This window comes from Misgurnus anguillicaudatus, chromosome 10 (genome assembly GCF_027580225.2).
Source record: "Misgurnus anguillicaudatus chromosome 10, ASM2758022v2, whole genome shotgun sequence".
Classification (NCBI taxonomy): Eukaryota; Metazoa; Chordata; class Actinopteri; order Cypriniformes; family Cobitidae; genus Misgurnus; species Misgurnus anguillicaudatus.
In genome coordinates, this window is record NC_073346.2 from 19,627,720 (window position 1) to 19,757,133 (window position 129,414).

The 129,414-nt window shown below is 38.5% G+C and overlaps 5 protein-coding genes and 4 long non-coding RNA genes across 10 annotated transcripts; 2 read left to right on the top strand and 7 right to left on the bottom strand.

Moving 5' to 3' along the window:
• The first annotated feature begins 2,682 nt into the window (after nt 1-2,682).
• Nucleotides 2,683-6,113, top strand: LOC129438531 (uncharacterized). The gene is made up of 4 exons (XR_008642631.2): nt 2,683-2,824; nt 3,964-4,041; nt 4,635-4,712; nt 5,124-6,113. It is a non-coding gene; the product is annotated as an uncharacterized lncRNA (long non-coding RNA).
• A 126-nt stretch (nt 6,114-6,239) lies between these two features.
• On the bottom strand, nt 6,240-11,420 carry LOC129447915 (zinc-binding protein A33). Its single transcript, XM_055209898.2, has 6 exons — nt 10,557-11,420; nt 10,383-10,478; nt 9,984-10,217; nt 9,790-9,872; nt 7,760-7,869; nt 6,240-7,155 (listed from the first exon to the last, which is right to left on the bottom strand). The coding sequence occupies exons 1-6, from the start codon at nt 10,971-10,973 to the stop codon at nt 6,695-6,697; spliced, it is 1,401 nt and encodes a 466-aa protein (XP_055065873.2). The 5' UTR covers nt 10,974-11,420; the 3' UTR covers nt 6,240-6,694.
• A 7,204-nt stretch (nt 11,421-18,624) lies between these two features.
• Nucleotides 18,625-22,516, top strand: LOC129447914 (nuclear factor 7, brain-like). The gene is made up of 6 exons (XM_055209897.2): nt 18,625-19,090; nt 19,210-19,305; nt 20,173-20,406; nt 20,948-21,018; nt 21,120-21,235; nt 21,333-22,516. The coding sequence occupies exons 1-6, from the start codon at nt 18,638-18,640 to the stop codon at nt 21,854-21,856; spliced, it is 1,494 nt and encodes a 497-aa protein (XP_055065872.2). The 5' UTR covers nt 18,625-18,637; the 3' UTR covers nt 21,857-22,516.
• LOC141367236 (uncharacterized) lies at nt 18,885-29,133 on the bottom strand. Its single transcript, XR_012371508.1, has 5 exons — nt 28,942-29,133; nt 21,374-21,553; nt 21,190-21,216; nt 20,027-20,134; nt 18,885-19,020 (listed from the first exon to the last, which is right to left on the bottom strand). It is a non-coding gene; the product is annotated as an uncharacterized lncRNA (long non-coding RNA).
• A 306-nt stretch (nt 29,134-29,439) lies between these two features.
• Nucleotides 29,440-32,778, bottom strand: LOC141367239 (uncharacterized). The gene is made up of 5 exons (XR_012371512.1): nt 32,585-32,778; nt 31,833-31,916; nt 31,491-31,513; nt 30,812-30,880; nt 29,440-30,615 (listed from the first exon to the last, which is right to left on the bottom strand). It is a non-coding gene; the product is annotated as an uncharacterized lncRNA (long non-coding RNA).
• Nucleotides 32,779-32,978: 200 nt separating this feature from the next.
• Nucleotides 32,979-33,773, bottom strand: LOC129449189 (uncharacterized). Its single transcript, XM_073872719.1, has 2 exons — nt 33,431-33,773; nt 32,979-33,334 (listed from the first exon to the last, which is right to left on the bottom strand). The coding sequence occupies exons 1-2, from the start codon at nt 33,771-33,773 to the stop codon at nt 32,979-32,981; spliced, it is 699 nt and encodes a 232-aa protein (XP_073728820.1).
• Nucleotides 33,774-47,861: 14,088 nt separating this feature from the next.
• Nucleotides 47,862-116,058, bottom strand: LOC129449190 (uncharacterized). Its single transcript, XR_012371712.1, has 6 exons — nt 115,968-116,058; nt 59,556-59,639; nt 59,359-59,384; nt 57,050-57,106; nt 49,732-49,800; nt 47,862-48,693 (listed from the first exon to the last, which is right to left on the bottom strand). It is a non-coding gene; the product is annotated as an uncharacterized lncRNA (long non-coding RNA).
• On the bottom strand, nt 63,547-73,844 carry LOC141367240 (uncharacterized). 2 transcript variants are annotated; one of them, XM_073872066.1, is made up of 5 exons: nt 73,378-73,842; nt 73,037-73,069; nt 70,859-72,875; nt 70,620-70,742; nt 63,547-64,918 (listed from the first exon to the last, which is right to left on the bottom strand). In XM_073872066.1, the coding sequence occupies exons 1-5, from the start codon at nt 73,801-73,803 to the stop codon at nt 64,698-64,700; spliced, it is 2,820 nt and encodes a 939-aa protein (XP_073728167.1). In that variant the 5' UTR covers nt 73,804-73,842; the 3' UTR covers nt 63,547-64,697. The 2 variants fall into 2 exon arrangements, with proteins under 2 accessions (XP_073728167.1, XP_073728168.1); XM_073872067.1 differs by lacking the exon at nt 73,037-73,069 and having other exon boundaries at nt 73,378-73,844.
• On the bottom strand, nt 80,613-86,943 carry LOC141367324 (uncharacterized). The gene is made up of 6 exons (XM_073872676.1): nt 86,255-86,943; nt 85,523-85,667; nt 82,811-82,973; nt 81,290-81,482; nt 81,115-81,174; nt 80,613-80,762 (listed from the first exon to the last, which is right to left on the bottom strand). Exons 1-6 carry the CDS (start codon nt 86,336-86,338, stop codon nt 80,613-80,615), a joined length of 795 nt encoding a protein of 264 aa, XP_073728777.1. The 5' UTR covers nt 86,339-86,943.
• Nucleotides 116,059-129,414: the final 13,356 nt, after the last annotated feature.

The following is a 129,414-nucleotide window of genomic DNA, read 5'->3' on the forward strand; positions in this document are numbered from 1 at the left end:
CGTTACTATTGTGTTGAAGTTTACTATTGGTTTCTGTTTGTTCTTTATTTCTAGTCAGTTTTGCAACCGTGCTGAAGAGGAAACGAGGGTTATTATGATTCTCATTTATAAGCCTGCTAAGATAGGTAGATCTGGCGGTTTTAATAGCCTGTCTGTATTGTTTAACACTCTCTTTCCATGCTGCACGCCATACCTCTAACTTTGTGCTTCTATAATTTCTTTCCATTTTCCTAGTTGCCTTTTTGAGTGCTGCGGTGTGATGATCATACCATGGAGCTGGCGGTTTTTCTTTGATTCTCTTTTTTCGAATGGGAGCAACGGCATCCAATGTGTTAGAACAGACATTGTTTAGGTTTTCTATTACAATATCTAGATCGTCAGAGTTATCTGCTACATGTTTAATTTGGGACAGGTCTGGAAGAGTGCTAATAAATCTATCTTTAGTGGTGGAAATTATTGTTCTGGCTAATCTGTAGCATGTTGTGGATTGAGTGATCCTATCTAGAAGGTACAGTGTATGACACAAGGTAATGGTCAGAAACTGCATCACTCTGAGGTGATATTTTGATGTCATTAATATTGAGCCCGAGTGACAGAATTAAGTCTAATGTGTGCTTACGAGTATGCGTTGGCCCTGTCACGTTTTGTCTAATATTGAGAGAATTTAGAACATCCATAAATGCACGTCCTAGTGCATCTTTTGGGTTATCCACATGAATATAAAAATCACCAACGATAAGAGCTTTATCTACAGTGACTACAAGCTCAGACAGGAAATCTGCTATTTCTTTAAGGAAATCTGCATGGTGGCCCGGAGGTCTATATATTGTAGCTAAGGCAAAAGAGAGCTGTTTGTGGTTACGATCGGTTATTTCCATATTTAACAACATTAGTTCGAATGATTTAAATTTTACTTCAGATTTTTGGTTTACTTTAAAAATTTTGTTGTATATTGTAGCTACACCACCCCCTCTCCCCTTTAATCGAGGTTCGTGTTTATAATAATAGTCTTGTGGGGTGGATTCGTTTAAACTAATGTAGTCGTCTGCTTTAAGCCAGGTTTCTGTTAAACAGAGTGCATCTAAGTTTTGGTCTGTAACTATTTCATTGACAATAGGTTCTTTATTGGTAAGCGATCTAATGATCCTTGGAAGGCACACATTTGTTTTTGCATTGTTTATTCAGCCTCTTTTTAAAGGATATGTAAAGTGAGTTCTATTTCATTATGTTGTTATTTATTACATAATGCATATGGAAGACGCTTTAAGCAAAGTGACGGTAACGCTTTAGATTTCAGCCCGGAAAGTACTGCGTAAGTACAGCGAATTTACAGCGTATGTTTCTGTAATTATAGTATACTTATGAAGTACGTACGTGTAATTATAAGAGAACAATTTATAATATTTGGGGAATAAAGGGGTAAGAACCAGGAAAAATACAAATAATATTTGCAGTAAAGTACTGTGTAAGTACAGCGAATTTACAGCGCATGTTTCTGTAACCATAGTTTTCTTATGAAGTACGTACCTGTAATTATAAGGGAACAATTTATAATATTTGGGGAATAAAGGGGTAACAACCAGGAAAAATACAAATAATATTTGCAGTAAAGTACTGTGTAAGTACAGCGAATTTACAGCGCATGTTTCTGTAATTATAGTATACTTATGAAGTACATACGTGTAATTATAAGGGAGCAATTTATAATATTTGGGGAACAAAGGGGTAAAAACCATGAAAATACAAATAATATATGCAGTAAGTATTTTATAACTAAGGGCTAACTATTTTAATATTACATGGAATGACTTATATGCTAAAAACGTGGGGAAATTACAAATTATTAATACAGTAAGTAATTCATAACTTCGGACTAACGATTCAAATATTAGGCCTATGTGATATGGCGTAGGCTTCCTTGCCGGGTTGCGTATGTGTGGGGCGGGTCTTTTAAAAGAAGGTCCAGATTCTATTGGGGTAGGGGCGTGTTTGTTTAGGTGATTTCAAATATCAACATTGGCTTTCAAACATTGTGCACTCCGCCTTTAAGAAAACCATGATAATATTGATAACCGTGATAACTTTGGTCACTATAATCGTGAACCGGTTCAAAGCCTTGGTTGTTTCAACCCATTGTTGGGTCAAATTTAATTTTTATACATTACAACATTTTCTGGGTTTAAGTAAGGTTACCCAGTGTGACATATGATGTCATGTTGCAAATTGATAACCAGTTATACTGCTGTACTATAATGCTTTATGGGTTAACATGACTTTATCAATTTAAATGTAAACAATAGATCAACTTTATGAAACCATTTTTGCAAATCCACTGGCAATATGAATGTGTCTTATAATTTTAAGCAGATGTGCACTTAAGCTGTGTCCCAATTCAAAGGCCTGTGTTCCAATTCCATCCTTTGATGGACACATCCTTCAAAGGCGAGGACTTGGTTTTTAAAAGGATAGATGCATCACCTGCTGTTCCCTGTCAGTGGGATACAGCAGAGATGTTTCTGACTTACTACACTCTAAAAACTCCTGGGTTATTTCTTCAACCCATATTCTGGGTTATTTGTGTTGTGTTAAGAGAGTAATCATTTTCTGGGTTAAAGAGCTAATATTTTGACCCAATTCCTGGGTTGTTTGGGTTTCTGGGTTATTTTTCAAAGATTAAACCATGTCCTGGGTTAATTCCCCGCCCCTCGCTGTTGTTCTGGAATTTTCTCACAACAGTCGTTTGAAATAACTGTCACTTCACGGAGTTCGCGCTCGATCCGTGTTGGCCTGGGCTTCTTCGGTGCAACTTCGCTGTGTATTCAAGGTAAGCAAGTATTTTAAGTGTCAATGTAATGTAAACTTTCTGTGTCCATGTCCCCGTTGCTTATCTAATTGCTATAATACCGGTAAAAATACGATAAGTACAGTGCAGCTAGTGATGACTTCGTACCGCGTTAAGGGGGTCAAACACCGGACGAGAAGCGTCTCGCTGTGCCGTGTATAGCATAATTCGAGGTATCCCGCGCACTTTTTCAGTTTATGGCCAGCAATATTGTTATGTTTAAGGACATTATGGAATTAAGATATATCAGTACTGTGTTATTATTGTACTGTATAAGCTAATTAAATACAATCGTTGCTGAGTCTGCAGTCTAAACACTTTACCTCAGAGCGTCCGTAAACTGAATGAATTTAGAATATCACCTGAAAATCCAATAACATCAGAAAATTTCCATTTAAGTAGCTGATTTCTGTAAATGAATGTACATTTCAGCACATGGTGAAGTCCGTATATACATTAACGACGATTTGAGACAAATAAGTGTAAATTTAAAACTATGTATATGGCGCTATACGCTGCAGACAGACGCGAAATGGCACCGCCGGTACACACACATACCCTGTGTCTCAATTCGTTCCCTAGCTCCAAAGGTCGTGAATCTGTATATAGTGTACACAAGTTCGGGCACCTGTAAGGACTTTAGCTCACTTGACATTGAGACACTGTTCACTTTATCCTGTGATGTGGCTGCTTAAAGGCGTTGTGATCACTCACAGCTGTTACGCATCAAAAACCGGCAAAACCAACAGCTCTCTGACTTAATTTTTAAACAATACATTGTAAAAAACGCTGTCATTATCCTCTTATATATCCGTGCATAAAATTGGAGGAATATAATTACATTTTAAATACATATATTTTTAACAATTTTAAATAAATATTATTATTTATATCATCCAATTTTGGTTGGAGATATTCGAAAAGGTCACGTGATTTGTGGTAATGGAACATGGGGACCATCAATGCTCACTGGGTTTTGCGTTGCATTGAGTTAAGTTATGTTTACTAGCTGCGCCATGCTTATATTATACATTGCTCTACTGGCTGAAGTAGTGAGATTTAAACAAGCTGGTCAAGTCTTCAAATTGTTGCTAACCTCTATATTGCTATGTTTTCTCCAGGTCTTTTTAAATGGACAGCTTTGTTGCTGATAAGCTAACTGAGTGGTGGCTGTTTAAGCTGACAGAGACATTTTTGAGGTAAGCTTTTTACTCTTATTGCCCTCATATCATCTCTCTATACCTAAACATTTTTCTTTAAAGGAAAACTACATTGTTTTTTAATATTTCACTATGTTCTTACCTCAACTTAGACGAAATAATACACCCCTGTCTTTTTTCAATGTGTGCAGTACATCGTGTACAGCGTGTCGTGAATGTGTTAGCATTTAGTCTAGCCCTATTCATTCCTTAGGATTCAAACAGGGATGTATTTAGAAGCCACCAAACACTTCCATGTTTTCCCTATTTAAAGACTGTTAAATGAGTAGTTACACCAGTAAGTATGGTGGCACAAAATAAGACGTGACAATATTTTAAGCGGATTAAAAAATGAGAACTATATTGTATGGTGGAAGAGCACTTAGTTTGCAGCACTTTGACCTCTGGTGCAGTAACATCACTCCTGTGAACTCCCCCATCTCTTTCAAAATCAGTGTGATGAGGATGTAAAAGACATTTATTATTTCGTCTAAGTTTAGGTAAGAACATAGTTAAATATTGAAAAACTTTTTCTTTAATAGGGCTTAAAGGGATAGTTCACCCAAAAATGAAAATTCTGTCATCATTTACAGGCCGTCTACAGGGTTGGGAAGAAGACAATCCGGCACTCCACTGAAGAGTCCTGGACAGCATTCATACACCAAATGTCTGTAAGTACGATGGACCAGTTTCTCAGCACCACTCTGAGAAAGAATATTCTTAATTCTATAACTATACTGTACATGTGAAAGAAGGCAATCCATGGGACATGTTTCATGTGAAAGCAAAAGGGTGAATCCTGGTTTAAAAAAAAAAAAACGTCATGCTCCTTGCAGTTGTATTTCAGTTTTGGGCGATGCCATCCAAGGTAGCAATCTGAATAGAAAGTGAAGTTAAAGATGTTAAGTTTTATTACTCATTTTCTTGTACACATTCATGACCCACTCAAAATAAACACAACATTTGGCTTCCTTGTACAGTTAGTATCAGCATTATAACACAAACTGGTAGTCTATTATCTTGCTTACAATTCACTTTCTACACAATATTCACTTTCTATCTTTCTGTCTCTGTCTGTTTAGGTTGGAACAAATGTGGTGGAATACAGTGGCGGCTCTCGACTGCTCATCCGAGGATGCGCTAATTCAAAATGAGTGTTCAGATTGTCACGTGTGTGGTTTCCTTTTCCAAAATATGTGTCCTGCGTGTCGAGAGATCCTGTGTGCATCACATGTTTTATCAAAATACGTGCCTGCTGCACACGCGTCAAAACTGTTTATGATAAAAGAGACACTCATGTTCACAAAATACACACTAGACACTTTCTTAACAGTAAACTCTGATTACGCATGAGATTATGCCAGTATCTGGCAAACGCAATCATCTGTTTCATCATAAACCCTTTAGACGCGCCTGCAGCAGGCACCTACCCTGGCATGACACGTGATGCACACAGGATCTCTCAAAGCGCAGAACACATATCTGGAAATAACGAACCACACACATGATGGGCTACATACATGTTGTGACGAACTTCGCATCGAGCGTCCTCAAAAAAATAAGTCACCGGCCCCCACTGGTGAAATACCTTCAGCAATCGATGCCATTCCACTCTGGGAGATCTTAATCTGCAGTAAAAGACACAACCAATGTTTGAAGACTTAAAGCCTCAAGTTCAATTCAGTTATTGAATGTTGTCGAATGTTTGAGAGTTGTTTATTTTTCTATTTTTCCTTTCTAATGTTATTACAGTGTGACCTAAAATAAATAGGTCCAATTGTGTGTTTTTTATATAGAATTTAATTGAATGCAATAAAAATGTAAAACTGATTGAAGTGTGTAAGTGCCTGGATTTTTCTTTTCTGAAATAAATAAGGCATAGTGGCATAGTTACACAATTTAGGTTATCTATGACCTTTGGTTAAAAGGATCTACTAATTTCTGGGTTATTTCAACCCAGATATTGGGGTATTTCTTTTGACCCAGAAGTTGGGTTATATTAACTACAATGTTGGGTTATTTTAACCCAGAAGTTGGGTCAGGTATTTAACCCAGAAGTTGGGTCAAAAAGAATAACCCATTTTTCTGGGTTGAAATAACCCAGAAATTAGCTGGTCCCTTTTTAACCCAGGAGTTGGGTCAAAAATAACCCATAATGGGTTGTTTTTGACCCAGGAGTTTTTAGTGTGTAAAAATAAATATGACCAACAGTAAATCAAATTAACCAACCTTAGAAATATACAAAAGTAAAACACTAATTAGTATTGCAGCAATAATATTGATACAAACATAATTTATAATACTAAAAAGTAACAATGACCTTTTTCTGCAAAATACACACCTTTATTTAACATAGGTTTTAAATGTTTATTTTTTTAAATATCAAGATGTTATATCCATACCTTACAGGTGCCCAATGATTTTTGGGATAGCCTAGACTGTTAAGGATCAAATAGTTCTGTCCTTCATGGCTTGAGGAAAGAAGGATACATTTTGAGCCTTGGCATTTTAAGTAGCCTTGGCATTAGGACGGGCCGACCTTACAAATCGCACTGCTATGATGCAATCGCTCTTGGCATGCAGCCTTCAGAGTTCACAGTCTTTGAATTGGGTTAAAGCTTAAATGTTTAATTCATTTTTTAGATCCTTAAACCTATTTATCTGCACACCACACTGTGTGAATGAGAGACATATTGTCTGCATTGCAATATACAACCTGTCGTCTCTTACAATCTATATAAACTCCAACTCTCCTTGGAATAACCTGGTTGACAAGTAAGGTTTCCTCATCACCTCTGACAGCATAAAGACTGTTATCTTTTACCAAAAGAGATAATTTCTCATAACTTTTATAAGACAATAATGTCCTTAGGAAAGAAGCATTCTTGTCTTTTGGATAGTATCTAACTGTAAGTCCGTGTTCCCACCCTGGTTCAGTTCCTGTGTCAACTTCCCAGTACACCTGACCAGTTTGAATATTCTCCAAATAATTGTCTTTATATCCATTGTGAAACTTCTGATTTCTGGCAAAGTACTCTTGGCCTTCAAACTGCAGATGGCCGTCTTTTCTGATAGACAATTTCAGGTCTTTGTCGATTGTAGATGTATTCATGCCTGAAAGCACACAAGACAAAAACATATACACTGAAGGAATTAAAGTTAATAAATGTATAGTTTACAAATAGACATTATCTTTTCCAGGATCATAAATGTATAAGTACAAATTAATGCTTGAAGCAAGATAACATCAATTTTAGCTCAGAAATTGCAATTAATTGGGTCAGTGATTGCTGACTCGAATCAATAAGTCCAGTTAGATTTCACAGAAATATTACAAATGTATGGGTATTGCCCCTGTGGTGTATTAATGGAACACTGTGGTACTGTTAGTAAGACTAAGCAGCACCCATAGCTTATCATTATTTTTGTTACATCATTATATTAACATGTCAGGTACTTTATCCTCAAATGAAAATGAAAAGCCATTTTATGATGACCCTTAAAAGATAACATTTAAATAAGCATTTATATTTTTAGTATGTTTGCTGTGTAAACTTAAAAGCAGTAAGACATTCATTTTATGCATATGGCTAGAAGGGTTTAAAGAAATGTTAATATGTGAATCTGCAGGGAATAATAAACATAAACAATCTAATTGAGCTCAATAGCATGTTACAGAAAACATTACAATACAAGAGTTTGTAGTAAATCAACTCACCCTCTTTAACAAAGTCTAGCATGTCTCTCCATACAATTAGTGGCAGGTCAGTTTCATAAGGGCCAATGGTGAAGTGGTCAGAAATCACTCGATTGCTTTTAAGTCTTGACCTAATTTTGGGAAACATTTTGTCATTATTTTTTGTATGTAATGTTTTATTTGTTGAATGCTATTGATGTTGTCATGCGTTATGACAATCAGGACAATCCACTTGTTGAAGGATCAGATACAGTACTTATCAAGACATACAGTAATGGTTCAATATTTTTCAGTTGCTTGGTACATTTCTCAAATGTTCTTTACCATTTGCAAATTAAGTAAGTTTCAAGTAAGTGCATTTCTAAGTGTGTCTGACATGATTTTAGCATTTTTATGAGACTGATAATGGATACTGCCAACAAACCAGTTTGAATGGCCTGAGGGCAGGATTAAGCGAATTTGAAGTGAAAGTATTTGATGAACGTGTAATAAACGTGCCGAGAGCATTCGGTTAATATCATTATCTAATTTTTGACAGAGGTGGCATTTAGCGACTAGACAGGATTCACATTTAGGCTTTTACTGTTTGTCTGTCAACAAAAGACAATAGAATGTTATGGTGATACAGAAAAAATACATGACTATTTTACAGTACAATGGAAAAAGATACTTAATTAGACATAATGGTGATCATAGACAAGCCTTGTGCTGAATACAACTTCTCAGCTGAAAAAAGGAATGGAAATGGTGGGAGGAGTTCCATTGGCATGTAGTGGGTCACAATATTCTTAAAATAAAAGCAAGTTGACAATTTATTTTGAAGCAGTTTCTGTTTTAAAACATAGTTTCATTATTTTAAACTGAATTGAATTTGTAACTTTTTGGCTTATGTAATGATTGGGTATGTACCATTCATCCCACCACCAGGTGGCAACCTCTCCCCAACTGGTCAATGAACACACACTCTCCTTCTACATCCACTACCTTTCAGTTATGCTGCGTTTACACCAGCTGTGGTAGAGGCGTGAAGCGCAAGTGATTTCAATGTTAAGTCAATGTGAAGACGCGTTGACGCGTGTCTGGAGGTCTCGCAGTGCCAATGAGGCGTTTGGCGTGGCGCAGAAACCACGATTCCACCTCATTCGCAGGTCTAGTTTGCGCGAATTGAGCACAGCACCGTATGCGCGAATGGTGCTTTTTGTGCATTTTGCGTTTGACGCGAATTTGTGGCTGACGCCGGAGTTGAACATTTTTAACTTTTAGCATCGCGTAAACCAATCAGGAGCCTGCTTGCTGCCCCGCCCGGAGTCACTCATTCAACATGGAGGTTTGATATTGTCCATGTGCAGTCACCCTGGCGCTATACGACACAAGTTCTTATTTCTATAGAGACAGGAATAAAAAGGACCTCGCTTGGAAGAGTCAGTGAGGACATCGGGCAACCTGGTAAGTTATAATACACATTTCACTTTTGAGTCACGTGACGTTTATCGACCCACACCATTTATTTTCCCCCTATAGTAAGGTTACCAAATGCAAACCGGTAACTCTCTCAATAAATGCACAATCAACATCAGCCATCTTGCAAACAGACAACCGCATAGCACTTGGCCCTCTCACAAGAAGCGGATTTTGCCTCTGTCGTGCGTCAAATGCTTTTTCAAACTGTTAAAGTGGCAAACTATTCGCGGTAGACGCAATTTTGACCCCTGAAACACGGTTGGTGTAAACGCAGCATTAGGGTTGCCAACTGTGAAATGGCTCTAAAAAGTCTAATAGAAATGTAAAGAACCTTTACAGCATAAAAGCAGTAGCCTATAATATACAGTATTTTGAACTGTGACCTTAGAAATGCACCAAAGCAACCAAGAAAAACTGGTTACATAACATTCAATCATTAGGCCTGATTAAAAACCCAAGAAGAATTTGGGAGTGGCATGGTCACGGTTGAACTTATACATACATACATACATACATACAGAGAGAGAGAGAGAGAGAGAGAGAGAGAGAGAGAGAGAGAGAGAGAGAGAGAGAGAAACTATTCAGCTTACGTAGCTTGCAAAGCAGACTTGATGTCTTTATTCTCACTGAGGGTGATTCCCTTAACCAAAAGAAAACCTTCTTCACTCCACCACTGAGGATAAAAAAATCGTTTCATGATACATGAAATTGAATCATTCAAATTTAATTACTACTTAAACATGCTACATTTGGTTTTGAATGACTGTTAAAAATGACAAAATACCTGCAAAAACCCCTCAGGTTGGCTAATCTTTAGCCCTGACTCCAAAATTGATATCTGTTTGTTACAATTTATTTGTAGCTCTCCCAAAATTGATGCATTTTGCTTCATTGTGGTCTCAGCGCTGTTTGCCGCCTCCTGGAGCTCCTTCATCATCTTTTTCTCCTTTTCCCTCAAAAAGTCGTGCATTTTCTTAAACTGAGCATGCATTCTTTCCTCAAGATATTTGAACCTTTCCTATATATTCAAATTGAATTAATACATTGTGTATAAGACAAACAAATATTTTTCTCTACTGTTTATTTACTCTCTCTTAGGCCTGGAAGAGTACAGGTTTAAAAAAGGGGAATATTATAGAAACACAGTGATCTTTTCATGATAAAACATTATAATAAAGCCTACCTTAGATTTTGTGATTTCATTGGTCTGATTAAAGATCATGTCACCCACTTGCTTGTTTTCATCAGAAAAGAAGCTCTGTGCTTGTATCGCCACATTCTAAATAATCATCAACAACATAACCTTGAGTTTATAAACACAAAAATCTATTGTATCATATTTTACACAGGCTTTTACCTCATATTCCTTCATAGCCTCTTTAACAGGCTTGAAACTGTGTCCGCTGTGTTTCTCTCCCTCTCTGCAGATGAGGCAAACCAACCTCTGATCATCCTCACAAAACAGTTTGAGAGGTTCCTCGTGATCGGAGCATAACATCTCGTGCCCATTCCTGGATGTCTGTCGCAGGTCTTTCACTTTGATTGTCTTCTGTTTTTGCTGGACATCTTCCACAAGGTTTCTCAGAGTTCGGTTTCCTTTCAGATCCTGTTTTCTAAAATGTTGTCTGCATTCCGGGCAAGTGGTAGCACCTGAGTCCAAATAAGTCATAATACATTGGCGGCAGAAATTATGCTCACATGGCAATATTGTTGGATCATTGAAGAAGCACAAACACACTGGACACGTAAGATGAAAAGACAGTTTTGAAGCCATGAAGATACTCTTTTAAAAATCCTCCAGTAACAGATGTAAAGAGAGATGTGTGGTCTACTTGGGTCTGAAACAGTGTCTTAGTTTCTGAAACAACTTCAATGGCATTAGTGCGTGTGCCCTTTATATATCGAGGTGAACATCCAGTTTTTGAACAGGATAAGTCACATTCTTCAGTATTCAACACAAGACAGAACAAAGTCAGTGTTATGTTATCAAAAATGAAATGATAAACTATAAGGACCTGTTCAACTTGTGCGACCAACATAGCTCAGTATGAATAAAAAGTTGTTTTGAAAAGCTCCACAAAGAAACCAGCCATGGCTCAGGGGAATGTAATAGTACTATTTTAATTTTACATGTATGCAGTTGGCAGATCCTTTTATCCAAAGCAACTTACAGTTTGTATGTGTGGCACATGTTATCAGACCAACACTGTAAAACCTAAAAGTTAACTCAACTCAAACCATTTAAGTAAACCGGTTACATAAGTTTTAAAACACATACATTTGAGTACTGTGAACTTAAACAAATTGAGTCATATGCAGTTATGCACTTAAATATAAGTTCACACTACTTAAAGGACAAGTTCGGTATTTTACACTTAAAGCCCTGTTTTCAGATTGTTTATGATGAAATAGAACGGTTTTGACTGAAATTTCGACATTTGCGGCTGCCCTGAGAATTTTTGGGTGTTTGTGTTTCAGCTCCTACCTTTACAATGGGTTTAATGGTGCACTGGAACAATCCTTTCTAAAATGCATTAAACTTTCGTTTACAAAGACGTGAAACTTATCGAGTGGTCAGGGGTGTTCAATGATATGCTCACACAAATATCGCGTTAAAAGATGCTTTCCAACAGCTGTTTTAGCATTCGTTGTTAACTTGTGGACCAATTTTTCCAAACGCCCCACACCCGTACATTCTTCAGCTTAGAGCTTGAATAATAGACACTCCAGCCCAGTTGGTGGCGCTAATCCGCCATTGCCAATTGCAAGAATAGAAACAAAGTTCCCGGCGCGGAGTAATACCGTACCTCACAGCCAGTGTTGGGAGTAACGCATTACAAAATATAATATATTACAGTAATATATTAGTTTTTGCTGTAACGCAGTAATATAACGCATTACTCGTAAAATTTTGGTAATATTTTACTCGTTACAGTCTTAGTAACGAGCGCGTTACAACAATGCATTTCAAAATTAGACCGTGTTATTTTAAATTTTTATTTTTGACCAATGCGCGCGACCAGCATCCACACATGAAAAAGCTGTGTAAATGATTGCGTCCCAAACCGCATACTTCCATACTATATAGTGGGCAAAAAGCACTGCTTCTCGTACTCTTTGCCTACTATATAGTATGGAAGTAGGCGGTTTGAGACGCAGCGTATGTCTATTTCCACGTGCTGTATGCAACAAGTTCTTTAACTTTGTATTTGAAATGCGATTTGGACGCGGTGCGCGTCAAATATAGAGATGTTTCTTAAAGGGCCGAATCTGGGAAGTCCGCGGCTGTATTATAAGCATTGACTAAAGTGGTCGCAATCAGGTCCGGTAGCGCCGCACACGCATAATTTTGCGAATAAGAGCACTAAGTAAAAGCAACAGAAAGTTTCTATCGGTCTCCTGTGCTGCTTGAACCTCAGAAGTAAATATACTTTTACAAATCTTGCCAGTAAAATCCATATCACACCAGCAATGACAAGGTAAGCTTTGCTATGATTACAATCCATATACATAATAGATTGCTAGGCTATTCCTATGCTATCTACAGTTTTATTACAAACAGCAACCTAAACTACAACATAACATTAGTGAAGACTTAAACATGGTTATCTAAATAGTACATTTAAACATCACTGTTTAAAGTTTTTACCAGCCTTTGTATGGGAACCTATATTCATTGTTTGGCAAAAAGCAGTGCTCCTCTGTTTGTCTGTTTTATTAAGCAATGATATGTTAGCCTACATGTAATCCTATTGGACTGAAATGAGCTGTATTCCTTGAGGCCTAATCCTCCAATAGGACTTTTTGATAAGCTGTGTCAACCCAGTGCATGCCAGGTTTGTGCTGTGAATCTGAATTAAAAGTGATCAAAAGAATAGAAATGAAAAGAGGTTGCGTGTCTTACCATGTTATTAGGCTATAGGTTGCATTATAGTGGGCTCTATTGTGTTTGGTATGTGTACCATAATTTACCAGACTTTTACCAGATCATTTGTCCATGTTTATGATTATGACAGTAATTGTTACTGTATTTTGCCATAAGTCTTCACTTTGCCTATTCAAAGCTCGGGGGCCAACACATAACTTCTAGATTTATAAGCAGCAACAAACTACATTTTAACATTTTATAATGCCTAGTCATACTTCTGTTCTTTTGATGAAAGTAACTCAAAAGTAACGCAAAAGTAGTGTAACTCATTACAGTTCAGAGACAGCAATATTGTAATGTAACTAATTACTTTCAAATGACAGTAATTTGTAATATATAATGTATTACACTTTGGAAGTAACTTGCCCAACACTGCTCACAGCACAACTAATACAAGTCAATGGAGTTGGCAAAAACTACGATAAAACCTGTTGGAATGCGTATTTTGCAGCAATTTTTGTGTGAGCATACCAGTGAACACCCCTGACCACTCGGTGAGTTTCACGTCTTTGTAAACGAAAGTTTAATGCATTTTAGGAAGGATTGTTCCAGTGCACCATTAAACCCATTGTAAAGGTAGGAGCTGAAACACAAACACCCAAAAATTCTCTGGGCAGCCGCATATGTCGAAATTTCAGTCAAAACCGTTCTATTTCATCATAAACAATCTGAAAACAGGGCTTTAAGTGTAAAATACCGAACTTGTCCTTTAAATATAAGTGCATAATTGCACATGACTCAAGTTCAAAGTACTTAAATTTATGTGTTATAAAACCTATATGGCCTAATGCAATCGGTTTACTTAAATGGTTTGAGTTAAGTTAACTGTTAAGTTTTACAGTGAATGTCAAATCGATGTGCATTCGAATATATCCCCAAAACGTCATGGTCCTTCATAAATTACTATGAAATTCATAGTGTGATTAGTTCTAAAGAATTTAATAAACTGATTTCTGTTAAAAGCTTTCAGACTAAAATGACTAAAGTTGTCACACTGTTAATAACTCCAACACTAGAGGCTCTATCTCAAAAATCAAATAGCCACTTTATGTGACTTCTTCTTCTATAGTCAACTTCCTGTTCACATGTGGTCAAGATCACTGTAATCTGAGGTTAGCACAATTTTCTTATTTTTCTGCTTAAAAAGTAAAAAAAATCACTTTACATTTTATGCAATACAACTTTGTTAGGTGTGAATGTTTAAAATGATTATTTTGCACAAAATAGAGGAGACCGTAAAGTGTCTTTTGATACTTTAGCTAAAGTGATATGATGAGCTAAACTTGAGATTTAGACAACATTAGCACACAAGTAAGTATGGGGCAAGTTGTCTCAATGACTTTGGGGCAAGTCGTCACATCTGACAACTTGCCCCTGTACAAACAAACACATCGAACATGCTCAGAAAACATGATATAGAAAAGAATAAGCCTCAATCTAGCAAAAAGCTGTTTCAAAAGAAAGGGAAGCAGAAATCTGGACCTATGAAAAACAAGGCAGCTAAAAGAAGAAAAATCATGCAAGAGTCATCATCAGATGATGAAGAGTGCTTCTGCCTCGTCTGTGTAGAGCCATTTTCAAAGAGTCGTCCAAAGGAGACCTGGGTAAAATGTGTAAAATGCAACAATTGGGCCCATGATGCTTGCACCTCAGGCCAGGCAATTTATGTGTGTCAGAATTGTGATTCTGGAGATGAGTCCTATTAGTCATACAGGGCATCTGTTTTGTTCAGAGGTTAAACATGTTAAGTTAAGCAAGTTATCTGCAGCGTTCCATTCAGTTATCTGGTTTTATGTGAAAGCCATAGAACATTTGAACCAAAGTTCAAAGTAAAGTGGTCTTGCCACTTAATTGAAATGTGCATTATTTGGATTGAAATAATTGTTTTTCCAGATTCTCCAGGCACGGATGTTTATATTTCCAGTTTGGTTTGAGTTTAAAAATTAAAATCAATATTCACAATTAAGTAGTTGTGTTCTTATTTTTAGATAATCTAGTGTGACAACTTACCCGCCCTAGTGTGACAACTTACCCTCCGATGGGGCAAATTGTCACAAGTGCACAGTCACTATTCAACAGTCTACAACTCTGTAATGAGATAAGATATAAAGATGTTATGAATACAACATATGTGCCCAAGACTTCCTTCTTTCATTTGGTATGAGATTTATACCATTTTGATGTATGGTGCTCAGTAAATGTTAGACAGTGTGAAAAGTGTGACAACATACCCCGCTCTCCCCTACTACAAAAACTGTTACAGTACACATTTATAAAAATATCCATGCACACCATTATGACTTTACAGCACATACACATACAGATAAATTAAAACAGAACAATAAGTTAAATCATAAATGTGCAGTAAAAGCAAACACATACAAACATAAAGGCCAAACAGACAATAGTAATATGGTCAGAAAAATAATGCAAAATAAAAACTAACACAGTCTCAGACTGAAATAGGCTGAAATAAAACAAATATTTCATAAAGTAAGTAAGTAATTAGTAATAAAACTAGGGCTGTGAAAATAACGCATTAATTCGATTAATTAATCTGAGAAAAAATAACGCGTTAAAAAAAATAACGCAGATTAATCCATTCCGTATTGAACCTGGATACATTCTAGCCACCACCATTTGACTGTAAAATAAAGGAGGTAGACGAGAACGCTCTGGCGGTGACTGGATCATTGACTGGAACATTTACTTACGGCCTGATGGAAGTGATGATAAAAATAAAGTATGCAACGTCTGCAGCAAAGAATTTGCATATCATAGAGTTCGTCCACTCTAAAGTACCACATCATACAAAGCACATGGATTAAAGTTCTCCGTCGTTACACGGATTTCCGTCAATTGCAAAATTATTAAATTAACTTTTCATAAATACGACGTGTATTCAGCTTTTTAAGTGGGATGTGATCAAAGCCTGGAGTGGAGCAAAATCACGTTTCTCTCTCCACTGTAAGCTTTCTGTAATCACTACGCACCGGATCCACTCCGGGTTTTCTGGCTGTAGCGCGTAAGATGAGGTAAAACTTTATTTCAGCTAGCATGGACATACTTATAATGCAGGAAGGCTCCGAAGTTTTGGAGATCGATAAAGGTGTAAAAGACAGTGGCGAACCGTGAGTACTTCAGCTGGGCCTTCAAAATATGCAATGAAGTGCAAATGCCTCTCCATGCGCAATTACGCATGGCGCAATAAATGAAAGTCACAAATTTAATGGATAGGTTCTACTTACTACACCGCCTTAATTCTTAAAAAAAGTGAAAATGGAGACAAGTGAGCATGGGGGAAAAAACACCAAAATAAATTGAGAGTAGTTTGTTTTTCATAAATTTTAAAATGCAGAATATAATACTAGGCTATTCGTATTTCGTTAAATCATACAGTCAACGTGTAAAAATTCTGAGCACGCAAAGTTAAATTACAGAATAGGCATCATTTGCCTTTAAATGCAGTTTTAAAGTTTAAAATTACTTTAATCTAACTGATAAACACAAATACAGACTCTGCTGCTCTGTAAATTTGCATTTAATTTTTGTTTTTTGTAAATATATATTTAGCTGTAGGATAGCTTGTTAGTCTTTTTTCATAAGGGGAAATATAGCACCCTGCGTTCTCAGTGCACATCCTTGTGGCTTATAACTGTTATATTTTGCGGGCTCGCAAAATCCCTAGCCCGAGCCCCGGTGAATGTTTTTGCATTCTCTGAGATTTAGTTAGGTAATTATATTGTATGTAATTCGGCGTCGCATGCAGTCATTACTATCCTCAAGTAAAACTGTCAGGAAGTGAAAGTATAATTAAACCCATTATTTTTCTCGTGTTCACGTCTGATATGCGGTGCGCAGCTGCACGCGCATCTCTCGGCTGTGCTCTTCACGAGTACCCGCTTAAGTAATTTCGTTTTTACCTCAGCCCTATCAAACTAGCCACAACGTCAATCACGTTTTCTGCCATTTACCTCAACCACTCTCACCGCAGAGATTCGGGCCATTAGACGGTCTATGATTAGGACTTCTTCTTCTTTGGTGTTTTACGGCAGCTCGCATCCAGCTTGTTGCATGATTAGGACTTCATGAAGGCTTACAATGCTTTGTTTTTTACCCGCCCACTTGAAATCAAAGCGTGATTGGTCGATTTGCCCGTCACTCTCCACACCAAAACACATAGCTTGGCCTTCCTTGGGATTCTTGAAGTCCTAACCAATGAATGAGCCAGTTTACCGGGCCTTAATAGAGACAGACGATTCTGATTGGATATGAACCTGACAGTAAGCTTAACGTTAGAACATAGATGAGAGAAAATATATTACATGTATTAAATTAAATTAAATATAAATTTAAACATGTAAAAACATATTTTTATTGAATACTTTATTATTTATTAGTATTATTATAAAAAATATTTTTATTAATTTTTTTAGGCCTTCTCTGAAGGCGTAGAAGGCCCTGAAGGTTCCCCACTGGTAAAAGACCAATGGAGATTGACTTAGCGGAATGATGAAGATTGGGATCAGAAACCCAAATATAGCACAGTATAGGTGTCCTGTATTTTGTGGGTAAACGATTTCTCTCGTACGTGATCACTCGCGTCCCGTTTTTGACTGCTACGTTGATCTAACCAGTGGCTGATAAAACGGGTTTGTTAAACTAGTGAGTACACTTTATGTGGCGCCACAAGAACCAAGAAGCAGATGACATCCAAATCCCGTGAGAGCAGTTCGAGAAATCATAACAGAAGACTGCTTCCTAAATGCTCTCGCGGTACTTTGATGTCATCCACCTGTCGGGTTCTTTATTTAAGGTTTATGTTCAATTGCACAAAAAAGCCCTGCAATTGATATTGCACTGTTAAACTTTTGGTAAATAATCTTCCAGAAGCACTTTATTTCCTTAGCATATTACTTTAGGTTATTTTTGTTGATTGTTATGGCCATTATTTGAACAGTGAAAATACTGTAATAATAAAAGAGTTTTTGAGCTTCATTGTCACTAATGCTGATTATTCACTGATTTATTTAAAAAGAAATATTTAATACTTTCACAGCAAAAATTATGTAGGCGATTAATTTAGATTAATTAATCACAGAGTATGTAATTAATTAGATTAAAAAATTTAATCGATTCACAGCCCTAAATAAAACACAATATACAGTATGTCTAATGTATAATATAAGTTACTATAATATATATCATATAAACAATATTAATATTAAATAATAATTTCACAGTATATATATAAACTGTAAATACAGTAGTTAGTAATGTACTGTGGTATGGCGCTAGTTTTTGCTAACTTTTCAAAAAGTGCAAATGATGATGTTTTTCTGTCAAGTCCCAGTACAACCTGAGGTAAGAGCTGATATTCCAGTTTGTTTACTGTGGGAGGAGCAACACCTTATTATGCAATTTATTTTAATTTGCTTCAAAACTGAAAGTTTAACCAAACCTTACGCAGGTAGAGTAGAAAATCACTGTCTGGAAATTGTACAGTTGAAATGGATTCACCTCTGTCTTTACAGATACAGTGTGCAGTGTGTTTGAATGATCTTACTGATCCGGTGACTCTCTCTTGCGAGCACTCGTTTTGTCGACAATGCATCACAGGCCACATGCATGCCAGCCTGGGATCAAGCGCCTGTCCTGAATGCAAAAAGCCTTATAGCAAAGAAGACCTGAAACCAAGCCGTCTACTGATGAACATAACATCGACAGTGAGAGAGCATCTTTCTGCTGAACGCAAACCAGATAACGTGAAGAGTCCGACATCTAAAAATGAAGGACAAGCTCTCAAGCTTCCTGAAACTGAGCTGATGTGTTCAGAGCATGATGAGAAGCTTAAACTTTTCTGTGAAACTGATCAGAAGCTGGTGTGTGTCATCTGCAGAGATGGAGACAAACATCAAGGACACATTTTTAAACCAGTAATAGAGTCCGTTGAGATCACCAAGGTAAAATTCTGCAAATTACATGCAATACATTACATCTGCTTATAATTAGTTTAAAGATTATTTACGATTAGGATCATTATTTGAGATATTAAAATAACAAGAGTCTGGGTTTTTTGTAGAGGGAGCTAAAGACTGCTTTAGGTTTTCTGGCCAAAGAAAACAAACAGTTGGATAGTATGTTCCAACAACAGACATCTGAGATCACCAAAACTGAGGTATCTAAACATATATTTTCAAGTTCCTAGGGTTTTAAATATTTATAAATAATATTTCATAGGGTTTATACGTTTAACTTGAACTAATTACTTACTATGTACACACACAAAAAAAAGGTTTGGAGGTCCTTTACAGTGGTGCCAAAAAACATTTTTGTTTTTAATCGATGGCTCTTAAAAGAACCATTCTTTCTGTCTTTAATATTCTGAAGAAGCCTTTTTCCACACCTTTTGTGCAACAGAAAGTTTCTGTGGATGGTAAAGGTTCTTTAAACAACCATAAAGCCTGTTAAAGACCTACTGTAGGGAACCTTTACCTTAGAGTATATGGGTGTTTTTTGGACTTTGGACTTTGTTGTTGGAATATGTTTAATTTAGAAATAAATGTTTAGAAATAAATAAGCAAAAGGCTGTAATAATAGTCCCTGACTTACTACCCATATAGCAATAGACTCCGGGTCTAACTTCGGAGCGGATCCGCCCAGGAGTGTATTGTTATCTGGGTGTGAACAGCAACAGAATGTTTCACATAATGTTTACTTTGCTAAGGTTCTGCACAGTGATACAAAAGCTATGTCCCAATTTGAAGGCTGGATCCTTCGAAGGACGTGACATTTGAAGGCAAGGACTCAGTCTTCGAGGGATGCAGCCTTTACAGCTTTTGTATCAAATGAGACGGTCTAGGCTACTGAAGATCCATAGTTGCATCCCCCCAACACACCTGTCAGCGGGTCACAGAAGAGATATTTTGGAGATGCTGTTCAAAATGCTGACGCCCAAAAGCATATTTCAATGCACACGTCCACACGATTGGTTTGCAGCCATAGACCTAAAGGATTAATACAATATTTTTTTTTATTATTTCAGGAGAAATCCAAATTCTTAGTAGCTCAGATCTCTGCTCAGTTTGAAGAAATGCATCAGTTCCTACGACAGAAAGAGGAAGAGGTGAAGAAACAGTTGAAGAGAGAGGAGAGCAAAATTACTGAGAGCATGCAGAAGAACCGGTCCATGATAGACACAAAGTTTATGGAGAGCAAAAAGAAAGAAGTTGTTCTGCAGTTATCATTGGAGATTAACCAACCTGATCTCTTTCTACAGGTCGTAACATATTAAAATACATACGTATATTGTAGTGTATTTAAAAACAGTTACTGTGCTTTCACACCGCCAGCGACGAGAGCGTAAATAAAAGCTCTGGCTCCCCTACCAACGACACTATAGAAAAGGTGTAGTAGTGGACGCTCTGACACTCGAATGCATTCTCTGTACTCCTCTCAAGCGGAGGATTCCACCTTCCGATTGGTTGCTGCTGAACGTTTACACCTTCCGTTTGGTTGTCGCTGAACAGCGTCATAGCTCATTACCATAAAGTTTAACTTATTTCAACTCCTTGACACTCACACCATAAATGACGCGCCGCAACGCTGCTCGCCGGAGCTTGCCGCCAGCTCTCATTGAAAATGAATTACTTCTGGCTACTTTGATGTCTTGCCGGTGGTGGTTTGAACGCACAGTTACTCACAGTAAGCTTTTCACAGAACTCACATGTGTGGAGTTGCAATTTGAACACTATTACTTTTAACTGTAGTGGTTTAAAAAAACATAACAAGTGTATGGTCTGTTTATATTTTTTATTTAGTGGTGGCATGAAATAGGATTTCCTCTGACCGAGGGCATGAAAGATAAAGACAGTGTGGCATCAGATATTAAGTATATAGTTCTGCTACTGTATTTACACCCAAATCTCATTAATTAAGTCAAAGTGTACAGATGTTAAGTTTGCTTTATGCAGATATGATTGGCTGTTTCAGGTACACTTCAAAGCTGAAAGATCTTACTGTGGTTCATGACTCTCTCTTCTTTGGCCCCCATGAAACTCACCTGCAGTTCTTTGTGTGGAAGCAGATGCTGGGATCCATCAAAAGAGGTGAAAGACATGACAGATATGAGTGATAGAGATTAGATAACTTCTTGTTGTTTGAGTCATTTATTTCATGAAATGTATGCTTGTGTCTTTGTTGTAGTTCCTGAGAGTTTGACTCTGAAAAATCCTGGAGAATCTTACCTAATCGTGTCTCCAGGGGGCGCCAGAATCCGTCAAGCTGACAGAATGTCTGCTCTGTTTAGAGGCTTCAATCCTGGTACTGTATCAGAGGAAAACTTTCAGTCTGGTCAGCACTACTGGGAGGTAAAAGTTGGGGATAAACCAGACTGGACCGTGGGAATCATGATAGGTGAAGTTAATCTGAAAACAAAGTCAGTTGAAAGTGAGATTCAGCTTCATCTTAAACATAATACAGGTTACGTCCTGTCTTCTGATGGACAAGAGACTCTGTTAAAATCTCAAGACAAACCAAGGAAAATAGGCTTGTATCTGGACTGTAAGAGAAAGCAGATATCTTTCTATAATGCTGACAACATGTCTTTGTGGGCTCATTGGAAATACAGCTCAAACAAGCCTTGCTGTGTTAGTCTTGTGCCAGGTCTTTATCTAGATGGAGTCAACAGTGACCCTCTCACTATTTGTACATATAGGTCTAACAAATAACAAACTCTAACATGCTGCTATATTGATTGATATATGGATCTTACAATCAGATTGTGTTTGTGTGGTAAATTATGTAAATCAGTCTTGCATAAGACCTGTTCAATACTAATTGCAATTAAGTAATCAATCACTGCTGTCGAATCACAACACACTGAACTACACAATCAGAACTCGATACGTATTTCTGAAGGAGGGACTTCATAGAACAAGGAAGACATCAACCCGTTTAGGACAGTGGTAAACAGCGGTATAGAGATAATAAAATTTTGTGAAAAATACAGTGCTTTTTACACGTGAAACACAAACACATGTTATATTGCGCACTGTAAACACAATCAAAGCTTCAAAATACATTTAAAACCTTTTAAACATCAGAACTGTGATGTGTGCAGTGTAGGCCTATATGTGACTTAAAGTATAATCATGACTGTGTCACAGGTCGGAGAAGCGGACCGCCCCTGTCGCGGGTCACGCTCCTCCTAGTTCCCACCTCGAGGAGGTTCCCAAGACCACCCCAATGACCAGACGGACCAGTATACTCAAATTTAAAATACAACTTTATTAAATTTTTAAAAGCAAAAAGGGGAAAGGGGAAGGGCAGTTTAAAACACTTCTTTCTCCCTCTGGTTTCAGACGGGGTTCCACAGGACGTGGGGGGGGTTCTCCGGACTCTAGGACCCTTTGCTCCTCCTCACGGGTTCGAGACTGGGCTTTCTGGTTTCTCCACAGGTTCGAGACTGGGCTTCCTGGTTTCTCCACAGGTTCACTGAGGACAGAGGTAGATGATCATCACGTAGCATACATCACTCACAACTTGGGGCTTTGGACCATTCCGCACAGGGTTGCTAAGAGCAGAGGTAAGTTAGCATTCATAAAAGTGCGTGACTCACAGACTGGGCGTTCTGGTTTCTCCACAGGTTCGCTGAGGACAGAGGTAAGTGGTCATTTAATAACACCCGTTACTCACAACTTGGGGCTTTGGACCATTCTGCACAGAGTTGCTAAGAGCAGAGGTAAGTTAGCGTTCATAGAAGTGCGTGACTCACAGACTGGGCTTTCTGGTTTCTCCACAGGTTCGCTGAGGACAGAGGTAAGTGGTCGCTTGATAACACACGTTACTCACAACTTAGGGCTCTGGACCATTCTGCACAGGGTTGCTAAGAGCAGAGGTAAGTTAGCATTCATAGAAGTGCGTGACTCACAGACTGGGGCTTCCTGGTTTCTCCACAAATCACACTAGTGTTACAGGCAAGTAATTCCTATCCACTGCGCTGGTCAGTTCGACACAGTTATTTTCACACGGAGCCTCTGGGATAAAACAGTCTTAATCTCCAAAAAGAAAGCACAGCACTACACTGCAAGCTTCAGTGAAAACACACAAATTGAAAGTCGGGACTCACCCACAGCATCACACACACACACTCGTTGTGAAATAAGGACATAGGCGACTAATCTCAGATTCCTCCTGTGGCTCGTCGGCCGAACTTTCCAACACACAGGAAAGTTGGAAAGCGATTTCTTCTTGATTGGTTCTTCGTATACACTAGACGTTCATCAGCTCACCCACGCTTATTCCTCCGGTGGGGCCGGAACTATAAATAGACACTCTAAAAACGCACAATAATTTCACCTCTGCAACGTATATACAATATCCCAGCTGTACTCACATGTCGACCCGTCTCATATTGTTTTCTTCACCCAGTTATCCTCACATAACTTCCTCCTCACGGTAAACATCCACCTCTTCCTGTCTCTTTCTTCCCCAAGGGAATTAGATCGTCGCTCTCCAGCCTATAACACAGCCAACCGTACACCAACACCGGCACCACAGAGAAGCACACCAGTGCAGTGTTCCTTTAATTCTCACGCTCCGTCCTTTTCGCCTCGCTTGGCTGCCGCACTCTTTCCTTCCGCTATAAGCGCTTTGTGGATCAACGGCGCCCTCCGGCTCCTCCAAGGACGGAGCGTGTGATCGAGTCTGCCCTAGGCAAAACGGAACTCGTGCCCGCAACAACCGCTCTCATTTGGGCTTCTTTGGGCCTTTTTATGTCTTGTCTCTGTTCCTAGCTAATCTGTCGCACCTGTTGCTCATTTGCCCATCATCTGTGTTACTAGGGAGACCAGGAAGTAAAATAGTGTCATTAAAAATCGAGTCCGGGCGGAAACCATCTTCGGGCGGAACCTTTCTCCGCCACTTTTGGTTCCGCCCCATCATAGTCACCCTGTGACAACTGTGCTTTTAGTGAAAGTAGTGCACCTAAGGTTACTTCAGAGGGATTATTCCTGTAATAACTGTTTTACTTTTAATAAAAGCATGAGTAATCCCAAAAGATCATGCCTTTAAATCCTTATTTTTTATATCACCATCAGTTTCATTTTTGTTACATTTGACCCTTTATGCTCTTTTTATTTTGCATAAAGAGAATTTTAAGCTTCTGTTTTAACAACGGCCTGGTTTTACAGACAAAGCTTAGCTAAAGCAAGGGCCATGCCTTAGTTAAATTAAACATCTTTTATAAACATGCCTTAGAGTTGTAACCCTCATGCTAAACATACGTAAGCAAAGTGTCAAAAAGCAGTTGAGCTTGTGACGGAGTATTTTTGGGCCAACTCATGCCTCTCTTTTCCTACAATTTTCTGTGTCCTTTACGACTGATTGACCTCATATTCCTTTATGGATCCTTCCCCCCGAAAAAGCACGCCTGCATGTGAATCAGATTGAGAGTGAGAACGCGCATTAGCATTGTCACCGGTATCACTGCAGAGCTTGCGGCAACTTTGTTTTATCAAGATGGTTCGACAAAAAAAACTTGTGTTTTGGGATGTAAGGAGAAGAAAACCTTATTTAGCTTTTTCTGTCTTAAGACAACAGTGGATGCAGTTTATTTTTCCCAGACAGCAATATAATTGCGAATGGGTTTATGTTGTTCCCTGGCTGCATTTCGGAGAGGATTGCTATACAAACAAGGCTCAGTTTAATGCCGGATTTGCCACTTGTTTACAACTGATGGAGCAGCCCCAACGTTAAAAGACCCTGTTTAGGTGTTGCAACCACAGGCGTAAGTAAACCTCTCAGGTTTTGTTTGCAATTGGCGCATACGTGCATGTAATGGAAACAACACGAACAACAGCAAACATTTTCCTCCTCAGTTGGCATTGTACTGCACTTATGACATTTACACATTGTAAATGGGCAAATGCAGAAAAAACACATCAAGATTTAGGTCACTTTTTATTACAATGGCAGATAAGCAAACAAGGAATAATTACTAGACAGATGTCCTGCTGTAATTGTTGCTGCTGTTGTTCCTGTTGATTCCAGTTACTGACTTAGTATCCAATTCTGGATCATATGTGTAAGGCTGTATCTGCCTGTAAGCCAAAGTTATTTAGGTATTTAAGATTGATTCCATCGATCTCACAGCTGTTAGATTAGTATCCAAAGGCTGTGCGTACTCGTAACTGTTTAGCACTGCCAACTGTACGAACGCAAGTGTTCATCTTTCTCCAAAAAAAAAAAAAACCCGGAATGGCCGTTATGTATTTTAATAATCTGACAAACAAAAAAGACTCTTTGGACATATGAAGGATAAAATACTATAGGTAACCAAGATTAACATTAGGGTAACTTACTTTTGGTCCAAAGCAGGTTTTAGTAAACTCAGAGTTTTTTGTAGTCTCTCCCCCTTTATAGCAGTAGTGGAGTCTTGTTAGTACTCAGTACATTCATTTATAAGGCACAGTTTTACACTGTAAATGTTTTAGCGGTCGCACTTTATTTTACAGTACGTGTACTTACCTTGTGCATATATGGTAAATAAGTTGTACTTACCGACAAATGTGTGGTACTTACTTTTAGGTATCTACATGGTAATTAATTGTTATCATTACTGTACTTACCAGTGGTACATACTATGTAGTTATTATGTAACTCTAGGTAAGTACTGGGTAATAACAGATACATACTTGTAGTGTAGGTATACTGTAACTAACGAGAAACACTAGTGTACTTACAAATTGTATATACACGATAAGTGTGTGGTACCTGCAGGCAAGTGTAAGTTATATGTATACCATACGTATATGATAACTGAGAGCAAACATTACTGATGTGCCATTTTGGTACTCTGACTCAGTATCTTTGTCCTTTAAACCAAGCATTAAATAACCGTATGCATTAACTACTGGGTACATTCACTAGTACATCCATGGTAACTGCATGGAAACAGGACTGTAAAATAAAGTGTTGTTTTTTACACAGTTATTACATAGGACCTACCACCTAAGATATAGCATCATATACATGTAACTGTGAGGCAAACCCAACCATTGACTGTCATACGCATTAACTACTGGGTACATTCACTAGTAAACACTTATTGTGTATATACAATTTGTAAGTACAGAAGTGTTTGATATTAGTTTTCATATATGTACACTATAAATACCTAACTTGCCTGTAAATACTAAATACTTAAATTGTACATTTATTTGTAAGTACAGTAATGTTTCTCGTTAGTTACAGTATACCTACACTATAAGTATGTATCTGTTATTACCCAGTACTTACCTAGAGTTACATAATACCTACATAGTATGTACCACTGGTAAGTACAGTAATGATACCAATTAATTACCATGTAGATACCTAAAAGTAAGTACCACACATTTGTCGGTAAGTACAACTTATTTACCATATATGTACAAGGTAAGTACACGTACTGTAAAATAAAGTGCTACCGTTTTAGCTGTTTTTAAGTTACAATCAAATTGCCGGTGTCATTTTAACACTGTAATGGGGACTCATGAGAGGATCCATTTGCAGCTTTATTGATGAACACAGGTAATTAGTGATGTTAGGTTCTTGAACGAATCGTTCTTTTGAGCAGGTTCCCGGAAGTAACCGGTCGAGCCGGTTCACAAATCGAACTAAATTGAACTTTAGTTTTGGGCATAGGTTCCGGGTTGATGACGCAGGAAGCATAGCCGAAATAGCACGTCGAACTAAAAAGAACTGAATGAAGTTTGTCAATGATTGCCGAGGTGAGGATTCCCTATGATTCTGACGGATGAGTTGCTGACACTGGGTGTGAATCACAGAGGATTTGAACGAGCCTGATACGCGAAGTTTCTTGTTTTATTAGTTTCTTGATATGCTTGTTTTATTAAAAAGCTTTAGTATGATTTATTGTGCATGTAAATCATATTGTAGTTTTTTAAGAAAGACCAATGAGTTTAAAAGAAACATTTTTTATTCTTTATACTTACACATCCGCAATTGTGCATCGGTGTCTTTTAGGAATCTTATTTAAGTTGTAGCTAGTCAAAACTGGTATCTGGCATTTACAATCCGTGATTGAAACTGTGACCACAAACATTACTAACTTGTGAATGAAAGGCAATCAGCTATGCCTTCACAAAACAACTTTTTATTTGAATGTTTTAATGTGTTGACACAAACGACTTTATTTGAATTTTTCATTGATACAAGTAATTAGAAAATAAAATGCGTAGCAATGTCATTTCTTGATGACGTCAGAAACCGTTGAATCGACTTTTTCAACCGGTTCAATGAGCCGAACTGTCCGAAAAGAGCCGGTTCGTGGAAATGAATCAGACTTTGCATCACTACAGGTAATTCAAACTAAGGGGTAAACCAGAATCGTAAACGATGGACAGTCAGGGCAGACAGATAACAATCAATAATCCAGAGACAGGCAGAGATCAGAGGCAGGCAGATAACAATCAAGAATTCAAATAACAGTCAAGGTCACAACAGGAAATATAGGGGAGAGCGGGGTAAGTTGTCACACGGTTAAGTTGTCACACTGTTAATAACTCAAACACTAGAGGCTCTATCTCAAAAATCAAATAGCCACTTTATGTGACTTCTTCTTCTATAGTGAACTTCCTGTTCACATGTGGTCAAGATCACTGTAATCTGAGGTTAGCACAATTTTCTTATTTTTCTGCTTAAAAAGTAAAAAAAAATCACTTTACATTTTATGCAATACAACTTTGTTAGGTGTGAATGTTTAAAATGATTATTTTGCACAAAATAGAGGAGACCGTAAAGTGTCTTTTGATACTTTAGCTAAAGTGATATGATGAGCTAAACTTGAGATTTAGACAACATTAGCACACAAGTAAGTATGGGGCAAGTTGTCTCAATGACTTTGGGGCAAGTCGTCACATCTGACAACTTGCCCCTGTACAAACAAACACATCGAACATGCTCAGAAAACATGATATAGAAAAGAATAAGCCTCAATCTAGCAAAAAGCTGTTTCAAAAGAAAGGGAAGCAGAAATCTGGACCTATGAAAAACAAGGCAGCTAAAAGAAGAAAAATCATGCAAGAGTCATCATCAGATGATGAAGAGTGCTTCTGCCTCGTCTGTGTAGAGCCATTTTCAAAGAGTCGTCCAAAGGAGACCTGGGTAAAATGTGTAAAATGCAACAATTGGGCCCATGATGCTTGCACCTCAGGCCAGGCAATTTATGTGTGTCAGAATTGTGATTCTGGAGATGAGTCCTATTAGTCATACAGGGCATCTGTTTTGTTCAGAGGTTAAACATGTTAAGTTAAGCAAGTTATCTGCAGCGTTCCATTCAGTTATCTGGTTTTATGTGAAAGCCATAGAACATTTGAACCAAAGTTCAAAGTAAAGTGGTCTTGCCACTTAATTGAAATGTGCATTATTTGGATTGAAATAATTGTTTTTCCAGATTCTCCAGGCACGGATGTTTATATTTCCAGTTTGGTTTGAGTTTAAAAATTTAAATCAATATTCACAATTAAGTAGTTGTGTTCTTATTTTGAGATAATCTAGTGTGACAACTTACCCGCCCTAGTGTGACAACTTACCCTCCGATGGGGCAAATTGTCACAAGTGCACAGTCACTATTCAACAGTCTACAACTCTGTAATGAGATAAGATATAAAGATGTTATGAATACAACATATGTGCCCAAGACTTCCTTCTTTCATTTGGTATGAGATTTATACCATTTTGATGTATGGTGCTCAGTAAATGTTAGACAGTGTGAAAAGTGTGACAACATACCCCGCTCTCCCCTACTCACAGGGAAATAACGCTCAGAAATGATCACACGGGGCAAATCAAGACTTGACACAGTTCAATGTTCCAGAGGAGTTTAAATAGCCAGTCTGATTGGTTACAGGTGGTGGCGTGATCAGTCCCAGTTAAGTGGCATGATGGGAAATGTAGTGAACGGGGAGAACTAACAAAAACTCTAGTGAAGCCGCCCTCTGTCGACCGGGAGGACGTGAAGAGGGGGGTTCATTCATAACAAACATATTTTATATACTGTATTTAGTTCACCAAAATGTCAAGAAAAATACAGAGACCGTCTAAGTAACTAAAATTTCATGTCCTCTTTTATGACCAAGTCTTAAGCCTTATTTCATATTTATAGCTCCTGGCAACATCTGTTTTTTCTCCATGGGATTGCATCTGCATATAAATAAATATAAGGTTCAGTAGAGTCCCCAATTTATTTACCTTTAATATTTAAACAGTGATAAAAAATTAAAACATTCATAGATTTATTATATAATCCATTTATGTTTCCAAAGAGCGAAAATTCATATTTAAAGCAAAGCAACAAATACATCTATCATACAACACAATAAACACAAATACAATCACTTCTACTCAACCACAAGACAGATTCATGAATGAGAAGAACAGCAGCAGGCAAGAGAAAAAGTTATAACAGAATAAAATGAGCAGAGTTATAAAATAATAAAAGTTTCATTGCTCAGTCTGACTTTATATGAAACGGTTTCAACAGGTGTTATTATACCAAGCAAAGATAGTGAAAATTAACTCTTTAACAACATTGTCCTTTCACATGAAGACTTATACAGATCCTTATAACATACTCTAAGACATAACTTTGAACAACAGTGATGGAAAATAATGAAGAATTGCCAAATAATAAATGAACTTGAATGAATATGTAATAAAAATTATATAAACTGAATATATAAAAATTAGTAAAATAATAACAAAAACAAACTCTCTCTTTCTTTTCCTTTACAACGATATAAGTAAATAATAGTTTAGAAATATCTCAAACCAACATACCAGTAGTTAGAAAATATGAAGTTTGGTTAAACGGTTATGATATGGACTGACACAACATAACATTTACATAAAAACCACAATGAGCGTTTACAGTCACATTCTACATACAAACAGAAATAAATTCAAAGAGCCATTCACATCTGATTTGTCATCATCAGTATCATCACCAAAATTTAAGATTATGAGCATTATTAAAAGTCACTGATTAATACAAATGTCACACAGCTACAAACCAACTAAATCTGAGCCGCTGCTTAAGCTGCCCGAAAACCCACAAATTTGTGCAGCATGAAGGCCATCATTTTAACATGACTATAATTTGTTGTAAGTAATAAGGACAATAACATTAAAACATTAACAAGCAGACAAACATCTAAAGCCAAACAAAAATGTAATAAATGTAGATACTGTAAATCAGATCACCACTTTAGTTTGTTAACAACATATTTACAATGCCATTGACTGAATCACTATTGGTTTAAAGGTTTATTTTCATTTGCTTGTAATATTGTAAATTCTGCTGTTTGTATACTTATATCTGTTTGTGAGGTGTTTTGTTAACAGAGGCATAAAGCTCTGTGCAGTTCTTCTGGACTTCAACTTCTCCTCTGATGGCAGCATAAGTCACTTTATCAGCAGAATGAACCTGAATGAGCATTAGAAAAATTGACAAACAAGTTTTAACCTACAGATTGTATAACATCTTGTAAGCACTGAATTACTTTAATTTACAAATTTAAGAGATTGCACATCATTAAAATGTTAAGGTGCATTAACTCATGTTATGAAAGTATGGAGGGCAGATCTAACACCTTTAAGAGTAGGAATGTGGTGGTACTTACATTCTTCTTCTTCTGTTGCTTTTTACCAGAAATTATCACCTCTGAATAATTCACATCATCCTTTTGCACCTAAACATTAACAAATATATGAGGAACAAAGTTATGAGGAGTGAAAGATCTATGAGTTGACTGGCATTTTGACTTGATCGTCCAAACATACATGTGTTGTATTTCAATTCTTATTTTTTTTTATCCTTATAAGGATTTTTTCATTCGTAACTATTTTTATTTTGTTTATTAAATGTATACGTTATTTTTATTATATATAGATTTTATTTTTCACATTACTGTTTTATTACTGTTTAATCTTATGTTCGGTATTGTTTTGAAAATGGATGACTTTTTAAAATGTTGAAAGTTTTATTGTTTTGAAGAGGAAAGAAAATTGGTTTTCAAAGTTGTCTTTAGAGGATTGTTAGGGTGGCACATTTTATGAAAATATATTACACAGACATGACTGTGTTACAAGGCCACATAAATGACCACAGTAACTGGAAATTTTCACAAATTTCATGAATCTTTGAGTTTATCGGAAATGCTAGAAATGATGATTGTGTCATTGCTTCCTTTTTTTGTCATTCTTATCTGTAACCTATAACAGACAAGAATAAACAGTACCCTTCTAGAAAAATATATTACAGTGGTGATAGCTAATAAATTAATTCATTATTATACTCACCAGATGAATAGCTTGTCTTCTACCTGAAAAATAAACGTGCTTCATGTAACAGGAGTTTATTTGAATTTTTATATATAATAATGTGTGTGTGTACCATAAAATAACCTTTTTGTCTAAATCGTTTTAAAGAACCTTTAACATCTGACGAACTCTTTTGTTTCATGAAAGTTAAATTATAATAAGAGAAGAAAGAAATGTTTTTTTTAAAGAATCTTTGAAATGGTTCTTCTATGGTATTGTTGCAATAACCTTTAAAGCACCTATATTTTTAAGAGTGTACAGTAGTTCAATACCTGAAGCCCTGATGTGCTAATCTGTAAGTGGTGGGATGTGTAAACTCACCTGATCTTTTTAAACAAATCACCCCAAGAAGGACAACAGCAAAGAGAAAAACTACTGCAGCAGTCACAGCAGCAATCACAGGCACTAACACAACATAAAGAGACTTTTTCTTTAAACCAAAGATATAAAAATACAGTATCTGATAGACAAATAAATTAATATAAATGCGTATTAAATATTAATCATGAAGGCTTTTCATATTTTTGAATGATGATGAGTTTCCAGAATATTCTTGTAATGCATATAACTAATGGCTTTGGACAATTCTATTTTATACAGACTACAATTTTAGACATTAAAGCATGTGCTTCAAATCAAAAAGTTGTTAAGGTCTACAGTAGAGAAACATTTTACTTAATTGACCCTAAACTTTTGGGCAGTAGTGTATTAAATGGCTGCATGATCATAAGAAAAAAAAACTGACATTAAAACAAACCACAAACATAAAGCGTATATCAGGGTCAGACTGTATCACTAACCTAGGAAAAAAACCCCAGCAAATATATAAAGTTTTAGTTAAGTGATTAAAGATTTCACATTAAAGTATCAGCTTTCATATTAATAGATTATTGGTGATCATTTAATAAAGTAAATGGAAAGTCATTTAGAAGTATTGAAAATAAAACAAAGTCAGAGTTTGTAATCAGCTCTGTCTATGAACATCTCCAGAAATTATTTGATTATATTTAAGTGATTCTAATATGTGACAACCACTGAAGGGAGACATATACATACATACAGTACATACATACCTTGTTGTTTAGGAGCTGATGGTGCTGTAGGACTTGATGTTTTCTGTTTTCTGTTTGTTGTTGGAGTTGTAGTTGATGTTGGAGTGGATGTTAGTTTAGCTAAACCATAATGTAAAAACACAAAAAATACAACAACACACAATTATACTGCATATAAACACTGAAATTAGACAAACAGTGTATTATGTACCTTGACTGTGTTGTATAGGAGTTACTGGTGAGTTAAGAGTTGAGCGTCTCTCAGTGTTTATGGTGGTGACTGCAGTCACTGCGTCTGTCTTGGTTGGTCCTGTATTTCATATATTTCATTTCTTGATCATCAGTAAAAGTACTACAGACAGTATACCTTCACATTTTTTCCTGATTTCCAAAATATTATAACTTATGTTATGACTTATCCTGACAGCCTTCTAAAATTATTTTTGTAAAATGTTGATTTCGTACCCATAAACTTGACAGTATAGCTGGCTGATGTCTTGATCTCATTCTTCATTTTAACCAAACATCTCCACTCTATGTTGTTGTCTTCATTCTGGAGTGTTGTAGTCAGAGTGATGTTACATTGTCCTGATGATAATATCTGATATCTGGAGTCTGTCGGTAGATTAACATCAGCCTGATTCACCCAGAACAGCTGAAGATCCTCATTAAGGACCAAATGATCACAAGTGTTATCATATGTAAACAACTGACAGGTGAGAGTCACAGAGCTGCCTGATCTCATCTCAGTCTGTGTGGATGATGGAGAAACTGAAATAATAAAGACACAATTTTAGGTTAAAACATCAAGAAACTTTCATCTTTTAAGTTAAACATATACTCAACTAAATGAACAGAAACACTGACCATGAAGAACATATAGAAAAACCTGTTCATCAGTTCCATGTTTTTGTTCATTCACATATTGTAGGCAGATGTATTGTCCACGATCATCTTCTGTTGTTTTATAGATGTTCAGAGAGCAGTTAGACCCCAGACTCAGTCTCTCAGCTCTCTCTATGTTATTATTCTTTATTCCTCCATGAATCAGTTCTACTGTAACTGATGAACTATGTTTGCTGTAGAGCCATGTAGTTGATGTGCAGTCAGAAAGAGCATTAATACAGGCCAGAGTGACATTTTCACCAGAACTACTGAACACATCAGTCTTTATTTCTGTACCTGAAACACAGTAGATGAGCTTTTTCATATTGATATAAACAGTGTTTAATCAATTTAAGAGTTTAAACAATTCAGGTATAATTATTTTTCCCTTAAAGCTGCAATCTGTAGGAGTGGGCTATCTATTGACATCTCTGTTTGAACTAAACAGAGCACATTGGCACATTTTTACTGATTCATTATCTGTACATGCTTTTATTCTGCTGCCAGGCCCGGCTGCAGGATAAAATGACTGAGGGGGCATAACATTTTTAAGGGGTGTTACGTCCCAGGACATATTTTTCTCAATTTAATGGTATTATGATGATTATTTTCTCCTGAACCTTTTTAATGTATTTTATTTATGAAAGTGTGGGCGTGGTTGTGTGCCCTGTGTTTTTGTTTGCTTCTCTGGCTATGTTTACACGTGGGCGGCTATTTTCATAAACGAACATTTCAACCTCTCCGGTTTCAAAAATAATATCGTGCACACATGTCAGTTTTCAGAAAAGTGTTTATTTACACGTACCCGTGCATATTTGCCGTCAAGAGACGCTCAAGCCCACGTAAGCCAATCACCGGCAGCGCTGGTGGTGACATGAACTGGTTCTTCATGTTGGAGGGAGGAGTTGTTGCAGTAAGTGATTGATGACGTCAACGTACCGCGAGAGCGAGTTGAGGAATCACACGTAGAGGTCTAATTTCGAATCGCTCTCGCGGTACTTTGACATCATCCGTCTGTCGGTTCTTGCAGCGCCGCATGAAGTCAAACACGCGTAAAATTGCTGACCTCCGAGCACTCGTCTCTGCTCGACATAATGGAGCAGCTGTATTTGCAAATACAAACACGCGAAACAAGTTTGCACGAACATAAATGTGATCTTGGAAGCGTTCACAGTAGCAGTCACAGTGTAAACATAAGTCGCACTTTTGACGTAGGTGCGAGCTCTGGTGCATACTCTATGACGTTGCCTGCTTAAACATCCGTTTGTCTCAGTTTACATGCAACCGTGCAACCGATGATTTTCAAGATCTCCACTCTGGCCGGAGTTTTTAGAAACAATCGGTTTCAGAGGCGAGTTCTCCGTTTGCGTGTAAACGAGGGGCACAAACGAAGGTAAATCTCTCAGTTTTTAAAAATAAACATGTATGTGTAAACAGAGCCTCTGTCTCTCTCTCTCTCTCTCTCTCTTTACTCACTCTCAGGCCTAATGATCGGCACCTGTAACTCGTTTGTGAGTGTACGTGAGACGGAGAGTATAAAAGTGCAGTCCAGTGTATGCAGAGGGAGACACGCTTCTCCCCTGCTCCAGATTGAATGCTGTATTGATGTTTTGTCATTCAAAGACAGTAGTTGTGAGTTAGCCGTGGCTAACTGAGTTTAGTAGTGCCTGCAGTTCAGTGATTTGACTACAACTAAAAATTAAGCAGAAGGTATTATTTTCTTTTGTTAAACTGTTTAATAGTGATGGGCAGAGCGAGGCTTCGTGCTTCGAAACATCGTTCGAAACCGCCTCCACAGTGACACCTAGTGGTCATTCGCACGTATTAAAATAGAGCAGCCTTGACAAGGTTTTAGACGAGCGCTGACAAATTGTATCCCACCTGTTGATTGTTTGACACAAGTGATCAGGTGGGAGAATGGATAGTGTCCTCGACTCTCATGCAAAAAGCCCTTGGATTGAACCCTGGGAAACGTGTTACTATTACCGTCGTCACAATGAAGTTACATATTTTTTGTTGTTGTTTTAACATCTGTTTGACAACTACATGAGCTTTTAGGCTCATTATTGTCAATAACTATAAGATGGTCTATTTAATAAATAAATTGAATAGAGATAAATACAATAAGAAATTAATAAAATATATCAAGCCACCATGTCACATATAAATATCTGATGTGTGTGGAAGGAATTAGCCTACTTCTTTTTTTACAGATAATTTCTCCAGCCTTTAAAAAACTCCTCTCACAAAAACCTACAAGGTCAATATGCGTTGTGTTGTCTGTTCCCGACCATGCCAATCAAACGCTGATTCGGCAGACCACACCTGATGAAACACTTAGTGAAACACTTCGATGCTTCATTTGGTCATAGTCACGTGACATGGCTGTTTTGAATCACGCTTCGGATCAGTGTTTCGACACATCTGTGCTTCGGGATCTCGCAAAGCTTCGGAACGACTGTTTCGCATCAGCCATCCCTACTGTTTAATAGTTGCATGTAGGGGGAGCTGTAGGGGGTGAGTGCCTATCTTCTTTAATACTGATTCACCCCTGTTTTTTGTATAACCAGGGAATTGAGGGAAGTTTTTTTGTTTATTTCTTTTTGTTTAACCTCTCCTAGTTAGGACTCCTCCCAAAGATTTTTTTTTGTTGTTATTTTAAGCCTTGCTCTCCCCTGAGCCATTGCTCCCTAGTTCTTTGTTCTGTCCTTCAATTCTGAATAAAACCTTTTTCTTTTATTATACCATCTGGTGCAGTGGTGTAGTCTAGATTTTTGTAGTGAGTATACTGTGATTTTTCCCCTCTCACCCTTATGCTAACTCGTCCCAGCGCAACGCACCACCACACTCAAAGATGCATACAGTATGGATCTTCATGTAACAGAGCATTCTGAAAGTGTACTCATAAACACGTAAACTGAATGTGTTATCAACATGTCAGTTTATTATAAGAAAAAAATAGTTTAACAGCCAATGGGTTTACAGCTGGGGAAACTGGACTGATTTTTAGACTGGTTTAGTGTAAATCAACATCTAACTCGGGGCCAAAACTTACTCAACTGTTAATTACAATTAAATAAACTGTTTACAATCTTCAATCCGTGGCTAACACATGCATAACTATTGATAACATTACCATGTGTAATTTAATGGTGTAAATGTTTTTAATTAATACACATTTAAGATGACCATGAATTAACTCTAATACAGCAAATTCTAATAATTAAATTTGCATAGTCATTGATATAAAAAGCTTATTTTAATACAAGCATTGTCTAAAAATGAAAATAGGCTTTTACTTAATTATTATTACAAGACCATCATGTAGCCTAATATTAGACACCAAAACCAAATGAAGAAAATTAAGTCTGAACTGAACATCAACGCAGACATGAATTTCCTCACAGAAGTTTAAAGGGCCATTTCACGGATAGGAACATTAATCTTTATGGAAAGTGAGTCATATTTGTAGTCAAAATGTAACATAAATGTAGAATTTTGTGCCTATTTGACAGAGAAAAGACAAAACGTGACTTTAGAGCACATTTGCATGAAAAACTACAACTCCCACTATGCACCACAATGCACAGCTCTGCAAGCCACTCCCATTAATCGGAACACGGCTCAGATATGATAGTGTACATAAATGCCACGTTAGTAAAACAAAGAAAATAGCCACCACCACTGTGTCTGACAGACACAAATCATGACTTACTTTTAAACGTGATGTTACATTGTGGTACACACAATAACACTCTGGCCTGGTGTGTAGCAAAGTCTTATTCAAACAGTAACATGCGGTTTCAGATCCGCAGTACGAATGTCTTTCCAAGTACTTATAAAAGGGTATGCATTTTAAATGTTTATTTAGTTTTACCAATTTTCTTTTTGTCTCGTTTACTGTAATTACATCTGTGTTATATCGGCCTCACTGCTCTCACAATATAGACATATAAAACACCGCTCAGATATGCTATTCTGTACATAAATGCCACCTTAGTATAACAAAGAAAATAGAAACACTCACTTTACAGTCAGACGTCCGTTTATCCCTGCCTCCTGCACACAAACGCGTCCCCTGGCCCCTGCACAATATCTCCACAGACGCGCTGCCTCAGCTCTTGGAGCTTGTGCTCATAAACCGAAACACGTCTTTGAAATAAGCACGCGCCCAGAAACATTAACAAAACAAACGTTCATATCCTTATCTGATCCAGAAATCTTAAACCGAAAGCACACAGCGCGAGTCTGTCCAAGCTCATATACTCCGCAGCGCGTTTGCTCGTAACCCAAAACGCGTCTGTGAAATAAACATGTCCAAACGCGCACAAAGTTGCTCTCTTGCCTGGAAACCTTTACCAAACGAACGTCCATATCCTTATCCGATGCAGAAATGTTATAAAGAGGGCACACAGCGAGAGAACAGGCAAGCTTCTCTACGCAGCAGAGGCCGATGGTTGCTGCGTCTTCCTCGGGCTCCTCTACCCAGCCGACGCCCAGGCTCCGGCTTCTCCTCGGGCTTCTGTTCCTTCATCTGCCTGAGCTCTTTGCTGTATTGTGGCTCATAAAGGTGCAATGAACAGCGGATTAGAGCATCACGCTTGCGAAATCACCCTCTTCTATATCATATTGATTAACTTCCGCTGTTATTGTAACCTGAAGTCTGACTCGCTCCACAACTTCTGTTTAGCTTAGCTTAGCATAAAGATGGCGGCTGATCGTTTTTTCCCTGTCTGTGTTTGTATATTTTCGTAAGTCCCACCCACTGATCTGTAATTGGTCTGAAGCGTGAGTGGGTCCCACCCATAGCCCCCACCTTGGAAAAATGAGGAATGAGTGTCTGTAGCTTTTCACACTCAATAGAGATACAGGATTTCCTTCTTTCAATGATGCAAAATGACGATTTTTACATCATTGAAAGAAGGAAGTGCCTCACTGAAATCAGTATTTCTCCCCTCTCAGGGGAAACTGAGGGAATGATGCACGGCCATTCAAAAACATGACTGGGGTTCTAACGGTACAAAGCTTAATGCAAATGGGTGAAGTTTCCCTTTAAGATCATATACATCTTGAACGTAGATATATAAATGAACACAGAGAAGGGAAGTTTAACACTGTGAAGCACAAGCAAACATGCTGAAAGAGGCTAAAAACCATCAGGATATAATCACAGGCTTATTTTATTGCACTTGAAACCTTACCTCGAGATAAAGTATTAAACTGGACTGATGATTTAAATGTTGTTTACTCACATGTGCGTTGTTAACTCTCCGGATAACTCTCGTTCACTTCTCCACGGACTGTTTGTTTACAGTGTCACGTGAGTAGCTACACTGCAGGTTCGACTTCATTTGGCGCTAAGCAGACCTCTTGGTGATGTCAAAGTACCGTGAGAGCGATTCAAAGCAGATTTCTCCATGTGATAACTGAAATCGCTCTCGCGGTACTTTGTTGTCACTCGTCTGTGGGTTCTTGTGGCGCCACAGCAGTCTGCTCCCCAGTCACTCTAGCGCCGCTATAGTAGTAATTTGATTTCATACGCCGATCGGATCGCGCAGTTCGGCAGGAAGTCATCAAATATATAGCTTATGTATATCCGTTTAAACTGGACTGTGCCATAAACTAAACCAAACTGAACTCACAAAGTTCCGTGAGACAGACACAAAGCGAAAATGGGAAGAAAATAGGACAAAACTGTTGAGTAAACAATCCGTGAGAATGCCACTGAAAAAGACAGTCCGTAGCAGGGCCACAGAAAAATGCGGAGATACGTGAGAATGCCACGGAAAAATTAGCAAAAAATTATGTGACTATCCCACGGAAATTCGTAAAATCAGGCTGACTAAACGCTATGGTTATTAAAAAAAAAGGGGGAAGGTCTTCTCGATAATTCCTGTTTCAGTTGAAATGACATCACCACATCAAACAATGCTGCTCGTTCTAAGGAACTTCAGTGGGCCTTTAAAGACCCCCACATTTCCTGCACACCCAAAAATGGACATTTTCATTATGGTGTAATAAATTATCAATATAGGTTATTATTGGACCTGAAACTTCAAAGTCTGAATTTTGCTCAGGGTGGGTGCGAGTAGGACTGGTTATATTTCTATACATATTTTATTTCAATAGTTAAAAGAAATAGCTTAATACCCTGAATAATCAATATAAGCCAGTGGTTCATAATTTTCATAAAAATATTTAAAAAAACAGATTTTTTTACAAATCGCATACAAAATATTGGTCTCATACATTGGTAAAGATCACTTTATAACTTAATCTTGACATCAGACTTTGAATGTGAGAATGACCATGTAATAGAGTATTTTCCCAGACAGGGCTTATAAAGTCCCAGACTAAAATGCATGTTAGAAGCTGCTTTAATTTAAAAACACCTTACACTGAAATATCTTAGCATATCAGTGCCATTGTTATGTCTTGAAATGTATTTTAGTAAGGTATGTTTGAAAAAAAAAACTACTTAAGTGTCCTAAAATAACTAAGGCCTAATCCTGGATTAATCTAAACCCTGTCTGGGAAACTGCCCCTAAATGCTAATGAAAGTAATACGGACCAAACTTTATAAAACATAATCAGATGATTTTTCAGAACGATGAAACTGAGTACTTTTAAAATAACAATTTACCATACTGCCAGAATAACAAAAATAATTAAGCACTCATTGAATAGAAGAACAGCAGATCATACAGAACATAAATAAATGTCTTTATATACTTTACCTGTGAGAAATTGGCAGAGAATGATGAGTCCCAGCAGACGTGTACAACTCTTAACAGACATTTTATTGCTTCTGTTAGAGGCTCCCATTCAAAGAAATACTTTCAGCTCATCTTTAAAACATTAATAGCTTTTCCTGTGGTTTCTGACTTCCCCTGATGTCACAGAATGTTGTTGATATCTGTCTGGATTACATATTTTAATCCACTGACAGCCCTTATATAGATATTTATGATGATATACAACTAATAATAATACATTTTATTTATAAGCGCCTTTCATGCCACTCAAGGGCACTTTACAAAAAATAAAACATAAAAAACAATAATAAAATACAAAACAATCAAATTACTTTCAATCAAGGAAAAAACAGAATACAACATTTAAAATAGGCTTGCTTAAAAATATATGTCGTTAACCGAGATTTAAAAGTGAGCAGAGAGTCTATTTTGAATATCCTGAGGAAGCTTATTCCAAAAAAAAGGTGCAGCGTTACTAAACGCTTGCGGTCCCACAGAAGAAAGACGCACACATGGTACTGTTAAAGACAGAGAAGATTCAGATCTTAAAGAACGAGATGGAGTATAACTTGTGAATATATAGTTATAAGTCTGAATATATATTTATAAGTTTAAATATATAAATATAAGTCTGAATATATAAATGTAAATCGTGAATATATAGATATAAGTCTGAATATATATTTATAAGTTTGAATATATAAATATAAGTCTGAATATATAAATGTAAACCATGAATATATAGTTAGAAGTTGGAATATATAAATATAAGTTTGAATATATAAATATAAGTTTGAATATATAAATGTAAGTCTGAATATATAAATGTAAACTGTGAATATATAGTTATAAGGCCGGTGACACACTGAATGTGTGGCATAAGCATCTCAGCTGCGTGGTGTGTCCGTTTTTATTTCGGCTCCCATGTTAAAGGCGCTCTAAGCGAATTGAAGCGTTTTAGACCATAAAAATTTTTTGTTACATACCGGAAACATCTCCTCACTATCTGCTTGCTGCCTGTCCGCTGATCAAACTGTAAAAAAACGCGATCTCTGTAGACAGCCCAGGTTTCACAAACGGCAATATCAACAAGTGGCCAAACCTAGCATCACAAAACAAAACAAAGTATTCCAGCCAATAAACGACAAAAAGGATTTGGGGGTGGGGGTTGGGCGCGTTCATGAAAGCACGGAAGGGAGGGGGAGGGGGAGGAGTTAGCTCCGTCTGTTTGAAAACAGTTTCAAACGTCAACAATAACTAACGTCTCGCAGATTCGCTTAGAGAGCCTTTAAGAGGTTAGAGCTTGCAGACTGCCTGCGTGAGATACTCACGCAGGCCACACGGAAAACGCGTGCATGCTAGAAATAGAACCGATGCCTATTTTTCACGAGACGCGCAAGCGTGTTGGAAGCGTTTCCAGGCAAAATAAAATAGGAAAATAAGTTTATATGTCTTTTTGTATAGAAATACATATTAATAAATGACATTTTGATGCTGACAAGAATAATTTCAGATATGGCCAGCAGCCATATCACCATGTAGCCCAAGACAGCTTGCCCACTGAAGCTAAGCAGGGTTGGGCCTGGTCAGTACTTGAATGGGAGATTACCTGGGAAAACCAGGTTGCTGCTGGTAGAGGTGTTAGTGAGACCAGCAGGGGGTGCTCACCCTGTGGTCTGTGTGGGACCTAGCGCCCCAGTATAGTGATGGGGACACTATACTGTCAAAAAACATTTACATTTATATATTCAAACTTATAACTATAAATTCAAACTTATAGCTATATATTCACAATTTACATTTATATATACAGACATATATTTATATATTCAGACTTACATTTATATATTCAGACTTATATTTATATATTTAAACTTATAACTATATATTCACAGTTTACATTTATTTATTCACACTTATATTTATATATTCAAACTCATAACTATATATTCACAATTTACATTTATATATTCAGACTTATATTCATATATTCACACTTATAAAACGGTTAGTTCCAATCCTTGATTCTGATTGGTCAATAGGTGTGCTTTATTCACAATAAAACACTGCTATGACCGCTTCACCCAACGGTTCTATTTAATATCACTGCGCCCTTAGCAACACCCTTAGCAACACATAAACATATAATGAGACAAAGTCTGAGAGCAGTTTGTTGTTTTTATTTGAGCTTCCATGTTGTTGTTTGCATTCAGGGACTATTTTTTCTAGCGGAAGGAATGCTTTTATTGATTTAACTTCATGAAAGTTGCATTAATATATTTTTTACTTTAATATTGTGTGGTAACCGTTTTATAAAAGCGGTAGGGTGCTCGAGGCAAGTGCTGTATCCGCTTCGCGTCGTGCCTAACAACGCCCTTCAGCCGTTACTTATTCACGATACAGCACAGCCTCTCGTACCTTATTGCTTAATTATAACTATATATTCACAATTTACCAGGGCCGTGCAGAGACAATTGGAGGGGCAGGTGCTCAAAGAATAAAAAGGGCACTTTGCTCGCTGACACGCAAGCACACAACTGAAACAAATAATAAAGTAATACAGAATAGAAAGATGATTTTAAGTCTAACGTTTTTCTTTATTTTCCTTGCAAATAGAGTGAGACAGTAAAATCTATATAGACTGAGTTTTATATCTATATATTTATGCATTTGGCAGCCACTTTTATCCAAAACGACTTACAGTGCATTTCATTTTGTGTTTGTGTGTGTCAACAGTATATGCAGTTTTGAAATTATATGATATTATTGCATTGTGACATTAAGATATTATTACGTTTACAGGCTTGTGTTTTTGTTGTCATATTTAAAATATTAAATAATTAAATTCTATTCTAATCCTGTTCGAAATTTGTATACAAAGAGAGTAGCCTATATATTTTAGTTTTGAATCGTGTTTGTGTTGTGTTTTTGCACACTTTGATGCCTTGATGACAGGGCAATAAAATAATGACATTCATCTCTCCTTTCATTCATTTCATGAAGCCTCTAGTACTTTCTTTATTTTCAGGTAAACTACAGTAAAACTGGTTGCAAAGCTGGAGAGTTTTTGACTGAGTTAATAATTTAGCACGAGTATGGCTATATTACCCAACATCAGCTCCCATTGTCTTTTATCAAAGGCGAGTCCAGGAATCGTAAATTCAATATGATACAAAAATTAAACGAGTTTTTTACCTTATTCATCGGATCTTGCTCTTCCAACAACCTCCGCGTGACAAGTGGATGACATTAGAACAGCGCGAGAGCGATTTCAAATCAAACTCCTCCTTATGATTTCCCGAATATTTCTCGCGGTACTTTGATGTCATGTGCGTTTCGGTTCTTGCATTGCTGCGTGAAGTTGAGCACACCTAAAAACTCGAGACAGCTACCTGTATGAACTCCCGGCAGAGAACGTCCCTGCCTTTGCTTCATCCATTGTTTTTATATGGGAAGAATGTTTTATTTTCAGCGTGAGAAATGTAAGGTGTGGCGAGAAAACTGGCTGAAATGCGTGTGTCTCCCGCCGAATGCATGAGACTTGAGAGCCCTGTTTGCATCTAACGTTCTAGAGATGTTAATACACACAGACAGCAATAAACAAAAGCTGTGCATGCTCTCCTCACGTCGTTCTTGTAAAATAATATTAATAAGTAGCCTAAGGTTAACAAGCATACCGCTTCGGTTCAATGCCGGCTCGAGGGGGATCCTCCCTCTACTGCGCACCGTGTCGTGCAAGTGTGGGCGCTGCTAGCGCTGTGAGCTACCTAGTGATCGTCCCTAAAGAGATTGTCCAATGAAAGGTCAATACGTCATCATGTGACTAATTTTATTTGCGTCTAAATTATTTTTTATTAATTTTACTATTGGGCAGGCCTTCACAAAAGGGCATTTAATTACAAAAAAATGCCTTGACAAAAAGGGAACTTTGGTCATCCAGGGGTAAAGGGGCAGGTGCTTGGGCACCCACCGCCCCCCCATCTGCACGTGCCTGCAATTTACATTTATATATACAGACATATATTTATATATTCAGACTTAAAACTATATATTCACGGTTTACATTTATATATTCAGACTTACACTTATATATTCAGATTTATATTTATATATTCAGAGTTATATTTATATATTCAGATTTATAACTCTATATATTAACTTTATTCAAGACACAAAGGTCCATAGAGACAACACTATACAAAAATAAAACATACAAAACATTAAGAATTGTGCAAATGAGGCATCATTAAAACATATATAGGCTACGGGTCCAATGTTTCCAAAAGCAGGATGTATACCTTGTGTCACTCTTAGAAACATCAACTAAGGACACAATGATCATATTCTTAGATCCTGTTAGTCTGCACATTAAACTATACATAAAATTTCTTAAGACAGCATTAAAAGTGGGCACATTATTAGACACAAACATTGGACTGGCACTACTCCACCTAGGAATTTTAAGCACAATTCTGAGTGCATCATTATAAGCCACTTGGAGTTTTTTTCATTTTTGACTCACTTAAATTACACCACAGGTGGGAAGTGTACAATGGAGTGCAATAAGTTTTGAAGAGTGCCAGCATGTTTGCCTGCCCATACAGTTTTCCACACTGACGCTGCAAATCATCATCATCACAAAGGTCATCCCTTATCACATGTCCCAGATATTTAACTTTTTTACAACCTTTAAAGGTTCACTTGCCAATGAAAAAGAGGAATAGACACACTTCATATCCTCCTTAGTTTTGGCGATTAGTACCACACTCTTCAAAGAGTTAAATTTTATATCAAACATTAGTCCATATTGAGAACATATTCTAAGAAGTTGCTGCAGACCAGCACTGGAAGGAGACAGTACCACCAAATCATCAGCATAAAGCATGATTAATGAGACTATCCCCCACCAAGCAGCTAGTTCTACAGCACTTCAACTCCCTTGATAGGTTATCCATATACAGATTAAACAGCAGCGGGGACAGAATTCCGCCCTGCCACACTCCATTGGAGACATAAAAGGGTGTTGACAAACTCATCCCCCACCTAACTTGCATAGTTTGGTGAGAGTACCAGAACTGCAGTATCCTGATTAAGTAAGAGGGGACACCACAATCATATATATTCACGGTTTACATTTATATATTCAAACTTATAACTATATATTCAGACTTATACATCTGAATATATAAATGTAAGTCTGAATATATAGTTATAAGTTTGAATATATAAATATAAGTCTGAATAGTTATAAATCTGAATATATAAATATAAGTCTGAATATATAAATATAAGTCTGAATATATAAATGTGTTTATATATTCAGACTTATATTTATATATTCACAATTTATATTTATATATTTAGACTTATAACTATATATTCAGACTTATATTTATATATTCAGATTTATATTTATATATTTAGACTTATATTTATATATTCACGGTTTATATTTAGATATTCATGATTTACATTTATATATTCAAACTTATAAGTATATATTCAGTTTTTATAATTAATTATTTACTGTTTGGCCCCCATAATATGATGTATGTATGTATGTATGTATGTATGTATGTATGTATGTATGTATGTATATATATATATATATATATATATATATATATATATATATATATATATATATATATATAAAATTGTATTTGTAATAACTCATCTATTATGCAAATATGCCTTAGAATATTACATGGTCATAACATGTTTCCAGCACCAGTATTCCTGGTTTAGGAGGAATACAAGGGTGTAATGGTCATTTTAAGGACCTGATGGCCGCCATTTTGAAAATGGGGCCTTTCTTGGAGTCAAACTTTGGTAAACTTTTAGTATGTTTTTCAGTACAGCTGATACTTCTGTAAACCACTGAGAAACCTTTTGTTAGACTTTTTTGGGGTCAAACCATATTTGCAGATATTTAGACTTATATTTATATATTCACGGTTTATATTTATATATTCATGATTTACATTTATATATTCAAACTTATAACTATATATTGTTGGGATTCGGTTTGTGGGTTTTTGAGATTTATTATTTCCTTGTCATGCTTTGTTTTATTTTACTTATTGCTACTTTTTGTGCACACGAATGAGGAGAGAACAGATCCAAGTGCAGTTAAATGATTTAATCCACAGGTAAGCAAAACAAACACGAAAAAACTCAGGGCACAAACACCGTAACATCAAACAATGGACCGTGACAAAGGGGAGAACAGGAAGTGAGTATATACACAATATGAACCAATGAGAGAACCAGAACAATAAAACACCATGACAACAAACAAGGGGAGGAGCATAAAGACAATGGCTGTTTCTCAATATGCGTTCTTCAGCGATCTTGCGTCCTCGTGTCCTCGCTTCACGTCATCATTAACGGTCGAAGTTCATTCCAATTCTCAAGAACGCAAGGACAGAGGACGCATGAAAATACCCGGATGTGTTCTTGATATTGAGGATGCATCGAGTGCAGACTTGCTGAAATCGCTTAACGCCCCAGAAGTCATTGCGGCAAAACTTCCGAGTTCGTTCTTCCAAGGTCGTCTGGCAAGACCGATCTCCACGAGGACGCAAGTCCGTTCTTTGCGTTCTTGGAATTGAGAAACAGCCACTGAGTAACCAGGGTAACAAATGACAAGGAGGTAACAATAAATCAACACGAGGAGACACAGGCAAGACTCAAATACAAACAAACACTAGAAATAATACTTAAACCACAGGAACAATACTAATCAAATGCAAAGACAGGATAAGAAACAAAACAAGATATGATACAAATCAAAACCATAATCAAAGACAAGACCCCAATCAAAAACAGTACCCAATACAATAAACAAGAAACAAAAAGTAGCAATAAGTAAAATAAAACAAAGCATGACAAGGAAATAATAAATCTCAAAAACCCACAAACCGAATCCCAACATATATTCAGTTTTTATAATTAATTATTTACTGTTTGGCCCCCATAATATGATGTATGTATGTATGTATGTATGTATGTATGTATGTATGTATGTATGTATGTATGTATGTATGTATGTATATGTATGTATATGTATGTATGTATGTATGTATGTATATATATATGTATATATATATATATATAAAATTGTATTTGTAATAACTCATCTATTATGCAAATATGCCTTAGAATATTACATGGTCATAACATGTTTCCAGCACCAGTATTCCTGGTTTAGGAGGAATACAAGGGTGTAATGGTCATTTTAAGGACCTGATGGCCGCCATTTTGAAAATGGGGCCTTTCTTGGAGTCAAACTTTGGTAAACTTTTAGTATGTTTTTAAGAACAGGTGATACTTCTGTAAACCACTGAGAAACCTTTTGTTAGACTTTTTTGGGGTCAAACCATATTTGCAGCATACACACTGACTACAGTTAATTATATTTACCATTTCTTGCATCTAATTCAATTCTGGTGGTACTAAACTTATATAAATAACATCATTGTACATTTAACACTGGTGAATTTGCTGTGCACTGTAATAATAAGTCTATTATTTTTTAAAACATCTGCTAAATGACAAATTAGCCATGGCAAAACTAACCTGTGTATGCATAAGCCAGATAATACAAAACAAATAAAGAAATAATGAAATAAGAGGAGAAAGTAATATACTTAATCATCTTTATTCATCTCAAGTATATCCACAACAATGGATGAATTTCACATCTTACTGTAGCTTTGTGTTTTCATTTGAAAAAAAATGAATTTTAATCTTGTTTACTTAGAATTATATAAATGTTCATTATTTTACTCCGTAAAATGTTTATCAATGTTAATCAAGGCTCTTTAGTCAGCAAACTAAACCTGTGCAGTGACATAGCATAGAGCAAAATAAAGACGATTTCTTTTTCTTGGTCACTGTTTACATGCATTTACTACACAAATTTATTGAATCTGTGCCTGATTTTACAGGAGTTACAGAGGGACAGTTTCAGCAAAGCAAAACATACATGTCATACATGTTATATTACAAGCATTACTGGAAACAGTTACTTAAGCCAAACTTTATGCAACCATGCTGGCCAACCGTCTGATCTGACATCATAATCTCATATTTATAGTCTAACTATCATTTGTCATTTTTCCTTATAAGGTTAACCTGATCTGTCAAACACCAGCAAACTCATTCATTCTAAATCCAACAGTCAGGTTATAAAGACGGTGTTGGTTGACATTTGACAGATCAGTGTAAATGTCTTTATAGACACTTAAACAAGCCCTGTCAAACCACAACAAAATCAGATCACCACTCAGGTTTATATGCGAAAACAACTTACATTTTTATATCTACAATGACATTGACTAAAACCTAACTTTTAGTCATTTGACATTTTTTCATTTATTTGCGAGGGGTTTTGTTAACAGAAGCATAAAGCACGCTGCTGTTATCTTGGACTTCAACTTCTCCTCCTCTGAGGGCAGCATAAGTCACATTATCATCAGAAGGAACCTGAATGACCATTAGAGAAATTGACAAAGATTTAATCCACACATGTTAAATATATGTTGTTGTTAGCACTGGATGATTTAAATATACACATTTAAAATATCTGCTCATCATGAAAACTGATGTAGGTGTACCGTATAACTTTTGTACATAATTAAAGGGAGTAGGAGGGCAGATATGCAGTACCTTTTAGAGGCTGTTTACACCTAGTATTAAGATGCACATTGGCTGATCGGATCACAAGTGAACGCGGCTAAATACAGGTGTAAATGGGGTGTGAAACATTTTGAGCTTGTCCACATTCAAAGGCAGTGGCGGCCGATGACTTCTTTTTCGAGGGCGCACGATGTGAAGCTTGTCACAAGATGTATGTAGCCCATCATGTGTGTGGCTCGTCATTTCAAAATATGTGTTTGGAGTGTCATGGAAACTTATATGCATCCACTTGCTCACTTTTCAACACATTCTCACTCCAAGGCGTCAAAATCTGAAGCATGTTCAAACGCCTTCAGCGTCAGTATAAAGACTCGAAGGGTGCCCCATATGCGGCACTATATCGACAAAATGGGAACTCCGTTGCTTTCATGCTAATCCCGAAAGGGAATCAAAGGTAGTCGAAAATGCATTTGACCGGATTGCTTTTGTGGTGTAGAATGTGGTTGAATATGTTTGAGCAGCCACAAAAGACTGCCTATTCACCTATTGATCTAATCTGATGTACTTAGCGTAATGTTTTTACAATAGACATTACTTCTAGCGTGAACCAACAATGCTCAGGGACAATCAGGGACACAGCGCTTTCCAAATCGATGAGGTTGTACAAAATCCGTGCCTTTCAGGGAGAGAGTGAAATCTGGAGCTACAAAAATGTATGATATGTGGCAAAATAATGTGTTTTTTTTTTTAACTATAAACCACGCAAACACATTGTATTATACTAAATACACAATATAACATTATTTTAAGCAATGAAATAGGTGCCATTTGATACCAGGTATAAACAGCCCCTTAAAGTGTGGCAATGTGGTGAACTCTACTTACATTGTTCTTTATGACTTGTGTTTTACTGGAAGTGATCACCTCTGAATAAGTGACATCATCTTTCTGATCCTAAACATAAAGAAACAATGTATATGAGGGACCTAGTTATGAGGAGTATAAAAAACCCATGACACACTGCTTTATACTACAAGTTATTTAAATTAAACACATGCTGTGGTGGATAATAAATGAAATTACTGTGTGTTAATATCTTTAAAGAAAGATTGTTAGGGGCGGTTCACATTTAATGTCTAAAACCGCGCGGGAAAATGTGACCCCATCGCTTCCTCCTTCTTTCACGTGCACTTTCTGATGTGGCATTCTGAAAAGTTTAATTATTTTTAACTGGCTGCGGCACCGTCGTGCCTGGAAAAAAAGGTGTGTCGCCCCGTGTGAGCTTTGCTCTCTATTTGAGTGCACTTGCTGTGTGTCTACATTCAAAATAATGTATTTGCAAATGAAAAGAGACAAATTCTGAACTGCCTCCATGCCCAAAGTATACTCAGGTTGTCCGCTGTGGAAAGTTGCGAGGGACAAAAATGTTCACACATAAACAACGCATCGAGGACATGTTGTGTGCGCGTGTTGTCAACCTGTTCTTTATGTGCCAAATATGTGACGATTTTTCACACCTAAAGAACACATATTCAATATGTAAACAATGCTTATTCTACGTGCAACAACGCGTTGAGGACGTGTGAAACTTTTTGCATTTTTGTCCCTTGTTGCTTTCCATAGTCTGTATATGTGTGCTGTCCACCTGACGCAATAACCATCATCTAGAGGGTACGTGGTTTGCATGCAGTCCACTTTTTAAGATGGAACGCAAGCTTGTGGCAGCTAGTGGTGGCACTTTTGGTCATAGCCTGAGCTGCCCGTGACTTTTTAAAGATGGCAGACCTCTGGTCACAGCAGGCCCGTCGCCAAGGGGGGTGTTGTAGAAAAAATTCTGAATGAGTACAGAGAGTAGTATTTTGTTTAAGCGTCAAGATAATAAAGGTCAATAATTTTACAAGATCTTGGGAGCAATGATCACATTGAATTTCTATCCCAAAACTCAAACCCCCATTTAGGTTGTCTCTGTATTTATAGATAGAGCTCTCTATGCAGAGCATTTCACACCTCCTATTTTGTAAATCCACGTATTTCCTAATATAACCATTGACATTTTAATGCTCTCTTGCACCTTTGCTGACCTGGGTATGCACTTGCTATGCACTTGTTATTTTGCAAAGACACAGGATTTCTACTAGACTGAACTATATCTGTCAAAGCCTCTCTCACAGTTAAACAATCATAAAACACTTATAAACATTTCTGAGTAAAATAGCAAATGAACAGATACAAATTTAAATAAACAATATATTAAAAAAATATATAAACAATAAAAATTTCTAGTACGGGGGCATTAGGGGGCAGTCCCCCCGGATAACATAGCATGCCCCCCCTAATCGTATGGTCAAACTTATTATTTAAGACAAAAAATATGATGTGAACTTAAGCACTTTCATTACTTATAAGCGCACTCGCTTTCTATCAGTCAATGAATGTAGTGATTTCCGGTTTGTGAACAAATCATTTTGAACCAGTTATTTTTGAGTAAACAAGTTGAAACATTACACCATATCTGACTAAATCATTTAAAATTGTGTCTCGAGTCAGCAATGATCCACAAGTTACTCCTTTCTGACACGTCTGAAGAACTATAAATCAAAGAACTGTGGTTACTGAGCATGCGTAAGCCAAACAGACAGCACACATGTTGAACATCAATGGGGCTTTTACACCTGGTCATTTCATGCGTTTTCTTTGATCGGATAGCTATCTGATCGTAAAAAGACCAGGTCTAAATGCCCTCTGAAATGATTTCGAGACGGATTTAAATCCGATCGCTCAAACTACTTCAGGAGGTGGTCTGGGACGCATTTCAATGAAGTGTAAATGCATCTGGTTGATGAAACCACATACGTCGCGCTTTACTCCTCCCAAACGTAAACACGTCACTCGCAAGTAAGCTGGAATAGCGCCAAACAAACAAAGATGACACGCCTATTGCTTTACGGAGTGATGACAGCGGGTAAAAATGCTTCCTAGAATCAATATAAGAGTCTAATGACAAACTGTAATGATATTAAACAAAGAAATAAAACTTTAAGAGAGTTTTGTGAATGCTTTTCCCGTCATGGACCTGCATTAAATCACCGCGCTGTCACTCTCCTGCTGTGCTGTACTGCGTGCTTCAGCTCATGAGCAAGGAGACGCGCGTCCCCTGCCCAACATACAGTAGCCTACAACATACAGTAAGTGCTGCGTATTGATGCATAACGTTATCTTAATTTTTTTAAGGCGGAGTAATAAATAGTGTATTTGCATTTTGGGCGGGAGTAAACGATCGGATTCATATCTGTTTTGCCAAGACGCATTTATGTGGGCAAATGTAAATGGAACAGTTTTAACAAATCGGATAGCTATCCGATCAAAGAAAACACATGAAGTGACCAGGTGTAAAAAGGCCCAATGAGTTGCTGTGCTAATACTATGAACACATAAGATGAGATGATTGACAGTTTATTTAATACAACCATTAGCTGCGTGGTACAGCTATATTAAACAGCATTTTGACTAAAACGTCTTTAATGTAAGGTGTGTGCAACTTCTGTGTGCAGATTATACTGCCCTACAAAGCGAAAGCGCAGTAACTACGCATTTGGTCAAAATTGAGTTAAGGGTTGAAATGGGCTTTGTGAGATCTGTTGTGTCTTGTGACAAAGCCTCCTGGTTAAATTTTGTCCCATTTCAGAGAAATGTGTGTGCCAAAATTGCAGTAACATGTTTGACTGGCTGGTGTAAAAAACTTTAAAGCCATTTTTCTCAGTTTCAGTGTTTGCGTAGATACTGCACTTAGCCTTTGGAGGGCAGTATATTTTAAATTATAATGAGCTTGATCATAATTTTATTGAAAATTAAGTTATTGAAGGTGCTTTAGTTGCACATCTAAATGACTCTTAAATGAATGTGTTAATTTAAGACATCTTGTGTCTAGTTAAGGACAACATGTCTAGTGTGTTGTCCTTAATTTAACACATCTCTGTGTTATTTTTGGAACAACACACTTTGTGTTGTTTTAACACATTTTGTGTTGTCCCTTTTATTTATATGAACTTCAAATCTACACGAAATGACACATAATGTGTTGAAAACAACACATAATGTGTTAAATAGTTTAACACAAAACAATGTGTTTAAATTAACACATCCTGAATGTGTTGTCCTTAACTAGACACAAGATGTGTTAATTTAACACATTCGCCCCAAGAGTGTAATGTCACAGTTTCTGGTTGGTGTTCCCTGGGTGTCCACTAGAGGTCTCTTCCCCACACTGTTACATTCTCTAAGAACTGCATTTCCCATCATCCTGTCTGGCATCCTTAATCATTGCACTCAGCTGTTCCCATTCACCTTGTTAGTGTTTGTGTATTTAAATTGTCTGCTCAGTTAATGTTATGGAGTCTGATGCTGCATCCGAAATCGCCTACTACCATACTATATAGTATGCAAAAAACACTACTTTGCCTATATTGTATGGAAGTACAGTTTCTGACGCAGCTCTTGTTTCATGTCACCCTGCCTTTTGGAGTTCTGTTCTTGTTTTGTTTCTTGTCTTGGTTGTTTGTTTGTGTATGGATTGTTTACCGTGTAGGACCTTTTGCCTGGCCGGATTATGATCACGGATTACCCTAATAAACTGCACATGGATCTTACCTCTCTGTGTGTGTGCGTATCGTGACATGTTGAAGATTTTTTTACTGTTTGAAAGAACCGAAAGTACACAAACAAGAACCATACTTCCCACTATAAATGAATGCTCTCTTCAGTAGTATTTAACCACAGAAGAGGAAATACTGATCTCTACAACAGTAACTTGAAAAAAGGATCTTTAAATTTCAAATCAGATAATTTAACACATTACTACATTAAACATATAATATAAAACAATAATATGACACAAAATTATATTTATAGTAAAACATCCTGAAAATAGCCTCTATAATAATTTCTTAGACTCACCTTATTTATTCAAAATACAACAGCCAATGGCAAGTCTCCAGCAGCATATACCTTTTAATACGTTTATATTATATTACAGACGTTCTGCTTATTAAAATATGACTTTGGTTGTAGAATTTTACATACATAGATAGATATAAGATGATTATACAGTAAGCGTACAGTACTTGTTATTCCTTCAGCTCAACTGCGCATTGAATGATGTCTTAAAGGAATCCAGATAATTTACTCACCCTCATGTCAACCAAAATCTTTATGTATTTCTTTGTGCAGTTGCGAAGAAATGACATTTTTTTAAAGAAAGCGTTCCAGGATTTTTTAAAATTTAATAGACTTTATTGGACCCCAACAGTTTACAGATTCAATGTAGTTAAAGATAGCAGTTTCAGGGCAGCTTCAAAGAGCTCTAAACGATCACAAATGAGGCATAAGGGTCTTATCTAGCAAACGATTGTCATTTTTGACAAGAAAAAATAAAAATATTTAATTTAAAATATTTAAACCACAACGTCTTGTCTTGCACCAGTCATGTGATGCGCCAGCGCGACCTCACGTAATTGCGTAAGCACGTCGATGTACTGACACTGATTGTGTGCGCTTGCTGACATCTCTGACTGTCATCATTTGTAGGTATTGGCACTCGTTTAGTGCGCTTGTTATGTAGGCCTAGTTGTTTTTTCAATTACGCAGTTTGTGGGTGCTGTCTTAATGTGCACTGGCTGACAGTCATTTGTAGATGCAGCCATTTTGAGATGCCAGGGTAACTCTTGTGATGCCACCACATAGCCAATTATGATTTAGTCTCAGTGATTAAATATAAATAATAGAATTTTTGTTTTCTCATTTTTTTTATCTTACTATTTTAGTGGTGAGTAACATTATAACAAAGCTAAAATATTTTTTATTTATTTAAACTATATTTGAAAACCAGAAAGCTCCACACTTGCAATAATCCTACAGTATTGCAATTCTCTTGTCTACCGGTAGGTGTCCCCCAAGCGCACCGCTATCAAGTTATGATGAAAGGTGTGTAGGCTTCTCTTTAAATATTTTTTATTAATATGTGTGTGTGTGTGTATATATATATATACAATGATATGTGTGTTGATATGATATAAATATAATATATAAGTAATAAATAAGATGCTAGGTTTACACTGTTTTTCTAAAATAAAAAATACAGACTACCACATCTGGGAACTTGACTGTCAATTTTGTCACTGCCCCTTTTTAGGGGAAAACAAACTAGACTTCCATACCAAAATAGCAGCACACAGCAATCTTCGTACAGCCAGCAGCAGTGAATAACTTAAGGAATTACTTGTCAAGTAATTATACGTCCACCCTGCCTGCCATAGAGCGTGAAAGATACATCAACAAACTTAATTTGGTCAATTTAAAATAATTTCCCTTCATTCTCCCCGCGTCTAATTGGTGTCTATTTTTATGGAAGTCTATGAGAAGTCTAGTTTGTTTTTCTCTAAAAGCTGACATGAATCTATTCAGAGACATTTTATGACGTGGCACCGGCTGTGCGTATACTGTTATTAGTTGTCTTTGACCACAAAGGTTGGAGATTCACACGTACCCCAGCAGTGCTCTTTTTTTCTGTGAATAAATGTATAAAAATACATTTCAAGTGTTGTTTTAGTTGTTGTGTTGTGAATGTAAATCGTTGTAAAAATAAATAACAGAATAAAGTACATCACACATTGTAAGGTTATTCTGTTATTTTTTGTCATCATAATAAATTTACAAGGTTGTACACATTAAAATGTTTCATATGTTATAAGAAGTGCATTATCACAAACAGTATATGTGTAATAATGATTGCAGTGTTCTACTTTATGCACTTTAAGTGAAACATTCTCATTCTCCTCACCACCACTGCATGCATGTTATGTCATGTGTGAATTAACAAAACGAATAAAATATTAACATAATTTAATTTTAAGTATAGTCTAAATAAATTAGAAATACTTCAGCCACATGTTACTCTAAAATAATAATAAATTAAGATAAACAAAATGAGAAAACAACAATAATATTATTTTGATTCACTCATAGATCAGACAAAATCATAATTGGCTCTTTTTAAGGGAAGCAGTGCCCAGTGGTGGCATCTAAAGAGTTACCGTGGCATCTCGAAATGCCCGCACAAATAACTGCCAGCCAGCACCCACAAGTCGCGTGAATTAACAACCGCATCTGTCTGGAAGTGCCCGGAGCGGTGGCATCTCAAGAGTTATCGTGGCATCTCAATATGGCCACACCTACAAACGACGGTCAGCCAGCATGTGCACATTATGACACAAACCGCGTAATTTACCAGCCAACTACACAACAAGCGCACAGAATGACTGCCAATATCGACGAATGATAACAGCAACACAATCAGTGTCAGTACCCACAAACAGTGGCAGCTGGTATAAATAACTTAGGCTTACCAGAAGTGCCACCACTAAATAACACAAAAAGTGTCAGAAAGTTAATAGCAGCTCAGGAGGCGATCAGAGGTGCCACACTAGTGTCAACACAAAAAGTGTCAGCTGCCTTATAAAGTCACTGGCAGCTGAGGCTGTGAACGGAAGTGCCACCACTAGCTGCCACTGCCATGAATTGAGCTTGCTGTCTCTCTACAACATCGCATGTGAGAAGAATTTCGAGAAAGGACACTTCACTTACTATACAACATGCACAATGGCAGTACAGCGTTTGCACACATCATAATCTTTTCTTTTAATTTTCTTCCAAGAACAGAATGAAAAGGAGCATTTTCTTTACCATAATATTTGATTCCTGTTCTTTGTTTTCTTGTTGTCTGTTGTAAACGTTTTTGCGATAGTGGATTCGCTACTTTTTTACATCTATCGTGAATTTTTTATGTCCTTTAAATGACGTGAACCATTGCTGTCATGGCGACCTGGTAGTGTAATCATTTAACTAAGAAATGATTTATACCACATATGTGTCAAATGCAGCCGCCTGCACATATCTGCAGTTGAATACTTTGAAACATCTCCGGACGTGTGCGCACGTGACACAGATGTTGAAAAAATATACTTAGCACTTTAGGATGACACAAATACTCTGTTATAGAGTCTATTCGGTTATGGCAATTTCACCTACAAGTTTTATGTAGTATACAAATGTATTATACGGACATGACTGTTACAAGGTAAAACACAGGAAAATGACCATAGTAAATGTAAATCTTAAATTATGTTTATAAATCACATTGTTCACTCACGATAGGGGAAATGTTGATTGTTTCACTGGTTCTATTATTGTCATCTTTATCTGCAACCTACAGACAAGAGAAAGTACAAATACAAATACATAATGTATCAGATTATTTCATCCACGCAATATGTCGTTCAGTCAACTCAGATTTACAAGTCATTTTAACTTGTTACTTATTTTGACAAGACATGACTTGCTACTTATAAAATGAAGTTGACTTATTTCAACTATATTTTACATTTACTATATAAGTTGTAACAACTCGTCTCTAGTCAAGATAAATAATAGTATGTTAAAATTACCTGTAAATGAATTGATTAAATGTTGATTAAACAAAGAAATTTAAGGCAGAAAGTATTTTTTATATTAACAATGGACAATGGTGATAGCTCATAGATAACCAACCTGATCTCATGAGAATTTGTATGTATTTTGTATGAAGTGATCCTACAGATATGTACAAAAAACAAGATACCCCACCTCTATACCATGTCCATAAACCCAACATCACAATTTGTACCCTAAAATTTGTGAACAGATTTGGTCATGCCAATTCAAATGATCTACTTTGTATAATACATATATGAATTGCCATGACATTGGCCCTCATTTATCATTCTTGCGTAGAAACGGGCGTATATGTTGGCGTAAGATTATGCTTACACTCCTCTCACCGCCTGATTTATGAAACTGTGCGTACCTTTGATATTCAGGTGTACGCAATATCTGCCCTTCATAAATGCCGCGGCTGAAAACGATCGTCATTAGAATAACACGCCCATATAAATTCAAGTCTCCACTTCCCCCACGCCCTCATTTTACGACATTGACACATGGAAGACGGCAAAGAAGACAAACCGGGGAAGTGGAAAGAAACAAAATTGTTTTATTTGGGAGTTTAAAGAGCGGGATTAAAGACACATTAATAATTGCATGACATTTTGTAATATTTGTATTATTATTTTTATTATTAATGACGCTTAATTGATATTTAGAATAATAATTATTTATTATTATTATTATTATTATTATTTACTGTTGCCTACATCTAAATTATATGTCTGCTTAATGGTTCGGTTAAGTTTTTTTAAAATAATATTTTAAAATGATGTAGTAACTTTTATAGTGTGTTTTTCTGTATTTACATACAGTTGTTTGTTAGCTAAGATCCAGTTTCATACGGAGCTCCGGATATAATTCAAATTAACAATTTGTTTCCACGACATCCACATGTTTTACTAGGCTAATTCATAATTTGAAGTAATAATAATTGTAATAGTAATGACTAAATATTATAATAATTAATCCCAAGGAACAAACTGTTGAATATTGGGAACAAATTTTATATTTGTGGCCATACTTTAGACTAAATAAGAAAAAGAAGTGTCCATAATGTAGCATAAAAGATAATTCGTGGCCATGATTTTGTCCGCATGTCATCATGATCGGATTTATGGCTCCATTCAACACAAACATTTTACTTTACCTATTCATGTGTAGCTATTTATTTATCCTCGAATGGTATGTAACTAGCTTACCTTTTGATGCATTATTACCATGTTTTCGTAGCACATCCTTGTGCTTTCTTGCAATGTGCCGCTTCAGATTCCAGGATGAAGATTTGCTAACTTTTACAGTCCCTCCGCACTTCCTTTTAATGTTTTCTTCCTGTCCAATCTTAACTTTGATTTTTACTTTACATTTATGTATAAGGCTTGAATTCCACAACTTATTGCTAGACGTTTTAACAGATTCTCGAACTAGCAAATTATCAAAGGGCGTTCTGGGTTCAACGAGCGGTGCTCAGCGAGCGGACTTTTTAGAAAGGCGCTTTGATGGTAATATTACCGCACCGCTCAAGGCTCCGCTCCGCTCCGCTCACATGCTTTGCCCTGAAACGTAAGGTAAAGCGCCCAGGCTCTCAACTGAAGGAATACATATACAAATCAAATGCTTTGGTAAAGTCTCTCAAATTAAACATTGAAGTCCATGTTGCATAAAAATAAACACTGAAGTTTGTAATTATTAGCTATGTTTTTTTTCTACAGTGGGTCATAATATATCATATATTTTAGTTTGTCAGGGCGTTTTGTGGTGTTAGGAAGTGTTTGCGCATTTCTGCACTAACTCAAAATGTGCGTACACCACCTCCTGAGCAGGCATAGGATTTGAGCGTGCCGTACGCCAACGTCCATATTGATAAATCTCAAAGTCACCGTGGTTTTGGGTGTACGCCAGGTGTACGCTGGAATTTTGGTGTACGCACTTTTGATAAATGAGGGCCATTGTGTTGGATCAACCCAGTATTATACTCACCACAGAGTTATCAGCTTGTCTTCTATCTGAAAAATAAATGTACCTGATTTTATATGAATATTTTTATAAAACAGGTCATATGTAAACTTACATCTTATATATTGTAGTTCAAGGAATTTTACAATATTCTACTATTGTGATAATGACACAACCTAAATGTATTTGCTAATCTGTATTGGTGGGATGTGTAAACTCACTTGCTCTTTTTCTCCAAATCACCCCAAGAAGGACAACAGCAAAGAGAAAAACTACTACAGCAATTACTGCAATAATCACAGTCACTGAGAAACACACAAGATAAAGACTCAGTCAGGGATTCAGACAAAAAAAAAGTGTGTTCCCTGGGAATCAAGACCACAATTTGTATATATATAATTTGCCATCACACTAATCTGACCCCTCCACTATCTACGTCTTGCTGCTTGTGTCTAGTCTATTTCCTTCTTTTGAAAATTTTCCATGCTTCTTAATAATACTTCTGTTCATCTTTCTATATTTTCTGTCTGTTTCTTTGATAGTGGAATCATCAGATTGTATTTCTGAGTCTTGAGCAAAACTATCAATTAGTGTTTATAGTGCTAAAAAATATTTTTCAACTGACAAAACAGCCAAATCATTGCGTCTTAGGCCCAACGTTGACGTTGTAGTATGGCATGTAGACTGTTCACAATTGGACCTGCATTGAAGAACCAAGCTCAGGATTAAAGAGTTTGTAAACACTTGTCATGTCAGGGGTAGGTACCCTCTTTCTTCTTCTTTTTTTTTTTTTGCTATCAGGATTGCTACCAGAATCTTTACAAAGTTGGACATTGTTAAGTGTTGCCATGTGGTTTAGGGATTCCACACTAAGAAATTCATCAGCTGCTGGATTGCAAACTTGAATGCCCTTCACGAGCAGTATCACATGGTGCCCTTGCAGAATATGACATTTTTTTTTTAAAGAGCACTCCAGCCATTCAAAAGAGTCAAACCATTTCTGCTGAAAGGATTTTACTTTGCAGAACAAATCTAGTGACTGGATAATGTTTGAGGTGAAGTTGTTTTAAACTAAATCTTCCTTCTCACTGCCTTTCACACGCAACTGCTTGTGTGCTCTCCCCAAATCATCTTCAATGCAAAGAATAATATGATGTATAATGGATACAATATATAGACAGTTTCATCGGACGCACGTGATACACGTCTGGATCCGAACCTTACTTCCGGTTTCGTTTTTTTAATGGTCTGACTAGTTGCTAAACTGATCTCTTGAACAAATGCCTCGTCGAAAATAACAAATGTTTTGGTTTCCTAGGTAATCTATGTGTTCTTTTTTGTGCTTGTTATATAAATAAACTACGTTTAAAGAACTTTGTTGTTATTTATTCTTGCGGAGTTTACCGGAAGTTACGTGCGGATCGCGACAGCCGCTTGTTTATGTTGTTACTGCTGAAACCATCTATAAACCGCTTATTATGACTCAACAAAAATATGTTATGTTATTCATAATTCAAAATATTGATAGTTCTTATTTGAAATGTTAATCTCAGTAAACACACACACACGCGGGCGCGCGCATACATTCTGGTTTCCATGTTTTGTGGGGACATTCCATAGGCGTAATGCATTTTATACCATACAAACTGTATATTCTATTCCCCTTACCTACCCCACTCCCTAACCCCAACCATCACAGAAAACTTTCTGCTACCTCAGATTTTCAAGAAACATCATTCAGTTTGATTTATAAGCTTGTTTCCTCATGGGGACATCAAAATGTCCCCACAAGGTCACAAAAATACTGGTATTCCTATCTTTGTGGGGACAATTGGTCCCCACTACGTGATAATTACCAGGTACACGCACACACACACACACACACACACACACACACACACACACACACACACATACCTACTTATCTACCAAGTGGGGACGTATGACTGAACACCCTACCTTTGGGTACACCCCTTTCTGAAGGGTCTAGAGACAAAATAAAGATATCTCTTCACTACTGGAAATGCCCTCATTACAGATATCAGTTGATATTTTCAATAAAAGCCTTCTTTCCAGACCTGACATTTTGCCTTCACTTTGGGGACAGTATTTTTTATGTCCAATTTGAGGACAAACACAAACTCTGATCTAGTCGACTTTTGAGGACAATGGTGATACACAAACTCTGATTATGTTAACCTTTGAGGACTTTAAGATTATGCTGTATATGACTCACTCTAATAAGCAACATTACAATTCAAAGTTCAAATACTGACTTGAAAACAGCCTAGTGCAGATATACAGCGGTTACAGTTAAGTTCTTCTATTATTTAGTGATTATTGATTGGTAAGCTGATTTTATGAATATATACTACTTCAACATACATAAAAGACAGGAATTGCCTAGTTCAGTGGTTCTCAACTCCATTCTTGGAGGCCCACTGCTCTGCACATTTTGTATGTTTCTCTTATCTGACAGACTTAGTTTAGTTCATGGTGATCTCTACTAATGATTTGAATCAGGTGTGTTAAATAAGGGAGACCTAGAAAACGTGCAGAGCAGTGGGCCCCCAGGAATAACGTCGAGAACCACTGGCCCAGTCAATGTCAATAGACCAAAATTATTGCTTTCTTGAAATCCAAGACTCTGGTGATACACAAATTCATATTTTAAGTCACTTTGGGCAGTCTGGTCATACACAATTCATACACAACAACATAATATAAATTCACTTTGGTTGAAACACAAACTTGGATTTTAAGTCACTTTGAGGACTTTGGTTGATACACAAACTCAGATTTTAGGTCACTTTGAGGACTTTGGTTGACACACAAACTCAGATTTTAAGTCACTTTGGGGACTTTGTTGATACACAAAGTCAGATTTTAAGTCACTTTGGGGACTTTGGTTGATACACAAACTCAGATTTTAAGTCACTTTGAGGACTTTGGTTGATACACAAAGTCAGATTTTAAGTTACTTTGAGGACTTTGGTTGACACACAAACTCAGATTTTAAGTCACTTTGGGGACTTTGTTGATACACAAAGTCAGATTTTAAGTCACTTTGGGGACTTTGGTTGATACACAAACTCAGATTTTAAGTCACTTTGAGGACTTTGGTTGATACACAAAGTCAGATTTTAAGTCACTTTGGGGACTTTGGTTAATACACAAAGTCAGATTTTAAGTTACTTTGGGGACTTTGGTTGATACACAAACTCAGATTTTAAGTCACTTTGAGGACTTTGGTTGATACACAAAGTCAGATTTTAAGTCACTTTGGGGACTTTGGTTGATACACAAAGTCAGATTTTAAGTCACTTTGGGGACTTTGGTTGATACACAAAGTCAGATTTTAAGTTACTTTGGGGACTTTGGTTGATACACAAACTCAGATTTTAAGTTACTTTGGGGACTTTGGTTAATACACAAAGTCAGATTTTAAGTTACTTTGGGGACTTTGGTTGATACACAAACTCAGATTTTAAGTCACTTTGAGGACTTTGGTTGATACACAAAGTCAGATTTTAAGTCACTTTGGGGACTTTGGTTGATACACAAAGTCAGATTTTAAGTCACTTTGGGGACTTTGGTTGATACACAAAGTCAGATTTTAAGTTACTTTGGGGACTTTGGTTGATACACAAACTCAGATTTTAAGTCACTTTGGGGACTTTGGATGATACACAAAGTCAGATTTTAAGTCACTTTGGGGACTTTGGTTAATACACAAAGTCAGATTTTAAGTTACTTTGGGGACTTTGGTTGATACACAAACTCAGATTTTAAGTCACTTTGAGGACTTTGGTTGATACACAAAGTCAGATTTTAAGTCACTTTGGGGACTTTGGTTGATACACAAACTCAGATTTTAAGTCACTTTGAGGACTTTGGTTGATACACAAAGTCAGATTTTAAGTCACTTTGGGGACTTTGGTTGATACACAAACTTAGATTTTAAGTCACTTTGAGGACTTTGGTTGATACACAAAGTCAGATTTTATGTCATTTTGGTGAGTTTGGTTGATACACAAACTCAGATTTTAAGTCACTTTGAGGACTTTGGTTGATACACAAACTCAGATTTTAAGTCACTTTGAGGACTTTGGTTGATACACAAACTCAGATTTTAGGTCACTTCAGGGTCTCTGGTCATACACAAACTCAGATTTTAAGTCACTTTGAGGACTACAAGAAAACAAGGAAAAATGACTTCCAAACCATTTATTTACCATGCAAATGCATGCTATAAATGTCAGAAGTTTTAGGCAATACCAGTAACAGCACTTAACCATAAACACAGTTACTTAAAAGTTAAGTGCATTTTAGTTTGCCAATAAAAGTGTCAGTATAAAATATAGGACAGTATAATCAATGAAACTGATATGAACTCTTTCACTCTTTTCTTCACCTTTACTTTCTTGCCTTCTACCTTGCTCCTCCCACTTCACTTTCCTTTTGCTCCTCCCTCTTCTCTTTTATCTTTGCTTCTCCTTTTATCTCTTTACTTTCAGTTCACTCAATTAACTTCTGTCTACATTGAACAATTGTAATTACAATTAAAGGAAATAAACAATACTGACATATTTTAAAAGTGCATATAGAACAGAATATGGTGACAGAAAACAATAGCAACATGTAAACATATAACAACATGTAAACATGCATGTAAACAAAGAATGAAAATTAGAAATTTGTCAGTTCAGCTTGTTCTTTTTGCTTTCCTCAGCTTTTTACAGAAATTATCGTCTAACCATTACATTCAATCCTCTCTCTTCTCCTGTCTTGCTTACCTCATTAATATTCTGTTTCCTCCTGTACTCAAACAAATTCTCCCTCTTCATACACCTTTACTCTTCCTTACTATTTTCACTCATTTTTAAAAAAACAGAGCATGATGTGTAAACTATAAATATAGTTTGTCTGAAAGGAACCTATTATATATTACAAACATACAAAATGATGAATCGTTTGCAGAAGAAAAGCTTTTGTTTACATCATATATGTGTGTACTGTGTATAATAATTATGTAGCTCATACACACACATGAATGTATAATTTGAAGAAACAAAATCTATTTATATTTTAAGTGTTTATATATTATAAATTACATATAAACATGCATGTGTGTGTATTTATATATAGATAATTATTATACACAGTATACACACATATGATGTAAAAAAAAACTTTTATTCTGCAAACGATTAGTCATAATTCATCATTTTGCAGCCCTAAACATGTTAAAAAGTTATTCTAGAAAAGGCATTCATTATTTTATGTTTTTGTAACATGGCAACTTTTCCTCACCATGCTCTGTTTTTTTACAGTAAAAAGAAACGTGTTTTTTATTTGCTCCCCTATAATCCACCCTGTTTTTTTAAAGTGGTGATCCTGTTTCTCACATAATTTTTCACACCAGTCCAAGTACGTTTCTTCAAGGCTTCTGGCTCTGCTTGAATGCATCTCTCGCAGTCTTGCTTACCAGGAACTTTGCATGTCTTGATGAACTTCATCAGGTGTTTTTCAACAGCTTTTACCTCAACTTCTTCCCATTTTCTTTTTGGAGGTATTGATGAACCTATAAAGTGAAAAATCATATCCTTATTACAACTAAAGTCAATGGGATTTATTTATCAATCAAATGTAGAAACAAGCGCAGATCCATGCGCAAACACAATCTTACAACACCACTCATGTGTGATTCATTAAACTTTCATGTGGCCAATTCCATCACACAAATGAATGGGTGTTGATAAATGTGGCGAATGAAAACTATAGTAATTTAAATATTAAACCCATATAAATGAAGCCTAGCCCCTAGAGAATATGACATGAGGAAACATAACCTGGCCACACAGAGGAACATCTACATAGATATTGAACTTTGACATTTCAAGTTCAAACAAAGTAGCTTGAAAAGCAATATTCATGCAGTTGGGAGCCAGATCACTAAAAAGTAGAGCTGCAACTAACGACTATTTCTTCTGTCGACTAATCTAGCGATTATTTTTCCGATTAGTCGACTACTCTAACAATTTTTTTTTATTAATAAAGTGTTCTTTTTTTGATTAGCTATTTAATCTGTTGGATAATCTGTTTTCTACTCTCTGTCTGATCTGACAGTCATTGGTTGTTTTATTGTATTTTAACACAACTGAATGCTATTTTCACATATTATCTGTTCTGTTGTCAGACATATAGAGCCGTTTTTCCAGACACGGATTAGACTAGTCCTAGACTAAATAAATATAAGAGCTGTCCAAACTGAAAACATCTTCCACTGACATATCTTTAAATACATCAGTGCCTTTAGTTTGGCCTCAAAATGCACACAAGTAATGTTTTTAGTAAGGCATGTTTGTTTAAACTAATTATATTTCCTAATTAAACGAAGGTCTAGTCCTGGCTTAAACTAATCTCTGTCCAGGAAACCACCCCAAAGACTATTAAAATAGTGACAAAACATGACCCAATAACCTTGTGTTTAATTCAACCAGCTGTTACTTTAACTACTAAGTTACTAAAATTTTGATTTATAAACGCGACATCGCAGACAATTCGGCACAAATTTAAAAAATTGCCATTACACAGAGTTACTACAGAAGACATGCGCGGGCATAGGAGAGAGAGAGCTCGCGCACAAGCACATAGAGAACCAGTGTATGTGGGAAAACACTGCTAACCTTTCATGATAAACTTTACGCGAGATGAATGTAAACAGCGTGACGCGTCGACGCATTTTACGCATGTCGACGTATTTTCGTAGTCGACGTAATCGATGACGTCGACGCGTCGTTGCAGCACTACTAAAAAGAAATTGATATTTCACCAAAACGCCAACATTGTAATTTTTAGATATGTGACCGAACACGGAAAGTAGAGACACAAGTCTGGGGCAGATTCTTAATGTGTAGTATCTAAGCTTTCCAGCGGTGTGTAACACATGGGAATCTGATCATATTTGGAGAAGTTGTTGCCATTTGAATGTAGGAACTCAAAAGACCTCAAAGCGGAGATATAGCCTTTTAAAGTTTGGATCATTTTCACCTCTGTTCTGCTGGGAGTGACAATAGGGCTCATTTACATCTCATTAAGCTAAGCCATACACCCTGTAAAGCCGTTTTGAGATACAGATGCTCTATCATCATATGTAGTTTTTTGTGAAAGAAGTCTGGATGAAAACAGACAAAAAATAAACAGGACTTTTTGTGTTTATCACAAGTCGCATCCAGTCTGTTTCAGACGTGTGAATCATCCAATGACCATTTTTGTCCACAAATGCCATGAAATATAGAAATATATAGTCTATTGTTTACATCAGATTTCGAATGAAAGTCTGGTAATAGATTATAATATATAATCTGATGACCATTTACGTCGTAACACTTTATATCACTGTACTCGCTCGATCGTTCCTCCATCAGCCAATGACTTCATGGCAAATATTGATAGACAAAATACGTAGCCAATTACATAACGAATTCAACAATCATTGTGTGATTTTTTTTGTGTGTTCGACTTCATGTGGCGCTGCAAGAACTGACAGGCGGATGACGTCAAAGTACTGCAAAAGCGAGTCGAAATTAGACTACTCCGTAAGATTTCTTGAATAGCTCGAATAGCTATGAAACGAAGACGACTCCTAACTGTGAGTATTTTTGGTAAAAACAACCATTTTAGTGAACATAGGTTGGTTTGAGCTACAGTGGGGCTCCTTCTCAAGAGGTTAAGTAGCCACGCTGAGGGCAGGGGCAATAACAAAAGAAACAAAAGAAACAAAAGCTGGCTTATCCAGTATGTAAATGCACACAGACGACGACACCACCTACTGCATTCTAGAAACTGCGTAAAAAAAGCAGATATCAACCTCAAAATGTACCCTTTTAAATATACAAATACTGCTATATCAAACATGTAGAGGCTACTTCGTGATCTCAACAGATTCTGCAAAAAATATAAAAATGCTTTTCTATCATTAGCTCAAAAGTTGTTCTGCCGACTTGTGTCACTGGTTTCCGTGACGGGGCACATATTACTGTTTTTAAGACTTGTACAGTCTTGTTCAAAATAATAGCAGTGCAATGTGACTAACCAGAGTAATCAAGGTTTTTAGTGTATTTTTTTGTTGCTGCGTGGCAGGCAAGTTGCCAGTGGGTTCAGTGGATTCTCGGAGGGCAGATGAGACCCGGCATTCATGGTGTGCGCGCTCTTGGGGCTGTGCAATTGGGCAAGTAGTTGAATTAGTTGAAAGGGGTGTGTTCAAAAAAATAGCAGTGTGGCATTCAATGACGGAGGTCATCAATTTTGTGAAGAAACAGGTGTGAATCAGGTGGCCCCTATTTAAGGATGAAGCCAAGACTTGTTGAACATGCATTTGAAAGCTGAGAAAATGGTTCGTTCAAGACACTGTTCAGAAGAACAGCGTACTTTGATTAAAAAGTTGATTGGAGAGGGAAAAACCTATAAAGAGGTGCAAAAAATTATAGGCTGTTCAGCTAAAATGATCTTCAATGCCTTAAAATGGAGAGCAAAACCAGAGAGACGTGGAAGAAAACGGAAGACAACCATCAAAATGGATAGAAGAATAACCAGAATGGCAAAGGCTCAGCCAATGATCACCTCCAGGATGATCAAAGACAGTCTGGAGTTACCTGTAAGTACTGTGACAGTTAGAAGACGTCTGTGTGAAGCTAATCTATTTTCAAGAATCCCCCGCAAAGTTCCTCTATTAAAAAAAAGGCATGTGCAGAAGAGGTTACAATTTGCCAAAGAACACATCAACTGGCCTAAAGAGAAATGGAGGAACATTTTGTGGACTGATGAGAGTAAAATTGTTCTTTTTGGGTCCAAGGGCCACAGGCAGTTTGTGAGACGACCCCCAAACTCTGAATTCAAGCCACAGTACACAGTGAAGACAGTGAAGCATGGAGCATCATATGGGCATGTTTGTCCTACTATGGTGTTGGGCCTATTTATCGCATACCAGGGATCATGGATCAGTTTGCATATGTTAAAATACTTGAAGAGGTCATGTTGCCCTATGCTGAAGAGGACATCCCCTTGAAATAGTTGTTTCAACAAGACAATGACCCAAAACACACTAGTAAACGGGCAGAGTCTTGGTTCCAAACCAACAAAATTAATGTTATGGAGTGGCCAGCCCAATCTCCAGACCTTAATCCAATTGAGAACTTGTGGGGTGATATCAAAAATGCTGTTTCTGAAGCAAAACCAAGAAATGTGAATGAATTGTGGAATGTTGTTAAAGAATCATGGAGTGGAATAACAGCTGAGAGGTGCCACAAGTTGGTTGACTCCATGCCACACAGATGTCAAGCAGTTTTTAAAAACTGTGGTCATACAACTAAATATTAGTTTAGTGATTCACAGGATTGCTAAATCACAGAAAAAAAAATGTTTGTACAAAATAGTTTTGAATTTGTACAGTCAAAGGTAGACACTGCTATTTTTTTGAACACACCCCTTTCAACTAATACCCCAATTGCACAGCCTTAAGAGTGTGCATATCATGAATGCTGGGTCTTGTTTGTATTCTGAGAATCTACTGAACCTACTGGTAACTTGTTTGCCACGTAGCAATAAAAAATATACTAAAAACCTTGATTATTCTGGTTAGTCACATTGTACTGCTATTATTTTGAACAAGACTGTATATACCCAATTTACCATATTACAGGTGTATAGTAAAATCCTTTTTATAATTAAGTATTCTGCATTGATGCATTTAAATATAACAATGTAAATAAAAATCATACTGTGTATGTGAATTTCATTGCAGGTTTTTCACATAACAGTGTAGGCAGAAGGCGGTTGCGTTTACACTTGGCATTAACATGCAACCTGTATCCGGATGTTGTCCACATACACATTGAAAAGACAAGTGTAAACGCGTCTGTGATCTGAATGTTATCCGATCTGTGTGTCCTGATGCAGAGGTAGTCGAGGACGCATTGTGATCGGATCTCAGTGTAATGTAAACGCAATCCAGCCATCGTATCTGCATTTACAGGTCAACGTCACAAAAAAACCCGCCCACTATCATCTCCTCTCACAGCTGTCGTTAGGTCATGGAGCGCAGGTGAGAGACGCATACATTCATATTTGTGGAGCAATGGAAGCTACGCTTAAAAGTATCTTAATAAATCGATATTCAAAAGCATTTTAACACTGCTGACTGTATTTAAGTTATTCAGGCATATGTTATGTTCCTATTCATAGAGAGATTTAATATTTAATGGCAGAATTCAGGATCGTTATAATGTTTGAGTTTCCATGGCGACATATCAACGTGAATGTTGCGCTTCTTTCTGGTCAATCGGCTGTTTCTGTCTCATTTAACACATTTTAAGTTACTTTAAAACACGTACAAACCATAACAACATTAACCAAATACATTTATTCAGTGTTGGTTTTATGCAAGGTTACTTATATGTGTTTGTAAATTACATTACTTCTTACGCACTATGAACAGGAAATTTAGGAAATTGTTAGCTCTTTTAATTAAATCATATTAAAATTACCAGGAACCATAACTAACAACAGTTTATGGTTAAAATATAAATATACATATAAGTTCAGGCAGAGCCAAAAGCCCGTTATTAAGGCAGAATAAAACAGTGGAGTCGGTCATGTTTCACGCGGATTTTGTTGTTGATTTAAAGCATGCGGGTGAAAGTCAAGTTTAGGTAAAAACAGGATATTCATCCGCGGTGCGGACGCTATAAAGGCTTTTAAAGAGAAGGCTTTTAAAGCTAAAAAATATAACGCTTAAAATGTGAACATCACAGTTGTTGGGGTTGCTAGTTATTCTCTGCTGTTGGCTTCTCAGTAGCACTGTACAATACGGGATTGCGGTTAGCGCGAAAACCCTAAATCATGTGGCTAAGGACAGCTGTACCCATTTTGATTGACAGCTATCCACCCAGCGCGCGTCTCCCCGCACGGGATCAGGTCACACATCCAGATACAGAAGCCACATTTATGTGACAAATGTAAACGCGCCGTGTCCTGATATACGAATGATCGGATCTGCGTGAACGGATCACCGAGATCGCATGTTAATGCAAAATGTAAACGCAGCCTTAGTGAATAAATGACAAATCACATAATATATGTTTATCTATTTCTTCAAACTGACTGTACAACAAACTCAAATTTTGAAAAGCTCCTGTCTTGCTACTGTTGCCTATAGGTATTGTATTTAGTAATTCAGGGTTTGCCATTTCTTGCTGTTTGTGTAGTTTAAAGATTTTTTTTACCTTGATCTTTCTGGGAAGCAGATGGTTGATCAGTCTCTGCTGGTACTGGTGATGTTGTCTGAGGCAGGTCACTACAATCCTCTTCATCACTTGACATTGAATCACCTTCGGCCTCAAGTTGCTCTATAACAATAAAAGGAATCTGTGTATCAATGTATTTTTTGCAAAAGATGATGAAAGATACAGATTTGCAAATATGTAAAGCACAGACGCGCACAAAAATCTAATTTCATACATACCATTTGGGTCGATTTCAATGTCATCAAGTCTCTTTCCTTTAAAGCTGGACAGTGTTCCTTTCTCCATTGCCATTAAGACCTTACTCATTTTTGCCAGCTGCAATGTCCCCTCTGGTAACCGGTAATACTGTCTGTGGATCCTTATATCGTGACCGAGAAAATCAGCCAGTTGATCTGCTTCATTTTCATCAAGGTTGAGAATCTTTGACATGGTAGCTATGTGTTTCCTGAGCCTGGTTGAGGAAAGAGCTTCAGGATTCTTAATGCCACATTCACGAGCAGCTTTACTTATGCACTCTCCTCCTCTGTAGGCAGACATTGCACCAGATCTGGCAAACATAAAAGGATTCTCATTTGGGACACCACAAGCCTCACGTGTTTCAACAAGCAGCTTCATGGCAGAAACCAATGAAGGTTTGAGGAGGACAGGGACCTTTCTCCCTCGCTTACCACGGATCTCTACTCTGGTAAAGTGTTTACACAGCTTCCTCTCGAACTCAGAAAGACAGATGGCTATGTCTTCATGCAGCTCAGAAGAATCCCGGCTTTGAAAAGCTGACAAAAGCATCCGTGACACCTCACCTTCTCTTCGTCTATTGAACAGGATAACTTGGGAGAGAGTGACTTTGGCCAAAGCAGCATAGCTGTCTGCAGAGGGGCAGTTTTTAAGTTTATTAAGGAATTTATCCCGTTTCTTTTCTAGATGTGCGTGCAGGACTTTGACATCCTGAGTGAAAGGAATGATCTGTGGTGCATTCCACTTGGCTTCCTTCAATGTAGTTATAGCACCAGCAGAAATGTATTCATTCCACCTTGCTTGGTGTACTTTTCTGAAGTCTCGAGCACACTCAGCACGCTCATGGTCTCCATACATCATCGCATTACTTTCAACAATGCTACAGATCTTTTTTAAAGAATGTCCAAGTTTGAGGGCTAAAGAGGGAATGCGGTAAGAGTTCTTCTCTTCGTCAAAGCCAGACACAACTTTCACAGCTGATATGACATGTTTGAAGTTTGCTGGTATCATGAAGTCCTCCATTGTTTTCAGTGGGGTTATCCTTCTTGCTTCAAGAAGAAGTCTGCCAACTTCTCTCATTTTCTGTCGGATGTAGTCATGTTTGGTCACATCAGATCCCATCCTGTTAAACATGTGCTCTCCCAGTTGCATGATGCATCTGTCACTATGAATCACCCTTGAAACTTCGTCATAGTTCATCAGGGAAAGTACTTTCTTGAAACCTTTACTCACCTCTAAGCCAACAGGTGTTTTTAGGGCACAAAGAGATCTTACTCTTTTTCTGCCCTGAGCATCATAATCCTTCGGTTTAAGTGGACAGTTTTTAATGTGTTTCCATAGGCTGAGCTTGTTGTAAAGGCCTTGACAGTGAATACAGTGGATAAATTCTTTGGGGTTTTTGCACTTTTTTGGACGGTAGCAGGCAATCATCTCACCTTCCCCTTTTCTCACCACATCTGTGTTGTGAGCAAAGTTGCCCTTTTTTCTAAGAAGGTTTAACTGGACTCTTCGTTCTTTGGAACGTTTTGGGAAAGCTACAGCCTTTGCAACCTCTACTTCATTGCGATGTACAAACTCAAGGTGTCTTGCCATTTTTGCATATGGCTTAGAGCAATAAAGGCAATACTGTTTTTTGTTATATGACCTGCTCTTTTTTTGTGGTGATGGCATTGACTGAACCAAAGTCTTTTTGTCAGATGAGGTTTCGGTCTCTTCAGTTTGGCATTTCATCCTTTTTGATGACACTGCTGTCATACATTTGGCAAATGAACTACCTGCCTCTTCAGCTTTCCTTTTTGAAAGGGGTGATTTAGTATGTCTTAAACGTTTGTTGGGTCTAGGATCACTACATTCAGACTTATTGTTTGATCCATCTGAACTCCTTTCAGCCTTGCTTTGTCCAGAAGCACTTCCATCTGATTCATCTGAGCTGAACTGGGGTATGTAGTCAACATCACTGTAGTCCGTAACATCTGAATCACTGTAGGCACTCCCAGAATACTAAATGAGAAAAATGTTACACTTGCTTAAATCATGCAAAATTATTTCTTTAACTAAATGTTTAAAAACTTGCTTAATGGGATAGACAACTGCCAGAATCCAGCTGATTTTCAACAAGAGGAACTCATTTAAGCATATAAAGTGCATGGTTAATTACAAACCTGTCTTTTTCTTGATTGCCTTAATGAGTGCATCTGAAAAAAGAACAAACAAAACTAATGTACATAAAATTGTATATAATAATTAAATGTAAATAATAATAATTTAAAAAATAAAACACTTAAGAGCAAAAAACAGTTATTTCAACTAGATATATTTCAAACTGTAGCTTAGCAAATAAGGCCTTAGTAGATGGCACACTTGGCACGGTTTGATAATCACAAACAGAAACTCTGTACAATACAACTGTATCATAAAATCTTTTTGCACCATGACATAGATGATAATAATATTAGGTCTGTGAATTCACATTAAACAGTTCTTACTAATCTCAATTACCCACCTCCATTAAAGATAGTGTCTCAGACACCTGTGATGAGGAAATCACAGGGGTGGAAGCAGCACAGGGCAAGGGTGTAGAGGGATGCACAGGAGAAGAGGACGATGATGTGGTCATCACAGATGATGAGGGCTGCACAAGTGCAGAGGAAGATGATGTGGTCATCACAGGTGATGAGGGCTGCACAGGAGAAGAGGACGATGATGTGGTCTTCACAGGTGATGAGGGCTGCACAAGTGCAGAGGACGATGATGTGGTCATCACAGATGATGAGGGCTGCACAAGTGCAGAGGACGATGATGTGGTCTTCACAGGTGATGAGGGCTGCACAAGTGCAGAGAAAGATGATGTGGTCATCACAGGTGATGAGGGCTGCACAGGAGAAGGAGAAGGGTATGAGGGCAATAAGGCTTTTACAGAGGTAGACATTGCACAGGGTGCCTAAGACGGTGCATTAAATGTGTATGCTATAATACTGTCTGTAACTTTAAAAGTATAATTGAAAAAAAGTTAAAAATAAAAGCAGCATGGAAACTGTTCAACGACTATTAACACTTTAAATAATAAAGTCTTAATTGACTGAGGTGCTAATTAAGTAATGTGATGATCATATCCAAATATTACTCACCATGAAATATTCTTGTGATGGCTCTATGGCAGTTTTTTTTTTCGTTTTAATTTGTGCTCTGTTAAAGCGCTCATGGCAATCTTTGAGTTCCCTGTCGAGAACGTTCTCTCGACGTTGCGTCGGTTGGCTGGCGCTGTGGGATTGATCCTTCGGTCACGATTGCCCTGAAGCCTTGTTGCACAGCGCCAGTGCAGTTGAGGCTCGCGCTGGCCAATGGCGCTCGGGGCGGCGGAGGAGGCGTGGCCTTCTTACTGTAGTGGCGGCCGTCTTGAGCGAATATCTTCAGTATTTTCTCCTTCACGAGCAAGTTTTACCCTGCAACGAAGACATCTGTTGAGTACGCGGATAAGACGGACGTCCCTCTTAGCGATCCAGATGTCGCGAATGTGCTCTCGGTGCGGAGGTCCTATCGACCCGCCCGATTCGCACAAAGTGTGTATTGTATGTCTGGGGCTTCTCCACGCAGAGACGGCGTTGGTTGGGTCTGAGTGCCCTCATTGTGATGAGCTTCCAATGAGGGTGCTCAGGACTCGGCTCAACATCGCTCTCGAAAGCTCCTCGCTGCAGCCTCCCACTGCCGCCAAGGTGCCGCTGGTGGGGGCTCAGCCACCGACGGAGACCGAGCGCGTGCCGGAGCGCCGCGCTTCCCCTCCCCGTCGCTCTCCGGTTCAGTTCGTCGCCGAGAGCCTGCGTCCTGAACCCGGAGCTGCCGAGTCTGTCTCCTTTGGGGTCCCCGCAGAGGAGGATGAGATGTCGCTGACGGCGTCTGACGGAGATTGGGACCAATCTCCGCCTGCCGCGTCAGAGGCTGACGCCCACCCCCCATCCTATCACGAAGAGCTGGTGCGCATTCTCTCTAAGGCCGTGCAGGATCTAGAGATCGAGTGGAGTTCCCCACAAGAACCCCAAAGGAGTAAACTCGATTCTTGGTACTTTGACTCGGGCCGCCGCGCCGCCGCTCCGAGGAAAAGTGCCCCTTTCCTCCCAGACCTGCACGATGAGGTCACCAAAGCGTGGGCGACCCCCCAGGGCGTCCGCGCTCGCGCCGGCGGGTCTGAGCTATTTTCTAAAGTGGACGGGGCAGAAGCCCGTGGATACCTGCACATCCCCCCCGTCGAGGAAGCCGTGGCGGCCCATCTCTGCCCGTCGTCCTCCTCCTTGGGTGGTGAGGCTTCACTACCCTCTAAAGCATGCCGCACGACGGCGCACCTGGCTGATAAAGCCTACGCCGCGTCAGGAGAGGCTCTGTCTTCACTGCACACCATGGCAGTCCTCCAGATTTTCCAGGCGAGGGCTCTAAAGGCGCTGGACGAGGGCAGCACGGACCTGAATACCTTCAGGGATCTGAGGGCGGCAACGGATTTCGCGCTGAAAGCCACCAAAAAGTCGGCGCAAGCCATCGGACGCAGCATGGGCTTCATGGTGGTGATGCAGCGCCAGCTGTGGTTAAATCTCACGGATCTCAAGGAAGCCGACAGGAAGACGCTGCTTAACGCTCCCGTTTCCCCATCTGGCCTGTTCGGTGACGCCGTGGGCACCATCACGGAGTGATTCTCAGAGGCGGTGAAGAGTTTTAAAGCTATGAGTCACTTTCTTCCTCGCCGCCCTATGTCTCATGCGCCGGCCGGACCGCCGCCGCTGAGACACCGCTCCGAGTCTGCGCCACGCCGGCCGGCAGCGCAACCCCCCGCGGCGACGCCCCCGACAGTGAGACCTGAACCGGTGGTGCGTCATAAGAGCCCCTGGCACGAATCCACCAGGAAGCGTCGAAAGAAACCGGGTCCAGGGGGACCGCAGTCCGGGGCAAAGCCGCGTTCCTGACGTGAGTGGTGTGAGAGAGAGAACGCCGAGCGGCGAGCCCGCCGCCAAGAGAACAAAAGTCTCGTCGAGCGTCCCCCTGGCTGTTGCGGGCGACGCAGAGACTGTTTCTTTAAATGTTTTTGTGTTAAATGCAATAAAAAATGTTACTTTTTCACAAAAAGAGCGTTTTCCTCCTCATCTGGTTTCGGTTTCGGGTCGCTCGCCCCAGGGCAGATCCCACCCTCATATAAACACGCACAGCGCACCCTCCCCGCTTTCGAACCCCCCCGCGACGCGGGGGTCGCAGAGAAAGCGGGGACGGGAAGGGTTAATGCACGGTCTCAACGAGCCGCACAAAAGCCCGTTGTCTATCGCGGTGTCAGCCGCCCCCCGGCCGTCCTCTCTTGTGCCCGTAACACAAACGCGGCACAGAGCGGAGAGGTCTCCATTAGTCCCGCTGGGTCCCTCGCCCCCGAGCAGCGATCCGACGAGCAACGCGCAGCCCCCGAGAACCGAGCTACCCGTCACGCACGAGACGCTCGGCGGCACCGAGCGGTCCGATCATTCTGTCATTCAACCGCTATCACTGCGCTTAGATGCATGGCGTGCCATTCCCAACATATCGGAATGGATGCTGAACATTATTCAGAAAGGATACTCTCTACAGTTTCGACGCAGACCTCCCCGTTTCAACGGCGTGATAGCGTCAACGGTCCGGGCTCAGGACGAGTCGATATTGTATCAGGAAAACTGCAATCTCCTCGCCAAACGAGCAATAGAGTCAGTTCCGATGCAAGAGAGAGAGAGCGGTTTTTACAGCCGGTACTTTGTCGTCCCGAAAAAAGACGGCGGTCTCAGACCGATCTTGGATTTGAGACTAATAAACAAAGCACTACACAAACGTGCTTTCAAAATGACTACACTGAAACAGATCCTCGCCCACATTCGGCCCGGGGACTGGTTTATTTCAGTGGACTTAAAGGATGCTTATTTTCACATTCAGATCGCCCCGCACCACAGGCGCTTTCTGAGATTTGCATTCAAGGATGCTGCATACCAGTTCACGGTCCTCCCGTTCGGTCTAGCGCTCGCCCCGCGCACATTCACGAAATGTATAGACACGGCGCTGTCCCCGCTGAGAGCGAGCGGCATTCGCATCCTGAATTATCTGGACGATTGGCTGATCTTAGCACAATCCAGAGAGGTGCTCATCAGCCACAGAGACGCAGTACTTTCGCATTTAGACAGCCTCGGTCTACGTGTGAATTTGCAGAAGAGCGCTCTATCTCCAACGCAGGAGATCGCGTTTCTAGGCGTACGTCTCGACTCGGTCTCAATGAAGGCTTTCTTATCAGAGGAGCGCAAACGAGATCTGACGTCTGCTCTGAATATATTCAGCCACGGATGCACTGTGCCACTGAAACGGTTTCAGAGACTTTTAGGCTTGATGGCGGCAGCCTCCCCGGTTTGCCCACTTGGTCTGCTGTATATGCGCCCGTTACAGCTGTGGTTACGATCCAGAGTGCCCAACAGGGCGTGGATATCGGGACGAGCGCGCATTACAGTTACGAACGGATGTATGCGAGCGCTGAGACCCTGGTTCGATCCCAACCTGTTCAGCGGGGGTGCTCCACTCGGGCTGGTTACGAGACGGAAAGTAGTCACGACGGACGCGTCGTTAACGGGCTGGGGAGCCCTGTGCGATGGCGTCCCGGCTTCGGGCTCCTGGTCGGAGACGGAGCGGTTATGGCATATAAACCGTCTAGAGCTCAAAGCCGTCCTTTTAGCACTGCAGAGCTTTGCGACGCTGATCGGGGGCCATCATGTTCTTGTCCGGACGGACAACACTACGGTGGTTTCATACATAAATCGCCAGGGAGGAGTGCGCTCCAGGCCGCTGTTCAGACAGGCAGAAACGATACTGTTGTGGGCGGATCGTCATCTCCTTTCAATAAAAGCGACGCATGTACCGGGCAGCATGAACTGCTGAGCGGATATGCTGTCGAGGAATGGCATTCCCCAAGGGGAATGGAGATTGAACCCCCTATCTATCGAGCTGATCTGGAGTCAGTTCGGGAAAGCAGAAGTGGATCTGTTTGCGTCCGAGGAAAACACACACTGCCCGCTGTTCTTCTCGTTGACGAGCTCTCCTCTGGGCGGAGAATCGCTGTCGTTGCCGTGGCCGAGAGCCAGCAAATATGCGTTTCCCCCATAAAACTGCTGCCGTCAGTTTTACACAAGATCAGAGAGGAAAGAGCATCAGTGACACTAATCGCCCCGTACTGGCCGAACCAGCCGTGGTTTCCCGACCTGTTGGAACTGTCAACGGCTCCCCCGTGGCCGATCCCGTTGAGACGAGACCTGCTCTCTCAGGCGAACGGATCAATCTGGCACCCCAGCCCCGAGAAGTGGAAACTTCACGCGTGGAAGGTGTGTGGGAACCGCTAACAGACGCGGCTCTGCCGCAGAGTGTGCTCGATACGCTGATGCAATCGCGTGCCCCCGCTACAAGACGGTTATATGCCCTTAAGTGGTCGGTATTCACGGCGTGGTGTAAAGAAAAAGAGTTTGACCCGGTGAACTGCTCCGTGTCAGCTATTCTATCCTTTTTACAGCACAGAATGGATACGGGAAGCATGCCCTCCACCCTTAAAGTATATGTTGCTGCCATCGCAGCTTTTCATGCTGAGATTGGGGGGCGCTCGGTGGGAAAACACGAGCTCATAGCGAAGTTTTTACGGGGTGCACGGCGCCTCAGACCTTCTCGCCCACCCACCGTACCGTCTTGGGACCTGGCCTTGGTCCTGAAAGCACTAACTCTTCCTCCGTTTGAGCCTATTCTAACGGTAGGTTTGAAGGAGCTCTCTCTAAAAACTGTGCTTCTGCCGGCTTTGGCTTCAGCTAAGCGCATAGGAGATCTGCATGCACTCTCTGTGAACGCTGAATGCTTACAATTTGGACCAGGGGACTGTAATGTCACGTTAAAACCCAAAGCGGGTTATGTGCCTAAATCGCTATCCACGCCATTTAGAGCGCAGATTATTTCTATCCCCGCCTTCTCCTCGGATGACGCGGCGACTACTAACGCGATCGTACAGAGTGAGCTTTGCCCGGTAAGAGCGCTAAAAGCTTATATTGATCGCTCGGCGCCGTTCCGGACAGCGGCCCAGCTGTTTGTTTGTTTTGGAGGCAGCGCCAAAGGACGCCCAGTTTCCAAGCAAAGACTGTCGCACTGGGTGGTTGATGCTATTTCACTGGCATACTCTAGCCAAGGAGTGCGTTGCCCTTTGGATATTAAAGCCCATTCTACGAGAGCTATTGCATCGTCATGGGCTTGGTATAAAGGCGCATCTATTCAGGATTTATGCTTGGCAGCTGGCTGGTCGTCTCAGAACACCTTTGCTAGGTTTTACAATCTGGATGTCTCCTCATTGGCTTCCCAAGTGCTTTCGGTAAACACGCCCTCTACCTCCAGTGCCTGACATACCTGATGGTTTCTATCAGGTCGTGTGTGAGGGGCGGCGTTTCTGAGGATATATGAAAAGGTATTAAACTTAAAATAAAAGTAAAATGTACATAATGTTAAAAGCTGTGACACTCAAAGACATTAGGCAAAACCAATCAAAAATATAGAAAACAAAAAGTAAATATAAAATATTGCTTAATTTCAAGTGCTCTGGTTTAGATTAAAGGAATAGTCTACTCATTTTCAATATTAAACTATGTTATTACCTTAACTAAGAATTGTTGATACATCCCTCTATCATCTGTGTGCGTGCACGTAAGCGCTGGAGCGCGTTGCGACACTTTGATAGCATTTAGCTTAGCCCCATTCATTCAATGGTACCAATCAGAGATAAAGTTAGAAGTGACCAAACACATCAACGTTTTTCCTATTTAAGACGAGTAGTTATACGAGCAAGTTTGGTGGTACAAAATAAAACGTAGCGCTTTTCTAAGCGGATTTAAAAGAGGAACTATATTTTATGGTGTAATAGCACTTTTGGGAGTACTTCGACTCGGCGCAGTAACACCCTCCCTCTCCCATTATGAGAGTGAGAAGGGGAGCGGACTTTTCAGGCGAGTCGAAGTACTCCCAAAAGTGCTATTACGCCATAAAATATAGTTCCTCTTTTAAATCCGCTTAGAAAAGCGCTACGTTTTATTTTGTACCACCAAACTTGCTCGTATAACTACTCGTTTTAAACAGGAAAAACGTTGATGTGTTTGCTCACTTCTAACTTTATCTCTGATTGGTACCATTGAATGAATGGAACGAAATGTCGCAGCACGCTCCAGCGCTTACGTGCACGCACACAGATGATAGAGGGATGTATCAACAATTCTTAGTTAAGGTAATAACATAGTTTAATATTGAAAATGAGTAGACTATTCCTTTAAGAGCAAGCCAAATAAATTTAGTTTAGTAAACTAAATAAGGAAACCCATAAATCTGTTAGAAAAGATATAGCACATAAAGTAAGAAGGGTCTATGGGCCAGATTTACTAACAGCTTGTGCCAGCGCAAACCATCATTTTGTTACATAACGACTGTTGTGATTTATTAAAGACTTGAATGTCTTTAAAATACAAAATCGATTGTGGGGCCATTGTCATGTTTGAATAGAAAAGAGCTCTGCCCGAACTGCTGCTATAAAATTAGACACACACAATTTTGGAAAATATCATTATATACTGTAGCATTAAGATTTGTGCTCACAGAAATGAGTAGTTAAATGTGTTCACTAGAAGTTGCCGTCCAATACTTTTGTCCATATAGTGTAACTAGTTATCTGATGAAGTAAACGGCCTAAGATACTTTCTGCATGTATAGAATGGTTACCATTTTATTTTCTGATGTACTTGCTTTGCCTGACTGTTGTGGCTCAACTTGCTTATGTGGTTCATTGATGTACACCTTATACAGGGCAGATGAGGAAACAGGAGGAGCCTGATGGAACTGAAAGTCAGAAAAGAAGAGTTAGGGGGTAAATTTTGTACTGTATTTGCTAAGCTTTTGTATGGTTTTGTTTTATACTGTGATGTATAAAAGACAGTGAGATGCAGTAATATAAGGTACACGTTCATCTGTCCTACAGTAACTTTAGCTGAACCTACTTTTTAAATCTGTCAGTATTCCTCTGTTTAAAAAAACAAACAAGAATACGTTTACTGAAAAAATGCACGATTTAGAAGTTGTGGCATTGTTTCACAGAGGATTAAATGCTTGTCCAATATGTCAAAAACCTCTCAAATTGCTAGTTTCCCACATGACTGTATAGAACCCGAATATAGATGTTTTGTGTACTTACCAATTTCTGCAAATCCAAACTGCTGACTGGGCTTTTATCACTGGATTCTGTTGATGATACCTAAATGAAAGATTTGAGAAATATGAGAACACAATCATATGGTATCAAATCAGCATAAGAGAAAAATGTCATCATGAAATATTGTTAAAGATTCTTAGGATATACTTGACAGTACCTTAGCTCGCCAAGGCCAATCTGAATCTCCATAACTGTAAGTGATTTCTTCTCCTGGTTGGATATCTCGTACAGCAAAAAGACACAGATGAGGTTTTTTGTTCACTTCAACAGTTCTTATTTTGCATGTAGGATTTCTGTGCTCATCATTTACAAGTCTTCCCAAGGACCCATCTTCCTTGGATGCATCCATGCTATAAATACATAAAAATACCACCAAGCATAAGAGACTGATTTGTAATCTTGTACAGCAGTTGTTTCCTTTATGCCTGTACCTCGTAAGAGTAACTTCTGTAAACATATCTTAACAACTACATGAAATCAAAATGAGTTTTTTGGGCTTTAAGGCATTTTACATCAGTGGGTTTGGTTATATGGTCTGCTCTACAAATTTTGGGGCAGATTCCTGAACAGGGCTAAAGTCTATTCGCAGACTTGAATACAAGTTTGAATTGTCTGAACAGAAAACAGCTTTCACTGAGATATCTTAGAGAGCGCCTATTTCATTTCTAAAAAAACAATATTATTTTGTGTATTTGGTATAATATAATGTGTTCATGTGGTTTATGGTTAAAAAACACATTATTTTCCACATAAGGTTTATTTTTGTATTTCCAGATTTAACTCTCTTCCTGAAACGCACTGATTTGAAAAGCTGTGTGCCTAATTGGTCAGCTAATCTGTATGTTGTGATTGGTCTGATTAGCTCTGTCAGCTGGAAACGTGAGACTTCTTACCATGATTGAAAGATTCAGTTACTAACAGAAGTTACAGGAGTTAACTTACAGGTTGAGTTCGAAGCAGGATGAATTATGATAATGTCGGTCTTGTCTACATCACCAATCCCAGGAAGTAAACCTTTTGCCTACAATCCGTGTGTTTGTTGTAATCCAAGAAAAGAGCTTTACGTTGGAGACGATAACTCGCGTCATGGTTTACTTTTGGGCTTGTAACTTTTGCATATTGTTAACATGTACAAATACACACTTAAACACCAGAGGACATTTAAAAACAATAGGTGCTCTTTAACATATCAGTGCCACTGTTTTTATCACAAGATGCACAGCAAATTTTTTTTGTAAAATGTCCTAATATTACTAAGCCCTAGTCCTGGATTAATCTAAACCCTGTATGGTAAACTGCCCCTTTGTTTCTGCTTTTTTACACACAATAAAAATCATCAGCTGGGTACTGAGTGTGTCATACCAAATGTGCAGAGACGAGGATCACCAGGACCCAGGGGCCGGTTGCATAAACATAGCCGTGACATTAAGACTGCGTCTTAAGAATTATTCTGACTAACTAGCAATTAGTTAGGGCTAATCAGTCTTATTATTTGGATTTAAATTAGACCAATCTACCTTTCTATGTAACATACTTAAAACAGTTATGATCAGTCTTGAAGAAAAAAATTCATGACTAACTTTAAAGACTAGTCTTAAAGTTTTATGCAACCGGCCACAGGAGTTTTGGTGAACTAACCCTTAACCGCCCTATTACTTCAAGACAACTCTATACTCACCACCAATTTTTGCCATGCCACTGAAAATCAAACAAGAATGTGTTCTCAACGTCATTGTAGAGTTCAGATCGATCAAGGCTCTCCTCTGAAGTCAGAAGTTCACCTCTGTATTCAAGGACAAAATCACCTCTAAAAAATGCTTCAGTGGTGAAAACTCCACGTCCTAAAAAGAAAAAAATACCAGTAAGTTCTGATGTTCCTTTAAAGTTAATTATTATTTTCATGAGCTCTTATCCAAAAACAATAATAAAAATTACTAGATCTGAAGTTTTATCTGTGGTATCCAACAAATTTGGACATTGCCCTAGTTGAATCTTTCATTTTGTTGTTGTCGGCTGGATTAAAAGGAGTAAAACAATACATTTTACCTTGATAATTTGTTATATAAGAGGTCATCATACTTAAATGAACATCACAAATTTGAAAACGTATGGCTATTGAAATATAACAGTTTTTTGCACCAAGCCAGGAAAATGGTCTATTCAGGAATGTGCTGAAATATGATGTCAGAGTAGAATTGAAACACCTCCCCAAACCACTATACAATGACCACTTTTGTAGCCCTGTCCACAGCTTTGCGTGACATGTGTGGGTCAGGGGTAAAGCAAACCATGCAGTGTCTCAACAATCAGTAAACATTAGGGGTGGCACGGTTCATGAAAAAAATCCGAACCGTTCAGTTCGGAGCGTGTGTGCGTCGCACGGTTCATGGCATGCGCAATAGCCTCGTGCCCTGTATGTGACCTTGCCTCAGATGGCGTGTTTCCCTTTCGCGAAAGAAAAGTTGACTGTTGTGGAGAGTGAGTGCTGCAGGTTATGTTACATGTAGAAATGGCAAGTGGGAGAGAAAAGGAAGACGGTGGAAAAAAGAGACGGATTTAAATATTACAGGTGTAAACGTTGTGTTTCTCTCTCGTCCACATATACTCTCTGCAGTATTTAAGCAGCCTCTCAGTGATAAATCTTAAAGCTACACTGAAGTTGGCAGTTTGATAAATGCAAGTTATCTTTGTGTGCTAAAAAGGCACATAAGATGGATATACACATTCTCCTTTTTTGCCAAAAAAAGAGAGGGTCCCAATAATGTGCTTAAAGTCAAATTCAGTTTGTGCATGATTACATGATATAACTTTTTTAATAATGTATCCTAAATTATGGATAATTACTACATTAATAAGATAATACATTTCTGGAGTGTTAAAAATTAAAAGTAAAAATAACAACAAGAACCGTACAGAACCGAGAACTGTGGCCATTAAACCGTGATACGAACCGAACCGAGGGTTTTGTGAACCGTGCCACCCCTAGTAAACATGTCTTTAAAGATTGCCAAATGTAACCAAAATGACTTTTGAAAACATGTTTCCTTTTATTTTTACGTGGTGATCTGTTATAAGTACCCAACAAAGTGTTCGGTTGTGGAAGAACCGTCTATGGGAAGAACACAGACGTTGTTTAACGGAGGCTTGGAACATAACATTAGGAATGCGTGGTTAAAGTTTGTTTTTGAAGAAGTTCCAGCTCGGGTGGGGAGTGTTTGTTTACTATGTGTACCACGGATTCATTTGTAAAGAAGCCATGAGTCAGTGCTGGATTTGCAGAGAAACTGTGATTAAAAGCACCAGTAATATTGCATCTGGCAGGAATGACACAACAGTATACACAGTGAGTAATACATTTTACTTTAAGTTACTACGCGTCACTACTGTTTAGTAAAAGATCGCTTGATATGTCCTGTTGTAACATCAGTGTCTAAACACGTATATTTTACTGTTTTAATTTACTAAAAAAATTAAACCATTAATAAAGGTGCAACACTTAACAATATGACTGTAATATAACGATAGAAATATACAAAGTTAGTGATAAGGAAGAACTTACCAGCCCTAATTTAGATTCTGATGCCTGCTTACTGTGTTGTATACGGTAATTTAGGCAAGTCGCATTTGTAAGGTCCAACACTCAACAAAGCTTTTTTATCATAACTGTGGTATGTAACGTTATGTGTATGTAAGAGCAACCTCACAAGCACAATAGAAATATACAAAGTTAGTGATAAGGACTTATCAGCCGTGGTTTAGATTCTGATGCGTGCTTACTTGTGTTGTTTATGGTAATTTAGTCACGTTGAGTTTATAGTTTTGTTTATACTTTACTATACGTATTGTCATTTATGGGTATCATCTTTAGCACCCAGAATCTTTTGTGGCTCAAACATATTTGTGTTCGGCTGCTATTTTTACACATCAATGTTTTTAAAACATTTCCCCACATGTAATGACGGGGATCATAGCAGTGGGCGTTTACGTCCAGGTCTTCACTGCGGCCCCCCCTTCAAACGAACCATTATCCAGAGAGCAACTAATCCATGTTACAAACTAACCTATTACTTATTGCCTTTGATGTTTTTGAATGGAAAAACCACTTGAACAGTAGATATCAGACAACAGTAGTAAAACAATAAAATCGACAGATTCATTGCCCCTTTAAGTCAGCAGGATCTATCACAAGAGTCCATGTAGAGTGCACGTGACACAATTTCCATCATGCATTCACTGACGGATTTTGAAGTAGGTAGCCCAGGCGATGTGTTGCATTTTGTCGCAATGCGCATGCATCAAAAGTCTGTATGCACATACAAATAAACTATGCTTTGCAACTTACATTTGCGTACATGAAAGAAAACCGTCTATACTACAGAATTTATCTTACCTTTATATTTGCTGATAACTTGCTCATAAAGCTCAGGCTTGTCTGTTTTGCAAGTAATGTGATGCTCAGCATCCTGTTGAGGTCTTTTTCGTTTTTTCTGCCTTGGTATACCCAGCATCATGGCGACTGCAGTGACATGCAATGACTGAAAATAATTAAATTAATCAATCGATTAATCAACCATAATATTAAGATTGCTAAAATTGTTTACCCAAACAGCCAACAAATGGTATAACATATGTATCTAACTTATGTATATGCATGTATACTTTTGTAAATATACATATAGCTTAGATATACACACACACACATACATACATACATACACAACTGTAGTTAACTTAGATATACATACACAACTTAAAATCTTTAAAGATATCTGTGGCTATTCGTGCCACTGTGCATGATAAGAAAATCGCATGATTGAAATTTAGATTAAACAATAAGAATTAATTACTAATTACCCAATCTATTACTGCTATTTCACATAATTTTACTAAGCACTTAGTCGTTTATGGACAACATTAATAGATCAGTAAAGTAAGTTAAGTTACTCTGAAACCGAATGTTTGTTTACTGACCAATGCCAATATCATTATAGGCTACTCAGGAAGATAATATTTTTGACCACAAACCGTCAAATAAGATAAAATATTTCACAAATCATATGTTAATCCTGCTTATCTTTCATATTTTGCAAAAATATGTTATTATACATAGGACTGAACTCACCTTTCCTCCTATAATGAGCGCGTGTAGTCTGCTTCGCGGGAAATTGGTGCTAACAGCGGTGATGTCATTATCACGTGTCTGCATTTCCAGGGAAACGAATCCACTGCTGCTGACTTGCGTAGTAAAAGTGTCGTTGATAGGAAGGCCGAAAGGATGTCACGTTGAAATATCGCGTGAGCGATTCGAGCACGTATTGATAAAGTTTGATCTCGCGGTACTGTGATGTCATATCTTGTTCGATCTGCGCAGCGCTGTATGAACACAGCTTAGTGTTTTTGCTGTTACGCTACAGACAAGGGGATCAGCACAGCACCTCGTGCTACTGTCCAAAACAACTGCTATTTACAGAGAGATTCCTCTAAATGTTGACAAATCCACATGGAAATTAATTGATGGAATGTACTTTTAAAAACATTTAATACATACAACAAAACAGCTTAATGAAAGCTCTGTTTCTTGAGAACATTTACTGCTCCACCTACAATATCTTATTGGACTGTCTTTTTTATTACCTAATAAAAATTAAACATGCAACAAAGCTTTTTTAAACAAGTAAAAAATATAATATAATAACTTTTGACCCAAATTGAACACAGCTGAAACAGAAGGTGTTCAGGGTTGTTTGATAATTACAGACAGGTGTATGAGCAGGGTTTTAGACACCTGACCTAGGGTTTAGGAATACACAAAGTGTAACTTCAGATTATGAATACCCAGGGTTATCTCTTAACCCCTGGTTAAGTATGAACAGTGTGAAACGTGAAACAGATAACCCAGGATTCCGTTAACCCGGGGTTTAGAATAACCTGGTGTTAACTTTTCCAGTGTGAAAAGCATGTTTATATGTTGATAACCTCAAATGACACTAAATCTCCTGTTCATTTCTTCTGGTTGTGTAGTTAGCAGTTTGATGTGCTGCTCTGATGTGGAGCATCAGTGGCTAAAACAAGTGGGTTTCAATGTTTACATGCACAACAATATTCAAATAAAACAACTGCAAAACTAAGATGTAAACAGTGGTTTTTAATTACTCTTATTTGGCTAAAGTCATAATCAAAGTAAACACAAATCAAATTCATATTCATATTTTAGCTTCATTATCAAAGTGCATCATGACCTACACACTTCAATCACAATACTAACGTTGTGTGAGAGTTTTGTGACAGGACACATATACACACACAGTGGTCAACCGTTTGGCTGTAAACAGATGGCTTCAAGCAGGAAAGGCCCTCTAGCTAGGTTTCCAACTGTCCCGTATTAGTCGGCATGTCCGTATTTTGGGTCTCATTGATTTTAGTCCTGTATGTGACCTCCCATGTCTTGTTTTTGACTGCTACGTTGATCTAAACAGTGGCTCCACAACAACTGAGAAGCAGATGACGACAAAATCCAACAAGAGTGATTTGAGAATTCAGACAAAGTGGACTGCTATCGAAATGCTCTCGCGGTACTTTGATGTCATCCGCCTGTCTGTTCATGCGGCACTGCATGAAGTCAAACAACTAGCAAGCAGTGCTGAACACTTGAGAATAATCTCAAACACAATCAGTATACGCTAAAGGGGGTCATATAATATATCATGTTATCCTTTTATTATTTGTGCAAAGATCTTCATAATTAAAATGCTCAGTCTCAATTACAAAGAGATCACTGATCCAGACCTGCGTAATAAATCGATCTGGCCCCAACAAAACATTTCCAACTTTGCTTGGACATTCTCACACTTCTAATTCACATCCTGTGTGTTTTAATTAAAGTATTTGAAGTTGACTCTGCAAAACTACAGCTCACAGAATCATTGAATCTATGTTAGTTTTAGTTTGTCACATGTAAGATGAACATGAAGGGGATAACGTTTAATTACCCTTAGTGCAGAAGTCACAACTGTTTTGTCTTCCCTGCTGAAAAAAACAGCATACCAGCAAGACCAGCATATGTTGTGTTTTGGTGCTGGTTTGCTAGTGAACACCAGCTAAACCAGCATCAAACCAGCATCAGCACCAGCATTAGCACCAGCTAAACCAGCACCAAACCAGCATTAGCACCAGCTAAACCAGCATTAGCACCAGCATCCCATGCTGGTCATACCAGCATATGTTGTGTTTTGGTGCTGGTATGCTGTGACCACCAGCTAAACCAGCATAGACCAGCATAATTCCCATGCTGGTCCATGCTGGTTTGATGCTGTTTTTTTTTCAGCAGCGTTATACGGTAATGGTTCAATTTAAGGACTGTGTTAAAAGTACCTGCTGTACCAACAAACTGTTAATAAACCCATTGTATGTTGCCAAGGCATAAGAGTTATTATACAATTTTAATTAAGGGATTAGCTATCATTTGGACAAAATACACTGTATACAAACAAAACCATGCCTGCACTGCTGCAGCAGACCACCTTTTGTCCTGTATTTGGTGAGGGTGACAAAGTTAGCAACCCTACATCTAACACATATAACAAATAATTAACTGCACTTTAAGCTTTCGTAATATTTAAAATAAAAAAATAATATAGTATCACAACAACTATGAACTTTATGTTGTTCAGGAGTAACATGGGGATGTAATAATGTCTGCGATTAATGGATTAATTCTATAACATGTAAAATGGGAACATGAAAGCATTAAAAGCATTTTATGTAAACACCTTAATTTGAATACTGTATTATTTAGAATAAGGTCAGTAATTAGATTACTACTGTCCATGTAAACATAATCACTGGCTGACCCTGCTAACTTTACTTCAGTGGACTGCACCTTTTAAATTAAATGATAAAGTTCTCTAAACAAACAGCTTATATGACTTTATTTCTGAATGAGAATTGTATATGTGTTGTAAAGTCTGATGTGCTACTGTGATGTCGGGGGAAGGGCGTTTAGACATGTGAGGCCTGAAATCACTGACTGACAAACTGCTAACTTTACTTCAGTGGACTGCACCTTTTAAATTAAATGATACAGTTCTCTAAACAAACAGCTTATATGACTTTATTTCTGAATGAGAATTGTATATGTGTTGTAAAGTCTGATGTGCTACTGTGATGTCGGGGGAAGGGCGTTTAGACATGTGAGGCCTGAAATCACTGACTGACAAACTGCTAACTTTACTTCAGTGGACTGCACCTTTTAAATTAAATGATCAAGTTCTCTAACAAACAGCTTATATGACTTTATTTCTGAATGAGAATTGTATATGTGTTGTAAAGTCTGATGTGCTACTGTGATGTCGGGGGAAGGGCGCTTAGACATGTGAGACCTGAAATCACTGACTGACAAACTGCTAACTTTACTTCAGAGGACTGCACCTTTTAAATTAAATGATACAGTTCTCTAACAAACAGCTTATATGACTTTATTTCTGAATGAGAATTGTATGTTGTAAAGTCTGATGTGCTACTGTGATGTCGGGGGAAGGGCGTTTAGACATGTGAGGCCTGAAATCACTGACTGACAAACTGCTAACTTTACTTCAGTGGACTGCACCTTTTAAATTAAATGATCAAGTTCTCTAACAAACAGCTTATATGACTTTATTTCTGAATGAGAATTGTATATGTGTTGTAAAGTCTGATGTGCTACTGTGATGTCGGGGGAAGGGCGTTTAGACATGTGAGGCCTGAAATCACTGACTGACAAACTGCTAACTTTACTTCAGTGGACTGCACCTTTTAAATTAAATGATAAAGTTCTCTAAACAAACAGCTTATATGACTTTATTTCTGAATGAGAATTGTATTGTAAAGTCTGATGTGCTACTGTGATGTCGGGGGAAGGGCGTTTAGACATGTGAGGCCTAAAATCACTGACTGACAAACTACTAACTTTACTTCAGTGGACTGCACCTTTTAAATTAAATGATACAGTTCTCTAAACAAACAGCTTATATGACTGTATTTCTGAATGAGAATTGTATATGTGTTGTAAAGTCTGATGTGCTACTGTGATGTCGGGGGAAGGGCGCTTAGACATGTGAGGCCTGAAATCACTGACTGACAAACTGCTAACTTTACTTCAGTGGACTGCACCTTTTAAATTAAATGATAAAGTTCTCTAAACAAACAGCTTATATGACTTTATTTCTGAATGAGAATTGTATTGTAATGTCTTATGTGCTACTGTGATGTCGGGGGAAGGGCGTTTAGACATGTGAGGCCTAAAATCACTGACTGACAAACTACTAACTTTACTTCAGTGGACTGCACCTTTTAAATTAAATGATACAGTTCTCTAAACAAACAGCTTATATGACTTTATTTCTGAATGAGAATTGTATATGTGTTGTAAAGTCTGATGTGCTACTGTGATGTCGGGGGAAGGGCGCTTAGACATGTGAGGCCTGAAATCACTGACTGACAAACTACTAACTTTACTTCAGAGGACTGCACCTTTTAAATTAAATGATAAAGTTCTCTAAACAAACAGCTTATATGACTTTATTTCTGAATGAGAATTGTATTGTAAAGTCTGATGTGCTACTGTGATGTCGGGGGAAGGGCGTTTAGACATGTGAGGCCTGAAATCACTGACTGACAAACTGCTAACTTTACTTCAGTGGACTGCACCTTTTAAATTAAATGATAAAGTTCTCTAAACAAACAGCTTATATGACTTTATTTCTGAATGAGAATTGTATTGTAAAGTCTGATGTGCTACTGTGATGTCGGGGGAAGGGCGTTTAGACATGTGAGGCCTGAAATCACTGACTGACAAACTGCTAACTTTACTTCAGTGGACTGCACCTTTTAAATTAAATGATAAAGTTCTCTAAACAAACAGCTTATATGACTTTATTTCTGAATGAGAATTGTATATGTGTTGTAAAGTCTGATGTGCTACTGTGATGTCGGGGGAAGGGCGCTTAGACATGTGAGGCCTGAAATCACTGACTGACAAACTACTAACTTTACTTCAGTGGACTGCACCTTTTAAATTAAATGATCAAGTTCTCTAAACAAACAGCTTATATGACTTTATTTCTGAATGAGAATTGTATTGTAAAGTCTGATGTGCTACTGTGATGTCGGGGGAAGGGCGTTTAGACATGTGAGGCCTGAAATCACTGACTGACAAACTGCTAACTTTACTTCAGTGGACTGCACCTTTTAAATTAAATGATAAAGTTCTCTAAACAAACAGCTTATATGACTTTATTTCTGAATGAGAATTGTATATGTGTTGTAAAGTCTGATGTGCTACTGTGATGTCGGGGGAAGGGCGTTTAGACATGTGAGGCCTAAAATCACTGACTGACAAACTACTAACTTTACTTCAGAGGACTGCACCTTTTAAATTAAATGATACAGTTCTCTAAACAAACAGCTTATATGACTTTATTTCTGAATGAGAATTGTATATGTGTTGTAAAGTCTGATGTGCTACTGTGATGTCGGGGGAAGGGCGTTTAGACATGTGAGGCCTGAAATCACTGACTGACAAACTGCTAACTTTACTTCAGTGGACTGCACCTTTTAAATTAAATGATCAAGTTCTCTAACAAACAGCTTATATGACTTTATTTCTGAATGAGAATTGTATATGTGTTGTAAAGTCTGATGTGCTACTGTGATGTCGGGGGAAGGGCGCTTAGACATGTGAGGCCTAAAATCACTGACTGACAAACTGCTAACTTTACTTCAGTGGACTGCACCTTTTAAATTAAATGATACAGTTCTCTAACAAACAGCTTATATGACTTTATTTCTGAATGAGAATTGTATATGTGTTGTAAAGTCTGATGTGCTACTGTGATGTCGGGGGAAGGGCGTTTAGACATGTGAGGCCTGAAATCACTGACTGACAAACTGCTAACTTTACTTCAGTGGACTGCACCTTTTAAATTAAATGATCAAGTTCTCTAACAAACAGCTTATATGACTTTATTTCTGAATGAGAATTGTATATGTGTTGTAAAGTCTGATGTGCTACTGTGATGTCGGGGGAAGGGCGCTTAGACATGTGAGACCTGAAATCACTGACTGGCAAACTGCTAACTTTACTTCAGAGGACTGCACCTTTTAAATTAAATGATACAGTTCTCTAACAAACAGCTTATATGACTTTATTTCTGAATGAGAATTGTATATGTGTTGTAAAGTCTGATGTGCTACTGTGATGTCGGGGGAAGGGCGTTTAGACATGTGAGGCCTGAAATCACTGACTGACAAACTGCTAACTTTACTTCAGTGGACTGCACCTTTTAAATTAAATGATCAAGTTCTCTAACAAACAGCTTATATGACTTTATTTCTGAATGAGAATTGTATATGTGTTGTAAAGTCTGATGTGCTACTGTGATGTCGGGGGAAGGGCGTTTAGACATGTGAGGCCTGAAATCACTGACTGACAAACTGCTAACTTTACTTCAGTGGACTGCACCTTTTAAATTAAATGATAAAGTTCTCTAAACAAACAGCTTATATGACTTTATTTCTGAATGAGAATTGTATTGTAAAGTCTGATGTGCTACTGTGATGTCGGGGGAAGGGCGTTTAGACATGTGAGGCCTAAAATCACTGACTGACAAACTACTAACTTTACTTCAGAGGACTGCACCTTTTAAATTAAATGATACAGTTCTCTAAACAAACAGCTTATATGACTTTATTTCTGAATGAGAATTGTATTGTAAAGTCTGATGTGCTACTGTGATGTCGGGGGAAGGGCGCTTAGACATGTGAGGCCTGAAATCACTGACTGACAAACTACTAACTTTACTTCAGTGGACTGCACCTTTTAAATTAAATGATAAAGTTCTCTAAACAAACAGCTTATATGACTTTATTTCTGAATGAGAATTGTATTGTAAAGTCTGATGTGCTACTGTGATGTCGGGGGAAGGGCGTTTAGACATGTGAGGCCTGAAATCACTGACTGACAAACTCCTAACTTTACTTCAGTGGACTTCACCTTTTAAATTAAATGATAAAGTTCTCTAAACAAACAGCTTATATGACTTTATTTCTGAATGAGAATTGTATATGTGTTGTAAAGTCTGATGTGCTACTGTGATGTCGGGGGAAGGGCGTTTAGACATGTGAGGCCTAAAATCACTGACTGACAAACTACTAACTTTACTTCAGAGGACTGCACCTTTTAAATTAAATGATACAGTTCTCTAAACAAACAGCTTATATGACTTTATTTCTGAATGAGAATTGTATATGTGTTGTAAAGTCTGATGTGCTACTGTGATGTCGGGGGAAGGGCGATTAGACATGTGAGGCCTGAAATCACTGACTGACAAACTGCTAACTTTACTTCAGTGGACTGCACCTTTTAAATTAAATGATCAAGTTCTCTAACAAACAGCTTATATGACTTTATTTCTGAATGAGAATTGTATATGTGTTGTAAAGTCTGATGTGCTACTGTGATGTCGGGGGAAGGGCGCTTAGACATGTGAGGCCTAAAATCACTGACTGACAAACTGCTAACTTTACTTCAGTGGACTGCACCTTTTAAATTAAATGATACAGTTCTCTAACAAACAGCTTATATGACTTTATTTCTGAATGAGAATTGTATATGTGTTGTAAAGTCTGATGTGCTACTGTGATGTCGGGGGAAGGGCGCTTAGACATGTGAGGCCTAAAATCACTGACTGACAAACTGCTAACTTTACTTCAGAGGACTGCACCTTTTAAATTAAATGATACAGTTCTCTAACAAACAGCTTATATGACTTTATTTCTGAATGAGAATTGTATATGTGTTGTAAAGTCTGATGTGCTACTGTGATGTCGGGGGAAGGGCGCTTGGACATGTGAGGCCTGAAATCACTGACTGACAAACTGCTAACTTTACTTCAGTGGACTGCACCTTTTAAATTAAATGATAAAGTTCTCTAAACAAACAGCTTATGACTTTATTTCTGAATGAGAATTGTATATGTGTTGTAAAGTCTGATGTGCTACTGTGATGTCGGGGGAAGGGCGTTTAGACATGTGAGGCCTGAAATCACTGACTGACAAACTGCTAACTTTACTTCAGTGGACTGCACCTTTTAAATTAAATGATACAGTTCTCTAAACAAACAGCTTATATGACTTTATTTCTGAATGAGAATTGTATATGTGTTGTAAAGTCTGATGTGCTACTGTGATGTCGGGGGAAGGGTGCTCAGACATGTGAGGCCTGAAATCACTGACTGACAAACTGCTAACTTTACTTCAGTGGACTGCACCTTTTGAATTAAATGATACAGTTCTCTAAACAAACAGCTGGCTTATATGACTTTATTTCTGAATGAGAATTGTATATGTGTTGTAAAGTCTGATGTGCTACTGTGATGTCGGGGGAAGGGCGTTTAGACATGTGAGGCCTGAAATCACTGACTGACAAACTGCTAACTTTACTTCAGTGGACTGCACCTTTTAAATTAAATGATACAGTTCTCTAAACAAACAGCTCATATGACTTTATTTCTGAATGAGAATTGTATATGTGTTGTAAAGTCTGATGTGCTACTGTGATGTCGGGGGAAGGGCGCTTAGACATGTGAGGCCTGAAATCACTGACTGGCAAACTGCTAACTTTACTTCAGAGGACTGCACCTTTTAAATTAAATGATACAGTTCTCTAAACAAACAGCTTATGTGACTTTATTTCTGAATGAGAATTGTATATGTATTGTAAAGTCTGATGTGCTACTGTGATGTCGGGGGAAGGGCGTTTAGACATGTGAGGCCTGAAATCACTGACTGATAGTGGTGGGCGATACTGCAAAATTTGGTATCGATCCGATACCAAATACATATAGGGTCAGTATTGCCGATTCCGATACCAATCCGATACTTTTTACTTAAAAAATACTTTTGTGTAGGGGAGAGCAGTAGGCTATGTCATTATTTCTGAGGTGAATGAATGATAAATTCTTTAGGCTTTTTTAATTAAAGTATTGAAGTCCACAAAATTATTAGTTATTAGGAACTGTAGAATTAATTTGTTACAACCTTTAAAAAAAAAAAAAAAAAAAAGAATAACAAAATTCTCTCCCTTTTTTCTGTTTTTAAAAGCAAATGAAATAAAGTGCACACAATTATTACTTTTTACACGTATCAAGTTACAGTATTATTATTTAGAGCCGTAAAATAGCTCCACACAACGCTTCTCTTCCTCTCGGCCATCCTGATCTCTCACTCAGTTCGCTGCTCCTCGGCGCGTTGTGTCAGTGAGTCACATGACGACACAACAACGAATCACAGCAGAGCAGAAGGAGGGGGAGGAGTAGCAAAGTGGGCCAGGATGTGAAAGAAGCGTTTGCTCAGGATTGTAGAGGTAGAAGACACGAGCAAAGTATAATGAACGTAGAGGAGAGGTATTTAAAATGAAGTATCGATTCAATTGCAATTGTATCGATCTGATACCAATACCAGTGTTGGCATCGATACTATCGATATTTAGATCGATCCGCCCACCCCTACTGACTGACAAACTGCTAACTTTACTTCAGTGGACTGCACCTTTTAAATTAAATGATACAGTTCTCTAAACAAACAGCTTATGTGACTTTATTTCTGAATGAGAATTGTATATGTATTGTAAAGTCTGATGTGCTACTGTGATGTCGGGGGAAGGGCGTTTAGACATGTGAGGCTAACATTACTTCAGAGCACTGCACCTTTTAAATTAAATGATACAGTACTCTAAACAAAAAGATTATATGACTTTATTTCTGAATGAGAATTGTATATGTGTTGTAAAGTATGATGTGCTACTGTGATGTCGGGGGAAGGGTGCTCAGACATGTGAGGCCTGAAATCACTGACAAACTGCTAACTTTACTTCAGTGGACTGCACCTTTTAAATTAAATGATCAAGTTCTCTAAACAAACAGCTTATATGACTTTATTTCTGAATGAGAATTGTATATGTGTTGTAAAGTCTGATGTGCTACTGTGATGTCGGGGGAAGGGCGTTTAGACATGTGAGGCTAACTTTACTTCAGAGGACTGCACCTTTTAAATTAAATGATACAGTTCTCTAAACAAACAGCTTATATGACTTTATTTCTGAATGAGAATTGTATATGTGTTGTAAAGTCTGATGTGCTACTGTGATGTCGGGGGAAGGGCGTTTAGACATGTGAGGCCTGAAATCACTGACTGACAAACTGCTAACTTTACTTCAGTGGACTGCACCTTTTAAATTAAATGATCAAGTTCTCTAAACAAACAGCTGGCTTATATGACTTAATTTCTGAATGAGAATTGTATATGTGTTTTGTAAAGTCTGATGTGCTACTGTGATGTCGGGGGAAGGGCGCTTAGACATGTGAGGCCTAAAATCACTGCCTGGCAAACTACTAACTTTACTTCAGTGGACTGCACCTTTTAAATTAAATGATACAGTTCTCTAACAAACAGCTTATATGACTTAATTTCTGAATGAGAATTGTATATGTGTTTTGTAAAGTCTGATGTGCTACTGAAGAAGTTTTATTTTAATCCCAATCTACATTTATATGATGAATATGAGTTTACCATTATAATCACACCATTATAATCACATGCAATTTGTTTTCCATGAAGTTATGCATTATGTCATGTGTTATGCTGTATGCGGATCAGGAGTTTGTTTGCCATGGGATTGCTATTGGACCAGCTGGGTGTATTCGGGTTTCAGGGTAGTTTAGAGAGCCCTCTGGACAGGCAGGCACAAAGGATTTTAGTATTAGCAAAGAGCCAAGGGTCAAATAGGTCAAGGAAAGGAGACACTGGTCTGGTCTGGGGACTGTCATGTGATTCTTCAAGTTACAAGCCTGAACAGAAACATATTATTAAAGCATATGGAGGGGAGGGACAAAGACCATATATATTTACCAAGCCTGGCTGAGAGCTTCAGACTGGTTTGAAGATTCCTCCCAGACCGGCCTGACTGGTCCTGGGAGGTTTAATCAGGCAGGCTCGGCTTATTATTTTGTCCGGAAAATAAAAGTCTATCTCTTGAAATCAGAACCTAAGACTGAAGATTGTTTCATTTGAGGAAAAGGAAAACCACAACATTTGGTGCCGAAACCCGGGATAGAAAAGAGCTGGACAGTCACACCACCTGGGCAAATCTGACGAGCAACACAAACAGCGTATGGCCATATACTAAAGGTAAGCAATTTTTGCTTATTAATTGTGTTGTTTGCCAGAAATTGCTCCAGGTGGTGAGAAATTTAAGCTCTTCTAAATTTAAGAACCATACATGTTAACTGGGTTTTGATTTCAAGGGTACAATCTAATTAAGGCATGCATGCATGAATCTGTGTCAGTTACTTTGGCTTTGATGATCATGGTGAATTGAAACAGATTTAAGTTAAGGGAACGCGTAAGAGTTTGTATGCAAGGTTGCATATGCTACGTTTGTCGAGGAAGTGTATAACGTAGAGGTTTAATTTGGTTTAATTTGAAGTTAAAATTTTAAATCATTACGTTGATGGAGGTGCAGTAATGATTGTTTAATTGGTCAATGTAAACAAAAAAGAACACGCAAAAGTCGTCACGTCGGGGAAGTGCACTGACGATTGTGTATTTATTTAATAATTTGTGTTTGAGTGTGTATGTATGCAGCTGCAGAATTTTGTTTGTTAGTGAGAGAAATGTGAACGTGAATCTGGTAAAGCAGACAGGGAGACAGTTTCCCTTAGGCAGTCTCTCTGTGGGCTGTTAAGGGGGGTGTAAGTGCTGTCCTTTGTGTGTATGGGGGATGGCTACTGTGTTAGAGTGGGGAAGAATGAGCCCTAAAAAATAAATAAATAAATAAATAAATGCTAATGGGTTATTACTGAAAAATGGTTGGGTTAACAATTTGGTTTATAAGATATCAAACATACATTTGAAATGTAAGGTTTGGTAAAAACAATTGACACCAGATGGGACATCAAAAGGAGCACAGAACCTGAGACCACAGCTGGCTTTCTCAATGGACAATGCAATCAGGTGGCCACCTACAGAGATGAGCAGTTTTGCTTGTTTAAAGATTGTATTGTTCACCTGAGATGGCTCGGGGTGGTCAAATCACAAGTGCTGGTCAAATCACAAATGCTCTTCCAAATTTAAGAATAAAAAGAGGAAATTAAAGATTACGAAATTAAATTATAAGAATAAAGGGTTTCATTTTCTAAAGGAATGTGGGCTAGGACAGATGATGGTTTGTTGTGTGAATGAGTTTCATTGTTTTATTTTTGTCGTTGAGTGGCTTGGATAAAGAGTTAATGTTAAGTTGAGAAAATGCCTAAGAAGTTTCGCGAACCTGAGTGTTACCGTGTCGGGGCAGACACGTTGGGGTTCGGAGAGCAGAGTTATTAAGTCCTGCAGGTCAGGTACGGTCTATGTGTTATTTGTCTTGTTGTTTTGGAAGGCCCGGGCTGATGAAAGATATTGTTTTTGTTTTATTTGTCATGTCGGATTGGTAAATTGTGTAAGTGAATCTTTTCCATGTCGACTGAAGTGTAGTGGAAAGATGAATTTGGACAGGTAGTCTAGATAGAGTTGTTTTATTTTATTTGTGTGAGAATGCAATGTGTCTGTGCTAGAAAGAGTCTGTGTGTGTGAATGTATGAGATGGAAAGAGTGGGGGCTGAGTGAGCAGTGGGTGTGTCTTTCTCCTGTGGCTCTAAAGAGCCCACAGAGAGGTGTTGTGTTACAGGAGTGAAGATTGTTCAAAACTATAAAAAAGGGGATAAAGTTTGAAAGTATGTGAATAAGACTAAGAATATGATTATGGATAAGAGGCAGTTATAAATGCTGGGTATTAAAGATTAGAATTGAAGACATTGTGGTTCTGAGGTATTGTAGCCAAAAATATTAGTTATTACAGTAAAGTTTACAGCTAATTCTAGAAATTAAATAATTCGTTTAAATGATTGATTAAAATAAAAAATTGTGCTCAATAGGAAAAGATTGCTTGTCCAAAAAAGGACAGATTTTGGTGATTGTATTTGATTCTATTCGACAAAACACTACAAAATATTATAAAGGAAATTTTATTTTAAAGACACATTGGAAATCTAAGTAATTATTTGGAGAATATATAAATTGGATAAATAAAAACAATAAGTTTGTGAAGTGGTTAAATGAGAAATAATTATAAAATATAAGGTGTGTTATATTGCAAAGAAAAGATTATGGCAGTCACATTAATGGAAAAATAAGGATTAAACAATTGTTGTGTGGAGAATTAGAAAATAAAATAATTGGAGTTCAAATGAGGAAACATTTGATGTGGCATTGTGTGAGGAGAAATACAACTAAATAAAAATATAAACTAATGAAAGATAAGAGGAGATAATTAACAGACAAAGAAATGCTCAAAGGGAGAAAGAGAGAGAGAGAGAGAGAGAGAGAGAGAGAGAGAGAGAGAAAGAGAGAGATAGAGAGTGAGAGAGAGAGAGAGAGAAAGGGAGGGGGAAAGCCATAGCTCGAGGGAATTGTGAGATTAAAATCTAGCAGGAAGACAGAAGTAAAGCTTTGAAAAGAAAAAACAACAAATTAGAGAAAAACGTAGAGACCAAGTTATTAAAGGGGGAAATAAAGAGAAAAATAAAAAGGACAGGAAAATTATTAAAAGGTGAATGACACAGATAAATTATACAAAGATAAATTATTACAAAATGGAGAGGAGTCTTCGTCTGATGATGGAAGGTGGTCACAAAATAAATTTTATTTTAAATCAAAAGGCAATATTTTGCATGGGTCAAGCTAAAACCTTGTGGGCTGATCATTCCGATCCTTTGACATTCAAGAAAGTGAACAAAAGCTGGCGATGAAAAGACAATGGCAAAAACTGTGTGACATCAAAGTGTTGGAGCTGCAAAGAGAGGAGAACTCAAACTAAACAGTGGACACATCCTACATGAAGGGGATTATATGAAGCAGTGAATGGGGCACTGCACAATGACAATTACAAAAAAAAGACTGAGTGGAGTCTAGAAAGACTCACAAAGACAATATTGTTCTTGGAGACAAGAGAAAAACTGGACTATACTTTTGCTTCTTCATACAAGCCTTTGGGTGAAAAGGGAAAGAGTGGAACAGCCGTTCAATGTTTAACTAGTACCTTATAACTGTAGGGACACATACAATCTTTAGGTGAAAATCAGCTAGACAAATTTAAAGGCTGATCAAGAATTTATGTTGTTAGGTGTGACTACCTTTTCTGAAATCAAATCAAACTCCTATTAATCTGACAGGAAGAAATGCATAATGAAAATTGGGGGGTTTGAATTTGGTATTCTACAGAGGAAGTTAGAACTGTACTAAGCTAAAAAGCAAATATAAATGGCATCGAACAGCTATGGCAGAAAGGAAAATAACATAGATAAAAGAAATAAATTGAAAAAAAAACACCATAGGATACTATAATAGGTAAACAAGAAAAAGCTGTGAGAATAGAAAAAAGAAATAACTAATTATTGTAACAAACATACAATTTAAGGAAATAAATCTAAATTGTATCTAGTCACGATTTAAGAGCAATTAATGACAAGAAAAGATTGATGATCCAAAAAAATTACATACTTTGCTTACAAGTGTTTCTCCATTTGATAAACATTTTTACTGTGAATTAGGATTTGCATAAGAAGTAGATACTTGCATTTACGTATTTAATTATAAGGGAAAATATTATACAGGTTTAGAATGGAGGAACTACTATTCCAACATGCGGAAAGTTAATTTGGTTGATTAATGCTAAAAAGTTGATAAAATGATTGGTTGTTATTGAGTTATAGGGACACAGGAGAACAGTTGATTTGCCAGCATGGGCAAACAGATGTGGAAGCTAAAAAGGGCCTCAGAGTGTCAGGAGATCTTTTTAGATTGTATAAGAAGTGAGAAATCTCAGTCATAAATATTATTATCATAGATGTACATGGGGCAAATAAGTGGAATGAGAATAAATCATTTGATTCATGAGAAGAATAAAGATTTTGAGTTGAGATAAGAAGGGAAAAATTGAAGTGACGGATAAGAGTGAAGAAAAATTTGACTATTATCTACATTCACAAGGGATGGTAGATAAAGATGTATAGAAAAGGAATAATCATCAAAGCCATACTTAACAAAATGTGTAAAAATACTAATCATAACAGAACTTATGTTTTACCTAAACTAACAACCGTACACCTTTAACACTGCATGAAATATTCGCCGATAGACCTATGCGTATTGTAAAAACATCTGGAATTAAGTGTTATATGAACAAACTAATTGTCTATGTATTGAGTTATTTGTGTACAGAAAAAGCTGAAAGGAGTGGAGGAGGAGATGAGAAACATGACTCTTGTGCGAGATGATCTAGCTTATCTGAGGGTCGAGAGGTCGGAGGAGGCCAAACACGGCCACAGGGCGCCTAACTGGGGGAGACAAGATGAGACCAGCTCCAGAATGTCCAAGTGGAAGGAGCAGCCACTGTATAGCAGAGCTCGTAGGAAGGAGAGAAGGAGAAAGAATGCCAATGATATGAAAGAAGAAACATCAAAACCAAATCAAAGTTAAAGCAATTCAAGTATACCGACGGATGGAGAGCAAAGTTTTGAACACCGAGAGGAAAAAGTGAAAAAGAGAAATTGTCAAAAGAAATTGAATTGAAAAAAAACCGAAACTGATTACTACAGAAGATTTGCATTGCTACAGTCAATTAAAAAGTGAAGCTGATTACTACAGAAGATTTGCATTGCTACAGTCAATTAAACTTCCTGGCGATGGACTTTTGCCTTAAACGAGGCCCAGTTAAATATCTGCAATAATTTCAAAGGAACAGACTCTGAAAGAAAGACTGAAACCATAGAGACATTGAACAGAGAACTTAAGGTGGACATTTTATGGGAAACATCCCAAAGATAACAATGATACAAATGGGGAATATTTACAGTTAAGGAAATACATTTGCAAAACCAGATTTCAATAATGCAATAACATTTTCAAGTCCACATACTTTGGGGTGATAAATTCAACAAGAATTCTTATGGATTACGAGAAAAAGTTTAAGGTCAACTAGGTCTTTTGGGAAATTCTGAGTTTAAAAATACATCTGGTAGGCCACAATTTGGAAATTTGGGTCAATGGACGTAAATAACAAAACACTAAAAATAAAAAAGGAAGGATAGATATTTCAGAATGGTACAGTAAAAATTCTGAATGGTACAGTGATATTACAATCAAGAAAATATAAGCCTTATGGAATTATAGACTTAAGGAAATTAAATAGGAAATTTTTTATAACAAGAATTTTGAATGAATCAACTAAGAAACCTCTAGATCTATTATGAAGACATCAAAAAGTATAACTTAAGGTGTAAAAGTGAGAAGAGAAATGCTATTAGAAGAATAATATAATCAAATCAGAGCAACATATACAATGAAGGTATTGGAAGATCAAATAATATCGATTGAAGAATTATTTTGGATTGGTAGAAAAAGAAAATGCTTGACCTCATTAGGAGGGAGAGAAAAAGTACTTAAATAGGATGGAGACAAGAAATCACTACAAAAGAAGGGTATTTAGAATCCTTATAAAATGATGAACACAACAATTAATCATCAATTATACGTAGATTATGTTGATCAACCAAATGGATAACAAATTAGATTAAGGCATGGGATTAAGCTAAATAAGGAATTTAATAAAGTTTTGTCAAAATAAAAATACAGAATAAATAAATTATGTACAGTACTACAATCAAAAAGTAGATTATTAAGTTTACAAATAAGGCATTAATTAACTTAGGATAACAACTAGATGCAGCCATTAGAAAGTACATGATAACACATACTGAATCAATTTAATTAAAGGTTAGTGGGTAAATGAGGCATAGATGTCTGGTTAGAGAACCAAATGGAAGTTAAAATATTAGGAGGATGGAAAATTTACTTGAAATCAACAAGAATGTTATCAGGACTTACGTTACAAGACAGTAATGAATTTACAAATAGTAAATGAGAATTCAAGCACCTCTGATGAAGATGGAAAAAATTTCATTTAAATTGTTATCAAGAATTATTATACATGCTTTACCATTTACTAGTTTTATTTGAATTAATTACATTTATGTGTGTATTATGCAATCTTTACTTAGTTTATTATGGGTTATTTACATTTACTTGTTATATTTGGAATACTTTACTTTCATTTGTGTTGCAATCTTTACTTAGTATATTAGTGGTTCACATTTTATTATGTTATTCGAGTTAATCTACATTTATTTGTGTTTTTGATGCCATCTTTACCTAGTTTTATTATTGGTTATTGCTCTTTACATTGTTTATTTGAATTAACTTACATTTATACTTGTTTATTATACTTAATATTTGAGTTTTTATGCTTCAATTCAGTATCAATTAGTTATATTTACTCGTTTTTTGAATTTGAACATTGAATCTATAACATTTAATTTGTGTTTATTATGCATACTTTACTTTTGTTTTATTATTTTTTACTTGGATTCATTAACGTTGACTTTACATTTACGATGCTTTATCATATACTCTACATAGCTAAAATGATAACTGTAAGCGTAGAACCAATTGCGCACAAACTGTTTAGGGCTTAAGTACTTTTACTTTTACATTCAAGTCAAAATGAGAATGGAAAGATGTTTGTCTTATTGTCCATAGTTCGAAGTGCAGTGGCATCATTTAGTAATTGGTAAGGTATAGTGGCTTTCTTTAGCCACAAGATATTAATAATTGAAACGCTGAATTATGAAACTGCACTCCGGATTAAAATAAACAGGAAATGTGAGGCTAAATTAAGCCTCAGAGCGGGGATTATGAAGAAGTTTTATTTTAATCCCAATCTACATTTATATGATGAATATGAGTTTACCATTATAATCACACCATTATAATCACATGCAATTTGTTTTCCATGAAGTTATGCATTATGTCATGTGTTATGCTGTATGCGGATCAGGAGTTTGTTTGCCATGGGATTGCTATTGGACCAGCTGGGTGTATTCGGGTTTCAGGGTAGTTTAGAGAGCCCTCTGGACAGGCAGGCACAAAGGATTTTAGTATTAGCAAAGAGCCAAGGGTCAAATAGGTCAAGGAAAGGAGACACTGGTCTGGTCTGGGGACTGTCATGTGATTCTTCAAGTTACAAGCCTGAACAGAAACATATTATTAAAGCATATGGAGGGGAGGGACAAAGACCATATATATTTACCAAGCCTGGCTGAGAGCTTCAGACTGGTTTGAAGATTCCTCCCAGGCCGGCCTGACTGGTCCTGGGAGGTTTAATCAGGCAGGCTCGGCTTATTATTTTGTCCGGAAAATAAAAGTCTATCTCTTGAAATCAGAACCTAAGACTGAAGATTGTTTCATTTGAGGAAAAGGAAAACCACAACACTACTGTGATGTCGGGGGAAGGGCGCTTAGACATGTGAGGCCTGAAATCACTGACTGACAAACTGCTAACTTTACTTCAGAGGACTGCACCTTTTAAATTAAATGATCAAGTTCTCTAACAAACAGCTTATATGACTTTATTTCTGAATGAGAATTGTATATGTGTTGTAAAGTCTGATGTGCTACTGTGATGTCGGGGGAAGGGCGTTTAGACATGTGAGGCCTAAAATCACTGACTGACAAACTACTAACTTTACTTCAGTGGACTGCACCTTTTAAATTAAATGATACAGTTCTCTAACAAACAGCTTATATGACTTTATTTCTGAATGAGAATTGTATATGTGTTGTAAAGTCTGATGTGCTACTGTGATGTCGGGGGAAGGGCGTTTAGACATGTGAGGCCTAAAATCACTGACTGACAAACTACTAACTTTACTTCAGTGGACTGCACCTTTTAAATTAAATGATACAGTTCTCTAACAAACAGCTTATATGACTTTATTTCTGAATGAGAATTGTATATGTGTTGTAAAGTCTGATGTGCTACTGTGATGTCGGGGGAAGGGCGTTTAGACATGTGAGGCCTGAAATCACTGACTGACAAACTGCTAACTTTACTTCTTTGAATTCCAGCTATATAATTATAAAAATCATATAATCTTCATCTTGATTTGTGATTGTTTTTAGAGCTTTTAGTTAATAAACTGAAAATACACATTTATTCTTATTCTAGAAACTGAATATAATGATTAATGATGAAATATGGCATGAGGATTATGATTGTTTCTATGATTATATTATAAATCACTATCTGATGCCATGAGGTGATGTTTGCTGTGCTTACTGTGTGGAGTGGGGATTGGGCTACAGTCTGCTTAGCCATCTGAATTAAACAGAATGGTCAGAGATCGATTTTATTCAAACTAAACATAAAGAAGGAAAAAATATTAAAACCAATCAAACTGCAACAAAAAGCACACAATTCCTCATGTTTTAACATATTTTCCTTACGAAAATTAACCATGGTTTTATTGTGTTAAAAGTGTATTAATCATGTTTTTTGGGGTAATGATTACTATCAGCAAAAGCATGGTTTTACTACACTAACCAATTATAGTTTTTGGTTATCAACAACCATGGTTATTTTGTGGTTACCATGGTTTACTATTTGTTTTTGTTTAACTGTAAAACCATGGTTAATTTTCGTAAGCGTTGTGTCATATATATTTAATTAAATAAACAAAAAACATTGTAATGACACCTACTGCATTAAATGTAAACATACCACTTTACTTTTAGAAAGAAATGTTTCCTTTAAAGCCTAATGTCCGTCTCCGCTGTATTAAACTGTTCCTGCACCATTAATAAACAACTGTTATCGATTTTATACAGCGCTGCGCATATTGGTCCGGCTATGAAATCAAACTACCGCGAGCACAGACGGTTGAGTGTGCTTTTGAATCGCTTTCGCAAAACTGTGATGTCACAAACCGATCGATCTGCGCAGCACAAACACACGTGCTGCCTGCATTACTGTACCGCGGGTCCTGTCAGTCACTCGATGAGTGAGTCGAGGGAGAGGCTGCACGGGTCATCTTTACACAGACGCGACAGAGAAACCGAGTATACGATGCAAAGTTGAGAAACACATCATAAGAGATCCTGATTCTTAATACAGGTTAGTCTGTTTTAAATTGATAGGGTTTATTTTAAACAACTGTAAATAATGTGTCCATTCTTTCATATAATATCTTCCGCAATCTCTACTGATCGCGTATTTGGCCTCTGATTGGTCAGATTATCATTATATTTAAAATGTGCAGTTCATTTAATGGCCGATTGGGGCGATATGGGGCCCTAATCTTCCTGGCCTGTGATTGGTCAGAATCTCCCGAGTGTGTATCTTTCAGGAAGTGCAGTTCTCCTAGAGGGCGCTGCATTATACACAAATTAGTGGGGGGGCATACACACTTTGAGTACACAAATCATGTAAAAGTGCATTTTTGGGACAAGTGAGATTTTAAGTTAGGACACCATTTTAGGACATGCTGAATGCCATTATATAGTCAAACAAATGAGGACATCAAAAAAGTCCTAAATTGTCAAGGTGGTCCTCAGTTTACTGGTGTGTACTCTGGTGAATGTCCCCAAAAGTGACATAAGTAAGTGCACACACACACACACACACACACACACACACACACACACACACACACACACAAAGTAGGCCTACCTGTATCATTTCTTCTTTTTTTGCAATTTGTGTCACCGTCATCTGGAAGATGTCAAATAAAGTTAAGCATCAAGATAATATTCTTCCTATTTCTAATGAAAACCACCTAAATCTGATGTTGCTGTCATGAGACTTTTATGTACTTTTGAGGTCAGGGAGTGAGGTTTACTCACTGCACAGCTTTCACAGACTAGATGGCCTCCGTTACATTCACCCCCCTAAAGCCTGGAGTATAGATGGTTTCATCGGACGCACATGCTTTGTTGCGGTAATGTGTCTAGATGGAACTTAACTTCTGGTCTCTGTTTGTTAATGGTTTGTCTAGTGGCTAAGCTGAACTCTGAAACAAATACCTTCAAAAAATAACAAATGTTTTGCTTTTCTAAAGATGAGGGGAGACGGCGATCATGGATCACTGTTATGTGAAGTTTGGAAGCCGAGTTTATACAGTAACATTAGCTCGGTGTAGTTGTTGTAACGCTTTAGCTGTGATTTGAACTTGGGTAATCCACTTGTTATTTATTTTTCTCGTTATGAGAAATAAGCTACTCTAAAAGACTCTGTTGTTATTAATTATTTGTGTTAGTATATTGTATCTTCAAAAATCTGAATAAAATCCATTGTGTACACTGCGGTCACAAAATTCTGGTCACTTTATTACTCCTAGAATATCAAAAGTGTTCAAAGGTGGTAGATCTTTCTCCTTCTTAGCCCCTAAGCTCTGAAATGATTTAGAATCAGACACAGTTGATCAATTTAAGTCTAAACTAAAGACATATCTCTTTAACAAAGCATTCACATAATCTAGTAAATATATTTATTTCACAATAGTCAGCTTGTCCGGAACAAAGCATTTACATAATTCGTCTGGTAAATATACTTATGCCACAATAGTTAGCCTGTCTGGCAGGGGTGGACTGGGACAATATTTCAGGCTGGGAATTTGACTCCATCCCAGGCCATCTATGCTGCTCCATCACCATGTTCATGTAATCCACCAGATTTGCTAATCTTATAAATTAATATTATTAGTTGATATAACAGGTAGACTACCAGATTAATTATAAACTTAGAAACTATGTTAATCTGTGAAACAAATAATACAGTTTTAAAATATAGAAAAGAGGACTGACCAACAAGTCATCTAATGAGTTGTCAAGATGTAGTATGTCTATACTATAGGTGAACCCTCAAAAACTTACTAGGAATACACAATGTATCCTACCGGCTCTCCTGATTTCGCCAAGTGATTAATGTCCTCAGGGCAACATTATGTTGAGCCTGGGACAATATTTCAAGCCCATTCTACCAGAAGTGTGGCATCATCCTGAGCATTGGTGCGTAGTCCCTCGCTAACAGACATTTGTAGAGCTGCTGACTGGGCGACACCTAACACGCTCACTAGATTTTACAGTGTTTGTATCGAGCCGGTATCCTCTCAAGTTCTCTCCTCAAATCGGTGAGAACACCCAGGAACGGCTTGTGTGTCGGCTTGCAGCCTTCATTTTGGTGCTGCACGACACTATGGAAGACGATTAGTGCAAAAACTTGACAAAGCTGTTTTTTGTACTCCTCCACTGCTTGGTGACCGGTGTTGTGGAGCATCAGCTGTCAGCCTCTCACTAGATGTATCCTTGAGAACCTGGGTGAGGCTAGCACCCGCATTGCGTCCCCTTGAGGGTTCCCATGTGAGTATTTCCGTGGAACCACGTTTCCCTTAGCGGAGCACGCTCCACACCTCTCTAGTATGAGATATTACTAAGAGAGTTCATGTCATGACGTTGAGTTTTCAAGATGTCACTCTAGTGGTAGACCCCTTGAGCAGGGATTCCCAAAGTGTGGTGCGTGCACCCCCATGGGTACACGAGCTGCCACCAGGGGGTGCGCGAGAGGAAAAATTTAATGGCGGTCTGTTTCTTTAAGTGGTATTTTTCCATACAATAAATAAATAAAAAAATGAACAGTAAACATTTCCTTTGTAATCGCTTTTAAAAAACTATAATTCATTAGTTTTTGATAGAAACATAGAAGACAGTGTCAGGACTCTGCCTTGAAGTCTTGTGTTATATTTGTATTTTGTCATGGTGGCAGAGTTCTGGCAGTCCCTGGCCTTGTGTGGAGGTTCATGCCCTGTTTTTGTGTTTGGCATGTGCCTCCGGTGTCTTGTCATTTGTCCCCGCCCCCTCGTTCTCCTGCTTATTGTTAATTATTACTTATTCCCATCACCTGTTCTCTCCTCGTTATCTTGTTTAGTTTCTCTTATATAATGTTCTCTTGTCCTTAGTTCTGTGCAGGTTCATTTTGTATTGTCCATGTTATCAAGTTGGATGTTTTCCAGTCTAGTCAAGTCAAGTGTTTTATTGTCAAGTCCAGTGGTGTTTTGTGTCTGTCTATGCTGTATGCCCCCATGTGGGCTTTTGTTTTTGTCTTGTTTATATTAAAATCCTTTGTTAACCCCTTCATCGTCCGCTATTGGGTTCATCTGTGCTATTCCTGACAGAATGAACCTGCCACGATTGAACCCAGCGACGGTGTCGGGGTCAACAGCTTCATCTCCTGCATGGGTTTTACTGCCCATCGCAGTACGCCCAGTTCCGGACTGGCTCAGGGGCAAGACTCGATCCACACTCTTCGCTGAGCTCTGGAGAGCCCTCATCAAGCCGGATCCGGGCTGCAGAGAGGTTGCTGCCGTGATTGGCCGGTTTCTTGGGTTGGCCGCCGTCTGGTTTAAGCCTGTTTACGGGATGCCCGGTCCCGAGTCCGTCACCTCAACTTCTGCTCCTCTGCTCGCTGCCACCGAGCCCGCGCAGTCCGCGCCGCCCACCGAGCCCGCGCAGTCCGCGCCGCCCACCGAGCCCGCGCAGTCCGCGCCGCCCACCGAGCCCGCGCAGTCCGCGCCGCCCACCGAGCCCGCGCAGTCCGCGCCGCCCACCGAGCCCGCGCAGTCCGCGCCGCCCACCGAGCCCGCGCAGTCCGCGCCGCCCACCGAGCCCGCGCATCAGCTGCAGCCTCCACCACCCAAGCCCCCTTGGACTGTTTTGATTATTGCCATGGACTTTTGTGTCTGATTTAGTTCCGTATTTATCTTGTTTTTGGCACCTTTTGTAATGTTTTATTCTGATGTGTTCATTGTCTGGTCATGTTGTTATCTGTCGTGTTCTCTTGTCTTGTGTGTTCCCCTTTTGGACGCCAGGTGGCGTCCTTTTAGGGAGGGCTACTGTCAGGACTCTGCCTTGAAGTCTTGTGTTATATTTGTATTTTGTCATGGTGGCAGAGTTCTGGCAGTCCCTGGCCTTGTGTGGAGGTTCATGCCCTGTTTTTGTGTTTGGCATGTGCCTCCGGTGTCTTGTCATTTGTCCCCGCCCCCTCGTTCTCCTGCTTATTGTTAATTATTACTTATTCCCATCACCTGTTCTCTCCTCGTTATCTTGTTTAGTTTCTCTTATATAATGTTCTCTTGTCCTTAGTTCTGTGCAGGTTCATTTTGTATTGTCCATGTTATCAAGTTGGATGTTTTCCAGTCTAGTCAAGTCAAGTGTTTTATTGTCAAGTCCAGTGGTGTTTTGTGTCTGTCTATGCTGTATGCCCCCATGTGGGCTTTTGTTTTTGTCTTGTTTATATTAAAATCCTTTGTTAACCCCTTCATCGTCCGCTATTGGGTTCATCTGTGCTATTCCTGACAGACAGCTGCTGTCTTTTTCTACGCACTGCTCTTCTGTTATGCACTGCAGCCGCTAAATGCATGCCAACTCATTTCATTCGTTCCATATATATTATAAATATGCTTAACTGGCTGAAATCAGGGAAACTGTCAAGTGAAACTTTGTTAGTCACGAAGTAGGAGAGGGACCAAGAGAGAGAGACTTTTTTATGGCAAAAATAGAAATAATGAAATGTGATGAGACATGGGGCCTATACCATGAAGGTAGCTGAACCAACTCGGGGTTACAGGATTGGTTTTGAGTTGACAAAACCAAATCGATGCAATCAGGCTTTAGTGGTCCCATGAAGCGGCTTATCAACTCTCTCTGTCAACTCAGGCTTTGATCTTTAGGCTATGATTACTCCACCAGCGCATGCACATAAAAGAGTGACGTCGGCACCGAACAACCAATCGGAATAGAAAATAGTGTATTTTTTAGCGGAGGAGCATGAGCCAAAATTATGAAGATTATAAAAATGTATTTCAAGAGTGAAATAATACTGCCTCTGCTCTTTTTAATATAACATGTACATTAACATGTACTTCATTGGATCATTTATTTAGGTACTCAAAGTGAAACATGCTTTTTAAAGTTAATTTACATTGTTAAATTTGTTAATAATCTTACAGGGAATTTTATAAAAGCCCACTTTAAAAAGACATGGTCAGGAAATGTCTGTGGAACACTATGAAGCTGTTAATGTAGGCAACCCCTACAGTGCGAGGACCACCTTGCGCATGGTTCGACAAACCGTGTTTTCCCCAGCGACCGCATACAAGTTTTACCACTTGCAAAAAAGCTCAACGCAATACACATCATTTACGGTAAAGTAAGGGCACAGATTTAATGTGATACATTTCTTATGTGAGGCAAGACGTTTGCAAAGATAATAGATTCCTTCCGTGGGAAATCTAGATATTTCAAACAAATGACTGGGCAAGGGAAAACTAAAAACTCTCTCTATGAAGTGCTCTTCTAACTATTTGCGCGGAGACCCCTGAGACTTCTTTCTGCTTTTGATGTTTAAGATTAAGACCCTCACCCTCATTTTCTTTTTTCTTCTTCTTTTTTTTTAAATGTGGTATCAACACGGAAATAGTGATTGTTGAATATGCCTTAATGTTTGTATTTTAATATGTTCAATAAAAAATACAAATAAATAAAAGTTGCGCGGAGACCCTAGTAGTTACGTCACCTATATGTTTCTTTGCTAGCAGCTGATTGGTCAAACTGCAGTCTCAGATCTCGAATCCAGAACATAACCTGCCCCGGGGCAGGTTAGCCGTGCAGCGTAAGATACCATGGGAACGAAAACCGATTTAAGCCGCGCTACTTTCATGGTACCTAAAACCCAGGGTTGGCGCAAACTAATCTTAAACTTACCTGGCTATCCACTTAAACCGCCTTCATGGTATAGGCCCATGGGCACATCTATGCACAGGATACACGAGCAATGTGTTTTCATGCATGGTAAAGAGACCGCCAATGAATTATATAATAAAATACATAAATACTTACAAAGACTTCCATTTAATTTTGTTTTAAACTGTTATAATGAATCTGCAAACTATTATACACCTTTTGTGCGAACAGTAAAGGCTTTCTTAAATGTCTGCACGTTACGCACGGATCTAGAAGGAGAGCGCACTGGTAAACATGAGGAAACTCTCATATATCATCTATTAGCTGACGGCAGTAAGTGTACGTTTTTTACCATAGTAAACTCGAATGGCATCTAAATATCACAGTGGTTAAACGCATACACGGGGGCAGCATCATCTACGCCGAGCGTAGCTGCGTCTGGTTGTAGTTTCAGATGGTGCAACACGCGTAAATATTTTTCACAATGTCAGACGTAGCTAAGCTCGACGTAGGACTTACATCCAACTTCTTAACATCCGGCTGTTGCAACCGCCCCCTGGTTATTTGCGCATGATTAAACATGAGTCTTTAAAACAAATCTTTTTAGCGTTTTTTTTTTTTTTTTGAAGTGGGGATTGGGGGTGCGCCAACCCGGTTGGGACATAGAAGGGGGTGCGCAGGAAAAAAAGTTTGGGCACCCCTGCCCTAGAGGGTACTCTTTCCGCAGCGATCTTAGTTCCTCCTGACGAGTTCCCTTCCCAGTTGGCCTACTTTACTATCGTGGGTTTAGAAACAAGTAGTGACTGGCCTTTGCTCTAACCCCATTTCAGTTTCCCTAAAAAAGCAGAGTCAGAGGGTTTACACAGGCACTGGAAGTGTCAGCTTCAGTGGCGCTTTGGTAGGAATTCCCAATTCACCGGTCACTGATGCTCGGTTTTATCAGCAAAAGTAATGATTTGGTATTCGCTCCTGCCTCTTTTAAAAATACTTGCGCGGCAGCGCCGGCAAATGCAAATACCTGCATGCCAAGTTCATTGGCGTTTTAGAAGTTTCTCAAAGTAGATTGGTCCCATGAGACGCGTTCCCAATTCGTTGGGCACGACCTGACGTCTCAGTTCCCTTACTTCAGGGAACGAGGGTTACATATGTAACCGAGACGTTTTAATGACTGCACAGCTCTCACACACTTGCTGGCCTCTGTTACATATGGTAACAGTTTTGTAAAAGCATACAATGATAAGTTATTTTTAATGTTATTTAAAATAAGTTACACTGATGGTGTTTAGTCTGTTTTACCCGGTTAACAGTTTAATTTTTGATCTGTCAGTTAATAGGACCATATACATAAATGGTCCAATCTGTGTTCTCACATGCTGTGATTGCTGTTTGTTTATCATTTCAGAACAGCTAAACGTTACCCTTTGTCTTCTGCCAAAAGTAAGAAATCTTTTACTATGATCCTTTTGACTTACCATGGCGTTCAGATGACTGTGTCTTATATTTTATTTTTTCTTGCTTAACTGCCTAAGATATTCTAGGATAGGCTGAAATCAGTTACACAGTGTGGCTGTGTGAGATTATAGCTTTCAGCATTCCATTTTATATGCAATGACAACAGCACAGAACTAAGACGACCAACATTAAATGACCAACATTTACTGAATTCCTTCAATAACTCCACTAAAACTCCGGAGCAGTTCCCAGACAAAAAGCATCCACTAAATAAGAAATGTTTGTGATGCCTCTGGTTATCAATATTTATTCATTTAATATTTATTCAGTAAGTGTCATTTTTACTTTTATATGTTGTTTTATTTAGAGCACTGTGTTTTCAGTTGTTGTTGTGGTGCTGAAAGTCATCTGCAGGTAATGATGTGTATGTTTTATGCAAAAAACTAAAATGTAACTAAGGGCGGTTTCACATTTGGTGCGATTGCCTGGTCCGAACCCGAGTTCGATTGCTCCCCCCTCCCCATGCCCCCCATGGACTGTGTTCACATATTATTTTTGAATCCGAACCGCGGTACGCTTGCATCATCAAGCTGCAGCCGGAGCGTTCTCATGTTGCTTGGCAACCGCTGTAAACGAGAAGACGACAAGCGTAATTGACGAACTGCAAGCAGAGAGATGATTTCTGAATGTCTCCGCAAAAACCGTTGCTATCGAAACGAGTTTAGTATGTTTGCGGCAGACAGACGAAAGTGTGTTTCTGTATTATTTCTTTGAAAACAAAACCAAAGGTCTAAAAAAATATAGTGCTGCAGCTATCGATTCTTTTTGTAATCGATTAATCTAGCACTAAATCGATCGATTAATCGAGTAATCGGATAAAAATTTTTTATGTGTTTTTAAACAACCAAAACAAATAATGCACAACGAAAATGACGTGACTGTAAAATTTTCAAGCATTTGGCTTTTATTCTAAAAAAACAGAGGTATTTGGCTCCAAAAAATAAGCCTGTTTATTTCAATTTTTACCCATTTAGTGTTTATAAGTGCCAGTGCCAACAATTAAACACTTTAATTTATTAATATGCACAACAGGTTTCATGCTGTAATCTAGCCCTGACATCAAAGTAAATATCTGGTTTATGTACATTTCTACACTTGCAGCATTTACCATTAGGCTACTAACATATAATATATCATTTCTGGGGTGAGCCTATTTGCTATGGTAACAACCTGTGTGTATGCGCGCACGTGCACTTGTGTTTGTGTGTGTGCACGCGTTCTGTGCGTGAGGAAGAGTGACACCCCAGTCAGACGTTCAGCTGCTTCATTGCATTTTGGTACGGCAGAAATACATACATTCCTTTTCAATAGAACGCTGCATCTGGTTTGCATCACTTGCATTGCGGTGCATTTTAGGTTAAGAATCCGTTCGAAAAATCACAACATCACGTCCTGCTGTATACAGTGAATGCATGCTGAAATTATTGTTGCGTGGCTACATAAAAGTTTAAGCATATGTGATGCATTGCGCGATCGGTCTGACTCGCGTGAGAGAGAATAACTTCCTTATGCTAAACTCCAATAAGACAAAGATTATTATTATTGAACAAAATATGTCAGATTACAAGTTGCCCATATATGATTGCACTGTTCTGCCGTTTTTTGGTACACACACCTGTAAAGTGCATGCGTGTGTGTGAAGGGGTTCTTTTTTAAGCTATACTCTCCTGCAATTGAACGTGAATACGTTTACTACTTAAAAACATCAAAGCTAAACATCATATCTAGTCAAACCGCATAACGACATCACTACAAATACAGTATGGGATTAAAATCAGCGGAAGCTACGTTACCTTGTTTCATCGACGCTTGGTGAAACAGCAGTGGATGTTTTCGGTTCAGATGCTGAATGTTAATGATCCCAAACTTTAGACATTCTTTCTCTGCCCTTTATGGACATATTCGCTCCGCCATCGCGTCAACTAAATTCAAAATGTACCACGCGCTATGATGTGCTTCCTGAACATTGAACAACGGTCCGTGTGAATCAGATCTCGGCGCGTGTAGTGCGCGTCATAGGAATTTAACGAGGCTTCGAGGCAGAATTTTTGCCTCAAGGAATTTTTTTAATTGAGTAAATGAAGTAACTAGATGAATCGTTTCAGCCCTAAAAAAATAAGAACAAAAGTCAAGCAAGCATTCTATGCATTTTGTTGTCAAGGTAAGTGCACGCACACAAACACACGCGTCTGTTTTGGTGGGACATTCCATATAATACGTAATTAACAGTGGTACGATTTGGTACGATTGCACTCACATTAGCAGCGAACCGATCTGGAGTTCACATGAACCGGACCCCAGACCACCCTTTTTAAGCAGACTCGAGTACGTTTCGCGGGTGCGCACCCGAGTTCGGAAGACAGCGTTCACATTATCCAAATGTACCAAACTCTGATGTCAATCGAACATGGGTGCGCACCAAAAGTGCTAATGTGAAAACGCCCTAAAAGTTAAAGAATTTAAAGTTAGATTGTTAATGATGAAGAAAGTGACATGAGTAGGAAAATCTGTTTAAAAATAGGTGAAACTAAAATTACACACAAAATGGAGACAGATAAATACAATACCTTGTTTAGGAGGTAAAGATGCAGTAGGACTTGAATTTATTTTAGAGGTTGGTATGATCTGTGTTGTTGCTGTAGCTGATGCTATGAAGAATGGATGTTAGTTTAGCTGAATCATAATGTGAGACACTAAAATTACATACACCACACAAGCACCCACGCCCATTCCCACACACAGACACCTACAGAAGATAAAAGATTAGATATACACCGTACTATAGGAAAATATAACCATCACATTTCATTTCTTGATTATCAGTACAAAATTGTAGAGTAAAACACTTGAATGATTTTAGTCACTTGGAGTTCTGTCAGAGCTTAAAACAGTAAACTAAACTGTAGTAGCCTGTATCCACCTGCGGATATTGTTGTGTATGTTTAATGCAAAAAACTAATACATAACGTCTCGGGTTACGTATGTAACCCTTGTTCCCTGAGAAGGGAACGAGACGCTGTGTCAGAGCTGACGCTATGGGGAAACCCCTACAGTGTGACGGCGTCTGAGTATGTATATCAAATTCGACCAATGGTTGGGCGTGATGTCATAGACGGAAGCCAGAGAGCATAAATACAGGGAAAGGAACGCCCACTTTATCTCGCATAAGCCGAAGCGGGTATTCAGGCACGCCGGAAGTATGGCCAGGAAGACGCAGCGTCTCGTTCCCTTCTCAGGGAACAAGGGTTACATACGTAACATAGCCCGAGACGTTCCCTTTCGAGGGAACTTCGACGCTGCGTCAGAGCTGACACTATTGGGAACGTTATACCCAATCCGCCAGACTACAAGTGCCTGTCTGTGTGTAGAAAGCACAAATGAGACCAAAGCACAACTAAGACCAAAGCACACGACCACCAGGAATAGAGTTGAGATCCAACTCAAAAGTGTACAAAAGTGAGCGGTGAGGACCTGCCTGCCGCATCACAGATATCCTGGATCGGGGCCCCTGCCCACAGGGCCCTATATGCTGCCATACCTTAAGCTGAATGCGCTCTGACGGTTAGAGTAAAGGGCCGTCAAGAGGCTTCATAAGCACATGGGATAGCCTCAGCTATCCATCTACCTAAATGCTGCTTGGTGGCCGGGAACTCAGTCCGGGCCGAACCGAAGCATTTTAATAACTGCTCTGTTCACCGGCAGCACTATGCACATACATGTCCAGTGCATGCACGAAGCATAGCAAATTAAGCGCCCTCTGGCTAAATTCTTAAAAGGTGGAGGGCCAGACCAAAAAACTCTAGGCAGGGGTAAAACACAGTGCCCCTGAGCCCCCAATATTGGCCTTCATGGGAAAGGAACCATGGTTTCTTCCATAATACTAAGGCACAAAGCATCTGCGTGTGACCTTGATCATGAGAAACAGGTTGCCCCTCAGGGAACCCCATGGTTAAAGGATGGATTCTTTACGAGCAGGAGACAACCGTGCCTAGAGTCGTTGAAATCCATACCACGCCCAGAAAAGAGGTCCTCTGTGCTGGAGAAGCATACTTTTCCTGGTGTTTAGTTGATGGGACATTTTTGTCCCTTTTGGCTTTCCATAATTGATCACAGCTAGAAAGGGATGCGTCTATCATTAATGTTATGTGGCGACAGACCGCACCTAACTTGGGGCCTGTAAACAAATACAAAAAATTGTTTCCATATTCTTAGGGCACGAAGACATATGCGCGTAACCCTGAACATGTGAAAAAGCCAACACTGGCCTTTTTGAGAAAGGAACCATAGTTTCTGCCATAATACTAAGGCACAAAGTATTCGCGTGTGACCTTGATTATGCAAAACGGGTTGCCCCTCAGGGAACCCCATGGTTAAAGGATGGATTCTATACGAGCAGAAGACAACCGTGCCTGCAGTCTTTGAAATCCATGCTATGCCCAGAAAAGAGGTCCTCTGTACTGGAGAAGCACAATTTTCCTGGCGTTTAGTTGATTGGACATTTTTGTCCTTTTGGCTTTCCATAGCCGATCCTCAGCTTAACAGAAATGCATCTGTCATTAATGTCATGCGACAACAGTCCGCACCTCACCCCGGGCCTTAGACAGAAACCCAGCATTTTTCCATATTCTTAGGGCACGAAGACATAAGACATGCACGCGTAACCCTGAACATGGTAAAAAGGCCAACACTGGCCGAAAGGAACCATTGTTTCTTCCATAATACTAAGGCACAAAGCATCTGCGTGTGACCTTGATCATGAGAAACGGGTTGCCCCTCAAGGAACCCCATGGTTAAAGGATGGATTCTATATGAGCAGGAGACAACAGTGCCTGCTATCGTAGAGATCCAAACTACACCCAGAAAAGGGGTCCTCTGTACTGGAGAAGCACACTTTTCCTGGCGGTTTAGCAGATTGGACATTTTTGCCCTATTGGCCTCCCATAGCTGATCCTCAGCTTAAGAGAGATGCATCTGTCATTAATGTCATGCAGCGACAGACCACACCTCACCTCTGTCACGGTGATCCGTGTCATGTCTTGTCTCTGTTCCGATTGTTATCACCTGGACATTCATTGATTAATTACCTGCCTCATCACACCTGTTTGTCATTTAGTCTGTGTGTATATATACCTCTGTCTTCTGTTTGCTCACTGCTGGATCATTGTCATTGATACCCTGTCTGTTCCTGTGTTAATGTTCCTTTGTTCCTGCCTTCACCATGTGTGCCCTCGTGTTTTTATTATTAAATGTTATTTATTTTGAACCTTGCGTTTGCGTCCTGTCCTTACAACCCTTCAGTGTCGTGACAGAATGATCCAGCCCAACTGGACGCAGCAGGTTCACGGAGGGCGGCTCCCCCAGGAGTTTCGTCGAGGGGGAGTAGTGACATCGGGGTTCATTCCCCATCAGCCCCGATGTCTCTTGGGGACCACCGTGAGCGATCGCTCGCTCCTGCGGGCCTGCGGGAGGAGGATCGGCCCAGGCGGTCCCCCAACGGTTGAGTCGTCGTCGACGGTCCCTCGGAGGACCACCATCCTGCTCGCAGGGGGATCCGGAATGGACCACGCCCGATCATTTCCCCGGGGTGGCTACCGAGGGTCTCCGTTTCCGCGAGGGGATGGGAGATGATTTCCGGGGGCATTTGATCGTCAACGATTCCCAGGAGGGGGGTAATTCGTCTGCCTCGGTTCTCGGAGCGATCGCTCCGGTTCTCCTGGCGCAGTCCGGCCAACCGTCCTGTTGGTCTCATCTCGGCGGCTGCCGGCTTCGCCAGGGTCCCCAAGCCCTCGACCCCTCCCTTGGACTCTCGCTACCAGACTTTGTTTTTGTTGTGTTTTATGTGAGTGTCTGGTAGCCACTCGTAGAGGGGAGGGTAATGTCACGGTTAATCCGTGTCATGTCTTGTCTCTGTTCCGATTGTTATCACCTGGACATTCATTGATTAATTACCTGCTTCATCACACCTGTTTGTCATTTAGTCTGTGTGTATATATACCTCTGTCTTCTGTTTGCTCACTGCTGGATCATTGTCATTGATACCCTGTCTGTTCCTGTGTTAATGTTCCTGTGTTCCTGCCTTCACCATGTCTGCCCTCGTGTTTTTATTATTAAATGTTATTTATTTTGAACCTTGCGTTTGCGTCCTGTCCTTACAACCCTTCAGTGTCGTGACAACCTCAAGCTTTGAGACAGAACCCCAAAATCTTTACATATTCTAGAGTACGAAGACATGTGCGCATAACCCTGAACATGCAAAAAGGGTTGCCCCTCGAGGAAAAACCCTGATTTTAAAACCACCACTTGGTGTGCGACTGACCTAGCTTCAACTCATTCACTTATGTGAAAAATGGACATGACACGAGCAGGAGACATCTGTGTCTGCATCATCATTGAGTTCCATATTATCCCCAAAATGTGATCACCTGTGTTGGGACTAACATACTTTTCTTGGTGTTCAGTATCTAGATGTGCAAACACAACATCTCGATGCTGTGCTGCCATCTGTGCTGACTGTGCTAATATTAGCCAATCGTCAATATAAATAGTAAGCAAATGCCCTAAAGATGCAATGGTGCCAGGGCAGCATTTACACATTTTGTAAATGTGTGAAAGGATAGATCTAGGCCGAAGGGAAGGCTGATATTGGTATGCTACGCCCCCAAAGGCAAACATGAGATTCTGTGAGCAGGAAAAATCCATTAACAAAAACCAGTCCTCGGATCTGATTTGAGATTAATGTGAGTGACTGTCAACATCATGAACCATAATTTTGTGACGGTAATGTGTAGCCTTTGAATAAAATGAATTCCAATTCCTGCTCTAAAATTAGGGATAGCCTAATTTTCTGTGAATAACACCCATTGAGATATGTTTGGAATGTTTTTCCATGCTATTATAATTTTTACCAAGGGAACCTGATTTACTGTGCTCTGTACTACGAGAGGCAGAGTGTTTACAGCTAATACAGGAAGGCACTGAAAGTTGTGGGACCCGTAAATGGCGGATAAAACCCACACTCCCCAGGAGGCAGGCACGTGCACACATAGACATCAAAGGGGGCTTGAGCACCTGCCCTTTTTATTCCTGGAGAGAAAGTGCCCTTTTTTTTCTGGGGTGCTTTTTTAAAAAAAAAAGATCTTTATTCATATAACAACTGATGTCTGTCTGTTTCTTGTGTTTTTTACTTGCTGCTTATTTAATTTAACATGAATTTATTCAGAAATCATTTAAATGAGATTTAAACTCTTATATAAAGATAAATAGCGCTATTTGTGGCACACAAACGGTTAACAGATGAGTCCCGCCTCCAAAATTCACATCGCTAATATGATTGGCTTTACCTTTCCTTAGTCCTGCCTCTCTAACTTACTTCGTTTTATGATTGGTTTGTCTACACTCGTGCTGCATCATTCGCGCTTCAAGCGCCAAAGCTCAGCCCGAACGAGACGCGATCATGGTCCTGTCCCAAATGGCACACTCCGGACTTGTGGTCCTCCTCAGAGTCCACACTTTGATGACATCACGTAGTCCAGACTTTAGGGACCCTTAATGCGAGTCCACGTGTGTGCAACGGAGTCGTATTTTGGGACAGACTCGAGCGTCACACCGGAAATAGGTAGAGAAGTTGCCCGTCAGTAGCTACGTTTACATGGACACATTTTGCCTCCATCGGATTAAAATCCTTCCGATTAATAAATCCTATCATAGCGTTTACATGAACACTTACTAATGTAATCGGATTGATGTGCGTGTTTATATGACACAAGATTTACATCAGATTTGATCATTTGACATGCGCACATTGCACAAATATAGTTTCACGCTGTTTCAAGATTTGCTTTGTGTGCCTCACTGATTATAAAGCAGCAGCAAAAACACCCATTCACGTGTGCCCAAAAAGCGTATTTTACTTCACGCGGTGCTGCAGGGACCGTTCGCGAGAGCGAGTCCAAACACACGCGTTTGTGGATCAGAGAATAAATCATGGACTGACCGGACGCTGTCTTGTATCACTTTATGGGGAATTGGACGGATAATAGGAACAAGATTAACAAGACAATCACTTCTTATGACTTCCTTCAGCAAAACAAACTCGAGTTATTTGCGTCACATGTCATTACGGCAATTCTACGTCATTGCACATGTGAATATGCTCCACACTCCCGTCCTGTAGGTGGCGGAAATGCACTTTTCAGTGCGTTTGCCAACCGCCATTAAAAAAAGAAAAGATGGCACATGCGCAGAGCCTCCCAGTTTCAGTTATCCATCCGATCAAGTGTATACATGTCATTTTGAGCGGATTACAAACGGTATAAACCACCCCTAACAAGCGGATTAGATTTTTAATCAGATTGGCACTTTTTAGTCCGATTGAGGTGTTTACATGGAGCATTTTTATTCAGATTGATCATTTAAACGGATTACAAATGTCCATGTAAACGCAGCTAGTGTGAGCTCCTCTCTTCCGTCGTCTGATTGTCTGATTGCTCTTTCGCAAGGACTTCTGGGTTGGTAAAGTGCGCGAGGCCTGCTGCAGTGCGGGCTTCGCTGAAGACCGCATCAAGGGGGCAAAGGAGGCGCTGATGAGCACACTTCAAAGCGTAAAAATGATAGATGGGACACCCTACGGACTCGTGGACTAAGCGAGCACGCGCAATTTAAGGCCACGAGACCGAAAGTCCACATGAAGTGCGCCATTTGGGACAGGGCCCATGTGCATGATTATGCAGGCAGCTACCGGTAAGTGTGTGAGGAAGAAAGCATTCTTATATTAACAGTTTTATGCACAAAATATGGGACACGTTGTTACACATAACGATTCAGGGAGATTGTTTTCCATGGCAATCCCATATTAATCTGAAGAGTAGCAAACTTGTAACAGTGTAACATTAGTGTATGTAGTTTAAACAGACTGCTCATAAAATAATAAAGCACAAACAATAAAATAATTGCTAACTGCAGTAGTAAGCTTTTTTGTTTGCGTTTTTTGTAATGGCTGTTAAATAAGTATAATGTGTTATAGACCAGTTCAAATGATGTAACACTGGTCCAGAAACACTTCCTGTTACAGTTTGTGACAGTTATTTTTTATTTCACATATATTATTATCTTTAAGATGTTTGTTTAACTTCAGTTAATTCAGGTTTATATGTTCTGTTGGTTTATTTTATCCCAACGTTTATCCAGTGTTAAAAAACGGAAACAGGAAGTGCTTCTGGACCAGTGTTGTTTACATATTTTGAAATGGTCTATACTGGAGTGCTGGAGTAGATTGGGAAGAAATCTGATGGTTCAGTATTTTACTTGCCTAGTCTGAATTTTCACTGACATCACAAAAAAGTAAAATATAAAATACAAATAAAATAGGCCTAATCTATATTTGTTGTTTCTGACATGTCTAACCCTAATAAAAATGAAACCTAAGATTAAAGGTGCCATAGGATGTGTTGTCATAATATGTTAAATTGTTCTTTGACAATTACATAGAAGGTATGTTGCTGTATTAAGTGCAAAAATTATCCCGAAACGTTTTTACATGTCCATTTACAACCCTAGAATTTGTCATTTTAATTAAATGGTCTATTTTTGCCCTATTTGAAAGCGTCATGAATAATAATGATGAGCTCTGCTCTGATTGCTCTGCTCTGAGGCTCATGCCAGAAGCTCACATTAGTAAACAGACCTTATATTTTGAGCCCTTATCAGACAAAAATAAATTTTGAATAACAACTAACAACTAATCAGCTAAACGCTAGCATATGATATAGCATTTATTGGCATGTAGCGCTAACTCAGCAGTCAAAACTTTGTTTTTAGCATTTTAACAAATTTGTAATTAATGTGTCATTTAATGTTTTCAAAACATGCACATTGTGTAATGGCTTCCTTTGCTGCTCTATAAACCTAGACTACTAAGGAGACCATTGTGTCTGTGTGAACAACTGATTATTTAGGCATCTTTTGAAAATTAAACAATTGCGTGAGTTTGAGGAAGATAAAATTAATTAACTTTTTTAATATTTTTTTTAAAAAGGAAGTCAGAATTGCGTTAATATATATAGTTTTTGTTTAGAAAAAAAAAATATATATATACATAATTATGAGAAGTGCCCTTTAATTTCACTTGAGCCCCTGCCCCTCAAAATGTCTGTGCACGTCCCTGCCAGGAGGGCATACCCTGATAGGGCCTTATACACAAATATTGAGAATGTTGGAGGCTTTAGGGATGAAGCCACTCATGGCAACATAAAAACATTCTCTAAATATAGCCTATTATGTTTAAAAGCTTGCTGAAGTGCTTCTGTAAACATGGTCATAGAATGGTCTTTCCATGACTTGCATAATAATGGAGACCAGGAAAGAAAGGAAGCCTCTGGTGTTAAGATTGCACTCATTTTGTAAGAAATCTCTCATCTAATTCACTGGATGATATAGTTTCTTTATTATCTGCTGGCTCATACATATTAAAACTAGCAGTTACGAGAAACAGCCTCAATAAACTTCTCATTTAATAGACCGGTCGAGGCGGGCCTCGAACCGCGAGGCACGCGAACATCATCTGACACAGCTGCTGTCAAACAGTAAAGCACGGGCTACCAATCGGGGCGGGAGAAACCAACATGCGGGCTCCCGAGTCCTCCCGATAGCAAGGATAAGTGCACACCGCCTTAGCGGACGCGGATCTTTGAACCGGTCAGTGAAGAGAAGGGCTGTGTTTACAACATATATCTCCTCAGAGGTAAAACATTGCATAGGGCTCCCCCGTTCGGGTTGGAAGTGACCGGAATGCGTGCTTCCAAACCTTCCCGAGGCAGAGCTTTCACGGTCAAAGTACACTACACCACCTCAGTGGACGCAGGACTTAAGCCACGAGAAACACAATCATTGTCTTGACTCATCAAAACAACAACACACAGCCCAAGTGGTGTGTGGCTGAGTTTTAGCATGTTGGAAGGGCTCTGGCAGCTTAACGTGCGGACGCTCTTCCGGCCATTCGGATTAAACTTCGACACATGCAGCTCGTATACTGAGCTTGATTAAATCATTATATGGCAGAGGGAGGATAGCTATGCATCCTCACTACCCTGTACTCGAATATATCAACCCCCTCGGGGGAAGATTACACAAGATCACGTCACTCTCAATGAGGGGAAGTAGCTGCAACGCAGGCTTCCACACCCAGAGGAGGAACAACGGAGCATTTTGAAAGGTTAGTTATCATAATGAACACACATCACACCACTCCCTCAAGAGCGGCGTGAGCGTGCTCAGCTCCTAAACTTTCTGATTTCTTATTTTCCTTCATTATCAGCCACACAGTTAAACTATTCAGTCACACAGTTTAAGCTATTCAAACACTCTTGATACACACACACACACACACACACACACACACACACACACATAGATAGCCGCTGAGGCTTTAAAATATAAAGTGGGCGTTCCTTTCTGCCATATTTATGCTCTCTGGCTTCCGTCTATGACGTCACGCCAAACCATTGGTCGAATTTGATATACATACTCAGACGCCGTCACGCTGTAGGCGTTTCCCCATAGCGTCAGCTCTGACGCAGCGTCGAAGTTCCCTCGAAAGGGAACTAAAAATTACATTATTTAAAGTTAGATTGTAGCTAATGCAAGAAAGTCTGGAGCTAGAATTCTGCCTAAATGTTTTGAATTTGAAATGCATAAACTTGAATTATAGACAAGTGTAATTTAATTAAACTGAATAATTTTATGTATATTTGTAAAGATGTGTATTTTTAAAGAGCGAATTTTTGGTCCTGAATTTTTTGACTGTAAATAGTTTTCAAGATAAAGTGAAAATTCAAAACACCACATTAAATTTTCAAAAATTCAAAGCGCAGAAATTCAGATCGTGGGGAACTGCTGACACAAAGTGGATCATAGGTCAAGCTTCAGGATTGCATAGGAAAAAGTAGATCTCAGAAAAGTCCAACGGACAGCTACATGCAGACAAATGCTAATATGCTTTGACTTCGGCTATCACTCCAGAAAATTAAATTAAGTTTTAAAAGGCATTTGTTCAAATGGATCCCTTTATATGCATGATTAGCACGTTCAGATAGGCGCTACTTTATGATAATTCTGCTCTTGCTCTTTCTCATACAATATTTTTTATAAGTTTTGTGCAGATTTGTCGTGTTAAAGGGGTGTAAAAAAGTGATCCCCGGATGGCAGCTTATTAACTTCCTGGCACATTATGCTCCCAAAATTGTCCAGTATTCAAGAAAATAAATTATATAAAAGAAATAGCAGAATAGCTCAATATACAGTAGAGGACAAAAATAACATCTTTGCGTATTGCTGTTCAGTGTTTCCGTAGTTTTTTGCGTACCTCTCCCGTTAGACATAATGGAGTCAAAAATAAAGTCGATGCACCAGTAATTAATGAATTCTAGCTCCATAAGAAAGTGACATGACTAGGAAGTCATTTGAAATGAATGAACATCCCTGCTGAAAAAATCTGCTAAAACCATCTTAAGCTGGTCAAGCTGGTCTCCCAGCCTGGTCATAGCTGGTTTATCATGCTGGTTTAAGAGGGGTTTTGACCACTTTTTAAGCTGGTCTTAGCTGGTCAGGCTGGTCTTAGCTGGGTTAAGATGGCCAGGCTGGTTTTAGCTGTTTTATGCTGGTCAGACTGACTGGTTTTAGCTGTATGGGAATTAAATGTATATAAACTTGTCTATAAAATTATTAAGATATTGTGATTTTTTTCATTACTGATGACATTGAAATTGTTATTTATTATAGAAATGCAGTGTTTGTTTTTATTTTGTGTCAAGTCTATTTATACCCCAAACACTTGTTAAAAATGAAAGTCATACAACTATGTTGAATGTATTCCTTCAGACAATAATTTAATCCAATTTTAGTCAGGGCTACAGATTCATGCTTTATTTTATGCTATAATTTATTTGTGAAACCAGTTTTATCATTTTGTTTTAGACTCCTCTCAGATGTATTATATCATTAGCAACTAGAGTAATTTAAATAGTTAAGTTGTAAAAATAAAAGTTGTACCATCTAGCCTGCTTGACAATGACACTAAACTACCCTTGAATTGAACCTTGTCAGTAAGTGGAACAGTCTGATTCATTTGTAATTTGGTCAAATAGGCTGCATTTGCATTTGGCATTAACATGTAACCAGTGTCCAGATATTGTCCACATACATTTTGAAAAGACAAGTGTACCACATATGGAGACTATTGTGGCTCCTACCCTTATCTTTGATTTGTAAATTGTACCTCGACTGAAAATGCTTTTCAAAAGAAAACCCACTATTTCAGGTTGAAATTGCACTGGGCCATTCTCTGCAGACTTATTTAAATATTGTACGCGGAAAAACGATTCGATCGGTTACCTAGATAGAAACGTCAATTGATGTTGCCAAGTATAAACGGGCTGTGTTCTCAGATGCTATGAGGTCACGCCCCTTTCTAATTTCCACCTCGAGGAGGTTCCTAAAGCCACCCCAATGACCAGACACACAAGGTACGAATAAAATTAAAATGAACTTTATTAAATTACTTAAAAGGGAATAATCAGGCAAGGGAAAAAGGGGACTTAAAATAAGGGCCTCTTCTGGCCTCCAGGCCGATTTAAAAGGAAGGGGAGAGGACAGCCTTTTGGGGTCTCTTCTATCCGTGGCGCCCTCCGCTATCCTGGAGGCAGAATTTCAGGTAACTAGTAGCAGTGGGCACGGTGAGTACTCTTCGGGTAACTGGTTCATAGTCCTCCTCCTTTAGAGGACTCGGGGCTGTAACACAAGATCACACGGCACCTTTAACTGTGACTTTCTCTCTTACTTGCAGGTGGCTGTCAACAATGGATACGGTAAGTAATCTTCGAGTTGCTGGTTCGTAGACTTCCTCCTTTAGAGGCTCGGGGCTGTAACACAAGATCACACGGCACCTTTAACTGTAACTTTCTCTCTTACTTGCAGGTGGCTGACAACCAGGGATGGGCAGTATTTCAAATACATGTATTTAAAATACGTATTTGAAATACAAAATAGTATTTTGTATTTTAAAGCCTTTGAAAAAAATGAAATGTAATTTGTATTTAAATACATTTAAGATGAGTATTTTTGTATTTTTAAAATACTCAAAATACTTTGAGCCAGTCAACCAGTCAGGGTGCTGTTTTCATGCATCAACTAGTTCAGACCAGACACCAGGTAAGCAAATATATCTGTACAGCTTTTAGTGGGCAATAATTGAAATGTTGGAGTGGGAAAAAAAGCAAGGGCGATTAAATTATTGGGTGTGATGTGATTTGTGTTATTATAATTTATAACTGTGGCAAAAGGAAATTCAAATTCACACTTGCACATTGGCAGGCAGTTGCACGTTGCACGACTGAGACAGAGTGTGGAACGCTGACAAATATGCCTACACTTTTGACTTAAAGGAAAACCACAATTTTTTAATATTTCACTATGTTCTTACTTCAACTTAGACAAATTAATACATAACTATCTATTTTCAATGCATGGAGGAAGAGCACTTAGTTTGCAGCATTGTCAGCGCACAGTAACATTTTCACAGGAGTGATGAAGTTACTGCGCCAGAGGTCGAAGTGCTGCAAACTAAGTGCCCTTCCGCCATACAATATAGTTCTCATTTTTTATTCACTTAAAAATCACATTTTATTTTGTGCCACAATACTTACTCATTTAACTACTCATGTAACAGGCTTTGAATGGGGAAAACATGGAAGTGTTTGGTGGCTTCTAAATTCTTCCCTGTTTAGATCCTAAGGAATAATGGGACTAGGCTAAATGCTAACACATTCATGACACGCTGTGCAAAGATGAAGTGCATATATTGAAAAAAGATAGGCATGTATTCATTCATCTAAGTTGAGGTAAGAACATAATAAAATATTGGAAAAACAGTGGTGTTTTCCATTAAAGGCCCTTTCACACGTGACGCAGCAAGTGGTGGAATCAGCACACAGTTGCTGATTTCTTTTTAGCTTTGTGTAGTTGAAGCCTGAGAGGGCGACTCGTGAGTAATTGTTCTCAAATCCATCAAAAAGCAGGGATGAGAGATTTTTATTGCAAAGATGACATTGTTTGAGATGTCTTTGTTATGACAACTTGACATTAACCCAGTGGTGGTAAGTAACGAACAGTGCTTTAAGTGCGCCGGAACGCCCCGGTACTCAGTACCGCCACTTCTAAAAATAGCTCTTGAGCGTACCACCACCTCTACGTGTGCCCAGAATGTGCTTTTAGCGTACCGGAACGCTCATCTGTTTAAAAATCAGAGGTTTAATTTAATCATTTGGCTGCGCTGCCGCTTTTCAGAGCGCCCTTAATGTACGCTTCCTAATTCGTTCCACCGAGAGCAGAGACTACATTACCCATACACCCTTGCGTTTACAAGTTAAAAGCGCATGCGTCCTTCAGTCAGTGTCAACGTGCTCTGGAGAGGTGTGTGTTTGTGTGTGAAACGCGCAACCATAGCTGCTCGGTAAAAATGAAAATACAATGAACACGTAATATGCCCTCCTTGTTTTAGACTCTGAGTAGTAAAAGAACGCCGTCAGAATCAGAGGACTCGCTGACATCCCACCAAGTCAGAATGATAGCTGCAGGTCAGACGCAAGCCTTGAAGTACGTGATAATCTCCGCTGTCGCGACTTTCAGTTTGGTTCCCCTCGACGCAACCAGGGGCGTGTCTAGAGGGGGGGCATGGGGTGGCACCGCCCCCCCTTGGAATATTATTGGCCCCCCCTGGTGCCCCCCCTCCAATCTCATTGGGCCAGCTAGATTTACTGTCAACCTGAAAATGCACACCGCACCATTGGACCAGAGAGCTGTCAATCACTGTTTGATTTGAGACTCGCGCGAAGACGAAGCGAGCACAGTAGTTGCGCGTTTTTAAAACAGGAGGAAAGAGACACCATGACACCCACCACACCATTGGACCAGTTGTCAATCACTGTTTGATTTGAGACTCGCGCGAACGCGAAGACGAAGCGA

Coding starts and splice junctions, on each gene's coding strand:
- LOC141367240 (XM_073872066.1), bottom strand. CDS start 73,803: ATGTCTACCTCTGTAAAAGCCTTATTGCCCTCATACCCTTCTCCTTCT. Junction 70,743..70,858: donor CATTGAAATCGACCCAAATG/GTATGTATGAAA, acceptor TTATTGTTATAG/AGCAACTTGAGGCCGAAGGT. Junction 64,919..70,619: donor TGCTTCCCAGAAAGATCAAG/GTAAAAAAAATC, acceptor TTCACTTTATAG/GTTCATCAATACCTCCAAAA.
- LOC129447914 (XM_055209897.2), top strand. CDS start 18,638: ATGGATTCACCTCTGTCTTTACAGATACAGTGTGCAGTGTGTTTGAAT. Junction 19,306..20,172: donor CTGAGATCACCAAAACTGAG/GTATCTAAACAT, acceptor TTATTATTTCAG/GAGAAATCCAAATTCTTAGT. Junction 20,407..20,947: donor AACCTGATCTCTTTCTACAG/GTCGTAACATAT, acceptor TTTTTTATTTAG/TGGTGGCATGAAATAGGATT.
- LOC129449189 (XM_073872719.1), bottom strand. CDS start 33,773: ATGAAAAAGCTCATCTACTGTGTTTCAGGTACAGAAATAAAGACTGAT. Junction 33,335..33,430: donor TTTTCTATATGTTCTTCATG/GTCAGTGTTTCT, acceptor TTATTATTTCAG/TTTCTCCATCATCCACACAG.
- LOC141367324 (XM_073872676.1), bottom strand. CDS start 86,338: ATGCAGACACGTGATAATGACATCACCGCTGTTAGCACCAATTTCCCG. Junction 82,974..85,522: donor AGTTATCAGCAAATATAAAG/GTAAGATAAATT, acceptor TTTTCTTTTTAG/GACGTGGAGTTTTCACCACT. Junction 81,175..81,289: donor ATTGGCCTTGGCGAGCTAAG/GTACTGTCAAGT, acceptor TCTTTCATTTAG/GTATCATCAACAGAATCCAG.
- LOC129447915 (XM_055209898.2), bottom strand. CDS start 10,973: ATGGCTTCAAAACTGTCTTTTCATCTTACGTGTCCAGTGTGTTTGTGC. Junction 10,479..10,556: donor AGGCTATGAAGGAATATGAG/GTAAAAGCCTGT, acceptor ATGATTATTTAG/AATGTGGCGATACAAGCACA. Junction 9,873..9,983: donor AACCTGAGGGGTTTTTGCAG/GTATTTTGTCAT, acceptor TTTTATCCTCAG/TGGTGGAGTGAAGAAGGTTT.